This window comes from Phalacrocorax carbo, unplaced genomic scaffold (assembly GCF_963921805.1).
Source record: "Phalacrocorax carbo unplaced genomic scaffold, bPhaCar2.1 SCAFFOLD_61, whole genome shotgun sequence".
Classification (NCBI taxonomy): domain Eukaryota; kingdom Metazoa; phylum Chordata; class Aves; order Suliformes; family Phalacrocoracidae; genus Phalacrocorax; species Phalacrocorax carbo.
This window is the reverse complement of record NW_026990489.1, coordinates 319,082-463,260: the sequence shown is the minus strand read 5'-3', so window position 1 is coordinate 463,260 and position 144,179 is coordinate 319,082.

The following is a 144,179-nucleotide window of genomic DNA, read 5'->3' as shown; positions in this document are numbered from 1 at the left end:
TTATCATTTTTTTGCCCAGACGGCCGCCGAAATACCAAACGTCGCAGGATGGCTCCCACACCAAAAGAGCCACTGCCAAAAGCTATTGCCGGGCCTCACCGGCCTCCGGCACCGCACACGCAGGCACACCAACGCTGGGGCTCTGCGCCTGCCTAGCCTCCCAAAAATTCAAACGTTCCCGTTCTCGGCCGATTATCATTTTTTTGCCCAGACGGCCGCCGAAATACCAAACGTCGCAGGATGGCTCCCACACCAAAAGAGCCACCGCCAAAAGCTATTGCCGGGCCTCACCGGCCTCCGGCACCGCACGCGCAGGCACACCAACGCTGGGGCTCTGCGCCTGCCTAGCCTCCCAAAAATCCAAACGTTCCCGTTCTCGGCCGATTATCATTTTTTTGCCCAGACGGCCGCCGAAATACCAAACGTCGCAGGATGGCTCCCACACCAAAAGAGCCACCGCCAAAAGCTATTGCCGGGCCTCACCGGCCTCCGGCACCGCACGCGCAGGCACACCAACGCTGGGGCTCTGCGCCTGCCTAGCCTCCCAAAAATCCAAACGTTCCCGTTCTCGGCCGATTATCATTTTTTTGCCCAGACGGCCGCCGAAATACCAAACGTCGCAGGATGGCTCCCACACCAAAACAGCCACCGCCAAAAGCTATTGCCGGGCCTCACCGGCCTCCGGCACCGCACGCGCAGGCACACCAACGCTGGGGCTCTGCGCCTGCCTAGCCTCCCAAAAATCCAAACGTTCCCGTTCTCGGCCGATTATCATTTTTTTGCCCGCACAGTCGCCGAAATACCAAACGTCGCAGGATGGCTCCCACACCAAAAGAGCCACCACCAAAAGCTATTGCCGGGCCTCACCGGCCTCCGGCACCGCACGCGCAGGCACACCAACGCTGGGGCTCTGCGCCTGCCTAGCCTCCCAAAAATCCAAACGTTCCCATTCTCGGCCGATTATCATTTTTTTGCCTAGACGGCCACCAAAATACCAAACGTCGCAGGATGGCTCCCACACCAAAACAGGCACCGCCAAAAGCTATTGCCGGGCCTCACCGGCCTCCGGCACCGCACGCGCAGGCACACCAACGCTGGGGCTCTGCGCCTGCCTAGCCTCCCAAAAATCCAAACGTTCCCGTTCTCGGCCGATTATCATTTTTTTGCCCAGACGGCCGCCGAAATACCAAACGTCGCAGGATGGCTCCCACACCAAAAGAGCCACCGCCAAAAGCTATTGCCGGGCCTCACCGGCCTCCGGCACCGCACGCGCAGGCACACCAACGCTGGGGCTCTGCGCCTGCCTAGCCTCCCAAAAATCCAAATGTTCCCGTTCTCGGCCGATTATCATTTTTTTGCCCAGACGGACGCCGAAATACCAAACGTCGCAGGATGGCTCCCACACCAAAACAGCCACCGCCAAAAGCTATTGCCGGGCCTCACCGGCCTCCGGCACCGCACGCGCAGGCACACCAACGCTGGGGCTCTGCGCCTGCCTAGCCTCCCAAAAATCCAAACGTTCCCGTTCTCGGCCGATTATCATTTTTTTGCCCAGACGGCCGCCGAAATACCAAACGTCGCAGGATGGCTCCCACACCAAAACAGCCACCGCCAAAAGCTATTGCCGGGCCTCACCGGCCTCCGGCACCGCACGCGCAGGCACACCAACGCTGGGGCTCTGCGCCTGCCTAGCCTCCCAAAAATCCAAACGTTCCCGTTCTCGGCCGATTATCATTTTTTGGCCCGCACAGTCGCCGAAATACCAAACGTCGCAGGATGGCTCCCACACCAAAAGAGCCACCGCCAAAAGCTATTGCCGGGCCTCACCGGCCTCCGGCACCGCACGCGCAGGCACACCAACGCTGGGGCTCTGCGCCTGCCTAGCCTCCCAAAAATCCAAACGTTCCCATTCTCGGCCGATTATCATTTTTTTGCCTAGACGGCCGCCAAAATACCAAACGTCGCAGGATGGCTCCCACACCAAAAGAGCCACCGCCAAAAGCTATTGCCGGGCCTCACCGGCCTCCGGCACCGCACGCGCAGGCACACCAACGCTGGGGCTCTGCGCCTGCCTAGCCTCCCAAAAATCCAAACGTTCCCGTTCTCGGCCGATTATCATTTTTTTGCCCAGACGGCCGCCGAAATACCAAACGTCGCAGGATGGCTCCCACACCAAAAGAGCCACCGCCAAAAGCTATTGCCGGGCCTCACCGGCCTCCGGCACCGCACACGCAGGCACACCAACGCTGGGGCTCTGCGCCTGCCTAGCCTCCCAAAAATCCAAACGTTCCCGTTCTCGGCCGATTATCATTTTTTTGCACAGACGGCCGCCAAAATACCAAACGTCGCAGGATGGCTCCCACACCAAAACAGCCACCGCCAAAAGCTATTGCCGGGCCTCACCGGCCTCCGGCACCGCACGCGCAGGCACACCAACGCTGGGGCTCTGCGCCTGCCTAGCCTCCCAAAAATCCAAACGTTCCCATTCTCGGCCGATTATCATTTTTTTGCCCGCACAGTCGCCGAAATACCAAACGTCGCAGGATGGCTCCCACACCAAAAGAGCCACTGCCAAAAGCTATTGCTGGGCCTCACCGGCCTCTGGCACCGCACGCGCAGGCACACCAACGCTGGGGCTCTGCGCCTGCCTAGCCTCCCAAAAATCCAAACGTTCCCGTTCTCGGCCGATTATCATTTTTTTGCCCAGACGACCGCCGAAATACCAAACGTCGCAGGATGGCTCCCACACAAAAAGAGCCACCGCCAAAAGCTATTGCCGGGCCTCACCGGCCTCCGGCACCGCACGCACAGGCACACCAACGCTGGGGCTCTGCGCCTGCCTAGCCTCCCAAAAATCCAAACGTTCCCGTTCTCGGCCGATTATCATTTTTTTGCCCGCACAGTCGCCGAAATACCAAACGTCGCAGGATGGCTCCCACACCAAAACAGCCACCGCCAAAAGCTATTGCCGGGCCTCACCGGCCTCCGGCACCGCACGCGCAGGCACACCAACGCTGGGGCTCTGCGCCTGCCTAGCCTCCCAAAAATCCAAACGTTCCCGTTCTCGGCCGATTATCATTTTTTTGCCCGCACAGTCGCCGAAATACCAAACGTCGCAGGATGGCTCCCACACCAAAAGAGCCACCGCCAAAAGCTATTGCCGGGCCTCACCGGCCTCCGGCACCGCACGCGCAGGCACACCAACGCTGGGGCTCTGCGCCTGCCTAGCCTCCCAAAAATCCAAACGTTCCCATTCTCGGCCGATTATCATTTTTTTGCCCAGACGGCCGCCGAAATACCAAACGTCGCAGGATGGCTCCCACACCAAAAGAGCCACCGCCAAAAGCTATTGCCGGGCCTCACCGGCCTCCGGCACCGCACGCACAGGCCCACCAACGCTGGGGCTCTGCGCCTGCCTAGCTCCCAAAAATCCAAACGTTCCCGTTCTCGGCCGATTATCATTTTTTTGCCCAGACGGCCGCCGAAATACCAAACGTCGCAGGATGGCTCCCACACCAAAACAGCCACCGCCAAAAGCTATTGCCGGGCCTCACCGGCCTCCGGCACCGCACGCGCAGGCACACCAACGCTGGGGCTCTGCGCCTGCCTAGCCTCCCAAAAATCCCAACGTTCCCGTTCTCGGCCGATTATCATTTTTTTGCCCAGACGGCCGCCGAAATACCAAACGTCGCAGGATGGCTCCCACACAAAAAGAGCCACCGCCAAAAGCTATTGCCGGGCCTCACCGGCCTCTGGCACCGCACGCGCAGGCACACCAACGCTGGGGCTCTGCGCCTGCCTAGCCTCCCAAAAATCCAAATGTTCCCGTTCTCGGCCGATTATCATTTTTTTGCCCAGACGGACGCCGAAATACCAAACGTCGCAGGATGGCTCCCACACCAAAACAGCCACCGCCAAAAGCTATTGCCGGGCCTCACCGGCCTCCGGCACCGCACACGCAGGCACACCAACGCTGGGGCTCTGCGCCTGCCTAGCCTCCCAAAAATCCAAACGTTCCCGTTCTCGGCCGATTATCATTTTTTTGCCCAGACGGCCGCCGAAATACCAAACGTCGCAGGATGGCTCCCACACCAAAAGAGCCACCGCCAAAAGCTATTGCCGGGCCTCACCGGCCTCCGGCACCGCACGCGCAGGCACACCAACGCTGGGGCTCTGCACCTGCCTAGCCTCCCAAAAATCCAAACGTTCCCGTTCTCGGCCGATTATCATTTTTTTGCCCAGACGGCCGCCAAAATACCAAACGTCGCAGGATGGCTCCCACACCAAAAGAGCCACCGCCAAAAGCTATTGCCGGGCCTCACCGGCCTCCGGCACCGCACGCGCAGGCACACCAACGCTGGGGCTCTGCGCCTGCCTAGCCTCCCAAAAATCCAAACGTTCCCATTCTCGGCCGATTATCATTTTTTTGCCCAGACGGCCGCCGAAATACCAAACGTCGCAGGATGGCTCCCACACCAAAAGAGCCACCGCCAAAAGCTATTGCCGGGCCTCACCGGCCTCCGGCACCGCACGCGCGGGCACACCAACGCTGGGGCTCTGCGCCTGCCTAGCCTCCCAAAAATCCAAACGTTCCCGTTCTCGGCCGATTATCATTTTTTTGCCCAGGCGGCCGCCGAAATACCAAACGTCGCAGGATGGCTCCCACACAAAAAGAGCCACCGCCAAAAGCTATTGTCGGGCCTCTCCGGCCTCCGGCACCGCACGCGCGGGCACACCAACGCTGGGGCTCTGCGCCTGCCTAGCCTCCCAAAAATCCAAACGTTCCCGTTCTCGGCCGATTATCATTTTTTTGCCCAGACGGCCACCGAAATACCAAACGTCGCAGGATGGCTCCCACACCAAAACAGCCACCGCCAAAAGCTATTGCCGGGCCTCACCGGCCTCCGGCACCGCACACGCAGGCACACCAACGCTGGGGCTCTGCGCCTGCCTAGCCTCCCAAAAATCCCAATGTTCCCGTTCTCGGCCGATTATCATTTTTTTGCCCAGACGGCCGCCGAAATACCAAACGTCGCAGGATGGCTCCCACAGCAAAAGAGCCACCGCCAAAAGCTATTGCCGGGCCTTACCGGCCTCCGGCACCGCACGCACAGGCACACCAACGCTGGGGCTCTGCGCCTGCCTAGCCTCCCAAAAATCCAAACGTTCCCGTTCTCGGCCGATTATCATTTTTTTGCCCAGACGGCCGCCGAAATACCAAACGTCGCAGGATGGCTCCCACACCAAAACAGCCACCGCCAAAAGCTATTGCCGGGCCTCACCGGCCTCCGGCACCGCACGCGCAGGCACACCAACGCTGGGGCTCTGCGCCTGCCTAGCCTCCCAAAAATCCAAACGTTCCCGTTCTCGGCCGATTATCATTTTTTTGCACAGACGGCCGCCAAAATACCAAACGTCGCAGGATGGCTCCCACACCAAAAGAGCCACCGCCAAAAGCTATTGCCGGGCCTCACCGGCCTCCGGCACCGCACGCGCAGGCACACCAACGCTGGGGCTCTGCGCCTGCCTAGCCTCCCAAAAATCCAAACGTTCCCGTTCTCGGCCGATTATAATTTTTTTGCCCGCACAGTCGCCGAAATACCAAACGTCGCAGGATGGCTCACACACCAAAAGAGCCACCGCCAAAAGCTATTGCCGGGCCTCACCGGCCTCCGGCACCGCACGCGCAGGCACACCAACGCTGGGGCTCTGCGCCTGCCTAGCCTCCCAAAAATCCAAACGTTCCCGTCCTCGGCCGATTATCATTTTTTTGCCCAGACGGCTGCCGAAATACCAAACGTCGCAGGATGGCTCCCACACCAAAAGAGCCACCGCCAAAAGCTATTGCCGGGCCTCACCGGCCTCCGGCACCGCACGCGCAGGCACACCAACGCTGGGGCTCTGCGCCTGCCTAGCCTCCCAAAAATCCAAACGTTCCCGTTCTCGGCCGATTATCATTTTTTTGCCCAGACGGCCGCCGAAATACCAAACGTCGCAGGATGGCTCCCACACAAAAAGAGCCACCGCCAAAAGCTATTGCCGGGCCTCTCCGGCCTCCGGCACCGCACGCGCAGGCACACCAACGCTGGGGCTCTGCGCCTGCCTAGCCTCCCAAAAATCCAAACGTTCCCGTTCTCGGCCGATTATCATTTTTTTGCCCAGACGGCCGCCGAAATACCAAACGTCGCAGGATGGCTCCCACACCAAAACAGCCACCGCCAAAAGCTATTGCCGGGCCTCACCGGCCTCCGGCACCGCACGCGCAGGCACACCAACGCTGGGGCTCTGCGCCTGCCTAGCCTCCCAAAAATCCAAACGTTCCCGTTCTCGGCCGATTATCATTTTTTTGCCCAGACGGCCGCCGAAATACCAAACGTCGCAGGATGGCTCCCACACCAAAACAGCCACCGCCAAAAGCTATTGCCGGGCCTCACCGGCCTCCGGCACCGCACGCGCAGGCACACCAACGCTGGGGCTCTGCGCCTGCCTAGCCTCCCAAAAATCCAAACGTTCCCGTTCTCGGCCGATTATCATTTTTTTGCCCAGACGGCCGCCGAAATACCAAACGTCGCAGGATGGCTCCCACACCAAAACAGCCACCGCCAAAAGCTATTGCCGGGCCTCACCGGCCTCCGGCACCGCACGCGCAGGCACACCAACGCTGGGGCTCTGCGCCTGCCTAGCCTCCCAAAAATCCAAATGTTCCCGTTCTCGGCCGATTATCATTTTTTTGCCCAGACGGCCGCCGAAATACCAAACGTCGCAGGATGGCTCCCACACCAAAAGAGCCACCGCCAAAAGCTATTGCCGGGCCTCACCGGCCTCCGGCACCGCACGCGCAGGCACACCAACGCTGGGGCTCTGCGCCTGCCTAGCCTCCCAAAAATCCAAACGTTCCCGTTCTCGGCCGATTATCATTTTTTTGCCCAGACGGCCGCCGAAATACCAAACGTCGCAGGATGGCTCCCACACCAAAAGAGCCACTGCCAAAAGCTATTGCCGGGCCTCACCGGCCTCCGGCACCGCACGCGCAGGCACACCAACGCTGGGGCTCTGCGCCTGCCTAGCCTCCCAAAAATCCAAACGTTCCCATTCTCGGCCGATTATCATTTTTTTTCCCAGACGGCCGCCAAAATACCAAACGTCGCAGGATGGCTCCCACACCAAAAGAGCCACCGCCAAAAGCTATTGCCGGGCCTCACCGGCCTCCGGCACCGCACGCGCAGGCACACCAACGCTGGGGCTCTGCGCCTGCCTAGCCTCCCAAAAATCCAAACGTTCCCGTTCTCAGCCGATTATCATTTTTTTGCCCAGACGGCCGCCGAAATACCAAACGTCGCAGGATGGCTCCCACACCAAAAGAGCCACCGCCAAAAGCTATTGCCGGGCCTCACCGGCCTCCGGCACCGCACGCGCAGGCACACCAACGCTGGGGCTCTGCGCCTGCCTAGCCTCCCAAAAATCCAAACGTTCCCGTTCTCGGCCGATTATCATTTTTTTGCCCAGACGGCCGCCGAAATACCAAACGTCGCAGGATGGCTCCCACACCAAAAGAGCCACCGCCAAAAGCTATTGCCGGGCCTCACCGGCCTCCGGCACCGCACGCGCAGGCACACCAACGCTGGGGCTCTGCGCCTGCCTAGCCTCCCAAAAATCCAAACGTTCCCGTTCTCGGCCGATTATCATTTTTTTGCCCAGACGGCCGCCGAAATACCAAACGTCGCAGGATGGCTCCCACACCAAAACAGCCACCGCCAAAAGCTATTGCCGGGCCTCACCGGCCTCCGGCACCGCACGCGCAGGCACACCAACGCTGGGGCTCTGCGCCTGCCTAGCCTCCCAAAAATCCAAACGTTCCCGTTCTCGGCCGATTATCATTTTTTTGCCTAGACGGCCGCCAAAATACCAAACGTCGCAGGATGGCTCCCACACCAAAAGAGCCACCGCCAAAAGCTATTGCCGGGCCTCACCGGCCTCCGGCACCGCACACGCAGGCACACCAACGCTGGGGCTCTGCGCCTGCCTAGCCTCCCAAAAATCCAAACGTTCCCGTTCTCGGCCGATTATCATTTTTTTGCCCGCACAGTCGCCGAAATACCAAACGTCGCAGGATGGCTCCCACACCAAAAGAGCCACTGCCAAAAGCTATTGCCGGGCCTCTCCGGCCTCCGGCACCGCACGCGCAGGCACACCAACGCTGGGGCTCTGCGCCTGCCTAGCCTCCCAAAAATCCAAACGTTCCCGTTCTCAGACGATTATCATTTTTTTGCCCAGACGGCCGCCGAAATACCAAACGTCGCAGGATGGCTCCCACACCAAAACAGCCACCGCCAAAAGCTATTGCCGGGCCTCACCGGCCTCCGGCACCGCACGCGCAGGCACACCAACGCTGGGGCTCTGCGCCTGCCTAGCCTCCCAAAAATCCAAACGTTCCCGTTCTCGGCCGATTATCATTTTTTTGCCCAGACGGCCGCCGAAATACCAAACGTCGCAGGATGGCTCCCACACCAAAAGAGCCACCGCCAAAAGCTATTGCCGGGCCTCACCGGCCTCCGGCACCGCACGCGCAGGCACACCAACGCTGGGGCTCTGCGCCTGCCTAGCCTCCCAAAAATCCAAACGTTCCCATTCTCGGCCGATTATCATTTTTTTGCCCAGACGGCCGCCGAAATACCAAACGTCGCAGGATGGCTCCCACACCAAAACAGCCACCGCCAAAAGCTATTGCCGGGCCTCACCGGCCTCCGGCACCGCACACGCCGGCCACCAACGCTGGGGCTCTGCGCCTGCCTAGCCTCCCAAAAATCCAAACGTTCCCGTTCTCGGCCGATTATCATTTTTTTGCCCAGACGGCCGCCGAAATACCAAACGTCGCAGGATGGCTCCCACACCAAAAGAGCCACTGCCAAAAGCTATTGCCGGGCCTCACCGGCCTCCGGCACCGCACGCGCAGGCACACCAACGCTGGGGCTCTGCGCCTGCCTAGCCTCCCAAAAATCCAAACGTTCCCGTTCTCGGCCGATTATCATTTTTTTGCCCAGACGGCCGCCGAAATACCAAACGTCGCAGGATGGCTCCCACACCAAAAGAGCCACTGCCAAAAGCTATTGCCGGGCCTCACCGGCCTCCGGCACCGCACACGCAGGCACACCAACGCTGGGGCTCTGCGCCTGCCTAGCCTCCCAAAAATTCAAACGTTCCCGTTCTCGGCCGATTATCATTTTTTTGCCCAGACGGCCGCCGAAATACCAAACGTCGCAGGATGGCTCCCACACCAAAAGAGCCACCGCCAAAAGCTATTGCCGGGCCTCACCGGCCTCCGGCACCGCACGCGCAGGCACACCAACGCTGGGGCTCTGCGCCTGCCTAGCCTCCCAAAAATCCAAACGTTCCCGTTCTCGGCCGATTATCATTTTTTTGCCCAGACGGCCGCCGAAATACCAAACGTCGCAGGATGGCTCCCACACCAAAAGAGCCACCGCCAAAAGCTATTGCCGGGCCTCACCGGCCTCCGGCACCGCACGCGCGGGCACACCAACGCTGGGGCTCTGCGCCTGCCTAGCCTCCCAAAAATCCAAACGTTCCCGTTCTCGGCCGATTATCATTTTTTTGCCCAGACGGCCGCCGAAATACCAAACGTCGCAGGATGGCTCCCACACCAAAACAGCCACCGCCAAAAGCTATTGCCGGGCCTCACCGGCCTCCGGCACCGCACGCGCAGGCACACCAACGCTGGGGCTCTGCGCCTGCCTAGCCTCCCAAAAATCCAAACGTTCCCGTTCTCGGCCGATTATCATTTTTTTGCCCGCACAGTCGCCGAAATACCAAACGTCGCAGGATGGCTCCCACACCAAAAGAGCCACCACCAAAAGCTATTGCCGGGCCTCACCGGCCTCCGGCACCGCACGCGCAGGCACACCAACGCTGGGGCTCTGCGCCTGCCTAGCCTCCCAAAAATCCAAACGTTCCCATTCTCGGCCGATTATCATTTTTTTGCCTAGACGGCCACCAAAATACCAAACGTCGCAGGATGGCTCCCACACCAAAACAGCCACCGCCAAAAGCTATTGCCGGGCCTCACCGGCCTCCGGCACCGCACGCGCAGGCACACCAACGCTGGGGCTCTGCGCCTGCCTAGCCTCCCAAAAATCCAAACGTTCCCGTTCTCGGCCGATTATCATTTTTTTGCCCAGACGGCCGCCGAAATACCAAACGTCGCAGGATGGCTCCCACACCAAAAGAGCCACCGCCAAAAGCTATTGCCGGGCCTCACCGGCCTCCGGCACCGCACGCGCAGGCACACCAACGCTGGGGCTCTGCGCCTGCCTAGCCTCCCAAAAATCCAAATGTTCCCGTTCTCGGCCGATTATCATTTTTTTGCCCAGACGGACGCCGAAATACCAAACGTCGCAGGATGGCTCCCACACCAAAACAGCCACCGCCAAAAGCTATTGCCGGGCCTCACCGGCCTCCGGCACCGCACGCGCAGGCACACCAACGCTGGGGCTCTGCGCCTGCCTAGCCTCCCAAAAATCCAAACGTTCCCGTTCTCGGCCGATTATCATTTTTTTGCCCAGACGGCCGCCGAAATACCAAACGTCGCAGGATGGCTCCCACACCAAAACAGCCACCGCCAAAAGCTATTGCCGGGCCTCACCGGCCTCCGGCACCGCACGCGCAGGCACACCAACGCTGGGGCTCTGCGCCTGCCTAGCCTCCCAAAAATCCAAACGTTCCCGTTCTCGGCCGATTATCATTTTTTGGCCCGCACAGTCGCCGAAATACCAAACGTCGCAGGATGGCTCCCACACCAAAAGAGCCACCGCCAAAAGCTATTGCCGGGCCTCACCGGCCTCCGGCACCGCACGCGCAGGCACACCAACGCTGGGGCTCTGCGCCTGCCTAGCCTCCCAAAAATCCAAACGTTCCCATTCTCGGCCGATTATCATTTTTTTGCCTAGACGGCCGCCAAAATACCAAACGTCGCAGGATGGCTCCCACACCAAAAGAGCCACCGCCAAAAGCTATTGCCGGGCCTCACCGGCCTCCGGCACCGCACGCGCAGGCACACCAACGCTGGGGCTCTGCGCCTGCCTAGCCTCCCAAAAATCCAAACGTTCCCGTTCTCGGCCGATTATCATTTTTTTGCACAGACGGCCGCCAAAATACCAAACGTCGCAGGATGGCTCCCACACCAAAACAGCCACCGCCAAAAGCTATTGCCGGGCCTCACCGGCCTCCGGCACCGCACGCGCAGGCACACCAACGCTGGGGCTCTGCGCCTGCCTAGCCTCCCAAAAATCCAAACGTTCCCATTCTCGGCCGATTATCATTTTTTTGCCCGCACAGTCGCCGAAATACCAAACGTCGCAGGATGGCTCCCACACCAAAAGAGCCACTGCCAAAAGCTATTGCTGGGCCTCACCGGCCTCTGGCACCGCACGCGCAGGCACACCAACGCTGGGGCTCTGCGCCTGCCTAGCCTCCCAAAAATCCAAACGTTCCCGTTCTCGGCCGATTATCATTTTTTTGCCCAGACGACCGCCGAAATACCAAACGTCGCAGGATGGCTCCCACACAAAAAGAGCCACCGCCAAAAGCTATTGCCGGGCCTCACCGGCCTCCGGCACCGCACGCGCAGGCACACCAACGCTGGGGCTCTGCGCCTGCCTAGCCTCCCAAAAATCCAAACGTTCCCGTTCTCGGCCGATTATCATTTTTTTGCCCGCACAGTCGCCGAAATACCAAACGTCGCAGGATGGCTCCCACACCAAAACAGCCACCGCCAAAAGCTATTGCCGGGCCTCACCGGCCTCCGGCACCGCACGCGCAGGCACACCAACGCTGGGGCTCTGCGCCTGCCTAGCCTCCCAAAAATCCAAACGTTCCCGTTCTCGGCCGATTATCATTTTTTTGCCCAGGCGGCCGCCGAAATACCAAACGTCGCAGGATGGCTCCCACACCAAAAGAGCCACCGCCAAAAGCTATTGCCGGGCCTCACCGGCCTCCGGCACCGCACGCGCAGGCACACCAACGCTGGGGCTCTGCGCCTGCCTAGCCTCCCAAAAATCCAAACGTTCCCGTTCTCGGCCGATTATCATTTTTTTGCCCGCACAGTCGCCGAAATACCAAACGTCGCAGGATGGCTCCCACACCAAAAGAGCCACCGCCAAAAGCTATTGCCGGGCCTCACCGGCCTCCGGCACCGCACGCGCAGGCACACCAACGCTGGGGCTCTGCGCCTGCCTAGCCTCCCAAAAATCCAAACGTTCCCGTTCTCGGCCGATTATCATTTTTTTGCCCAGACGGCCGCCGAAATACCAAACGTCGCAGGATGGCTCCCACACCAAAACAGCCACCGCCAAAAGCTATTGCCGGGCCTCACCGGCCTCCGGCACCGCACGCGCAGGCACACCAACGCTGGGGCTCTGCGCCTGCCTAGCCTCCCAAAAATCCAAACGTTCCCGTTCTCGGCCGATTATCATTTTTTTGCCCGCACAGTCGCCGAAATACCAAACGTCGCAGGATGGCTCCCACACCAAAACAGCCACCGCCAAAAGCTATTGCCGGGCCTCACCGGCCTCCGGCACCGCACACGCAGGCACACCAACGCTGGGGCTCTGCGCCTGCCTAGCCTCCCAAAAATCCAAACGTTCCCGTTCTCGGCCGATTATCATTTTTTTGCCCAGACGGCCGCCGAAATACCAAACGTCGCAGGATGGCTCCCACACCAAAACAGCCACCGCCAAAAGCTATTGCCGGGCCTCACCGGCCTCCGGCACCGCACGCGCAGGCACACCAACGCTGGGGCTCTGCGCCTGCCTAGCCTCCCAAAAATCCAAACGTTCCCATTCTCGGCCGATTATCATTTTTTTGCCCAGACGGCCGCCGAAATACCAAACGTCGCAGGATGGCTCCCACACCAAAAGAGCCACCGCCAAAAGCTATTGCCGGGCCTCACCGGCCTCCGGCACCGCACGCACAGGCCCACCAACGCTGGGGCTCTGCGCCTGCCTAGCTCCCAAAAATCCAAACGTTCCCGTTCTCGGCCGATTATCATTTTTTTGCCCAGACGGCCGCCGAAATACCAAACGTCGCAGGATGGCTCCCACACCAAAACAGCCACCGCCAAAAGCTATTGCCGGGCCTCACCGGCCTCCGGCACCGCACGCGCAGGCACACCAACGCTGGGGCTCTGCGCCTGCCTAGCCTCCCAAAAATCCCAACGTTCCCGTTCTCGGCCGATTATCATTTTTTTGCCCAGACGGCCGCCGAAATACCAAACGTCGCAGGATGGCTCCCACACAAAAAGAGCCACCGCCAAAAGCTATTGCCGGGCCTCACCGGCCTCTGGCACCGCACGCGCAGGCACACCAACGCTGGGGCTCTGCGCCTGCCTAGCCTCCCAAAAATCCAAATGTTCCCGTTCTCGGCCGATTATCATTTTTTTGCCCAGACGGACGCCGAAATACCAAACGTCGCAGGATGGCTCCCACACCAAAACAGCCACCGCCAAAAGCTATTGCCGGGCCTCACCGGCCTCCGGCACCGCACACGCAGGCACACCAACGCTGGGGCTCTGCGCCTGCCTAGCCTCCCAAAAATCCAAACGTTCCCGTTCTCGGCCGATTATCATTTTTTTGCCCAGACGGCCGCCGAAATACCAAACGTCGCAGGATGGCTCCCACACCAAAAGAGCCACCGCCAAAAGCTATTGCCGGGCCTCACCGGCCTCCGGCACCGCACGCGCAGGCACACCAACGCTGGGGCTCTGCGCCTGCCTAGCCTCCCAAAAATCCAAACGTTCCCATTCTCGGCCGATTATCATTTTTTTGCCCAGACGGCCGCCGAAATACCAAACGTCGCAGGATGGCTCCCACACCAAAAGAGCCACCGCCAAAAGCTATTGCCGGGCCTCACCGGCCTCCGGCACCGCACGCGCAGGCACACCAACGCTGGGGCTCTGCGCCTGCCTAGCCTCCCAAAAATCCAAACGTTCCCGTCCTCGGCCGATTATCATTTTTTTGCCCAGACGGCCGCCGAAATACCAAACGTCGCAGGATGGCTCCCACACCAAAAGAGCCACCGCCAAAAGCTATTGCCGGGCCTCACCGGCCTCCGGCACCGCACGCGCGGGCACACCAACGCTGGGGCTCTGCGCCTGCCTAGCCTCCCAAAAATCCAAACGTTCCCGTTCTCGGCCGATTATCATTTTTTTGCCCAGGCGGCCGCCGAAATACCAAACGTCGCAGGATGGCTCCCACACAAAAAGAGCCACCGCCAAAAGCTATTGTCGGGCCTCTCCGGCCTCCGGCACCGCACGCGCGGGCACACCAACGCTGGGGCTCTGCGCCTGCCTAGCCTCCCAAAAATCCAAACGTTCCCGTTCTCGGCCGATTATCATTTTTTTGCCCAGACGGCCACCGAAATACCAAACGTCGCAGGATGGCTCCCACACCAAAACAGCCACCGCCAAAAGCTATTGCCGGGCCTCACCGGCCTCCGGCACCGCACACGCAGGCACACCAACGCTGGGGCTCTGCGCCTGCCTAGCCTCCCAAAAATCCCAATGTTCCCGTTCTCGGCCGATTATCATTTTTTTGCCCAGACGGCCGCCGAAATACCAAACGTCGCAGGATGGCTCCCACAGCAAAAGAGCCACCGCCAAAAGCTATTGCCGGGCCTTACCGGCCTCCGGCACCGCACGCACAGGCACACCAACGCTGGGGCTCTGCGCCTGCCTAGCCTCCCAAAAATCCAAACGTTCCCGTTCTCGGCCGATTATCATTTTTTTGCCCAGACGGCCGCCGAAATACCAAACGTCGCAGGATGGCTCCCACACCAAAACAGCCACCGCCAAAAGCTATTGCCGGGCCTCACCGGCCTCCGGCACCGCACGCGCAGGCACACCAACGCTGGGGCTCTGCGCCTGCCTAGCCTCCCAAAAATCCAAACGTTCCCGTTCTCGGCCGATTATCATTTTTTTGCCCAGACGGCCGCCGAAATACCAAACGTCGCAGGATGGCTCCCACACCAAAACAGCCACCGCCAAAAGCTATTGCCGGGCCTCACCGGCCTCCGGCACCGCACGCGCAGGCACACCAACGCTGGGGCTCTGCGCCTGCCTAGCCTCCCAAAAATCCAAACGTTCCCGTTCTCGGCCGATTATAATTTTTTTGCCCGCACAGTCGCCGAAATACCAAACGTCGCAGGATGGCTCACACACCAAAAGAGCCACCGCCAAAAGCTATTGCCGGGCCTCACCGGCCTCCGGCACCGCACGCGCAGGCACACCAACGCTGGGGCTCTGCGCCTGCCTAGCCTCCCAAAAATCCAAACGTTCCCGTCCTCGGCCGATTATCATTTTTTTGCCCAGACGGCTGCCGAAATACCAAACGTCGCAGGATGGCTCCCACACCAAAAGAGCCACCGCCAAAAGCTATTGCCGGGCCTCACCGGCCTCCGGCACCGCACGCGCAGGCACACCAACGCTGGGGCTCTGCGCCTGCCTAGCCTCCCAAAAATCCAAACGTTCCCGTTCTCGGCCGATTATCATTTTTTTGCCCAGACGGCCGCCGAAATACCAAACGTCGCAGGATGGCTCCCACACAAAAAGAGCCACCGCCAAAAGCTATTGCCGGGCCTCTCCGGCCTCCGGCACCGCACGCGCAGGCACACCAACGCTGGGGCTCTGCGCCTGCCTAGCCTCCCAAAAATCCAAACGTTCCCGTTCTCGGCCGATTATCATTTTTTTGCCCAGACGGCCGCCGAAATACCAAACGTCGCAGGATGGCTCCCACACCAAAACAGCCACCGCCAAAAGCTATTGCCGGGCCTCACCGGCCTCCGGCACCGCACGCGCAGGCACACCAACGCTGGGGCTCTGCGCCTGCCTAGCCTCCCAAAAATCCAAACGTTCCCGTTCTCGGCCGATTATCATTGTTTTGCCCAGACGGCCGCCGAAATACCAAACGTCGCAGGATGGCTCCCACACCAAAACAGCCACCGCCAAAAGCTATTGCCGGGCCTCACCGCCCTCCGGCACCGCACGCGCAGGCACACCAACGCTGGGGCTCTGCGCCTGCCTAGCCTCCCAAAAATCCAAACGTTCCCGTTCTCGGCCGATTATCATTTTTTTGCCCAGACGGCCGCCGAAATACCAAACGTCGCAGGATGGCTCCCACACCAAAACAGCCACCGCCAAAAGCTATTGCCGGGCCTCACCGGCCTCCGGCACCGCACATGCCGGCACACCAACGCTGGGGCTCTGCGCCTGCCTAGCCTCCCAAAAATCCAAACGTTCCCATTCTCGGCCGATTATCATTTTTTTGCCCAGACGGCCGCCGAAATACCAAACGTCGCAGGATGGCTCCCACACCAGAACAGCCACCGCCAAAAGCTATTGCCGGGCCTCACCGGCCTCCGGCACCGCACGCGCAGGCACACCAACGCTGGGGCTCTGCGCCTGCCTAGCTCCCAAAAATCCAAACGTTCCCGTTCTCGGCCGATTATCATTTTTTTGCCCAGACGGCCGCCGAAATACCAAACGTCGCAGGATGGCTCCCACACCAAAAGAGCCACCGCCAAAAGCTATTGCCGGGCCTCACCGGCCTCCGGCACCGCACGCGCAGGCACACCAACGCTGGGGCTCTGCGCCTGCCTAGCCTCCCAAAAATCCCAACGTTCCCGTTCTCGGCCGATTATCATTTTTTTGCCCAGACGGCCGCCGAAATACCAAACGTCGCAGGATGGCTCCCACACCAAAAGAGCCACCGCCAAAAGCTATTGCCGGGCCTCACCGGCCTCTGGCACCGCACGCGCAGGCACACCAACGCTGGGGCTCTGCGCCTGCCTAGCCTCCCAAAAATCCAAACGTTCCCGTTCTCGGCCGATTATCATTTTTTTGCCCAGGCGGCCGCCGAAATACCAAACGTCGCAGGATGGCTCCCACACCAAAACAGCCACCGCCAAAAGCTATTGCCGGGCCTCACCGGCCTCCGGCACCGCACGCGCAGGCACACCAACGCTGGGGCTCTGCGCCTGCCTAGCCTCCCAAAAATCCCAACGTTCCCGTTCTCGGCCGATTATCATTTTTTTGCCCAGACGGCCGCCGAAATACCAAACGTCGCAGGATGGCTCCCACACCAAAAGAGCCACCGCCAAAAGCTATTGCCGGGCCTCACCGGCCTCCGGCACCGCACGCGCAGGCACACCAACGCTGGGGCTCTGCGCCTGCCTAGCCTCCCAAAAATCCAAACGCTCCCGTTCTCGGCCGATTATCATTTTTTTGCCCAGACGGCCACCGAAATACCAAACGTCGCAGGATGGCTCCCACACCAAAACAGCCACCGCCAAAAGCTATTGCCGGGCCTCACCGGCCTCCGGCACCGCACGCACAGGCCCACCAACGCTGGGGCTCTGCGCCTGCCTAGCCTCCCAAAAATCCAAACGTTCCCATTCTCGGCCAATTATCATTTTTTTGCCCAGACGGCCGCCGAAATACCAAACGTCGCAGGATGGCTCCCACACCAAAAGGGCCACCGCCAAAAGCTATTGCCGGGCCTCACCGCCCTCCGGCACCGCACGCGCAGGCACACCAACGCTGGGGCTCTGCGCCTGCCTAGCCTCCCAAAAATCCAAACGTTCCCGTTCTCGGCCGATTATCATTTTTTTGCCCAGACGGCCGCCGAAATACCAAACGTCGCAGGATGGCTCCCACACCAAAAGAGCCACCGCCAAAAGCTATTGCCGGGCCTCACCGGCCTCCGGCACCGCACGCGCAGGCACACCAACGCTGGGGCTCTGCGCCTGCCTAGCCTCCCAAAAATCCAAACGTTCCCATTCTCGGCCGATTATCATTTTTTTGCCCAGACGGCCGCCGAAATACCAAACGTCGCAGGATGGCTCCCACACCAAAACAGCCACCGCCAAAAGCTATTGCCGGGCCTCACCGGCCTCCGGCACCGCACGCGCAGGCACACCAACGCTGGGGCTCTGCGCCTGCCTAGCCTCCCAAAAATCCAAACGTTCCCGTTCTCGGCCGATTATCATTTTTTTGCCCGCACAGTCGCCGAAATACCAAACGTCGCAGGATGGCTCCCACACCAAAAGAGCCACCACCAAAAGCTATTGCCGGGCCTCACCGGCCTCCGGCACCGCACGCGCAGGCACACCAACGCTGGGGCTCTGCGCCTGCCTAGCCTCCCAAAAATCCAAACGTTCCCATTCTCGGCCGATTATCATTTTTTTGCCTAGACGGCCGCAAAAATACCAAACGTCGCAGGATGGCTCCCACACCAAAACAGCCACCGCCAAAAGCTATTGCCGGGCCTCACCGGCCTCCGGCACCGCACGCGCAGGCACACCAACGCTGGGGCTCTGCGCCTGCCTAGCCTCCCAAAAATCCAAACGTTCCCGTTCTCGGCCGATTATCATTTTTTTGCCCAGACGGCCGCCGAAATACCAAACGTCGCAGGATGGCTCCCACACCAAAACAGCCACCGCCAAAAGCTATTGCCGGGCCTCACCGGCCTCCGGCACCGCACGCGCAGGCACACCAACGCTGGGGCTCTGCGCCTGCCTAGCCTCCCAAAAATCCAAATGTTCCCGTTCTCGGCCGATTATCATTTTTTTGCCCAGACGGACGCCGAAATACCAAACGTCGCAGGATGGCTCCCACACCAAAACAGCCACCGCCAAAAGCTATTGCCGGGCCTCACCGGCCTCCGGCACCGCACGCGCAGGCACACCAACGCTGGGGCTCTGCGCCTGCCTAGCCTCCCAAAAATCCAAACGTTCCCGTTCTCGGCCGATTATCATTTTTTTGCCCAGACGGACGCCGAAATACCAAACGTCGCAGGATGGCTCCCACACCAAAACAGCCACCGCCAAAAGCTATTGCCGGGCCTCACCGGCCTCCGGCACCGCACGCGCAGGCACACCAACGCTGGGGCTCTGCGCCTGCCTAGCCTCCCAAAAATCCAAACGTTCCCGTTCTCGGCCGATTATCATTTTTTTGCCCGCACAGTCGCCGAAATACCAAACGTCGCAGGATGGCTCCCACACCAAAAGAGCCACCACCAAAAGCTATTGCCGGGCCTCACCGGCCTCCGGCACCGCACGCGCAGGCACACCAACGCTGGGGCTCTGCGCCTGCCTAGCCTCCCAAAAATCCAAACGTTCCCATTCTCGGCAGATTATCATTTTTTTGCCTAGACGGCCGCCAAAATACCAAACGTCGCAGGATGGCTCCCACACCAAAACAGCCACCGCCAAAAGCTATTGCCGGGCCTCACCGGCCTCCGGCACCGCACGCGCAGGCACACCAACGCTGGGGCTCTGCGCCTGCCTAGCCTCCCAAAAATCCAAACGTTCCCATTCTCGGCCGATTATCATTTTTTTGCCTAGACGGCCGCCAAAATACCAAACGTCGCAGGATGGCTCCCACACCAAAACAGCCACCGCCAAAAGCTATTGCCGGGCCTCACCGGCCTCCGGCACCGCACGCGCAGGCACACCAACGCTGGGGCTCTGCGCCTGCCTAGCCTCCCAAAAATCCAAACGTTCCCGTTCTCAGCCGATTATCATTTTTTTGCCCAGACGGCCGCCGAAATACCAAACGTCGCAGGATGGCTCCCACACCAAAACAGCCGCCGCCAAAAGCTATTGCTGGGCCTCACCGGCCTCCGGCACCGCACGCGCGGGCACACCAACGCTGGGGCTCTGCGCCTGCCTAGCCTCGCAAAAATCCAAACGTTCCCGTTCTCGGCCGATTATCATTTTTTTGCCCAGACGGCCGCCGAAATACCAAACGTCGCAGGATGGCTCCCACACCAAAAGAGCCACTGCCAAAAGCTATTGCCGGGCCTCACCGGCCTCCGGCACCGCACGCGCAGGCACACCAACGCTGGGGCTCTGCGCCTGCCTAGCCTCCCAAAAATCCAAACGTTCCCGTTCTCGGCCGATTATCATTTTTTTGCCCAGACGGCCGCCAAAATACCAAACGTCGCAGGATGGCTCCCACACCAAAACAGCCACCGCCAAAAGCTATTGCCGGGCCTCACCGGCCTCCGGCACCGCACGCGCAGGCACACCAACGCTGGGGCTCTGCGCCTGCCTAGCCTCCCAAAAATCCAAACGTTCCCATTCTCGGCCGATTATCATTTTTTTGCCCAGACGGCCGCCGAAATACCAAACGTCGCAGGATGGCTCCCACACCAAAAGAGCCACTGCCAAAAGCTATTGCTGGGCCTCACCGGCCTCCGGCACCGCACGCGCAGGCACACCAACGCTGGGGCTCTGCGCCTGCCTAGCCTCCCAAAAATCCAAACGTTCCCGTTCTCGGCCGATTATCATTTTTTTGCCCAGACGGCCGCCGAAATACCAAACGTCGCAGGATGGCTCCCACACCAAAAGAGCCACCACCAAAAGCTATTGCCGGGCCTCACCGGCCTCCGGCACCGCACGCGCAGGCACACCAACGCTGGGGCTCTGCGCCTGCCTAGCCTCCCAAAAATCCAAACGTTCCCATTCTCGGCCGATTATCATTTTTTTGCCTAGACGGCCGCCAAAATACCAAACGTCGCAGGATGGCTCCCACACCAAAAGAGCCACCGCCAAAAGCTATTGCCGGGCCTCACCGGCCTCCGGCACTGCACGCGCAGGCACACCAACGCTGGGGCTCTGCGCCTGCCTAGCCTCCCAAAAATCCAAACGTTCCCGTCCTCGGCCGATTATCATTTTTTTGCCCAGACGGCCGCCGAAATACCAAACGTCGCAGGATGGCTCCCACACCAAAACAGCCACCGCCAAAAGCTATTGCCGGGCCTCACCGGCCTCCGGCACCGCACGCGCAGGCACACCAACGCTGGGGCTCTGCGCCTGCCTAGCCTCCCAAAAATCCAAACGTTCCCATTCTCGGCCGATTATCATTTTTTTGCCTAGACGGCCGCCAAAATACCAAACGTCGCAGGATGGCTCCCACACCAAAACAGCCACCGCCAAAAGCTATTGCCGGGCCTCACCGGCCTCCGGCACCGCACGCGCAGGCACACCAACGCTGGGGCTCTGCGCCTGCCTAGCCTCCCAAAAATCCAAACGTTCCCGTTCTCAGCCGATTATCATTTTTTTGCCCAGACGGCCGCCGAAATACCAAACGTCGCAGGATGGCTCCCACACCAAAACAGCCGCCGCCAAAAGCTATTGCTGGGCCTCACCGGCCTCCGGCACCGCACGCGCGGGCACACCAACGCTGGGGCTCTGCGCCTGCCTAGCCTCCCAAAAATCCAAACGTTCCCGTTCTCGGCCGATTATCATTTTTTTGCCCAGACGGCCGCCGAAATACCAAACGTCGCAGGATGGCTCCCACACCAAAAGAGCCACTGCCAAAAGCTATTGCCGGGCCTCACCGGCCTCCGGCACCGCACGCGCAGGCACACCAACGCTGGGGCTCTGCGCCTGCCTAGCCTCCCAAAAATCCAAACGTTCCCGTTCTCGGCCGATTATCATTTTTTTGCCCAGACGGCCGCCAAAATACCAAACGTCGCAGGATGGCTCCCACACCAAAACAGCCACCGCCAAAAGCTATTGCCGGGCCTCACCGGCCTCCGGCACCGCACGCGCAGGCACACCAACGCTGGGGCTCTGCGCCTGCCTAGCCTCCCAAAAATCCAAACGTTCCCATTCTCGGCCGATTATCATTTTTTTGCCCAGACGGCCGCCGAAATACCAAACGTCGCAGGATGGCTCCCACACCAAAAGAGCCACTGCCAAAAGCTATTGCTGGGCCTCACCGGCCTCCGGCACCGCACGCGCAGGCACACCAACGCTGGGGCTCTGCGCCTGCCTAGCCTCCCAAAAATCCAAACGTTCCCGTTCTCGGCCGATTATCATTTTTTTGCCCAGACGGCCGCCGAAATACCAAACGTCGCAGGATGGCTCCCACACCAAAACAGCCACCGCCAAAAGCTATTGCCGGGCCTCACCGGCCTCCGGCACCGCACGCGCAGGCACACCAACGCTGGGGCTCTGCGCCTGCCTAGCCTCCCAAAAATCCCAACGTTCCCATTCTCGGCCGATTATCATTTTTTTGCCCAGACGGCCGCCAAAATACCAAACGTCGCAGGATGGCTCCCACACCAAAAGAGCCACCGCCAAAAGCTATTGCCGGGCCTCACCGGCCTCCGGCACCGCACGCGCAGGCACACCAACGCTGGGGCTCTGCGCCTGCCTAGCCTCCCAAAAATCCAAACGTTCCCGTCCTCGGCCGATTATCATTTTTTTGCCCAGACGGCCGCCGAAATACCAAACGTCGCAGGATGGCTCCCACACCAAAACAGCCACCGCCAAAAGCTATTGCCGGGCCTCACCGGCCTCCGGCACCGCACGCGCAGGCACACCAACGCTGGGGCTCTGCGCCTGCCTAGCCTCCCAAAAATCCAAACGTTCCCATTCTCGGCCAATTATCATTTTTTTGCCCAGACGGCCGCCGAAATACCAAACGTCGCAGGATGGCTCCCACACCAAAACAGCCACCGCCAAAAGCTATTGCCGGGCCTCACCGGCCTCCGGCACCGCACACGCAGGCACACCAACGCTGGGGCTCTGCGCCTGCCTAGCCTCCCAAAAATCCAAACGTTCCCGTTCTCGGCCGATTATCATTTTTTTGCCCAGACGGCCGCCGAAATACCAAACGTCGCAGGATGGCTCCCACACCAAAACAGCCACCGCCAAAAGCTATTGCCGGGCCTCACCGGCCTCCGGCACCGCACGCGCAGGCACACCAACGCTGGGGCTCTGCGCCTGCCTAGCCTCCCAAAAATCCAAACGTTCCCGTTCTCGGCCGATTATCATTTTTTTGCCCAGACGGCCGCCGAAATACCAAACGTCGCAGGATGGCTCCCACACCAAAAGAGCCACCGCCAAAAGCTATTGCCGGGCCTCACCGGCCTCCGGCACCGCACGCGCAGGCACACCAACGCTGGGGCTCTGCGCCTGCCTAGCCTCCCAAAAATCCAAACGTTCCCAATCTCGGCCGATTATCATTTTTTTGCCCAGACGGCCGCCGAAATACCAAACGTCGCAGGATGGCTCCCACACCAAAAGAGCCACCGCCAAAAGCTATTGCCGGGCCTCACCGGCCTCCGGCACTGCACGCGCAGGCACACCAACGCTGGGGCTCTGCGCCTGCCTAGCCTCCCAAAAATCCAAACGTTCCCGTTCTCGGCCGATTATCATTTTTTTTCCCAGACGGACGCCGAAATACCAAACGTCACAGGATGGCTCCCACACCAAAACAGCCACCGCCAAAAGCTATTGCCGGGCCTCACCGGCCTCCGGCACCGCACGCGCAGGCACACCAACGCTGGGGCTCTGCGCCTGCCTAGCCTCCCAAAAATCCCAACGTTCCCGTTCTCGGCCGATTATCATTTTTTTGCCCAGACGGCCGCCGAAATACCAAACGTCGCAGGATGGCTCCCACACCAAAACAGCCACCGCCAAAAGCTATTGCCGGGCCTCACCGGCCTCCGGCACCGCACGCGCAGGCACACCAACGCTGGGGCTCTGCGCCTGCCTAGCCTCCCAAAAATCCAAACGTTCCCGTTCTCGGCCGATTATCATTTTTTTGCCCGCACAGTCGCCGAAATACCAAACGTCGCAGGATGGCTCCCACACCAAAAGAGCCACCACCAAAAGCTATTGCCGGGCCTCACCGGCCTCCGGCACCGCACGCGCAGGCACACCAACGCTGGGGCTCTGCGCCTGCCTAGCCTCCCAAAAATCCAAACGTTCCCATTCTCGGCCGATTATCATTTTTTTGCCTAGACGGCCGCAAAAATACCAAACGTCGCAGGATGGCTCCCACACCAAAACAGCCACCGCCAAAAGCTATTGCCGGGCCTCACCGGCCTCCGGCACCGCACGCGCAGGCACACCAACGCTGGGGCTCTGCGCCTGCCTAGCCTCCCAAAAATCCAAACGTTCCCGTTCTCGGCCCATTATCATTTTTTTGCCCAGACGGCCGCCGAAATACCAAACGTCGCAGGATGGCTCCCACACCAAAAGAGCCACCGCCAAAAGCTATTGCCGGGCCTCACCGGCCTCCGGCACCGCACGCGCAGGCACACCAACGCTGGGGCTCTGCGCCTGCCTAGCCTCCCAAAAATCCAAATGTTCCCGTTCTCGGCCGATTATCATTTTTTTGCCCAGACGGACGCCGAAATACCAAACGTCGCAGGATGGCTCCCACACCAAAACAGCCACCGCCAAAAGCTATTGCCGGGCCTCACCGGCCTCCGGCACCGCACGCGCAGGCACACCAACGCTGGGGCTCTGCGCCTGCCTAGCCTCCCAAAAATCCAAACGTTCCCGTTCTCGGCCGATTATCATTTTTTTGCCCGCACAGTCGCCGAAATACCAAACGTCGCAGGATGGCTCCCACACCAAAAGAGCCACCACCAAAAGCTATTGCCGGGCCTCACCGGCCTCCGGCACCGCACGCGCAGGCACACCAACGCTGGGGCTCTGCGCCTGCCTAGCCTCCCAAAAATCCAAACGTTCCCATTCTCGGCCGATTATCATTTTTTTGCCTAGACGGCCGCCAAAATACCAAACGTCGCAGGATGGCTCCCACACCAAAACAGCCACCGCCAAAAGCTATTGCCGGGCCTCACCGGCCTCCGGCACCGCACGCGCGGGCACACCAACGCTGGGGCTCTGCGCCTGCCTAGCCTCCCAAAAATCCAAACGTTCCCATTCTCGGCCGATTATCATTTTTTTGCCTAGACGGCCGCCAAAATACCAAACGTCGCAGGATGGCTCCCACACCAAAAGAGCCACCGCCAAAAGCTATTGCCGGGCCTCACCGGCCTCCGGCACCGCACGCGCAGGCACACCAACGCTGGGGCTCTGCGCCTGCCTAGCCTCCCAAAAATCCAAACGTTCCCGTTCTCGGCCGATTATCATTTTTTTGCCCAGACGGCCGCCGAAATACCAAACGTCGCAGGATGGCTCCCACACCAAAAGAGCCACTGCCAAAAGCTATTGCCGGGCCTCACCGGCCTCCGGCACCGCACGCGCAGGCACACCAACGCTGGGGCTCTGCGCCTGCCTAGCCTCCCAAAAATCCAAACGTTCCCGTTCTCGGCCGATTATCATTTTTTTGCCCAGACGGCCGCCAAAATACCAAACGTCGCAGGATGGCTCCCACACCAAAACAGCCACCGCCAAAAGCTATTGCTGGGCCTCACCGGCCTCCGGCACCGCACGCGCAGGCACACCAACGCTGGGGCTCTGCGCCTGCCTAGCCTCCCAAAAATCCAAACGTTCCCGTTCTCGGCCGATTATCATTTTTTTGCCCAGACGGCCGCCGAAATACCAAACGTCGCAGGATGGCTCCCACACCAAAACAGCCACCGCCAAAAGCTATTGCCGGGCCTCACCGGCCTCCGGCACCGCACGCGCAGGCACACCAACGCTGGGGCTCTGCGCCTGCCTAGCCTCCCAAAAATCCCAACGTTCCCATTCTCGGCCGATTATCATTTTTTTGCCCAGACGGCCGCCAAAATACCAAACGTCGCAGGATGGCTCCCACACCAAAAGAGCCACCGCCAAAAGCTATTGCCGGGCCTCACCGGCCTCCAGCACCGCACGCGCAGGCACACCAACGCTGGGGCTCTGCGCCTGCCTAGCCTCCCAAAAATCCAAACGTTCCCGTCCTCGGCCGATTATCATTTTTTTGCCCAGACGGCCGCCAAAATACCAAACGTCGCAGGATGGCTCCCACACCAAAACAGCCACCGCCAAAAGCTATTGCCGGGCCTCACCGGCCTCCGGCACCGCACACGCAGGCACACCAACGCTGGGGCTCTGCGCCTGCCTAGCCTCCCAAAAATCCAAACGTTCCCGTTCTCGGCCGATTATCATTTTTTTGCCCAGACGGCCGCCGAAATACCAAACGTCGCAGGATGGCTCCCACACCAAAACAGCCACCGCCAAAAGCTATTGCCGGGCCTCACCGGCCTCCGGCACCGCACGCGCAGGCACACCAACGCTGGGGCTCTGCGCCTGCCTAGCCTCCCAAAAATCCAAACGTTCCCATTCTCGGCCGATTATCATTTTTTTGCCCAGACGGCCGCCGAAATACCAAACGTCGCAGGATGGCTCCCACACCAAAAGAGCCACCGCCAAAAGCTATTGCCGGGCCTCACCGGCCTCCAGCACCGCACGCGCAGGCACACCAACGCTGGGGCTCTGCGCCTGCCTAGCTCCCAAAAATCCAAACGTTCCCGTTCTCGGCCGATTATCATTTTTTTGCCCAGACGGCCGCCGAAATACCAAACGTCGCAGGATGGCTCCCACACCAAAACAGCCACCGCCAAAAGCTATTGCCGGGCCTCACCAGCCTCTGGCACCGCACGCGCAGGCACACCAACGCTGGGGCTCTGCGCCTGCCTAGCCTCCCAAAAATCCAAATGTTCCCGTTCTCGGCCGATTATCATTTTTTTGCCCAGACGGACGCCGAAATACCAAACGTCGCAGGATGGCTCCCACACCAAAACAGCCACCGCCAAAAGCTATTGCCGGGCCTCACCGGCCTCCGGCACCGCACACGCAGGCACACCAACGCTGGGGCTCTGCGCCTGCCTAGCCTCCCAAAAATCCAAACGTTCCCGTTCTCGGCCGATTATCATTTTTTTGCCCAGACGGCCGCCGAAATACCAAACGTCGCAGGATGGCTCCCACACCAAAAGAGCCACCGCCAAAAGCTATTGCCGGGCCTCACCGGCCTCCGGCACCGCACGCGCAGGCACACCAACGCTGGGGCTCTGCGCCTGCCTAGCCTCCCAAAAATCCAAACGTTCCCGTTCTCGGCCGATTATCATTTTTTTGCCCGCACAGTCGCCGAAATACCAAACGTCGCAGGATGGCTCCCACACCAAAAGAGCCACCACCAAAAGCTATTGCCGGGCCTCACCGGCCTCCGGCACCGCACGCGCAGGCACACCAACGCTGGGGCTCTGCGCCTGCCTAGCCTCCCAAAAATCCAAACGTTCCCGTTCTCGGCCGATTATCATTTTTTTGCCCAGACGGCCGCCAAAATACCAAACGTCGCAGGATGGCTCCCACACCAAAACAGCCACCGCCAAAAGCTATTGCCGGGCCTCACCGGCCTCCGGCACCGCATGCGCAGGCACACCAACGCTGGGGCTCTGCGCCTGCCTAGCCTCCCAAAAATCCAAACGTTCCCGTTCTCAGCCGATTATCATTTTTTTGCCCAGACGGCCGCCGAAATACCAAACGTCGCAGGATGGCTCCCACACCAAAAGAGCCACCGCCAAAAGCTATTGCCGGGCCTCACCGGCCTCCGGCACCGCACGCGCGGGCACACCAACGCTGGGGCTCTGCGCCTGCCTAGCCTCCCAAAAATCCAAACGTTCCCGTTCTCGGCCGATTATCATTTTTTTGCCCAGACGGCCGCCGAAATACCAAACGTCGCAGGATGGCTCCCACACCAAAAGAGCCACCGCCAAAAGCTATTGCCGGGCCTCACCGGCCTCCGGCACCGCACACGCAGGCACACCAACGCTGGGGCTCTGCGCCTGCCTAGCCTCCCAAAAATCCAAACGTTCCCGTTCTCGGCCGATTATCATTTTTTTGCCCAGACGGCCGCCAAAATACCAAACGTCGCAGGATGGCTCCCACACCAAAAGAGCCACCGCCAAAAGCTATTGCCGGGCCTCACCGGCCTCCGGCACCGCACGCGCAGGCACACCAACGCTGGGGCTCTGCGCCTGCCTAGCCTCCCAAAAATCCCAACGTTCCCATTCTCGGCCAATTATCATTTTTTTGCCCAGACGGCCGCCAAAATACCAAACGTCGCAGGATGGCTCCCACACCAAAAGAGCCACCGCCAAAAGCTATTGCCGGGCCTCACCGGCCTCCAGCACCGCACGCGCAGGCACACCAACGCTGGGGCTCTGCGCCTGCCTAGCCTCCCAAAAATCCCAACGTTCCCGTCCTCGGCCGATTATCATTTTTTTGCCCAGACGGCCGCCGAAATACCAAACGTCGCAGGATGGCTCCCACACAAAAAGAGCCACCGCCAAAAGCTATTGCCGGGCCTCTCCGGCCTCCGGCACCGCACGCGCGGGCACACCAACGCTGGGGCTCTGCGCCTGCCTAGCCTCCCAAAAATCCAAACGTTCCCGTTCTCGGCCGATTATCATTTTTTTGCCCAGACGGCCACCGAAATACCAAACGTCGCAGGATGGCTCCCACACCAAAAGGGCCACCGCCAAAAGCTATTGCCGGGCCTCACCGGCCTCCGGCACCGCACACACAGGCACACCAACGCTGGGGCTCTGCGCCTGCCTAGCCTCCCAAAAATCCCAATGTTCCCATTCTCGGCCGATTATCATTTTTTTGCCCAGACGGCCGCCGAAATACCAAACGTCGCAGGATGGCTCCCACAGCAAAAGAGCCACCGCCAAAAGCTATTGCCGGGCCTTACCGGCCTCCGGCACCGCACGCACAGGCACACCAACGCTGGGGCTCTGCGCCTGCCTAGCCTCCCAAAAATCCAAACGTTCCCGTTCTCGGCCGATTATCATTTTTTTGCCCAGACGGCCGCCAAAATACCAAACGTCGCAGGATGGCTCCCACACCAAAAGAGCCACCGCCAAAAGCTATTGCCGGGCCTCACCGGCCTCCGGCACCGCACGCGCAGGCACACCAACGCTGGGGCTCTGCGCCTGCCTAGCCTCCCAAAAATCCAAACGTTCCCGTTCTCGGCCGATTATCATTTTTTTGCCCAGGCGGCCGCCGAAATACCAAACGTCGCAGGATGGCTCCCACACCAAAAGAGCCACCGCCAAAAGCTATTGCCGGGCCTCACCGGCCTCCGGCACCGCACGCGCAGGCACACCAACGCTGGGGCTCTGCGCCTGCCTAGCCTCCCAAAAATCCAAACGTTCCCGTTCTCGGCCGATTATCATTTTTTTGCCCAGACGGCCGCCAAAATACCAAACGTCGCAGGATGGCTCCCACACCAAAACAGCCACCGCCAAAAGCTATTGCCGGGCCTCACCCGCCTCCGGCACCGCACGCGCAGGCACACCAACGCTGGGGCTCTGCGCCTGCCTAGCCTCCCAAAAATCCAAACGTTCCCGTTCTCGGCCGATTATCATTTTTTTGCCCAGACGGCCGCCGAAATACCAAACGTCGCAGGATGGCTCCCACACCAGAACAGCCACCGCCAAAAGCTATTGCCGGGCCTCACCGGCCTCCGGCACCGCACGCGCAGGCACACCAACGCTGGGGCTCTGCACCTGCCTAGCCTCCCAAAAATCCAAACGTTCCCATTCTCGGCCGATTATCATTTTTTTGCCCAGACGGCCGCCGAAATACCAAACGTCGCAGGATGGCTCCCACACCAAAAGAGCCACCGCCAAAAGCTATTGCCGGGCCTCACCGGCCTCCGGCACCGCACGCGCAGGCACACCAACGCTGGGGCTCTGCGCCTGCCTAGCCTCCCAAAAATCCAAACGTTCCCGTTCTCGGCCGATTATCATTTTTTTGCCCAGACGGCCGCCGAAATACCAAACGTCGCAGGATGGCTCCCACACCAAAACAGCCACCGCCAAAAGCTATTGCCGGGCCTCACCGGCCTCCGGCACCGCACGCGCAGGCACACCAACGCTGGGGCTCTGCGCCTGCCTAGCCTCCCAAAAATCCAAACGTTCCCATTCTCGGCCGATTATCATTTTTTTGCCCAGACGGCCGCCGAAATACCAAACGTCGCAGGATGGCTCCCACACCAAAAGAGCCACCGCCAAAAGCTATTGCCGGGCCTCACCGGCCTCCGGCACCGCACGCGCAGGCACACCAACGCTGGGGCTCTGCGCCTGCCTAGCTCCCAAAAATCCAAACGTTCCCGTTCTCGGCCGATTATCATTTTTTTGCCCAGACGGCCGCCGAAATACCAAACGTCGCAGGATGGCTCCCACACCAAAAGAGCCACCGCCAAAAGCTATTGCCGGGCCTCACCGGCCTCCGGCACCGCACGCGCAGGCACACCAACGCTGGGGCTCTGCGCCTGCCTAGCCTCCCAAAAATCCCAACGTTCCCATTCTCGGCCAATTATCATTTTTTTGCCCAGACGGCCGCCAAAATACCAAACGTCGCAGGATGGCTCCCACACCAAAAGAGCCACCGCCAAAAGCTATTGCCGGGCCTCACCGGCCTCCGGCACCGCACGCGCAGGCACACCAACGCTGGGGCTCTGCGCCTGCCTAGCCTCCCAAAAATCCAAACGTTCCCGTCCTCGGCCGATTATCATTTTTTTGCCCAGACGGCCGCCGAAATACCAAACGTCGCAGGATGGCTCCCACACCAAAACAGCCACCGCCAAAAGCTATTGCCGGGCCTCACCGGCCTCCGGCACCGCACGCGCAGGCACACCAACGCTGGGGCTCTGCGCCTGCCTAGCCTCCCAAAAATCCAAACGTTCCCGTTCTCGGCCGATTATCATTTTTTTGCCCAGACGACCGCCGAAATACCAAACGTCGCAGGATGGCTCCCACACCAAAAGAGCCACCGCCAAAAGCTATTGCCGGGCCTCTCCGGCCTCCGGCACCGCACGCGCGGGCACACCAACGCTGGGGCTCTGCGCCTGCCTAGCCTCCCAAAAATCCAAACGTTCCCGTTCTCGGCCGATTATCATTTTTTTGCCCAGACGGCCGCCGAAATACCAAACGTCGCAGGATGGCTCCCACACCAAAAGAGCCACCGCCAAAAGCTATTGCCGGGCCTCACCGGCCTCCGGCACCGCACGCGCAGGCACACCAACGCTGGGGCTCTGCGCCTGCCTAGCCTCCCAAAAATCCAAACGTTCCCATTCTCGGCCGATTATCATTTTTTTGCCCAGACGGCCGCCGAAATACCAAACGTCGCAGGATGGCTCCCACACCAAAAGAGCCACCGCCAAAAGCTATTGCCGGGCCTCACCGGCCTCCGGCACCGCACGCGCAGGCACACCAACGCTGGGGCTCTGCGCCTGCCTAGCTCCCAAAAATCCAAACGTTCCCGTTCTCGGCCGATTATCATTTTTTTGCCCAGACGGCCGCCGAAATACCAAACGTCGCAGGATGGCTCCCACACCAAAAGAGCCACCGCCAAAAACTATTGCCGGGCCTCACCGGCCTCCGGCACCGCACGCGCAGGCACACCAACGCTGGGGCTCTGCGCCTGCCTAGCCTCCCAAAAATCCCAACGTTCCCATTCTCGGCCAATTATCATTTTTTTGCCCAGACGGCCGCCAAAATACCAAACGTCGCAGGATGGCTCCCACACCAAAAGAGCCACCGCCAAAAGCTATTGCCGGGCCTCACCGGCCTCCGGCACCGCACGCGCAGGCACACCAACGCTGGGGCTCTGCGCCTGCCTAGCCTCCCAAAAATCCAAACGTTCCCGTCCTCGGCCGATTATCATTTTTTTGCCCAGACGGCCGCCGAAATACCAAACGTCGCAGGATGGCTCCCACACCAAAACAGCCACCGCCAAAAGCTATTGCCGGGCCTCACCGGCCTCCGGCACCGCACGCGCAGGCACACCAACGCTGGGGCTCTGCGCCTGCCTAGCCTCCCAAAAATCCAAACGTTCCCGTTCTCGGCCGATTATCATTTTTTTGCCCAGACGACCGCCGAAATACCAAACGTCGCAGGATGGCTCCCACACAAAAAGAGCCACCGCCAAAAGCTATTGCCGGGCCTCTCCGGCCTCCGGCACCGCACGCGCGGGCACACCAACGCTGGGGCTCTGCGCCTGCCTAGCCTCCCAAAAATCCAAACGTTCCCGTTCTCGGCCGATTATCATTTTTTTGCCCAGACGGCCACCGAAATACCAAACGTCGCAGGATGGCTCCCACACCAAAAGGGCCACCGCCAAAAGCTATTGCCGGGCCTCACCGGCCTCCGGCACCGCATACGCAGGCACACCAACGCTGGGGCTCTGCGCCTGCCTAGCCTCCCAAAAATCCAAACGTTCCCGTTCTCGGCCGATTATCATTTTTTTGCCCAGACGGCCGCCGAAATACCAAACGTCGCAGGATGGCTCCCACACCAAAAGAGCCACCGCCAAAAGCTATTGCCGGGCCTCACCGGCCTCCGGCACCGCACGCGCAGGCACACCAACGCTGGGGCTCTGCGCCTGCCTAGCCTCCCAAAAATCCAAACGTTCCCGTTCTCGGCCGATTATCATTTTTTTGCCCAGGCGGCCGCCGAAATACCAAACGTCGCAGGATGGCTCCCACACCAAAAGAGCCACCGCCAAAAGCTATTGCCGGGCCTCACCGGCCTCCGGCACCGCACGCGCAGGCACACCAACGCTGGGGCTCTGCGCCTGCCTAGCCTCCCAAAAATCCAAACGTTCCCGTTCTCGGCCGATTATCATTTTTTTGCCCAGACGGCCGCCGAAATACCAAACGTCGCAGGATGGCTCCCACAGCAAAAGAGCCACCGCCAAAAGCTATTGCCGGGCCTTACCGGCCTCCGGCACCGCACGCGCAGGCACACCAACGCTGGGGCTCTGCGCCTGCCTAGCCTCCCAAAAATCCAAACGTTCCCGTTCTCGGCCGATTATCATTTTTTTGCCCAGACGGCCGCCGAAATACCAAACGTCGCAGGATGGCTCCCACACCAAAAGAGCCACCGCCAAAAGCTATTGCCGGGCCTCACCGCCCTCCGGCACCGCACGCGCAGGCACACCAACGCTGGGGCTCTGCGCCTGCCTAGCCTCCCAAAAATCCAAACGTTCCCGTTCTCGGCCGATTATCATTTTTTTGCCCAGACGGCCGCCAAAATACCAAACGTCGCAGGATGGCTCCCACACCAAAACAGCCACCGCCAAAAGCTATTGCCGGGCCTCACCCGCCTCCGGCACCGCACGCGCAGGCACACCAACGCTGGGCCTCTGCGCCTGCCTAGCCTCCCAAAAATCCAAACGTTCCCGTTCTCGGCCGATTATCATTTTTTTGCCCAGACGGCCGCCGAAATACCAAACGTCGCAGGATGGCTCCCACACCAGAACAGCCACCGCCAAAAGCTATTGCCGGGCCTCACCGGCCTCCGGCAACGCACGCGCAGGCACACCAACGCTGGGGCTCTGCACCTGCCTAGCCTCCCAAAAATCCAAACGTTCCCATTCTCGGCCGATTATCATTTTTTGCCCGCACAGTCGCCGAAATACCAAACGTCGCAGGATGGCTCCCACACCAAAAGAGCCACCGCCAAAAGCTATTGCCGGGCCTCACCGGCCTCCGGCACCGCACACGCAGGCACACCAACGCTGGGGCTCTGCGCCTGCCTAGCCTCCCAAAAATCCAAACGTTCCCGTTCTCGGCCGATTATCATTTTTTTGCCCAGACGGCCGCCGAAATACCAAACGTCGCAGGATGGCTCCCACACCAAAACAGCCACCGCCAAAAGCTATTGCCGGGCCTCACCGGCCTCCGGCACCGCACGCGCAGGCACACCAACGCTGGGGCTCTGCGCCTGCCTAGCCTCCCAAAAATCCAAACGTTCCCATTCTCGGCCGATTATCATTTTTTTGCCCAGACGGCCGCCGAAATACCAAACGTCGCAGGATGGCTCCCACACCAAAAGAGCCACCGCCAAAAGCTATTGCCGGGCCTCACCGGCCTCCGGCACCGCACGCGCAGGCACACCAACGCTGGGGCTCTGCGCCTGCCTAGCTCCCAAAAATCCAAACGTTCCCGTTCTCGGCCGATTATCATTTTTTTGCCCAGACGGCCGCCGAAATACCAAACGTCGCAGGATGGCTCCCACACCAAAAGAGCCACCGCCAAAAGCTATTGCCGGGCCTCACCGGCCTCCGGCACCGCACGCGCAGGCACACCAACGCTGGGGCTCTGCGCCTGCCTAGCCTCCCAAAAATCCAAACGTTCCCGTTCTCGGCCGATTATCATTTTTTTGCCCAGACGGCCACCGAAATACCAAACGTCGCAGGATGGCTCCCACACCAAAAGAGCCACCGCCAAAAGCTATTGCCGGGCCTCACCGGCCTCCGGCACCGCACATGCCGGCACACCAACGCTGGGGCTCTGCGCCTGCCTAGCCTCCCAAAAATCCAAACGTTCCCGTTCTCGGCTGATTATCATTTTTTTGCCCAGACGGCCGCCGAAATACCAAACGTCGCAGGATGGCTCCCACACCAAAAGAGCCACCGCCAAAAGCTATTGCCGGGCCTCACCGGCCTCCGGCACCGCACGCGCAGGCACACCAACGCTGGGGCTCTGCGCCTGCCTAGCCTCCCAAAAATCCCAACGTTCCCATTCTCGGCCAATTATCATTTTTTTGCCCAGACGGCCGCCAAAATACCAAACGTCGCAGGATGGCTCCCACACCAAAAGAGCCACCGCCAAAAGCTATTGCCGGGCCTCACCGGCCTCCAGCACCGCACGCGCAGGCACACCAACGCTGGGGCTCTGCGCCTGCCTAGCCGCCCAAAAATCCAAACGTTCCCGTCCTCGGCCGATTATCATTTTTTTGCCCAGACGGCCGCCGAAATACCAAACGTCGCAGGATGGCTCCCACACCAAAAGAGCCACCGCCAAAAGCTATTGCCGGGCCTCACCGGCCTCCGGCACCGCACGCGCAGGCACACCAACGCTGGGGCTCTGCGCCTGCCTAGCCTCCCAAAAATCCAAACGTTCCCGTTCTCGGCCGATTATCATTTTTTTGCCCAGGCGGCCGCCGAAATACCAAACGTCGCAGGATGGCTCCCACACCAAAAGAGCCACCGCCAAAAGCTATTGCCGGGCCTCACCGGCCTCCGGCACCGCACGCGCAGGCACACCAACGCTGGGGCTCTGCGCCTGCCTAGCCTCCCAAAAATCCAAACGTTCCCGTTCTCGGCCGATTATCATTTTTTTGCCCAGACGGCCGCCAAAATACCAAACGTCGCAGGATGGCTCCCACACCAAAACAGCCACCGCCAAAAGCTATTGCCGGGCCTCACCCGCCTCCGGCACCGCACGCGCAGGCACACCAACGCTGGGGCTCTGCGCCTGCCTAGCCTCCCAAAAATCCAAACGTTCCCGTTCTCGGCCGATTATCATTTTTTTGCCCAGACGGCCGCCGAAATACCAAACGTCGCAGGATGGCTCCCACACCAGAACAGCCACCGCCAAAAGCTATTGCCGGGCCTCACCGGCCTCCGGCACCGCACGCGCAGGCACACCAACGCTGGGGCTCTGCACCTGCCTAGCCTCCCAAAAATCCAAACGTTCCCATTCTCGGCCGATTATCATTTTTTTGCCCGCACAGTCGCCGAAATACCAAACGTCGCAGGATGGCTCCCACACCAAAAGAGCCACCGCCAAAAGCTATTGCCGGGCCTCACCGGCCTCCGGCACCGCACACGCAGGCACACCAACGCTGGGGCTCTGCGCCTGCCTAGCCTCCCAAAAATCCAAACGTTCCCGTTCTCGGCCGATTATCATTTTTTTGCCCAGACGGCCGCCGAAATACCAAACGTCGCAGGATGGCTCCCACACCAAAACAGCCACCGCCAAAAGCTATTGCCGGGCCTCACCGGCCTCCGGCACCGCACGCGCAGGCACACCAACGCTGGGGCTCTGCGCCTGCCTAGCCTCCCAAAAATCCAAACGTTCCCATTCTCGGCCGATTATCATTTTTTTGCCCAGACGGCCGCCGAAATACCAAACGTCGCAGGATGGCTCCCACACCAAAAGAGCCACCGCCAAAAGCTATTGCCGGGCCTCACCGGCCTCCGGCACCGCACGCGCAGGCACACCAACGCTGGGGCTCTGCGCCTGCCTAGCTCCCAAAAATCCAAACGTTCCCGTTCTCGGCCGATTATCATTTTTTTGCCCAGACGGCCGCCGAAATACCAAACGTCGCAGGATGGCTCCCACAGCAAAAGAGCCACCGCCAAAAGCTATTGCCGGGCCTCACCGGCCTCCGGCACCGCACGCGCAGGCACACCAACGCTGGGGCTCTGCGCCTGCCTAGCCTCCCAAAAATCCCAACGTTCCCATTCTCGGCCAATTATCATTTTTTTGCCCAGACGGCCGCCAAAATACCAAACGTCGCAGGATGGCTCCCACACCAAAAGAGCCACCGCCAAAAGCTATTGCCGGGCCTCACCGGCCTCCGGCACCGCACGCGCAGGCACACCAACGCTGGGGCTCTGCGCCTGCCTAGCCTCCCAAAAATCCAAACGTTCCCGTCCTCGGCCGATTATCATTTTTTTGCCCAGACGGCCGCCGAAATACCAAACGTCGCAGGATGGCTCCCACACCAAAACAGCCACCGCCAAAAGCTATTGCCGGGCCTCACCGGCCTCCGGCACCGCACGCGCAGGCACACCAACGCTGGGGCTCTGCGCCTGCCTAGCCTCCCAAAAATCCAAACGTTCCCGTTCTCGGCCGATTATCATTTTTTTGCCCAGACGACCGCCGAAATACCAAACGTCGCAGGATGGCTCCCACACAAAAAGAGCCACCGCCAAAAGCTATTGCCGGGCCTCTCCGGCCTCCGGCACCGCACGCGCGGGCACACCAACGCTGGGGCTCTGCGCCTGCCTAGCCTCCCAAAAATCCAAACGTTCCCGTTCTCGGCCGATTATCATTTTTTTGCCCAGACGGCCGCCGAAATACCAAACGTCGCAGGATGGCTCCCACACCAAAAGAGCCACCGCCAAAAGCTATTGCCGGGCCTCACCGGCCTCCGGCACCGCACGCGCAGGCACACCAACGCTGGGGCTCTGCGCCTGCCTAGCCTCCCAAAAATCCAAACGTTCCCATTCTCGGCCGATTATCATTTTTTTGCCCAGACGGCCGCCGAAATACCAAACGTCGCAGGATGGCTCCCACACCAAAAGAGCCACCGCCAAAAGCTATTGCCGGGCCTCACCGGCCTCCGGCACCGCACGCGCAGGCACACCAACGCTGGGGCTCTGCGCCTGCCTAGCTCCCAAAAATCCAAACGTTCCCGTTCTCGGCCGATTATCATTTTTTTGCCCAGACGGCCGCCGAAATACCAAACGTCGCAGGATGGCTCCCACACCAAAAGAGCCACCGCCAAAAGCTATTGCCGGGCCTCACCGGCCTCCGGCACCGCACGCGCAGGCACACCAACGCTGGGGCTCTGCGCCTGCCTAGCCTCCCAAAAATCCCAACGTTCCCATTCTCGGCCAATTATCATTTTTTTGCCCAGACGGCCGCCAAAATACCAAACGTCGCAGGATGGCTCCCACACCAAAACAGCCACCGCCAAAAGCTATTGCCGGGCCTCACCGGCCTCCGGCACCGCACGCGCAGGCACACCAACGCTGGGGCTCTGCGCCTGCCTAGCCTCCCAAAAATCCAAACGTTCCCGTCCTCGGCCGATTATCATTTTTTTGCCCAGACGGCCGCCGAAATACCAAACGTCGCAGGATGGCTCCCACAGCAAAAGAGCCACCGCCAAAAGCTATTGCCGGGCCTCACCGGCCTCCGGCACCGCACGCGCAGGCACACCAACGCTGGGGCTCTGCGCCTGCCTAGCCTCCCAAAAATCCAAACGTTCCCGTTCTCGGCCGATTATCATTTTTTTGCCCAGGCGGCCGCCGAAATACCAAACGTCGCAGGATGGCTCCCACACCAAAAGAGCCACCGCCAAAAGCTATTGCCGGGCCTCACCGGCCTCCGGCACCGCACGCGCAGGCACACCAATGCTGGGGCTCTGCGCCTGCCTAGCCTCCCAAAAATCCAAACGTTCCCGTTCTCGGCCGATTATCATTTTTTTGCCCAGACGGCCGCCGAAATACCAAACGTCGCAGGATGGCTCCCACACCAAAAGAGCCACCGCCAAAAGCTATTGCCGGGCCTTACCGGCCTCCGGCACCGCACGCGCAGGCACACCAACGCTGGGGCTCTGCGCCTGCCTAGCCTCCCAAAAATCCCAACGTTCCCGTTCTCGGCCGATTATCATTTTTTTGCCCAGACGGCCGCCGAAATACCAAACGTCGCAGGATGGCTCCCACACCAAAAGAGCCACCGCCAAAAGCTATTGCCGGGCCTCACCGGCCTCCGGCACCGCACGCGCAGGCACACCAACGCTGGGGCTCTGCGCCTGCCTAGCCTCCCAAAAATCCAAACGTTCCCGTTCTCGGCCGATTATCATTTTTTTGCCCAGACGGCCGCCAAAATACCAAACGTCGCAGGATGGCTCTCACACCAAAACAGCCACCGCCAAAAGCTATTGCCGGGCCTCACCCGCCTCCGGCACCGCACGCGCAGGCACACCAACGCTGGGGCTCTGCGCCTGCCTAGCCTCCCAAAAATCCAAACGTTCCCGTTCTCGGCCGATTATCATTTTTTTGCCCAGACGGCCGCCGAAATACCAAACGTCGCAGGATGGCTCCCACACCAGAACAGCCACCGCCAAAAGCTATTGCCGGGCCTCACCGGCCTCCGGCACCGCACGCGCAGGCACACCAACGCTGGGGCTCTGCACCTGCCTAGCCTCCCAAAAATCCAAACATTCCCATTCTCGGCCGATTATCATTTTTTGCCCGCACAGTCGCCGAAATACCAAACGTCGCAGGATGGCTCCCACACCAAAAGAGCCACCGCCAAAAGCTATTGCCGGGCCTCACCGGCCTCCGGCACCGCACACGCAGGCACACCAACGCTGGGGCTCTGCGCCTGCCTAGCCTCCCAAAAATCCAAACGTTCCCGTTCTCGGCCGATTATCATTTCTTTGCCCAGACGGCCGCCGAAATACCAAACGTCGCAGGATGGCTCCCACACCAAAACAGCCACCGCCAAAAGCTATTGCCGGGCCTCACCGGCCTCCGGCACCGCACGCGCAGGCACACCAACGCTGGGGCTCTGCGCCTGCCTAGCCTCCCAAAAATCCAAACGTTCCCGTTCTCGGCCGATTATCATTTTTTTGCCCAGACGGCCGCCGAAATACCAAACGTCGCAGGATGGCTCCCACACCAAAACAGCCACCGCCAAAAGCTATTGCCGGGCCTCACCGGCCTCCGGCACCGCACGCGCAGGCACACCAACGCTGGGGCTCTGCGCCTGCCTAGCTCCCAAAAATCCAAACGTTCCCGTTCTCGGCCGATTATCATTTTTTTGCCCAGACGGCCGCCGAAATACCAAACGTCGCAGGATGGCTCCCACACCAAAAGAGCCACCGCCAAAAGCTATTGCCGGGCCTCACCGGCCTCCGGCACCGCACGCGCAGGCACACCAACGCTGGGGCTCTGCGCCTGCCTAGCCTCCCAAAAATCCAAACGTTCCCGTTCTCGGCCGATTATCATTTTTTTGCCCAGGCGGCCGCCGAAATACCAAACGTCGCAGGATGGCTCCCACACCAAAAGAGCCACCGCCAAAAGCTATTGCCGGGCCTCACCGGCCTCCGGCACCGCACGCACAGGCACACCAACGCTGGGGCTCTGCGCCTGCCTAGCCTCCCAAAAATCCAAACGTTCCCATTCTCGGCCAATTATCATTTTTTTGCCCAGACGGCCGCCAAAATACCAAACGTCGCAGGATGGCTCCCACACCAAAAGAGCCACCGCCAAAAGCTATTGCCGGGCCTCACCGGCCTCCGGCACCGCACGCGCAGGCACACCAACGCTGGGGCTCTGCGCCTGCCTAGCCTCCCAAAAATCCCAACGTTCCCATTCTCGGCCAATTATCATTTTTTTGCCCAGACGGCCGCCAAAATACCAAACGTCGCAGGATGGCTCCCACACCAAAAGAGCCACCGCCAAAAGCTATTGCCGGGCCTCACCGGCCTCCAGCACCGCACGCGCAGGCACACCAACGCTGGGGCTCTGCGCCTGCCTAGCCTCCCAAAAATCCAAACGTTCCCATTCTCGGCCGATTATCATTTTTTTGCCCAGACGGCCGCCGAAATACCAAACGTCGCAGGATGGCTCCCACACCAAAAGAGCCACCGCCAAAAGCTATTGCCGGGCCTCACCGGCCTCCGGCACCGCACGCGCAGGCACACCAACGTGGGGCTCTGCGCCTGCCTAGCCTCCCAAAAATCCAAACGTTCCCGTTCTCGGCCGATTATCATTTTTTTGCCCAGACGACCGCCGAAATACCAAACGTCGCAGGATGGCTCCCACACAAAAAGAGCCACCGCCAAAAGCTATTGCCGGGCCTCTCCGGCCTCCGGCACCGCACGCGCGGGCACACCAACGCTGGGACTCTGCGCCTGCCTAGCCTCCCAAAAATCCAAACGTTCCCGTTCTCGGCCGATTATCATTTTTTTGCCCAGACGGCCACCGAAATACCAAACGTCGCAGGATGGCTCCCACACCAAAAGGGCCACCGCCAAAAGCTATTGCCGGGCCTCACCGGCCTCCGGCACCGCACGCGCAGGCACACCAACGTGGGGCTCTGCGCCTGCCTAGCCTCCCAAAAATCCAAACGTTCCCGTTCTCGGCCGATTATCATTTTTTTGCCCAGACGACCGCCGAAATACCAAACGTCGCAGGATGGCTCCCACACAAAAAGAGCCACCGCCAAAAGCTATTGCCGGGCCTCTCCGGCCTCCGGCACCGCACGCGCGGGCACACCAACGCTGGGACTCTGCGCCTGCCTAGCCTCCCAAAAATCCAAACGTTCCCGTTCTCGGCCGATTATCATTTTTTTGCCCAGACGGCCACCGAAATACCAAACGTCGCAGGATGGCTCCCACACCAAAAGGGCCACCGCCAAAAGCTATTGCCGGGCCTCACCGGCCTCCGGCACCGCACGCGCAGGCACACCAACGCTGGGGCTCTGCGCCTGCCTAGCCTCCCAAAAATCCCAATGTTCCCGTTCTCGGCCGATTATCATTTTTTTGCCCAGACGGCCGCCGAAATACCAAACGTCGCAGGATGGCTCCCACAGCAAAAGAGCCACCGCCAAAAGCTATTGCCGGGCCTCACCGGCCTCCGGCACCGCACGCGCAGGCACACCAACGCTGGGGCTCTGCGCCTGCCTAGCCTCCCAAAAATCCAAACGTTCCCGTTCTCGGCCGATTATCATTTTTTTGCCCAGGCGGCCGCCGAAATACCAAACGTCGCAGGATGGCTCCCACACCAAAAGAGCCACCGCCAAAAGCTATTGCCGGGCCTCACCGGCCTCCGGCACCGCACGCGCAGGCACACCAACGCTGGGGCTCTGCGCCTGCCTAGCCTCCCAAAAATCCAAACGTTCCCGTTCTCGGCCGATTATCATTTTTTTGCCCAGACGGCCGCCAAAATACCAAACGTCGCAGGATGGCTCCCACACCAAAACAGCCACCGCCAAAAGCTATTGCCGGGCCTCACCGGCCTCCGGCACCGCACGCGCAGGCCCACCAACGCTGGGGCTCTGCGCCTGCCTAGCCTCCCAAAAATCCAAACGTTCCCGTTCTCGGCCGATTATCATTTTTTTGCCCAGACGGCCGCCGAAATACCAAACGTCGCAGGATGGCTCCCACACCAAAACAGCCACCGCCAAAAGCTATTGCCGGGCCTCACCGGCCTCCGGCACCGCACACGCAGGCACACCAACGCTGGGGCTCTGCGCCTGCCTAGCCTCCCAAAAATCCAAACGTTCCCGTTCTCGGCCGATTATCATTTTTTTGCCCAGACGGCCGCCGAAATACCAAACGTCGCAGGATGGCTCCCACACCAAAACAGCCACGGCCAAAAGCTATTGCCGGGCCTCACCGGCCTCCGGCACCGCACGCGCAGGCACACCAACGCTGGGGCTCTGCGCCTGCCTAGCCTCCCAAAAATCCAAACGTTCCCATTCTCGGCCGATTATCATTTTTTTGCCCAGACGGCCGCCGAAATACCAAACGTCGCAGGATGGCTCCCACACCAAAAGAGCCACCGCCAAAAGCTATTGCCGGGCCTCACCGGCCTCCGGCACCGCACGCGCAGGCACACCAACGCTGGGGCTCTGCGCCTGCCTAGCTCCCAAAAATCCAAACGTTCCCGTTCTCGGCCGATTATCATTTTTTTGCCCAGACGGCCGCCGAAATACCAAACGTCGCAGGATGGCTCCCACACCAAAACAGCCACCGCCAAAAGCTATTGCCGGGCCTCACCGGCCTCCGGCACCGCACGCGCAGGCACACCAACGCTGGGGCTCTGCGCCTGCCTAGCCTCCCAAAAATCCAAACGCTCCCGTTCTCGGCCGATTATCATTTTTTTGCCCAGACGGCCACCGAAATACCAAACGTCGCAGGATGGCTCCCACACCAAAAGAGCCACCGCCAAAAGCTATTGCCGGGCCTCACCGGCCTCCGGCACCGCACGCACAGGCACACCAACGCTGGGGCTCTGCGCCTGCCTAGCCTCCCAAAAATCCAAACGTTCCCATTCTCGGCCAATTATCATTTTTTTGCCCAGACGGCCGCCGAAATACCAAACGTCGCAGGATGGCTCCCACACCAAAAGGGCCACCGCCAAAAGCTATTGCCGGGCCTCACCGGCCTCCGGCACCGCACGCGCAGGCACACCAACGCTGGGGCTCTGCGCCTGCCTAGCCTCCCAAAAATCCAAACGTTCCCGTTCTCGGCCGATTATCATTTTTTTGCCCAGACGGACGCCGAAATACCAAACGTCGCAGGATGGCTCCCACACCAAAAGAGCCACCGCCAAAAGCTATTGCCGGGCCTCACCGGCCTCCGGCACCGCACGCGCAGGCACACCAACGCTGGGGCTCTGCGCCTGCCTAGCCTCCCAAAAATCCAAACGTTCCCATTCTCGGCCGGTTATCATTTTTTTGCCCAGACGGCCGCCGAAATACCAAACGTCGCAGGATGGCTCCCACACCAAAAGAGCCACCGCCAAAAGCTATTGCCGGGCCTCACCGGCCTCCGGCACCGCACGCGCAGGCACACCAACGCTGGGGCTCTGCACCTGCCTAGCCTCCCAAAAATCCAAACGTTCCCATTCTCGGCCGATTATCATTTTTTTGCCTAGACGGCCGCCGAAATACCAAACGTCGCAGGATGGCTCCCACACCAAAAGAGCCACCGCCAAAAGCTATTGCTGGGCCTCACCGGCCTCCGGCACCGCACGCGCAGGCCCACCAACGCTGGGGCTCTGCGCCTGCCTAGCCTCCCAAAAATCCAAACGTTCCCGTTCTCGGCCGATTATCATTTTTTTGCCCAGACGGCCACCGAAATACCAAACGTCGCAGGATGGCTCCCACACCAAAAGAGCCACCGCCAAAAGCTATTGCTGGGCCTCACCGGCCTCCGGCACCGCACGCGCAGGCCCACCAACGCTGGGGCTCTGCACCTGCCTAGCCTCCCAAAAATCCAAACGTTCCCATTCTCGGCCGATTATCATTTTTTTGCCCAGACGGCCGCCGAAATACCAAACGTCGCAGGATGGCTCCCACACCAAAAGAGCCACCGCCAAAAGCTATTGCCGGGCCTCACCGGCCTCCGGCACCGCACGCGCGGGCACACCAACGCTGGGGCTCTGCGCCTGCCTAGCCTCCCAAAAATCCAAACGTTCCCGTTCTCGGCCGATTATCATTTTTTTGCCCAGACGGCCGCCGAAATACCAAACGTCGCAGGATGGCTCCCACACCAAAAGAGCCACCGCCAAAAGCTATTGCCGGGCCTCACCGGCCTCCGGCACCGCACATGCCGGCACACCAACGCTGGGGCTCTGCGCCTGCCTAGCCTCCCAAAAATCCAAACGTTCCCGTTCTCGGCCGATTATCATTTTTTTGCCCAGACGGCCGCCAAAATACCAAACGTCGCAGGATGGCTCCCACACCAAAAGAGCCACCGCCAAAAGCTATTGCCGGGCCTCACCGGCCTCCGGCACCGCACGCGCAGGCACACCAACGCTGGGGCTCTGCGCCTGCCTAGCCTCCCAAAAATCCAAACGTTCCCGTTCTCGGCCGATTATCAATTTTTTTCCGCACAGTGGCCGAAATACCAAACGTCGCAGGATGGCTCCCACACCAAAACAGCCACCGCCAAAAGCTATTGCCGGGCCTCACCGGCCTCCGGCACCGCACGCGCAGGCACACCAACGCTGGGGCTCTGCACCTGCCTAGCCTCCCAAAAATCCAAACGTTCCCATTCTCGGCCGATTATCATTTTTTTGCCCAGACGGCCGCCGAAATACCAAACGTCGCAGGATGGCTCCCACACCAAAACAGCCACCGCCAAAAGCTATTGCCGGGCCTCACCGGCCTCCGGCACCGCACGCGCGGGCACACCAACGCTGGGGCTCTGCGCCTGCCTAGCCTCCCAAAAATCCAAACGTTCCCGTTCTCGGCCGATTATCATTTTTTTGCCCAGACGGCCGCCGAAATACCAAACGTCGCAGGATGGCTCCCACACCAAAAGAGCCACCGCCAAAAGCTATTGCCGGGCCTCACCGGCCTCCGGCACCGCACATGCCGGCACACCAACGCTGGGGCTCTGCGCCTGCCTAGCCTCCCAAAAATCCAAACGTTCCCGTTCTCGGCTGATTATCATTTTTTTGCCCAGACGGCCGCCGAAATACCAAACGTCGCAGGATGGCTCCCACACCAAAAGAGCCACCGCCAAAAGCTATTGCCGGGCCTCACCGGCCTCCGGCACCGCACGCGCAGGCACACCAACGCTGGGGCTCTGCGCCTGCCTAGCCTCCCAAAAATCCAAACGTTCCCATTCTCGGCCGATTATCATTTTTTTGCCCAGACGGCCGCCGAAATACCAAACGTCGCAGGATGGCTCCCACACCAAAACAGCCACCGCCAAAAGCTATTGCTGGGCCTCACCGGCCTCCGGCACCGCACGCGCAGGCCCACCAACGCTGGGGCTCTGCGCCTGCCTAGCCTCCCAAAAATCCAAACGTTCCCGTTCTCGGCCGATTATCATTTTTTTGCCCAGACGGCCGCCGAAATACCAAACGTCGCAGGATGGCTCCCACACCAAAAGAGCCACCGCCAAAAGCTATTGCTGGGCCTCACCGGCCTCCGGCACCGCACGCGCAGGCCCACCAACGCTGGGGCTCTGCACCTGCCTAGCCTCCCAAAAATCCAAACGTTCCCATTCTCGGCCGATTATCATTTTTTTGCCCAGACGGCCGCCGAAATACCAAACGTCGCAGGATGGCTCCCACACCAAAAGAGCCACCGCCAAAAGCTATTGCCGGGCCTCACCGGCCTCCGGCACCGCACACGCAGGCACACCAACGCTGGGGCTCTGCGCCTGCCTAGCCTCCCAAAAATCCAAACGTTCCCGTTCTCGGCCGATTATCATTTTTTTGCCCAGACGGCCGCCGAAATACCAAACGTCGCAGGATGGCTCCCACACCAAAACAGCCACCGCCAAAAGCTATTGCCGGGCCTCACCGGCCTCCGGCACCGCACACGCAGGCACACCAACGCTGGGGCTCTGCGCCTGCCTAGCCTCCCAAAAATCCAAACGTTCCCGTTCTCGGCCGATTATCATTTTTTTGCCCAGACGGCCGCCGAAATACCAAACGTCGCAGGATGGCTCCCACACCAAAACAGCCACCGCCAAAAGCTATTGCCGGGCCTCACCGGCCTCCGGCACCGCACATGCAGGCACACCAACGCTGGGGCTCTGCGCCTGCCTAGCCTCCCAAAAATCCAAACGTTCCCGTTCTCGGCCGATTATCATTTTTTTGCCCAGACGGCCGCCAAAATACCAAACGTCGCAGGATGGCTCCCACACCAAAAGAGCCACCGCCAAAAGCTATTGCCGGGCCTCACCGGCCTCCGGCACCGCACGCGCAGGCCCACCAACGCTGGGGCTCTGCGCCTGCCTAGCCTCCCAAAAATCCAAACGTTCCCGTTCTCGGCCGATTATCATTTTTTTGCCCAGACGGCCACCGAAATACCAAACGTCGCAGGATGGCTCCCACACCAAAAGAGCCACCGCCAAAAGCTATTGCTGGGCCTCACCGGCCTCCGGCACCGCACGCGCAGGCCCACCAACGCTGGGGCTCTGCACCTGCCTAGCCTCCCAAAAATCCAAACGTTCCCATTCTCGGCCGATTATCATTTTTTTGCCCAGACGGCCGCCGAAATACCAAACGTCGCAGGATGGCTCCCACACCAAAAGAGCCACCGCCAAAAGCTATTGCCGGGCCTCACCGGCCTCCGGCACCGCACGCGCGGGCACACCAACGCTGGGGCTCTGCGCCTGCCTAGCCTCCCAAAAATCCAAACGTTCCCGTTCTCGGCCGATTATCATTTTTTTGCCCAGACGGCCGCCGAAATACCAAACGTCGCAGGATGGCTCCCACACCAAAAGAGCCACCGCCAAAAGCTATTGCCGGGCCTCACCGGCCTCCGGCACCGCACATGCCGGCACACCAACGCTGGGGCTCTGCGCCTGCCTAGCCTCCCAAAAATCCAAACGTTCCCGTTCTCGGCCGATTATCATTTTTTTGCCCAGACGGCCGCCAAAATACCAAACGTCGCAGGATGGCTCCCACACCAAAAGAGCCACCGCCAAAAGCTATTGCCGGGCCTCACCGGCCTCCGGCACCGCACGCGCAGGCACACCAACGCTGGGGCTCTGCGCCTGCCTAGCCTCCCAAAAATCCAAACGTTCCCGTTCTCGGCCGATTATCAATTTTTTTCCGCACAGTGGCCGAAATACCAAACGTCGCAGGATGGCTCCCACACCAAAACAGCCACCGCCAAAAGCTATTGCCGGGCCTCACCGGCCTCCGGCACCGCACGCGCAGGCACACCAACGCTGGGGCTCTGCACCTGCCTAGCCTCCCAAAAATCCAAACGTTCCCATTCTCGGCCGATTATCATTTTTTTGCCCAGACGGCCGCCGAAATACCAAACGTCGCAGGATGGCTCCCACACCAAAACAGCCACCGCCAAAAGCTATTGCCGGGCCTCACCGGCCTCCGGCACCGCACGCGCGGGCACACCAACGCTGGGGCTCTGCGCCTGCCTAGCCTCCCAAAAATCCAAACGTTCCCGTTCTCGGCCGATTATCATTTTTTTGCCCAGACGGCCGCCGAAATACCAAACGTCGCAGGATGGCTCCCACACCAAAAGAGCCACCGCCAAAAGCTATTGCCGGGCCTCACCGGCCTCCGGCACCGCACATGCCGGCACACCAACGCTGGGGCTCTGCGCCTGCCTAGCCTCCCAAAAATCCAAACGTTCCCGTTCTCGGCTGATTATCATTTTTTTGCCCAGACGGCCGCCGAAATACCAAACGTCGCAGGATGGCTCCCACACCAAAACAGCCACCGCCAAAAGCTATTGCCGGGCCTCACCGGCCTCCGGCACCGCACGCGCAGGCACACCAACGCTGGGGCTCTGCGCCTGCCTAGCCTCCCAAAAATCCAAACGTTCCCATTCTCGGCCGATTATCATTTTTTTGCCCAGACGGCCGCCGAAATACCAAACGTCGCAGGATGGCTCCCACACCAAAACAGCCACCGCCAAAAGCTATTGCTGGGCCTCACCGGCCTCCGGCACCGCACGCGCAGGCCCACCAACGCTGGGGCTCTGCGCCTGCCTAGCCTCCCAAAAATCCAAACGTTCCCGTTCTCGGCCGATTATCATTTTTTTGCCCAGACGGCCGCCGAAATACCAAACGTCGCAGGATGGCTCCCACACCAAAAGAGCCACCGCCAAAAGCTATTGCTGGGCCTCACCGGCCTCCGGCACCGCACGCGCAGGCCCACCAACGCTGGGGCTCTGCACCTGCCTAGCCTCCCAAAAATCCAAACGTTCCCATTCTCGGCCGATTATCATTTTTTTGCCCAGACGGCCGCCGAAATACCAAACGTCGCAGGATGGCTCCCACACCAAAAGAGCCACCGCCAAAAGCTATTGCCGGGCCTCACCGGCCTCCGGCACCGCACACGCAGGCACACCAACGCTGGGGCTCTGCGCCTGCCTAGCCTCCCAAAAATCCAAACGTTCCCGTTCTCGGCCGATTATCATTTTTTTGCCCAGACGGCCGCCGAAATACCAAACGTCGCAGGATGGCTCCCACACCAAAACAGCCACCGCCAAAAGCTATTGCCGGGCCTCACCGGCCTCCGGCACCGCACATGCAGGCACACCAACGCTGGGGCTCTGCGCCTGCCTAGCCTCCCAAAAATCCAAACGTTCCCGTTCTCGGCCGATTATCATTTTTTTGCCCAGACGGCCGCCAAAATACCAAACGTCGCAGGATGGCTCCCACACCAAAAGAGCCACCGCCAAAAGCTATTGCCGGGCCTCACCGGCCTCCGGCACCGCACGCGCAGGCACACCAACGCTGGGGCTCTGCGCCTGCCTAGCCTCCCAAAAATCCAAACGTTCCCATTCTCGGCCGATTATCATTTTTTTGCCCAGACGGCCGCCGAAATACCAAACGTCGCAGGATGGCTCCCACACCAAAAGAGCCACCGCCAAAAGCTATTGCCGGGCCTCACCGGCCTCCGGCACCGCACGCGCAGGCACACCAACGCTGGGGCTCTGCGCCTGCCTAGCCTCCCAAAAATCCAAACGTTCCCGTTCTCGGCTGATTATCATTTTTTTGCCCAGACGGCCGCCGAAATACCAAACGTCGCAGGATGGCTCCCACACCAAAAGAGCCACCGCCAAAAGCTATTGCCGGGCCTCACCGGCCTCCGGCACCGCACGCGCAGGCACACCAACGCTGGGGCTCTGCGCCTGCCTAGCCTCCCAAAAATCCAAACGTTCCCATTCTCGGCCGATTATCATTTTTTTGCCCAGACGGCCGCCGAAATACCAAACGTCGCAGGATGGCTCCCACACCAAAAGAGCCACCGCCAAAAGCTATTGCCGGGCCTCACCGGCCTCCGGCACCGCACGCGCAGGCACACCAACGCTGGGGCTCTGCACCTGCCTAGCCTCCCAAAAATCCAAACGTTCCCATTCTCGGCCGATTATCATTTTTTTGCCCAGACGGCCGCCGAAATACCAAACGTCGCAGGATGGCTCCCACACCAAAAGAGCCACCGCCAAAAGCTATTGCTGGGCCTCACCGGCCTCCGGCACCGCACGCGCAGGCCCACCAACGCTGGGGCTCTGCGCCTGCCTAGCCTCCCAAAAATCCAAACGTTCCCGTTCTCGGCCGATTATCATTTTTTTGCCCAGACGGCCGCCGAAATACCAAACGTCGCAGGATGGCTCCCACACCAAAAGAGCCACCGCCAAAAGCTATTGCTGGGCCTCACCGGCCTCCGGCACCGCACGCGCAGGCCCACCAACGCTGGGGCTCTGCACCTGCCTAGCCTCCCAAAAATCCAAACGTTCCCATTCTCGGCCGATTATCATTTTTTTGCCCAGACGGCCGCCGAAATACCAAACGTCGCAGGATGGCTCCCACACCAAAAGAGCCACCGCCAAAAGCTATTGCCGGGCCTCACCGGCCTCCGGCACCGCACATGCCGGCACACCAACGCTGGGGCTCTGCGCCTGCCTAGCCTCCCAAAAATCCAAACGTTCCCGTTCTCGGCCGATTATCATTTTTTTGCCCAGACGGCCGCCGAAATACCAAACGTCGCAGGATGGCTCCCACACCAAAAGAGCCACCGCCAAAAGCTATTGCCGGGCCTCACCGGCCTCCGGCACCGCACGCGCAGGCACACCAACGCTGGGGCTCTGCGCCTGCCTAGCCTCCCAAAAATCCAAACGTTCCCATTCTCGGCCGATTATCATTTTTTTGCCCAGACGGCCGCCGAAATACCAAACGTCGCAGGATGGCTCCCACACCAAAAGAGCCACCGCCAAAAGCTATTGCCGGGCCTCACCGGCCTCCGGCACCGCACGCGCAGGCACACCAACGCTGGGGCTCTGCGCCTGCCTAGCCTCCCAAAAATCCAAACGTTCCCGTTCTCGGCCGATTATCATTTTTTTGCCCAGACGGCCGCCGAAATACCAAACGTCGCAGGATGGCTCCCACACCAAAACAGCCACCGCCAAAAGCTATTGCCGGGCCTCACCGGCCTCCGGCACTGCACGCGCAGGCACACCAACGCTGGGGCTCTGCGCCTGCCTAGCCTCCCAAAAATCCAAACGTTCCCGTTCTCGGCCGATTATCATTTTTTTTCCGCACAGTGGCCGAAATACCAAACGTCGCAGGATGGCTCCCACACCAAAAGAGCCACCGCCAAAAGCTATTGCCGGGCCTCACCGGCCTCCGGCACCGCACGCGCAGGCACACCAACGCTGGGGCTCTGCGCCTGCCTAGCCTCCCAAAAATCCAAACGTTCCCATTCTCGGCCGATTATCATTTTTTTGCCCAGACGGCCGCTGAAATACCAAACGTCGCAGGATGGCTCCCACACCAAAAGAGCCACCGCCAAAAGCTATTGCTGGGCCTCACCGGCCTCCGGCACCGCACGCGCAGGCACACCAACGCTGGGGCTCTGCACTTGCCTAGCCTCCCAAAAATCCAAACGTTCCCATTCTCGGCCGATTATCATTTTTTTGCCCAGACGGCCGCCGAAATACCAAACGTCGCAGGATGGCTCCCACACCAAAACAGCCACCGCCAAAAGCTATTGCCGGGCCTCACCGGCCTCCGGCACCGCACGCGCGGGCACACCAACGCTGGGGCTCTGCGCCTGCCTAGCCTCCCAAAAATCCAAACGTTCCCGTTCTCGGCCGATTATCATTTTTTTTCCGCACAGTGGCCGAAATACCAAACGTCGCAGGATGGCTCCCACACCAAAACAGCCACCGCCAAAAGCTATTGCCGGGCCTCACCGGCCTCCGGCACCGCACGCGCAGGCACACCAACGCTGGGGCTCTGCGCCTGCCTAGCCTCCCAAAAATCCAAACGTTCCCATTCTCGGCCGATTATCATTTTTTTGCCCAGACGGCCGCCGAAATACCAAACGTCGCAGGATGGCTCCCACACCAAAAGAGCCACCGCCAAAAGCTATTGCCGGGCCTCACCGGCCTCCGGCACCGCACATGCCGGCACACCAACGCTGGGGCTCTGCGCCTGCCTAGCCTCCCAAAAATCCAAACGTTCCCATTCTCGGCCGATTATCATTTTTTTGCCCAGACGGCCGCCGAAATACCAAACGTCGCAGGATGGCTCCCACACCAAAACAGCCACCGCCAAAAGCTATTGCCGGGCCTCACCGGCCTCCGGCACCGCACGCGCAGGCACACCAACGCTGGGGCTCTGCGCCTGCCTAGCCTCCCAAAAATCCAAACGTTCCCGTTCTCGGCCGATTATCATTTTTTTGCCCAGACGGCCGCCGAAATACCAAACGTCGCAGGATGGCTCCCACACCAAAAGAGCCACCGCCAAAAGCTATTGCCGGGCCTCACCGGCCTCCGGCACCGCACATGCCGGCACACCAACGCTGGGGCTCTGCGCCTGCCTAGCCTCCCAAAAATCCAAACGTTCCCGTTCTCGGCTGATTATCATTTTTTTGCCCAGACGGCCGCCAAAATACCAAACGTCGCAGGATGGCTCCCACACCAAAAGAGCCACCGCCAAAAGCTATTGCCGGGCCTCACCGGCCTCCGGCACCGCACGCGCAGGCACACCAACGCTGGGGCTCTGCGCCTGCCTAGCCTCCCAAAAATCCAAACGTTCCCATTCTCGGCCGATTATCATTTTTTTGCCCAGACGGCCGCCAAAATACCAAACGTCGCAGGATGGCTCCCACACCAAAACAGCCACCGCCAAAAGCTATTGCCGGGCCTCACCGGCCTCCGGCACCGCACGCGCAGGCACACCAACGCTGGGGCTCTGCACCTGCCTAGCCTCCCAAAAATCCAAACGTTCCCATTCTCGGCCGATTATCATTTTTTTGCCCAGACGGCCGCCGAAATACCAAACGTCGCAGGATGGCTCCCACACCAAAAGAGCCACCGCCAAAAGCTATTGCTGGGCCTCACCGGCCTCCGGCACCGCACGCGCAGGCCCACCAACGCTGGGGCTCTGCGCCTGCCTAGCCTCCCAAAAATCCAAACGTTCCCGTTCTCGGCCGATTATCATTTTTTTGCCCAGACGGCCGCCGAAATACCAAACGTCGCAGGATGGCTCCCACACCAAAACAGCCACCGCCAAAAGCTATTGCTGGGCCTCACCGGCCTCCGGCACCGCACGCGCAGGCACACCAACGCTGGGGCTCTGCACCTGCCTAGCCTCCCAAAAATCCAAACGTTCCCATTCTCGGCCGATTATCATTTTTTTGCCCAGACGGCCGCCGAAATACCAAACGTCGCAGGATGGCTCCCACACCAAAAGAGCCACCGCCAAAAGCTATTGCCGGGCCTCACCGGCCTCCGGCACCGCACGCGCGGGCACACCAACGCTGGGGCTCTGCGCCTGCCTAGCCTCCCAAAAATCCAAACGTTCCCGTTCTCGGCCGATTATCATTTTTTTGCCCAGACGGCCGCCGAAATACCAAACGTCGCAGGATGGCTCCCACACCAAAAGAGCCACCGCCAAAAGCTATTGCCGGGCCTCACCGGCCTCCGGCACCGCACATGCCGGCACACCAACGCTGGGGCTCTGCGCCTGCCTAGCCTCCCAAAAATCCAAACGTTCCCGTTCTCGGCCGATTATCATTTTTTTGCCCAGACGGCCGCCAAAATACCAAACGTCGCAGGATGGCTCCCACACCAAAAGAGCCACCGCCAAAAGCTATTGCCGGGCCTCACCGGCCTCCGGCACCGCACGCGCAGGCACACCAACGCTGGGGCTCTGCGCCTGCCTAGCCTCCCAAAAATCCAAACGTTCCCATTCTCGGCCGATTATCATTTTTTTGCCCAGACGGCCGCCGAAATACCAAACGTCGCAGGATGGCTCCCACACCAAAAGAGCCACCGCCAAAAGCTATTGCCGGGCCTCACCGGCCTCCGGCACCGCACGCGCAGGCACACCAATGCTGGGGCTCTGCGCCTGCCTAGCCTCCCAAAAATCCCAACGTTCCCATTCTCGGCCGATTATCATTTTTTTGCCCAGACGGCCGCCGAAATACCAAACGTCGCAGGATGGCTCCCACACCAAAACAGCCACCGCCAAAAGCTATTGCCGGGCCTCACCGGCCTCCGGCACCGCACACGCAGGCACACCAACGCTGGGGCTCTGCGCCTGCCTAGCCTCCCAAAAATCCAAACGTTCCCGTTCTCGGCCGATTATCATTTTTTTTCCGCACAGTGGCCGAAATACCAAACGTCGCAGGATGGCTCCCACACCAAAACAGCCACCGCCAAAAGCTATTGCCGGGCCTCACCGGCCTCCGGCACCGCACGCGCAGGCACACCAACGCTGGGGCTCTGCGCCTGCCTAGCCTCCCAAAAATCCAAACGTTCCCATTCTCGGCCGATTATCATTTTTTTGCCCAGACGGCCGCCGAAATACCAAACGTCGCAGGATGGCTCCCACACCAAAAGAGCCACCGCCAAAAGCTATTGCTGGGCCTCACCGGCCTCCGGCACCGCACGCGCAGGCACACCAACGCTGGGGCTCTGCACCTGCCTAGCCTCCCAAAAATCCAAACGTTCCCATTCTCGGCCGATTATCATTTTTTTGCCCAGACGGCCGCCGAAATACCAAACGTCGCAGGATGGCTCCCACACCAAAAGAGCCACCGCCAAAAGCTATTGCCGGGCCTCACCGGCCTCCGGCACCGCACATGCCGGCACACCAACGCTGGGGCTCTGCACCTGCCTAGCCTCCCAAAAATCCAAACGTTCCCGTTCTCGGCCGATTATCATTTTTTTGCCCAGACGGCCGCCAAAATACCAAACGTCGCAGGATGGCTCCCACACCAAAAGAGCCACCGCCAAAAGCTATTGCCGGGCCTCACCGGCCTCCGGCACCGCACGCGCAGGCACACCAACGCTGGGGCTCTGCGCCTGCCTAGCCTCCCAAAAATCCAAACGTTCCCATTCTCGGCCGATTATCATTTTTTTGCCCAGACGGCCGCCGAAATACCAAACGTCGCAGGATGGCTCCCACACCAAAAGAGCCACCGCCAAAAGCTATTGCCGGGCCTCACCGGCCTCCGGCACCGCACGCGCAGGCACACCAATGCTGGGGCTCTGCGCCTGCCTAGCCTCCCAAAAATCCCAACGTTCCCATTCTCGGCCGATTATCATTTTTTTGCCCAGACGGCCGCCGAAATACCAAACGTCGCAGGATGGCTCCCACACCAAAACAGCCACCGCCAAAAGCTATTGCCGGGCCTCACCGGCCTCCGGCACTGCACGCGCAGGCACACCAACGCTGGGGCTCTGCGCCTGCCTAGCCTCCCAAAAATCCAAACGTTCCCGTTCTCGGCCGATTATCATTTTTTTTCCGCACAGTGGCCGAAATACCAAACGTCGCAGGATGGCTCCCACACCAAAACAGCCACCGCCAAAAGCTATTGCCGGGCCTCACCGGCCTCCGGCACCGCACGCGCAGGCACACCAACGCTGGGGCTCTGCGCCTGCCTAGCCTCCCAAAAATCCAAACGTTCCCATTCTCGGCCGATTATCATTTTTTTGCCCAGACGGCCGCCGAAATACCAAACGTCGCAGGATGGCTCCCACACCAAAAGAGCCACCGCCAAAAGCTATTGCCGGGCCTCACCGGCCTCCGGCACCGCACGCGCAGGCACACCAACGCTGGGGCTCTGCACCTGCCTAGCCTCCCAAAAATCCAAACGTTCCCATTCTCGGCCGATTATCATTTTTTTGCCCAGACGGCCACCGAAATACCAAACGTCGCAGGATGGCTCCCACACCAAAACAGCCACCGCCAAAAGCTATTGCCGGGCCTCACCGGCCTCCGGCACCGCACGCGCGGGCACACCAACGCTGGGGCTCTGCGCCTGCCTAGCCTCCCAAAAATCCAAACGTTCCCGTTCTCGGCCGATTATCATTTTTTTGCCCAGACGGCCGCCAAAATACCAAACGTCGCAGGATGGCTCCCACACCAAAAGAGCCACCGCCAAAAGCTATTGCCGGGCCTCACCGGCCTCCGGCACCGCACATGCCGGCACACCAACGCTGGGGCTCTGCGCCTGCCTAGCCTCCCAAAAATCCAAACGTTCCCGTTCTCGGCCGATTATCATTTTTTTGCCCAGACGGCCGCCGAAATACCAAACGTCGCAGGATGGCTCCCACACCAAAAGAGCCACCGCCAAAAGCTATTGCCGGGCCTCACCGGCCTCCGGCACCGCACGCGCAGGCACACCAACGCTGGGGCTCTGCGCCTGCCTAGCCTCCCAAAAATCCAAACGTTCCCATTCTCGGCCGATTATCATTTTTTTGCCCAGACGGCCGCCGAAATACCAAACGTCGCAGGATGGCTCCCACACCAAAAGAGCCACCGCCAAAAGCTATTGCCGGGCCTCACCGGCCTCCGGCACCGCACGCGCAGGCACACCAACGCTGGGGCTCTGCGCCTGCCTAGCCTCCCAAAAATCCAAACGTTCCCGTTCTCGGCCGATTATCATTTTTTTGCCCAGACGGCCGCCGAAATACCAAACGTCGCAGGATGGCTCCCACACCAAAACAGCCACCGCCAAAAGCTATTGCCGGGCCTCACCGGCCTCCGGCACTGCACGCGCAGGCACACCAACGCTGGGGCTCTGCGCCTGCCTAGCCTCCCAAAAATTCAAACGTTCCCGTTCTCGGCCGATTATCATTTTTTTGCCCAGACGGCCGCCGAAATACCAAACGTCGCAGGATGGCTCCCACACCAAAACAGCCACCGCCAAAAGCTATTGCCGGGCCTCACCGGCCTCCGGCACCGCACGCGCAGGCACACCAACGCTGGGGCTCTGCGCCTGCCTAGCCTCCCAAAAATCCAAACGTTCCCATTCTCGGCCGATTATCATTTTTTTTCCCAGACGGCCGCCGAAATACCAAACGTCGCAGGATGGCTCCCACACCAAAAGAGCCACCGCCAAAAGCTATTGCTGGGCCTCACCGGCCTCCGGCACCGCACGCGCAGGCACACCAACGCTGGGGCTCTGCGCCTGCCTAGCCTCCCAAAAATCCAAACGTTCCCATTCTCGGCCGATTATCATTTTTTTGCCCAGACGGCCGCCGAAATACCAAACGTCGCAGGATGGCTCCCACACCAAAACAGCCACCGCCAAAAGCTATTGCCGGGCCTCACCGGCCTCCGGCACCGCACGCGCGGGCACACCAACGCTGGGGCTCTGCACCTGCCTAGCCTCCCAAAAATCCAAACGTTCCCATTCTCGGCCGATTATCATTTTTTTGCCCAGACGGCCGCCGAAATACCAAACGTCGCAGGATGGCTCCCACACCAAAAGAGCCACCGCCAAAAGCTATTGCCGGGCCTCACCGGCCTCCGGCACCGCACATGCCGGCACACCAACGCTGGGGCTCTGCGCCTGCCTAGCCTCCCAAAAATCCAAACGTTCCCGTTCTCGGCCGATTATCATTTTTTTGCCCAGACGGCCGCCAAAATACCAAACGTCGCAGGATGGCTCCCACACCAAAAGAGCCACCGCCAAAAGCTATTGCCGGGCCTCACCGGCCTCCGGCACCGCACGCGCAGGCACACCAACGCTGGGGCTCTGCGCCTGCCTAGCCTCCCAAAAATCCAAACGTTCCCATTCTCGGCCGATTATCATTTTTTTGCCCAGACGGCCGCCGAAATACCAAACGTCGCAGGATGGCTCCCACACCAAAAGAGCCACCGCCAAAAGCTATTGCCGGGCCTCACCGGCCTCCGGCACCGCACGCGCAGGCACACCAATGCTGGGGCTCTGCGCCTGCCTAGCCTCCCAAAAATCCCAACGTTCCCATTCTCGGCCGATTATCATTTTTTTGCCCAGACGGCCGCCGAAATACCAAACGTCGCAGGATGGCTCCCACACCAAAACAGCCACCGCCAAAAGCTATTGCCGGGCCTCACCGGCCTCCGGCACTGCACGCGCAGGCACACCAACGCTGGGGCTCTGCGCCTGCCTAGCCTCCCAAAAATCCAAACGTTCCCGTTCTCGGCCGATTATCATTTTTTTTCCGCACAGTGGCCGAAATACCAAACGTCGCAGGATGGCTCCCACACCAAAACAGCCACCGCCAAAAGCTATTGCCGGGCCTCACCGGCCTCCGGCACCGCACGCGCAGGCACACCAACGCTGGGGCTCTGCGCCTGCCTAGCCTCCCAAAAATCCAAACGTTCCCATTCTCGGCCGATTATCATTTTTTTGCCCAGACGGCCGCCGAAATACCAAACGTCGCAGGATGGCTCCCACACCAAAAGAGCCACCGCCAAAAGCTATTGCTGGGCCTCACCGGCCTCCGGCACCGCACGCGCAGGCACACCAACGCTGGGGCTCTGCACCTGCCTAGCCTCCCAAAAATCCAAACGTTCCCATTCTCGGCCGATTATCATTTTTTTGCCCAGACGGCCGCCGAAATACCAAACGTCGCAGGATGGCTCCCACACCAAAACAGCCACCGCCAAAAGCTATTGCCGGGCCTCACCGGCCTCCGGCACCGCACGCGCGGGCACACCAACGCTGGGGCTCTGCGCCTGCCTAGCCTCCCAAAAATCCAAACGTTCCCGTTCTCGGCCGATTATCATTTTTTTGCCCAGACGGCCGCCAAAATACCAAACGTCGCAGGATGGCTCCCACACCAAAAGAGCCACCGCCAAAAGCTATTGCCGGGCCTCACCGGCCTCCGGCACCGCACATGCCGGCACACCAACGCTGGGGCTCTGCGCCTGCCTAGCCTCCCAAAAATCCAAACGTTCCCGTTCTCGGCCGATTATCATTTTTTTGCCCAGACGGCCGCCAAAATACCAAACGTCGCAGGATGGCTCCCACACCAAAAGAGCCACCGCCAAAAGCTATTGCCGGGCCTCACCGGCCTCCGGCACCGCACGCGCAGGCACACCAACGCTGGGGCTCTGCGCCTGCCTAGCCTCCCAAAAATCCAAACGTTCCCATTCTCGGCCGATTATCATTTTTTTGCCCAGACGGCCGCCGAAATACCAAACGTCGCAGGATGGCTCCCACACCAAAAGAGCCACCGCCAAAAGCTATTGCCGGGCCTCACCGGCCTCCGGCACCGCACGCGCAGGCACACCAACGCTGGGGCTCTGCGCCTGCCTAGCCTCCCAAAAATCCAAACGTTCCCGTTCTCGGCCGATTATCATTTTTTTGCCCAGACGGCCGCCGAAATACCAAACGTCGCAGGATGGCTCCCACACCAAAACAGCCACCGCCAAAAGCTATTGCCGGGCCTCACCGGCCTCCGGCACTGCACGCGCAGGCACACCAACGCTGGGGCTCTGCGCCTGCCTAGCCTCCCAAAAATTCAAACGTTCCCGTTCTCGGCCGATTATCATTTTTTTGCCCAGACGGCCGCCGAAATACCAAACGTCGCAGGATGGCTCCCACACCAAAACAGCCACCGCCAAAAGCTATTGCCGGGCCTCACCGGCCTCCGGCACCGCACGCGCAGGCACACCAACGCTGGGGCTCTGCGCCTGCCTAGCCTCCCAAAAATCCAAACGTTCCCATTCTCGGCCGATTATCATTTTTTTTCCCAGACGGCCGCCGAAATACCAAACGTCGCAGGATGGCTCCCACACCAAAAGAGCCACCGCCAAAAGCTATTGCTGGGCCTCACCGGCCTCCGGCACCGCACGCGCAGGCACACCAACGCTGGGGCTCTGCGCCTGCCTAGCCTCCCAAAAATCCAAACGTTCCCATTCTCGGCCGATTATCATTTTTTTGCCCAGACGGCCGCCGAAATACCAAACGTCGCAGGATGGCTCCCACACCAAAACAGCCACCGCCAAAAGCTATTGCCGGGCCTCACCGGCCTCCGGCACCGCACGCGCAGGCACACCAACGCTGGGGCTCTGCGCCTGCCTAGCCTCCCAAAAATCCAAACGTTCCCGTTCTCGGCCGATTATCATTTTTTTGCCCAGACGGCCGCCGAAATACCAAACGTCGCAGGATGGCTCCCACACCAAAACAGCCACCGCCAAAAGCTATTGCCGGGCCTCACCGGCCTCCGGCACCGCACATGCCGGCACACCAACGCTGGGGCTCTGCGCCTGCCTAGCCTCCCAAAAATCCAAACGTTCCCGTTCTCGGCTGATTATCATTTTTTTGCCCAGACGGCCGCCAAAATACCAAACGTCGCAGGATGGCTCCCACACCAAAAGAGCCACCGCCAAAAGCTATTGCCGGGCCTCACCGGCCTCCGGCACCGCACGCGCAGGCACACCAACGCTGGGGCTCTGCGCCTGCCTAGCCTCCCAAAAATCCAAACGTTCCCATTCTCGGCCGATTATCATTTTTTTGCCCAGACGGCCGCCGAAATACCAAACGTCGCAGGATGGCTCCCACACCAAAACAGCCACCGCCAAAAGCTATTGCCGGGCCTCACCGGCCTCCGGCACCGCACGCGCAGGCACACCAACGCTGGGGCTCTGCACCTGCCTAGCCTCCCAAAAATCCAAACGTTCCCATTCTCGGCCGATTATCATTTTTTTGCCCAGACGGCCGCCGAAATACCAAACGTCGCAGGATGGCTCCCACACCAAAAGAGCCACCGCCAAAAGCTATTGCTGGGCCTCACCGGCCTCCGGCACCGCACGCGCAGGCCCACCAACGCTGGGGCTCTGCGCCTGCCTAGCCTCCCAAAAATCCAAACGTTCCCGTTCTCGGCCGATTATCATTTTTTTGCCCAGACGGCCGCCGAAATACCAAACGTCGCAGGATGGCTCCCACACCAAAAGAGCCACCGCCAAAAGCTATTGCTGGGCCTCACCGGCCTCCGGCACCGCACGCGCAGGCCCACCAACGCTGGGGCTCTGCACCTGCCTAGCCTCCCAAAAATCCAAACGTTCCCATTCTCGGCCGATTATCATTTTTTTGCCCAGACGGCCGCCGAAATACCAAACGTCGCAGGATGGCTCCCACACCAAAAGAGCCACCGCCAAAAGCTATTGCCGGGCCTCACCGGCCTCCGGCACCGCACGCGCGGGCACACCAACGCTGGGGCTCTGCGCCTGCCTAGCCTCCCAAAAATCCAAACGTTCCCGTTCTCGGCCGATTATCATTTTTTTGCCCAGACGGCCGCCGAAATACCAAACGTCGCAGGATGGCTCCCACACCAAAAGAGCCACCGCCAAAAGCTATTGCCGGGCCTCACCGGCCTCCGGCACCACACATGCCGGCACACCAACGCTGGGGCTCTGCGCCTGCCTAGCCTCCCAAAAATCCAAACGTTCCCGTTCTCGGCCGATTATCATTTTTTTGCCCAGACGGCCGCCAAAATACCAAACGTCGCAGGATGGCTCCCACACCAAAAGAGCCACCGCCAAAAGCTATTGCCGGGCCTCACCGGCCTCCGGCACCGCACGCGCAGGCACACCAACGCTGGGGCTCTGCGCCTGCCTAGCCTCCCAAAAATCCAAACGTTCCCATTCTCGGCCGATTATCATTTTTTTGCCCAGACGGCCGCCGAAATACCAAACGTCGCAGGATGGCTCCCACACCAAAAGAGCCACCGCCAAAAGCTATTGCCGGGCCTCACCGGCCTCCGGCACCGCACGCGCAGGCACACCAACGCTGGGGCTCTGCGCCTGCCTAGCCTCCCAAAAATCCAAACGTTCCCGTTCTCGGCCGATTATCATTTTTTTGCCCAGACGGCCGCCGAAATACCAAACGTCGCAGGATGGCTCCCACACCAAAACAGCCACCGCCAAAAGCTATTGCCGGGCCTCACCGGCCTCCGGCACTGCACGCGCAGGCACACCAACGCTGGGGCTCTGCGCCTGCCTAGCCTCCCAAAAATCCAAACGTTCCCGTTCTCGGCCGATTATCATTTTTTTTCCGCACAGTGGCCGAAATACCAAACGTCGCAGGATGGCTCCCACACCAAAACAGCCACCGCCAAAAGCTATTGCCGGGCCTCACCGGCCTCCGGCACCGCACGCGCAGGCACACCAACGCTGGGGCTCTGCGCCTGCCTAGCCTCCCAAAAATCCAAACGTTCCCATTCTCGGCCGATTATCATTTTTTTGCCCAGACGGCCGCCGAAATACCAAACGTCGCAGGATGGCTCCCACACCAGAACAGCCACCGCCAAAAGCTATTGCCGGGCCTCACCGGCCTCCGGCACCGCACGCGCAGGCACACCAACGCTGGGGCTCTGCACCTGCCTAGCCTCCCAAAAATCCAAACGTTCCCATTCTCGGCCGATTATCATTTTTTTGCCCAGACGGCCGCCGAAATACCAAACGTCGCAGGATGGCTCCCACACCAAAAGAGCCACCGCCAAAAGCTATTGCCGGGCCTCACCGGCCTCCGGCACCGCACACGCAGGCACACCAACGCTGGGGCTCTGCGCCTGCCTAGCCTCCCAAAAATCCAAACGTTCCCGTTCTCGGCCGATTATCATTTTTTTGCCCAGACGGCCGCCGAAATACCAAACGTCGCAGGATGGCTCCCACACCAAAAGAGCCACCGCCAAAAGCTATTGCTGGGCCTCACCGGCCTCCGGCACCGCACGCGCAGGCCCACCAACGCTGGGGCTCTGCACCTGCCTAGCCTCCCAAAAATCCAAACGTTCCCATTCTCGGCCGATTATCATTTTTTTGCACAGACGACCGCCGAAATACCAAACGTCGCAGGATGGCTCCCACACCAAAAGAGCCACCGCCAAAAGCTATTGCCGGGCCTCACCGGCCTCCGGCACCGCACGCGCAGGCACACCAACGCTGGGGCTCTGCGCCTGCCTAGCCTCCCAAAAATCCAAACGTTCCCGTTCTCGGCCAATTATCATTTTTTTGCACAGACGACCGCCGAAATACCAAACGTCGCAGGATGGCTCCCACACCAAAAGAGCCACCGCCAAAAGCTATTGCCGGGCCTCACCGGCCTCCGGCACCGCACGCGCAGGCACACCAACTCTGGGGCTCGGCGCCTGCCTAGCCTCCCAAAAATCCAAACGTTCCCGTTCTCGGCCAATTATCATTTTTTTGCCCAGACGGCCGCCGAAATACCAAACGTCGCAGGATGGCTCCCACACCAAAACAGCCACCGCCAAAAGCTATTGCCGGGCCTCACCGGCCTCCGGCACCGCACGCGCAGGCACACCAACGCTGGGGCTCTGCGCCTGCCTAGCCTCCCAAAAATCCAAACGTTCCCGTTCTCGGCCGATTATCATTTTTTTGCCCAGACGGCCACCGAAATACCAAACGTCGCAGGATGGCTCCCACACCAAAAGAGCCACTGCCAAAAGCTATTGCCGGGCCTCACCGGCCTCCGGCACCGCACGCGCAGGCACACCAACGCTGGGGCTCTGCGCCTGCCTAGCCTCCCAAAAATCCAAACGTTCCCGTTCTCGGCCGATTATCATTTTTTTGCCCAGACGGCCGCCGAAATACCAAACGTCGCAGGATGGCTCCCACACCAAAAGAGCCACCGCCAAAAGCTATTGCCGGGCCTCACTGGCCTCCGGCACCGCACACGCAGGCACACCAACGCTGGGGCTCTGCGCCTGCCTAGCCTCCCAAAAATCCAAACGTTCCCGTTCTCGGCCGATTATCATTTTTTTTCCGCACAGTGGCCGAAATACCAAACGTCACAGGATGGCTCCCACACCAAAACAGCCACCGCCAAAAGCTATTGCCGGGCCTCACCGGCCTCCGGCACCGCACGCGCAGGCACACCAACGCTGGGGCTCTGCGCCTGCCTAGCCTCCCAAAAATCCAAACGTTCCCGTTCTCGGCCGATTATCATTTTTTTGCCCAGACGGCCGCCGAAATACCAAACGTCGCAGGATGGCTCCCACACCAAAAGAGCCACCGCCAAAAGCTATTGCTGGGCCTCACCGGCCTCCGGCACCGCACGCGCAGGCACACCAACGCTGGGGCTCTGCACCTGCCTAGCCTCCCAAAAATCCAAACGTTCCCATTCTCGGCCGATTATCATTTTTTTGCCCAGACGGCCGCCGAAATACCAAACGTCGCAGGATGGCTCCCACACCAAAAGAGCCACCGCCAAAAGCTATTGCCGGGCCTCACCGGCCTCCGGCACCGCACGCGCGGGCACACCAACGCTGGGGCTCTGCGCCTGCCTAGCCTCCCAAAAATCCAAACGTTCCCGTTCTCGGCCGATTATCATTTTTTTGCCCAGACGGCCGCCAAAATACCAAACGTCGCAGGATGGCTCCCACACCAAAAGAGCCACCGCCAAAAGCTATTGCCGGGCCTCACCGGCCTCCGGCACCGCACGCGCGGGCACACCAACGCTGGGGCTCTGCGCCTGCCTAGCCTCCCAAAAATCCAAACGTTCCCGTTCTCGGCCGATTATCATTTTTTTGCCCAGACGGCCGCCGAAATACCAAACGTCGCAGGATGGCTCCCACACCAAAAGAGCCACCGCCAAAAGCTATTGCCGGGCCTCACCGGCCTCCGGCACCGCACATGCCGGCACACCAACGCTGGGGCTCTGCGCCTGCCTAGCCTCCCAAAAATCCAAACGTTCCCGTTCTCGGCCGATTATCATTTTTTTGCCCAGACGGCCGCCAAAATACCAAAAGTCGCAGGATGGCTCCCACACCAAAAGAGCCACCGCCAAAAGCTATTGCCGGGCCTCACCGGCCTCCGGCACCGCACGCGCAGGCACACCAACGCTGGGGCTCTGCGCCTGCCTAGCCTCCCAAAAATCCAAACGTTCCCATTCTCGGCCGATTATCATTTTTTTGCCCAGACGGCCGCCGAAATACCAAACGTCGCAGGATGGCTCCCACACCAAAACAGCCACCGCCAAAAGCTATTGCCGGGCCTCACCGGCCTCCGGCACCGCACGCGCAGGCACACCAATGCTGGGGCTCTGCGCCTGCCTAGCCTCCCAAAAATCCAAACGTTCCCGTTCTCGGCCGATTATCATTTTTTTGCCCAGACGGCCGCCGAAATACCAAACGTCGCAGGATGGCTCCCACACCAAAACAGCCACCGCCAAAAGCTATTGCCGGGCCTCACCGGCCTCCGGCACCGCACGCGCAGGCACACCAACGCTGGGGCTCTGCGCCTGCCTAGCCTCCCAAAAATCCAAACGTTCCCGTTCTCGGCCGATTATCATTTTTTTGCCCAGACGGCCACCGAAATACCAAACGTCGCAGGATGGCTCCCACACCAAAAGAGCCACTGCCAAAAGCTATTGCCGGGCCTCACCGGCCTCCGGCACCGCACGCGCAGGCACACCAACGCTGGGGCTCTGCGCCTGCCTAGCCTCCCAAAAATCCAAACGTTCCCGTTCTCGGCCGATTATCATTTTTTTGCCCAGACGGCCGCCGAAATACCAAACGTCGCAGGATGGCTCCCACACCAAAAGAGCCACCGCCAAAAGCTATTGCCGGGCCTCACCGGCCTCCGGCACCGCACGCGCAGGCACACCAACGCTGGGGCTCTGCGCCTGCCTAGCCTCCCAAAAATCCAAACGTTCCCATTCTCGGCCGATTATCATTTTTTTTCCGCACAGTGGCCGAAATACCAAACGTCGCAGGATGGCTCCCACACCAAAAGAGCCACCGCCAAAAGCTATTGCCGGGCCTCACCGGCCTCCGGCACCGCACGCGCAGGCACACCAACGCTGGGGCTCTGCGCCTGCCTAGCCTCCCAAAAATCCAAACGTTCCCATTCTCGGCCGATTATCATTTTTTTGCCCAGACGGCCGCCGAAATACCAAACGTCGCAGGATGGCTCCCACACCAAAACAGCCACCGCCAAAAGCTATTGCCGGGCCTCACCGGCCTCCGGCACCGCACGCGCGGGCACACCAACGCTGGGGCTCTGCGCCTGCCTAGCCTCCCAAAAATCCAAACGTTCCCGTTCTCGGCCGATTATCATTTTTTTGCCCAGATGGCCGCCAAAATACCAAACGTCGCAGGATGGCTCCCACACCAAAAGAGCCACCGCCAAAAGCTATTGCCGGGCCTCACCGGCCTCCGGCACCGCACACGCAGGCACACCAACGCTGGGGCTCTGCGCCTGCCTAGCCTCCCAAAAATCCAAATGTTCCCGTTCTCGGCCGATTATCATTTTTTTGCCCAGACGGCCGCCGAAATACCAAACGTCGCAGGATGGCTCCCACACCAAAAGAGCCACCGCCAAAAGCTATTGCCGGGCCTCACCGGCCTCCGGCACCGCACGCGCAGGCACACCAACGCTGGGGCTCTGCGCCTGCCTAGCCTCCCAAAAATCCAAACGTTCCCATTCTCGGCCGATTATCATTTTTTTGCCCAGACGGCCGCCGAAATACCAAACGTCGCAGGATGGCTCCCACACCAAAACAGCCACCGCCAAAAGCTATTGCCGGGCCTCACCGGCCTCCGGCACCGCACGCGCAGGCACACCAACGCTGGGGCTCTGCGCCTGCCTAGCCTCCCAAAAATCCAAACGTTCCCATTCTCGGCCGATTATCATTTTTTTTCCGCACAGTGGCCGAAATACCAAACGTCGCAGGATGGCTCCCACACCAAAAGAGCCACCGCCAAAAGCTATTGCCGGGCCTCACCGGCCTCCGGCACCGCACGCGCAGGCACACCAACGCTGGGGCTCTGCGCCTGCCTAGCCTCCCAAAAATCCAAACGTTCCCATTCTCGGCCGATTATCATTTTTTTGCCCAGACGGCCGCCGAAATACCAAACGTCGCAGGATGGCTCCCACACCAAAACAGCCACCGCCAAAAGCTATTGCCGGGCCTCACCGGCCTCCGGCACCGCACGCGCGGGCACACCAACGCTGGGGCTCTGCGCCTGCCTAGCCTCCCAAAAATCCAAACGTTCCCGTTCTCGGCCGATTATCATTTTTTTGCCCAGATGGCCGCCAAAATACCAAACGTCGCAGGATGGCTCCCACACCAAAAGAGCCACCGCCAAAAGCTATTGCCGGGCCTCACCGGCCTCCGGCACCGCACACGCAGGCACACCAACGCTGGGGCTCTGCGCCTGCCTAGCCTCCCAAAAATCCAAATGTTCCCGTTCTCGGCCGATTATCATTTTTTTGCCCAGACGGCCGCCGAAATACCAAACGTCGCAGGATGGCTCCCACACCAAAAGAGCCACCGCCAAAAGCTATTGCCGGGCCTCACCGGCCTCCGGCACCGCACGCGCAGGCACACCAACGCTGGGGCTCTGCGCCTGCCTAGCCTCCCAAAAATCCAAACGTTCCCATTCTCGGCCGATTATCATTTTTTTGCCCAGACGGCCGCCGAAATACCAAACGTCGCAGGATGGCTCCCACACCAAAAGAGCCACCGCCAAAAGCTATTGCCGGGCCTCACCGGCCTCCGGCACCGCACACGCAGGCACACCAACGCTGGGGCTCTGCGCCTGCCTAGCCTCCCAAAAATCCAAATGTTCCCGTTCTCGGCCGATTATCATTTTTTTGCCCAGACGGCCGCCGAAATACCAAACGTCGCAGGATGGCTCCCACACCAAAAGAGCCACCGCCAAAAGCTATTGCCGGGCCTCACCGGCCTCCGGCACCGCACGCGCAGGCACACCAACGCTGGGGCTCTGCGCCTGCCTAGCCTCCCAAAAATCCAAACGTTCCCATTCTCGGCCGATTATCATTTTTTTGCCCAGACGGCCGCCGAAATACCAAACGTCGCAGGATGGCTCCCACACCAAAAGAGCCACCGCCAAAAGCTATTGCCGGGCCTCACCGGCCTCCGGCACCGCACGCGCAGGCACACCAACGCTGGGGCTCTGCGCCTGCCTAGCCTCCCAAAAATCCCAACGTTCCCGTCCCGTTCTCTGCCAATTATCATTTTTTTGCCCAGACGGCCGCCAAAATACCAAACGTCGCAGGATGGCTCCCACACCAAAACAGCCACCGCCAAAAGCTATTGCCGGGCCTCACTGGCCTCCGGCACCGCACGCGCAGGCACACCAACGCTGGGGCTCTGCGCCTGCCTAGCCTCCCAAAAATCCAAACGTTCCCGTTCTCGGCCGATTATCATTTTTTTGCCCAGACGGCCACCGAAATACCAAACGTCGCAGGATGGCTCCCACACCAAAACAGCCACCGCCAAAAGCTATTGCTGGGCCTCACCGGCCTCCGGCACCGCACGCGAGGCACACCAACGCTGGGGCTCTGCGCCTGCCTAGCCTCCCAAAAATCCAAACGTTCCCGTCCCGTTCTCTGCCAATTATCATTTTTTTGCCCAGACGGCCGCCGAAATACCAAACGTCGCAGGATGGCTCCCACACCAAAACAGCCACCACCAAAAGCTATTGCCGGGCCTCACCGGCCTTCGGCACCGCACGCGCAGGCACACCAACGCTGGGGCTCTGCGCCTGCCTAGCCTCCCAAAAATCCAAACGTTCCCGTTCTCGGCCGATTATCATTTTTTGCCCAGACGGCCGCCGAAATACCAAACGTCGCAGGATGGCTCCCACACCAAAAGAGCCACCGCCAAAAGCTATTGCCGGGCCTCACCGGCCTCCGGCACCGCACATGCCGGCACACCAACGCTGGGGCTCTGCGCCTGCCTAGCCTCCCAAAAATCCAAACGTTCCCGTTCTCGGCCAATTATCATTTTTTTGCCCAGACGGCCGCCGAAATACCAAACGTCGCAGGATGGCTCCCACACCAAAAGAGCCACCGCCAAAAGCTATTGCCGGGCCTCACCGGCCTCCGGCACCGCACACGCAGGCACACCAACGCTGGGGCTCTGCGCCTGCCTAGCCTCCCAAAATTCCAAACGTTCCCATTCTCGGCCGATTATCATTTTTTTGCCCAGACGGCCACCGAAATACCAAACGTCGCAGGATGGCTCCCACACCAAAACAGCCACCGCCAAAAGCTATTGCCGGGCCTCACCGGCCTCCGGCACCGCACGCGCAGGCACACCAACGCTGGGGCTCTGCGCCTGCCTAGCCTCCCAAAAATCCCAACGTTCCCGTTCTCGGCCAATTATCATTTTTTTGCCCAGACGGCCGCCAAAATACCAAACGTCGCAGGATGGCTCCCACACCAAAAGAGCCACCGCCAAAAGCTATTGCTGGGCCTCACCGGCCTCCGGCACCGCACGCGCAGGCACACCAACGCTGGGGCTCTGCGCCTGCCTAGCCTCCCAAAAATCCAAACGTTCCCGTTCTCGGCCGATTATCATTTTTTTGCCCAGGCGGCCGCCGAAATACCAAACGTCGCAGGATGGCTCCCACACCAAAAGAGCCACCGCCAAAAGCTATTGCCGGGCCTCACCAGCCTCCGGCACCGCACGCGCAGGCACACCAACGCTGGGGCTCTGCGCCTGCCTAGCCTCCCAAAAATCCAAATGTTCCCATTCTCGGCCGATTATCATTTTTTTGCCCAGACGGCCGCCGAAATACCAAACGTCGCAGGATGGCTCCCACGCCAAAAGAGCCACCGCCAAAAGCTATTGCCGGGCCTCACCGGCCTCCGGCACCGCACGCGCAGGCACACCAACGCTGGGGCTCTGCGCCTGCCTAGCCTCCCAAAATTCCAAACGTTCCCATTCTCGGCCGATTATCCTTTTTTTGCCCAGGCGGCCACCGAAATACCAAACGTCGCAGGATGGCTCCCACACCAAAAGAGCCACCGCCAAAAGCTATTGCCGGGCCTCACCGGCCTCCGGCACCGCACGCGCAGGCACACCAACGCTGGGGCTCTGCGCCTGTCTAGCCTCCCAAAAATCCCAACGTTCCCGTTCTCGGCCGATTATCATTTTTTTGCCCAGACGGCCGCCGAAATACCAAACGTCGCAGGATGGCTCCCACACCAAAAGAGCCACCGCCAAAAGCTATTGCTGGGCCTCACCGGCCTCCGGCACCGCACGCGCAGGCACACCAACGCTGGGGCTCTGCGCCTGCCTAGCCTCCCAAAAATCCAAACGTTCCCGTTCTCGGCCGATTATCATTTTTTTGCCCAGACGGCCGCCGAAATACCAAACGTCGCAGGATGGCTCCCACACCAAAAGAGCCACCGCCAAAAGCTATTGCCGGGCCTCACCGGCCTCCGGCACCGCACGCGCAGGCACACCAACGCTGGGGCTCTGCGCCTGCCTAGCCTCCCAAAAATCCAAATGTTCCCATTCTCGGCCGATTATCATTTTTTTGCCCAGACGGCCGCCGAAATACCAAACGTCGCAGGATGGCTCCCACACCAAAAGAGCCACCGCCAAAAGCTATTGCCGGGCCTCACCGGCCTCCGGCACCGCACGCGCAGGCACACCAACGCTGGGGCTCTGCGCCTGCCTAGCCTCCCAAAATTCCAAACGTTCCCATTCTCGGCCGATTATCATTTTTTTGCCCAGACGGCCACCGAAATACCAAACGTCGCAGGATGGCTCCCACACCAAAACAGCCACCGCCAAAAGCTATTGCCGGGCCTCACCGGCCTCCGGCACCGCACGCGCAGGCACACCAACGCTGGGGCTCTGCGCCTGCCTAGCCTCCCAAAAATCCCAACGTTCCCGTTCTCGGCCGATTATCATTTTTTTGCCCAGACGGCCGCCGAAATACCAAACGTCGCAGGATGGCTCCCACACCAAAAGAGCCACCGCCAAAAGCTATTGCTGGGCCTCACTGGCCTCCGGCACCGCATGCGCAGGCACACCAACGCTGGGGCTCTGCGCCTGCCTAGCCTCCCAAAAATCCAAACGTTCCCATTCTCGGCCGATTATCATTTTTTTGCCCAGACGGCCGCCGAAATACCAAACGTCGCAGGATGGCTCCCACACCAAAAGAGCCACCGCCAAAAGCTATTGCCGGGCCTCACCGGCCTCCGGCACCGCACGCGCAGGCACACCAACGCTGGGGCTCTGCGCCTGCCTAGCCTCCCAAAACGCCAAACGTTCCCATTCTCGGCCGATTATCATTTTTTTGCCCAGGCGGCCGCCGAAATACCAAACGTCGCAGGATGGCTCCCACGCCAAAACAGCCACCGCCAAAAGCTATTGCCGGGCCTCACCGGCCTCCGGCACCGCACGCGCAGGCACACCAACGCTGGGGCTCTGCGCCTGCCTAGCCTCCCAAAATTCCAAACGTTCCCATTCTCGGCCGATTATCATTTTTTTGCCCAGACGGCCACCGAAATACCAAACGTCGCAGGATGGCTCCCACACCAAAAGAGCCACCGCCAAAAGCTATTGCCGGGCCTCACCGGCCTCCGGCACCGCACGCGCGGGCACACCAACGCTGGGGCTCTGCGCCTGCCTAGCCTCCCAAAAATCCCAACGTTCCCGTTCTCGGCCGATTATCATTTTTTTGCCCAGACGGCCGCCAAAATACCAAACGTCGCAGGATGGCTCCCACACCAAAACAGCCACCGCCAAAAGCTATTGCCGGGCCTCACCGGCCTCCGGCAGCGCACGCGCAGGCACACCAACGTTGGGGCTCTGCGCCTGCCTAGCCTCCCAAAAATCCAAACGTTCCCGTTCTCGGCCGATTATCATTTTTTTGCCCAGACGGCCGCCGAAATACCAAACGTCGCAGGATGGCTCCCACACCAAAAGAGCCACCGCCAAAAGCTATTGCCGGGCCTCACCGGCCTCCGGCACCGCACGCGCAGGCACACCAACGCTGGGGCTCTGCGCCTGCCTAGCCTCCCAAAAATCCCAACGTTCCCGTTCTCGGCCGATTATCATAATTTTGCCCGCACAGTCGCCGAAATACCAAACGTCGCAGGATGGCTCCCACACCAAAAGAGCCACCGCCAAAAGCTATTGCTGGGCCTCACCGGCCTCCGGCACCGCACGCGCAGGCACACCAACGCTGGGGCTCTGCGCCTGCCTAGCCTCCCAAAAATCCAAACGTTCCCGTTCTCGGCCGATTATCATTTTTTTGCCCAGACGGCCGCCGAAATACCAAACGTCGCAGGATGGCTCCCACACCAAAAGAGCCACCGCCAAAAGCTATTGCCGGGCCTCACCGGCCTCCGGCACCGCACGCGCAGGCACACCAACGCTGGGGCTCTGCGCCTGCCTAGCCTCCCAAAAATCCAAACGTTCCCATTCTCGGCCGATTATCATTTTTTTGCCCAGACGGCCGCCGAAATACCAAACGTCACAGGATGGCTCCCACACCAAACGAGCCACCGCCAAAAGCTATTGCTGGGCCTCACCGGCCTCCGGCACCGCACACGCAGGCACACCAACGCTGGGGCTCTGCGCCTGCCTAGCCTCCCAAAAATCCAAACGTTCCCGTTCTCGGCCGATTATCATTTTTTTGCCCAGATGGCCACCGAAATACCAAACGTCGCAGGATGGCTCCCACACCAAAAGAGCCACCGCCAAAAGCTATTGCCGGGCCTCACCGGCCTCCGGCACCGCACGCGCAGGCACACCAACGCTGGGGCTCTGCGCCTGCCTAGCCTCCCAAAAATCCAAATGTTCCCATTCTCGGCCGATTATCATTTTTTTGCCCAGACGGCCGCCGAAATACCAAACGTCGCAGGATGGCTCCCACACCAAAAGAGCCACCGCCAAAAGCTATTGCCGGGCCTCACCGGCCTCCGGCACCGCACGCGCAGGCACACCAACGCTGGGGCTCTGCGCCTGCCTAGCCTCCCAAAAATCCAAACGTTCCCATTCTCGGCCGATTATCATTTTTTTGCCCGCACAGTCGCCGAAATACCAAACGTCGCAGGATGGCTCCCACACCAAAAGAGCCACCGCCAAAAGCTATTGCCGGGCCTCACCGGCCTCCGGCACCGCACACGCAGGCACACCAACGCTGGGGCTCTGCGCCTGCCTAGCCTCCCAAAAATCCAAACGTTCCCGTTCTCGGCCGATTATCATTTTTTTGCCCAGACGGCCGCTGAAATACCAAACGTCGCAGGATGGCTCCCACACCAAAAGGGCCACCGCCAAAAGCTATTGCCAGGCCTCACCGGCCTCCGGCACCGCACGCGCGGGCACACCAACGCTGGGGCTCTGCGCCTGCCTAGCCTCCCAAAAATCCAAACGTTCCCATTCTCGGCCAATTATCATTTTTTTGCCCGCAAAGTCTCCGAAATACCAAACGTCGCAGGATGGCTCCCACACCAAAAGAGCCACCGCCAAAAGCTATTGCCGGGCCTCACCGGCCTCCGGCACCGCACGCGCAGGCACACCAACGCTGGGGCTCTGCGCCTGCCTAGCCTCCCAAAAATCCCAATGTTCCCGTCCCGTTCTCGGCGGATTATCATTTTTTTGCCCAGACGGCCGCCAAAATACCAAACGTCGCAGGATGGCTCCCACGCCAAAACAGCCACCGCCAAAAGCTATTGCCGGGCCTCACCGGCCTCCGGCACCGCACACGCAGGCACACCAACGCTGGGGCTCTGCGCCTGCCTAGCCTCCCAAAAATCCAAACGTTCCCATTCTCGGCCGATTATCATTTTTTTGCCCGCAAAGTCGCCGAAATACCAAACGTCGCAGGATGGCTCCCACACCAAAAGAGCCACCGCCAAAAGCTATTGCCGGGCCTCACCGGCCTCCGGCACCGCACGCGCAGGCACACCAACGCTGGGGCTCTGCGCCTGCCTAGCCTCCCAAAAATCCAAACGTTCCCGTTCTCGGCCGATTATCATTTTTTGCCCAGACGGCCGCCGAAATACCAAACGTCGCAGGATGGCTCCCACACCAAAAGAGCCACCGCCAAAAGCTATTGCCGGGCCTCACCGGCCTCCGGCACCGCACACGCAGGCACACCAACGCTGGGGCTCTGCGCCTGCCTAGCCTCCCAAAAATCCAAACGTTCCCATTCTCGGCCGATTATCATTTTTTGCCCAGACGGCCGCCGAAATACCAAACGTCGCAGGATGGCTCCCACACCAAAAGAGCCACCGCCAAAAGCTATTGCCGGGCCTCACCGGCCTCCGGCACCGCACACGCAGGCACACCAACGCTGGGGCTCTGCGCCTGCCTAGCCTCCCAAAAATCCAAACGTTCCCGTTCTCGGCCGATTATCATTTTTTTGCCCAGACGGCCGCTGAAATACCAAACGTCGCAGGATGGCTCCCACACCAAAAGGGCCACCGCCAAAAGCTATTGCCAGGCCTCACCGGCCTCCGGCACCGCACGCGCGGGCACACCAACGCTGGGGCTCTGCGCCTGCCTAGCCTCCCAAAAATCCAAACGTTCCCATTCTCGGCCAATTATCATTTTTTTGCCCGCAAAGTCTCCGAAATACCAAACGTCGCAGGATGGCTCCCACACCAAAACAGCCACCGCCAAAAGCTATTGCCGGGCCTCACCGGCCTCCGGCACCGCACGCGCAGGCACACCAACGCTGGGGCTCTGCGCCTGCCTAGCCTCCCAAAAATCCAAACGTTCCCGTTCTCGGCCGATTATCATTTTTTGCCCAGACGGCCGCCGAAATACCAAACGTCGCAGGATGGCTCCCACACCAAAAGAGCCACCGCCAAAAGCTATTGCCGGGCCTCACCGGCCTCCGGCACCGCACGCGCAGGCACACCAACGCTGGGGCTCTGCGCCTGCCTAGCCTCCCAAAAATCCAAACGTTCCCATTCTCGGCCGATTATCATTTTTTTGCCCAGACGGCCGCCAAAATACCAAACATCGCAGGATGGCTCCCACACCAAAAGAGCCACCGCCAAAAGCTATTGCCGGGCCTCACCGGCCTCCGGCACCACACGTGCAGGCACACCAACGCTGGGGCTCTGCGCCTGCCTAGCCTCCCAAAAATCCAAACGTTCCCGTTCTCGGCCGATTATCATTTTTTTGCCCGCACAGTCGCCGAAATACCAAACGTCGCAGGATGGCTCCCACACCAAAACAGCCACCGCCAAAAGCTATTGCCGGGCCTCACCGGCCTCCGGCACCGCACGCGCAGGCACACCAACGCTGGGGCTCTGCGCCTGCCTAGCCTCCCAAAAATCCAAACGTTCCCGTTCTCGGCCGATTATCATTTTTTGCCCAGGCGGCCGCCGAAATACCAAACGTCGCAGGATGGCTCCCACACCAAAAGAGCCACCGCCAAAAGCTATTGCCGGGCCTCACCGGCCTCCGGCACCGCACGCGCAGGCACACCAACGCTGGGGCTCTGCGCCTGCCTAGCCTCCCAAAAATCCAAACGTTCCCATTCTCGGCCGATTATAATTTTTTTGCCCAGACGGCCGCCGAAATACCAAACGTCGCAGGATGGCTCCCACACCAAAAGAGCCACCGCCAAAAGCTATTGCCGGGCCTCACCGGCCTCCGGCACCGCACGCGCAGGCACACCAACGCTGGGGCTCTGCCCCTGCCTAGCCTCCCAAAAATCCAAACGTTCCCGTTCTCGGCCGATTATCATTTTTTTGCCCAGACGGCCGCCGAAATACCAAACGTCGCAGGATGGCTCCCACGCCAAAACAGCCACCGCCAAAAGCTATTGCCGGGCCTCACCGGCCTCCGGCACCGCACACGCAGGCACACCAACGCTGGGGCTCTGCGCCTGCCTAGCCTCCCAAAAATCCAAACGTTCCCATTCTCGGCCGATTATCATTTTTTTGCCCAGACGGCCGCCGAAATACCAAACGTCGCAGGATGGCTCCCACACCAAAAGAGCCACCGCCAAAAGCTCTTGCCGGGCCTCACCGGCCTCCGGCACCGCACACGCAGGCACACCAACGCTGGGGCTCTGCCCCTGCCTAGCCTCCCAAAAATCCAAACGTTCCCATTCTCGGCCGATTATCATTTTTTTGCCCAGACGGCCGCCGAAATACCAAACGTCGCAGGATGGCTCCCACACCAAAAGAGCCACCGCCAAAAGCTATTGCCGGGCCTCACTGGCTTCCGGCACCGCACACGCAGGCACACCAACGCTGGGGCTCTGCCCCTGCCTAGCCTCCCAAAAATCCAAACGTTCCCGTTCTCGGCCGATTATCATTTTTTTGCCCAGACGGCCGCCGAAATACCAAATGTCGCAGGATGGCTCCCACACCAAAACAGCCACCGCCAAAAGCTATTGCCGGGCCTCACCGGCCTCCGGCACCGCACGCGCAGGCACACCAACGCTGGGGCTCTGCGCCTGCCTAGCCTCCCAAAAATCCAAACGTTCCCATTCTCGGCCGATTATCATTTTTTTGCCCAGACGGCCGCCGAAATACCAAATGTCGCAGGATGGCTCCCACACCAAAACAGCCACCGCCAAACGCTATTGCTGGGCCTCACCGGCCTCCGGCACCGCACACGCAGGCACACCAACGCTGGGGCTCTGCGCCTGCCTAGCCTCCCAAAAATCCAATCATTCCCGTCCCGTTCTCGGCCGATTATCATTTTTTTGCCCAGACGGCCGCCGAAATACCAAACGTCGCAGGATGGCTCCCACACCAAAACAGCCACCGCCAAAAGCTATTGCCGGGCCTCACTGGCTTCTGGCACCGCACGCGCAGGCACACCAACGCTGGGGCTCTGCCCCTGCCTAGCCTCCCAAAAATCCAAACGTTCCCGTTCTCAGCCGATTATCATTTTTTTGCCCAGGCGGCCACCGAAATACCAAACGTCGCAGGATGGCTCCCACACCAAAACAGCCACCGCCAAAAGCTATTGCCGGGCCTCACCGGCCTCCGGCACCGCACGCGCAGGCACACCAACGCTGGGGCTCTGCGCCTGCCTAGCCTCCCAAAAATCCAAACGTTCCCGTTCTCGGCCGATTATCATTTTTTGCCCAGACGGCCGCCGAAATACCAAACGTCGCAGGATGGCTCCCACACCAAAAGAGCCACCGCCAAAAGCTATTGCCGGGCCTCACCGGCCTCCGGCACCGCACACGCAGGCACACCAACGCTGGGGCTCTGCGCCTGCCTAGCCTCCCAAAAATCCAAACGTTCCCATTCTCGGCCGATTATCATTTTTTGCCCAGACGGCCGCCGAAATACCAAACGTCGCAGGATGGCTCCCACACCAAAAGAGCCACCGCCAAAAGCTATTGCCGGGCCTCACCGGCCTCCGGCACCGCACACGCAGGCACACCAACGCTGGGGCTCTGCGCCTGCCTAGCCTCCCAAAAATCCAAACGTTCCCGTTCTCGGCCGATTATCATTTTTTTGCCCAGACGGCCGCTGAAATACCAAACGTCGCAGGATGGCTCCCACACCAAAAGGGCCACCGCCAAAAGCTATTGCCAGGCCTCACCGGCCTCCGGCACCGCACGCGCGGGCACACCAACGCTGGGGCTCTGCGCCTGCCTAGCCTCCCAAAAATCCAAACGTTCCCATTCTCGGCCAATTATCATTTTTTTGCCCGCAAAGTCTCCGAAATACCAAACGTCGCAGGATGGCTCCCACACCAAAACAGCCACCGCCAAAAGCTATTGCCGGGCCTCACCGGCCTCCGGCACCGCACGCGCAGGCACACCAACGCTGGGGCTCTGCGCCTGCCTAGCCTCCCAAAAATCCCAATGTTCCCGTCCCGTTCTCGGCGGATTATCATTTTTTTGCCCAGACGGCCGCCAAAATACCAAACGTCGCAGGATGGCTCCCACGCCAAAACAGCCACCGCCAAAAGCTATTGCCGGGCCTCACCGGCCTCCGGCACCGCACACGCAGGCACACCAACGCTGGGGCTCTGCGCCTGCCTAGCCTCCCAAAAATCCAAACGTTCCCATTCTCGGCCGATTATCATTTTTTTGCCCGCAAAGTCGCCGAAATACCAAACGTCGCAGGATGGCTCCCACACCAAAAGAGCCACCGCCAAAAGCTATTGCCGGGCCTCACCGGCCTCCGGCACCGCACGCGCAGGCACACCAACGCTGGGGCTCTGCGCCTGCCTAGCCTCCCAAAAATCCAAACGTTCCCGTTCTCGGCCGATTATCATTTTTTGCCCAGACGGCCGCCGAAATACCAAACGTCGCAGGATGGCTCCCACACCAAAAGAGCCACCGCCAAAAGCTATTGCCGGGCCTCACCGGCCTCCGGCACCGCACACGCAGGCACACCAACGCTGGGGCTCTGCGCCTGCCTAGCCTCCCAAAAATCCAAACGTTCCCATTCTCGGCCGATTATCATTTTTTGCCCAGACGGCCGCCGAAATACCAAACGTCGCAGGATGGCTCCCACACCAAAAGAGCCACCGCCAAAAGCTATTGCCGGGCCTCACCGGCCTCCGGCACCGCACGCGCAGGCACACCAACGCTGGGGCTCTGCGCCTGCCTAGCCTCCCAAAAATCCAAACGTTCCCGTTCTCGGCCGATTATCATTTTTTTACCCAGACGGCCGCTGAAATACCAAACGTCGCAGGATGGCTCCCACACCAAAAGGGCCACCGCCAAAAGCTATTGCCAGGCCTCACCGGCCTCCGGCACCGCACGCGCGGGCACACCAACGCTGGGGCTCTGCGCCTGCCTAGCCTCCCAAAAATCCAAACGTTCCCATTCTCGGCCAATTATCATTTTTTTGCCCGCAAAGTCTCCGAAATACCAAACGTCGCAGGATGGCTCCCACACCAAAACAGCCACCGCCAAAAGCTATTGCCGGGCCTCACCGGCCTCCGGCACCGCACGCGCAGGCACACCAACGCTGGGGCTCTGCGCCTGCCTAGCCTCCCAAAAATCCCAATGTTCCCGTCCCGTTCTCGGCGGATTATCATTTTTTTGCCCAGACGGCCGCCAAAATACCAAACGTCGCAGGATGGCTCCCACGCCAAAACAGCCACCGCCAAAAGCTATTGCCGGGCCTCACCGGCCTCCGGCACCGCACACGCAGGCACACCAACGCTGGGGCTCTGCGCCTGCCTAGCCTCCCAAAAATCCAAACGTTCCCATTCTCGGCCGATTATCATTTTTTTGCCCGCAAAGTCGCCGAAATACCAAACGTCGCAGGATGGCTCCCACACCAAAAGAGCCACCGCCAAAAGCTATTGCCGGGCCTCACCGGCCTCCGGCACTGCACGCGCAGGCACACCAACGCTGGGGCTCTGCGCCTGCCTAGCCTCCCAAAAATCCAAACGTTCCCGTTCTCGGCCGATTATCATTTTTTGCCCAGACGGCCGCCGAAATACCAAACGTCGCAGGATGGCTCCCACACCAAAAGAGCCACCGCCAAAAGCTATTGCCGGGCCTCACCGGCCTCCGGCACCGCACGCGCAGGCACACCAACGCTGGGGCTCTGCGCCTGCCTAGCCTCCCAAAAATCCAAACGTTCCCATTCTCGGCCGATTATCATTTTTTTGCCCAGACGGCCGCCAAAATACCAAACATCGCAGGATGGCTCCCACACCAAAAGAGCCACCGCCAAAAGCTATTGCCGGGCCTCACCGGCCTCCGGCACCACACGTGCAGGCACACCAACGCTGGGGCTCTGCACCTGCCTAGCCTCCCAAAAATCCAAACGTTCCCGTTCTCGGCCGATTATCATTTTTTTGCCCGCACAGTCGCCGAAATACCAAACGTCGCAGGATGGCTCCCACACCAAAACAGCCACCGCCAAAAGCTATTGCCGGGCCTCACCGGCCTCCGGCACCGCACGCGCAGGCACACCAACGCTGGGGCTCTGCGCCTGCCTAGCCTCCCAAAAATCCAAACGTTCCCGTTCTCGGCCGATTATCATTTTTTGCCCAGGCGGCCGCCGAAATACCAAACGTCGCAGGATGGCTCCCACACCAAAAGAGCCACCGCCAAAAGCTATTGCCGGGCCTCACCGGCCTCCGGCACCGCACGCGCAGGCACACCAACGCTGGGGCTCTGCGCCTGCCTAGCCTCCCAAAAATCCAAACGTTCCCATTCTCGGCCGATTATAATTTTTTTGCCCAGACGGCCGCCGAAATACCAAACGTCGCAGGATGGCTCCCACACCAAAAGAGCCACCGCCAAAAGCTATTGCCGGGCCTCACCGGCCTCCGGCACCGCACGCGCAGGCACACCAACGCTGGGGCTCTGCCCCTGCCTAGCCTCCCAAAAATCCAAACGTTCCCGTTCTCGGCCGATTATCATTTTTTTGCCCAGACGGCCGCCGAAATACCAAACGTCGCAGGATGGCTCCCACACCAAAACAGCCACCGCCAAAAGCTATTGCCGGGCCTCACCGGCCTCCGGCACCGCACACGCAGGCACACCAACGCTGGGGCTCTGCGCCTGCCTAGCCTCCCAAAAATCCAAACGTTCCCATTCTCGGCCGATTATCATTTTTTTGCCCAGACGGCCGCTGAAATACCAAACGTCGCAGGATGGCTCCCACACCAAAAGAGCCACCGCCAAAAGCTCTTGCCGGGCCTCACCGGCCTCCGGCACCGCACACGCAGGCACACCAACGCTGGGGCTCTGCCCCTGCCTAGCCTCCCAAAAATCCAAACGTTCCCATTCTCGGCCGATTATCATTTTTTTGCCCAGACGGCCGCCGAAATACCAAACGTCGCAGGATGGCTCCCACACCAAAAGAGCCACCGCCAAAAGCTATTGCCGGGCCTCACTGGCCTCCGGCACCGCACACGCAGGCACACCAACGCTGGGGCTCTGCCCCTGCCTAGCCTCCCAAAAATCCAAACGTTCCCGTTCTCGGCCGATTATCATTTTTTTGCCCAGACGGCCGCCGAAATACCAAACGTCGCAGGATGGCTCCCACACCAAAACAGCCACCGCCAAAAGCTATTGCCGGGCCTCACCGGCCTCCGGCACCGCACGCGCAGGCACACCAACGCTGGGGCTCTGCGCCTGCCTAGCCTCCCAAAAATCCAAACGTTCCCATTCTCGGCCGATTATCATTTTTTTGCCCAGACGGCCGCTGAAATACCAAACGTCGCAGGATGGCTCCCACACCAAAACAGCCACCGCCAAAAGCTCTTGCTGGGCCTCACCGGCCTCCGGCACCGCACACGCAGGCACACCAACGCTGGGGCTCTGCGCCTGCCTAGCCTCCCAAAAATCCAATCATTCCCGTCCCGTTCTCGGCCGATTATCATTTTTTTGCCCAGACGGCCGCCGAAATACCAAACGTCGCAGGATGGCTCCCACACCAAAACAGCCACCGCCAAAAGCTATTGCCGGGCCTCACTGGCTTCTGGCACCGCACGCGCAGGCACACCAACGCTGGGGCTCTGCGCCTGCCTAGCCTCCCAAAAATCCAAACGTTCCCGTTCTCAGCCGATTATCATTTTTTTGCCCGCACAGTCGCCGAAATACCAAACGTCGCAGGATGGCTCCCACACCAAAACAGCCACCGCCAAAAGCTATTGCCGGGCCTCACCGGCCTCCGGCACCGCTCGCGCAGGCACACCAACGCTGGGGCTCTGCACCTGCCTAGCCTCCCAAAAATCCAAACGTTCCCGTTCTCGGCCGATTATCATTTTTTGCCCAGACGGCCGCCGAAATACCAAACGTCGCAGGATGGCTCCCACACCAAAAGAGCCACCGCCAAAAGCTATTGCCGGGCCTCACCGGCCTCCGGCACCGCACGCGCAGGCACACCAACGCTGGGGCTCTGCGCCTGCCTAGCCTCCCAAAAATCCAAACGTTCCCGTTCTCGGCCGATTATAATTTTTTTGCCCAGACGGCCGCCGAAATACCAAACGTCGCAGGATGGCTCCCACACCAAAAGAGCCACCGCCAAAAGCTATTGCCGGGCCTCACCGGCCTCCGGCACCGCACGCGCAGGCACACCAACGCTGGGGCTCTGCCCCTGCCTAGCCTCCCAAAAATCCAAACGTTCCCGTTCTCGGCCGATTATCATTTTTTTGCCCAGACGGCCGCCGAAATACCAAACGTCGCAGGATGGCTCCCACACCAAAACAGCCACCGCCAAAAGCTATTGCCGGGCCTCACCGGCCTCCGGCACCGCACACGCAGGCACACCAACGCTGGGGCTCTGCGCCTGCCTAGCCTCCCAAAAATCCAAACGTTCCCATTCTCGGCCGATTATCATTTTTTTGCCCAGACGGACGCCGAAATACCAAACGTCGCAGGATGGCTCCCACACCAAAAGAGCCACCGCCAAAAGCTCTTGCCGGGCCTCACCGGCCTCCAGCACCGCACACGCAGGCACACCAACGCTGGGTCTCTGCGCCTGCCTAGCCTCCCAAAAATCCAAACGTTCCCGTTCTCGGCCGATTATCATTTTTTTGCCCAGACGGCCGCCGAAATACCAAACGTCGCAGGATGGCTCCCACACCAAAACAGCCACCGCCAAAAGCTATTGCCGGGCCTCACCGGCCTCCGGCACCGCACACGCAGGCACACCAACGCTGGGGCTCTGCGCCTGCCTAGCCTCCCAAAAATCCAAACGTTCCCATTCTCGGCCGATTATCATTTTTTTGCCCAGACGGACGCCGAAATACCAAACGTCGCAGGATGGCTCCCACACCAAAAGAGCCACCGCCAAAAGCTATTGCCGGGCCTCACTGGCCTCCGGCACCGCACACGCAGGCACACCAACGCTGGGGCTCTGCCCCTGCCTAGCCTCCCAAAAATCCAAACGTTCCCGTTCTCGGCCGATTATCATTTTTTTGCCCAGACGGCCGCCGAAATACCAAATGTCGCAGGATGGCTCCCACACCAAAACAGCCACCGCCAAAAGCTATTGCCGGGCCTCACCGGCCTCCGGCACCGCACGCGCAGGCACACCAACGCTGGGGCTCTGCGCCTGCCTAGCCTCCCAAAAATCCAAACGTTCCCATTCTCGGCCGATTATCATTTTTTTGCCCAGACGGCCGCTGAAATACCAAACGTCGCAGGATGGCTCCCACACCAAAAGAGCCACCGCCAAAAGTTCTTGCTGGGCCTCACCGGCCTCCGGCACCGCACACGCAGGCACACCAACGCTGGGGCTCTGCGCCTGCCTAGCCTCCCAAAAATCCAATCATTCCCGTCCCGTTCTCGGCCGATTATCATTTTTTTGCCCAGACGGCCGCCGAAATACCAAACGTCGCAGGATGGCTCCCACACCAAAACAGCCACCGCCAAAAGCTATTGCCGGGCCTCACTGGCTTCTGGCACCGCACGCGCAGGCACACCAACGCTGGGGCTCTGCCCCTGCCTAGCCTCCCAAAAATCCAAACGTTCCCGTTCTCAGCCGATTATCATTTTTTTGCCCAGGCGGCCACCGAAATACCAAACGTCGCAGGATGGCTCCCACACCAAAACAGCCACCGCCAAAAGCTATTGCCGGGCCTCACCGGCCTCCGGCACCGCTCGCGCAGGCACACCAACGCTGGGGCTCTGCACCTGCCTAGCCTCCCAAAAATCCAAACGTTCCCGTTCTCGGCCGATTATCATTTTTTGCCCAGACGGCCGCCGAAATACCAAACGTCGCAGGATGGCTCCCACACCAAAACAGCCACCGCCAAAAGCTATTGCCGGGCCTCACCGGCCTCCGGCACCGCACGCGCAGGCACACCAACGCTGGGGCTCTGCGCCTGCCTAGCCTCCCAAAAATCCAAACGTTCCCGTTCTCGGCCGATTATCATTTTTTTGCCCAGACGGCCGCCGAAATACCAAACGTCGCAGGATGGCTCCCACACCAAAAGAGCCACCGCCAAAAGCTATTGCCGGGCCTCACCGGCCTCCGGCACCGCACGCGCAGGCACACCAACGCTGGGGCTCTGCGCCTGCCTAGCCTCCCAAAAATCCAAACGTTCCCGTTCTCGGCCGATTATCATTTTTTTGCCCAGACGGCCGCCGAAATACCAAACGTCGCAGGATGGCTCCCACACCAAAACAGCCACCGCCAAAAGCTATTGCCGGGCCTCACCGGCCTCCGGCACCGCACACGCAGGCACACCAACGCTGGGGCTCTGCGCCTGCCTAGCCTCCCAAAAATCCAAACGTTCCCATTCTCGGCCGATTATCATTTTTTTGCCCAGACGGACGCCGAAATACCAAACGTCGCAGGATGGCTCCCACACCAAAAGAGCCACCGCCAAAAGCTCTTGCCGGGCCTCACCGGCCTCCAGCACCGCACACGCAGGCACACCAACGCTGGGTCTCTGCGCCTGCCTAGCCTCCCAAAAATCCAAACGTTCCCGTTCTCGGCCGATTATCATTTTTTTACCCAGACGGCCGCCAAAATACCAAACGTCGCAGGATGGCTCCCACACCAAAAGAGCCACCGCCAAAAGCTATTGCCGGGCCTCACCGGCCTCCGGCACCGCACGCGCAGGCACACCAACGCTGGGGCTCTGCGCCTGCCTAGCCTCCCAAAAATCCAAACGTTCCCGTTCTCGGCCGATTATCATTTTTTGCCCAGACGGCCGCCGAAATACCAAACGTCGCAGGATGGCTCCCACACCAAAAGAGCCACCGCCAAAAGCTATTGCCGGGCCTCACCGGCCTCCGGCACCGCACACGCAGGCACACCAACGCTGGGGCTCTGCGCCTGCCTAGCCTCCCAAAAATCCAAACGTTCCCATTCTCGGCCGATTATCATTTTTTGCCCAGACGGCCGCCGAAATACCAAACGTCGCAGGATGGCTCCCACACCAAAAGAGCCACCGCCAAAAGCTATTGCCGGGCCTCACCGGCCTCCGGCACCGCACGCGCAGGCACACCAACGCTGGGGCTCTGCGCCTGCCTAGCCTCCCAAAAATCCAAACGTTCCCGTTCTCGGCCGATTATCATTTTTTTGCCCAGACGGCCGCTGAAATACCAAACGTCGCAGGATGGCTCCCACACCAAAAGGGCCACCGCCAAAAGCTATTGCCAGGCCTCACCGGCCTCCGGCACCGCACGCGCGGGCACACCAACGCTGGGGCTCTGCGCCTGCCTAGCCTCCCAAAAATCCAAACGTTCCCATTCTCGGCCAATTATCATTTTTTTGCCCGCAAAGTCTCCGAAATACCAAACGTCGCAGGATGGCTCCCACACCAAAACAGCCACCGCCAAAAGCTATTGCCGGGCCTCACCGGCCTCCGGCACCGCACGCGCAGGCACACCAACGCTGGGGCTCTGCGCCTGCCTAGCCTCCCAAAAATCCCAATGTTCCCGTCCCGTTCTCGGCGGATTATCATTTTTTTGCCCAGACGGCCGCCAAAATACCAAACGTCGCAGGATGGCTCCCACGCCAAAACAGCCACCGCCAAAAGCTATTGCCGGGCCTCACCGGCCTCCGGCACCGCACACGCAGGCACACCAACGCTGGGGCTCTGCGCCTGCCTAGCCTCCCAAAAATCCAAACGTTCCCATTCTCGGCCGATTATCATTTTTTTGCCCGCAAAGTCGCCGAAATACCAAACGTCGCAGGATGGCTCCCACACCAAAAGAGCCACCGCCAAAAGCTATTGCCGGGCCTCACCGGCCTCCGGCACTGCACGCGCAGGCACACCAACGCTGGGGCTCTGCGCCTGCCTAGCCTCCCAAAAATCCAAACGTTCCCGTTCTCGGCCGATTATCATTTTTTGCCCAGACGGCCGCCGAAATACCAAACGTCGCAGGATGGCTCCCACACCAAAAGAGCCACCGCCAAAAGCTATTGCCGGGCCTCACCGGCCTCCGGCACCGCACGCGCAGGCACACCAACGCTGGGGCTCTGCGCCTGCCTAGCCTCCCAAAAATCCAAACGTTCCCATTCTCGGCCGATTATCATTTTTTTGCCCAGACGGCCGCCAAAATACCAAACATCGCAGGATGGCTCCCACACCAAAAGAGCCACCGCCAAAAGCTATTGCCGGGCCTCACCGGCCTCCGGCACCACACGTGCAGGCACACCAACGCTGGGGCTCTGCACCTGCCTAGCCTCCCAAAAATCCAAACGTTCCCGTTCTCGGCCGATTATCATTTTTTTGCCCGCACAGTCGCCGAAATACCAAACGTCGCAGGATGGCTCCCACACCAAAACAGCCACCGCCAAAAGCTATTGCCGGGCCTCACCGGCCTCCGGCACCGCACGCGCAGGCACACCAACGCTGGGGCTCTGCGCCTGCCTAGCCTCCCAAAAATCCAAACGTTCCCATTCTCGGCCGATTATCATTTTTTGCCCAGGCGGCCGCCGAAATACCAAACGTCGCAGGATGGCTCCCACACCAAAAGAGCCACCGCCAAAAGCTATTGCCGGGCCTCACCGGCCTCCGGCACCGCACGCGCAGGCACACCAACGCTGGGGCTCTGCGCCTGCCTAGCCTCCCAAAAATCCAAACGTTCCCATTCTCGGCCGATTATAATTTTTTTGCCCAGACGGCCGCCGAAATACCAAACGTCGCAGGATGGCTCCCACACCAAAAGAGCCACCGCCAAAAGCTATTGCCGGGCCTCACCGGCCTCCGGCACCGCACGCGCAGGCACACCAACGCTGGGGCTCTGCCCCTGCCTAGCCTCCCAAAAATCCAAACGTTCCCGTTCTCGGCCGATTATCATTTTTTTGCCCAGACGGCCGCCGAAATACCAAACGTCGCAGGATGGCTCCCACACCAAAACAGCCACCGCCAAAAGCTATTGCCGGGCCTCACCGGCCTCCGGCACCGCACACGCAGGCACACCAACGCTGGGGCTCTGCGCCTGCCTAGCCTCCCAAAAATCCAAACGTTCCCATTCTCGGCCGATTATCATTTTTTTGCCCAGACGGCCGCCGAAATACCAAACGTCGCAGGATGGCTCCCACACCAAAAGAGCCACCGCCAAAAGCTCTTGCCGGGCCTCACCGGCCTCCGGCACCGCACACGCAGGCACACCAACGCTGGGGCTCTGCCCCTGCCTAGCCTCCCAAAAATCCAAACGTTCCCATTCTCGGCCGATTATCATTTTTTTGCCCAGACGGCCGCCGAAATACCAAACGTCGCAGGATGGCTCCCACACCAAAAGAGCCACCGCCAAAAGCTATTGCCGGGCCTCACTGGCCTCCGGCACCGCACACGCAGGCACACCAACGCTGGGGCTCTGCCCCTGCCTAGCCTCCCAAAAATCCAAACGTTCCCGTTCTCGGCCGATTATCATTTTTTTGCCCAGACGGCCGCCGAAATACCAAATGTCGCAGGATGGCTCCCACACCAAAACAGCCACCGCCAAAAGCTATTGCCGGGCCTCACCGGCCTCCGGCACCGCACGCGCAGGCACACCAACGCTGGGGCTCTGCGCCTGCCTAGCCTCCCAAAAATCCAAACGTTCCCATTCTCGGCCGATTATCATTTTTTTGCCCAGACGGCCGCTGAAATACCAAACGTCGCAGGATGGCTCCCACACCAAAACAGCCACCGCCAAACGCTATTGCTGGGCCTCACCGGCCTCCGGCACCGCACACGCAGGCACACCAACGCTGGGGCTCTGCGCCTGCCTAGCCTCCCAAAAATCCAATCATTCCCGTCCCGTTCTCGGCCGATTATCATTTTTTTGCCCAGACGGCCGCCGAAATACCAAACGTCGCAGGATGGCTCCCACACCAAAACAGCCACCGCCAAAAGCTATTGCCGGGCCTCACTGGCTTCTGGCACCGCACGCGCAGGCACACCAACGCTGGGGCTCTGCCCCTGCCTAGCCTCCCAAAAATCCAAACGTTCCCGTTCTCAGCCGATTATCATTTTTTTGCCCAGGCGGCCACCGAAATACCAAACGTCGCAGGATGGCTCCCACACCAAAACAGCCACCGCCAAAAGCTATTGCCGGGCCTCACCGGCCTCCGGCACCGCTCGCGCAGGCACACCAACGCTGGGGCTCTGCACCTGCCTAGCCTCCCAAAAATCCAAACGTTCCCGTTCTTGGCCGATTATCATTTTTTGCCCAGACGGCCGCCGAAATACCAAACGTCGCAGGATGGCTCCCACACCAAAAGAGCCACCGCCAAAAGCTATTGCCGGGCCTCACCGGCCTCCGGCACCGCACGCGCAGGCACACCAACGCTGGGGCTCTGCGCCTGCCTAGCCTCCCAAAAATCCAAACGTTCCCGTTCTCGGCCGATTATAATTTTTTTGCCCAGACGGCCGCCGAAATACCAAACGTCGCAGGATGGCTCCCACACCAAAAGAGCCACCGCCAAAAGCTATTGCCGGGCCTCACCGGCCTCCGGCACCGCACGCGCAGGCACACCAACGCTGGGGCTCTGCCCCTGCCTAGCCTCCCAAAAATCCAAACGTTCCCGTTCTCGGCCGATTATCATTTTTTTGCCCAGACGGCCGCCGAAATACCAAACGTCGCAGGATGGCTCCCACACCAAAACAGCCACCGCCAAAAGCTATTGCCGGGCCTCACCGGCCTCCGGCACCGCACACGCAGGCACACCAACGCTGGGGCTCTGCGCCTGCCTAGCCTCCCAAAAATCCAAACGTTCCCATTCTCGGCCGATTATCATTTTTTTGCCCAGACGGACGCCGAAATACCAAACGTCGCAGGATGGCTCCCACACCAAAAGAGCCACCGCCAAAAGCTCTTGCCGGGCCTCACCGGCCTCCAGCACCGCACACGCAGGCACACCAACGCTGGGTCTCTGCGCCTGCCTAGCCTCCCAAAAATCCAAACGTTCCCGTTCTCGGCCGATTATCATTTTTTTGCCCAGACGGCCGCCGAAATACCAAACGTCGCAGGATGGCTCCCACACCAAAACAGCCACCGCCAAAAGCTATTGCCGGGCCTCACCGGCCTCCGGCACCGCACACGCAGGCACACCAACGCTGGGGCTCTGCGCCTGCCTAGCCTCCCAAAAATCCAAACGTTCCCATTCTCGGCCGATTATCATTTTTTTGCCCAGACGGCCGCCGAAATACCAAACGTCGCAGGATGGCTCCCACACCAAAACAGCCACCGCCAAAAGCTCTTGCCGGGCCTCACCGGCCTCCGGCACCGCACACGCAGGCACACCAACGCTGGGGCTCTGCCCCTGCCTAGCCTCCCAAAAATCCAAACGTTCCCATTCTCGGCCGATTATCATTTTTTTGCCCAGACGGCCGCCGAAATACCAAACGTCGCAGGATGGCTCCCACACCAAAAGAGCCACCGCCAAAAGCTATTGCCGGGCCTCACTGGCCTCCGGCACCGCACACGCAGGCACACCAACGCTGGGGCTCTGCCCCTGCCTAGCCTCCCAAAAATCCAAACGTTCCCGTTCTCGGCCGATTATCATTTTTTTGCCCAGACGGCCGCCGAAATACCAAATGTCGCAGGATGGCTCCCACACCAAAACAGCCACCGCCAAAAGCTATTGCCGGGCCTCACCGGCCTCCGGCACCGCACGCGCAGGCACACCAACGCTGGGGCTCTGCGCCTGCCTAGCCTCCCAAAAATCCAAACGTTCCCGTTCTCGGCCGATTATCATTTTTTTGCCCAGACGGCCGCTGAAATACCAAACGTCGCAGGATGGCTCCCACACCAAAAGAGCCACCGCCAAAAGCTCTTGCTGGGCCTCACCGGCCTCCGGCACCGCACACGCAGGCACACCAACGCTGGGGCTCTGCGCCTGCCTAGCCTCCCAAAAATCCAATCATTCCCGTCCCGTTCTCGGCCGATTATCATTTTTTTGCCCAGACGGCCGCCGAAATACCAAACGTCGCAGGATGGCTCCCACACCAAAACAGCCACCGCCAAAAGCTATTGCCGGGCCTCACTGGCTTCTGGCACCGCACGCGCAGGCACACCAACGCTGGGGCTCTGCCCCTGCCTAGCCTCCCAAAAATCCAAACGTTCCCGTTCTCAGCCGATTATCATTTTTTTGCCCAGGCGGCCACCGAAATACCAAACGTCGCAGGATGGCTCCCACACCAAAACAGCCACCGCCAAAAGCTATTGCCGGGCCTCACCGGCCTCCGGCACCGCTCGCGCAGGCACACCAACGCTGGGGCTCTGCACCTGCCTAGCCTCCCAAAAATCCAAACGTTCCCGTTCTCGGCCGATTATCATTTTTTGCCCAGACGGCCGCCGAAATACCAAACGTCGCAGGATGGCTCCCACACCAAAAGAGCCACCGCCAAAAGCTATTGCCGGGCCTCACCGGCCTCCGGCACCGCACGCGCAGGCACACCAACGCTGGGGCTCTGCGCCTGCCTAGCCTCCCAAAAATCCAAACGTTCCCGTTCTCGGCCGATTATCATTTTTTTGCCCAGACGGCCGCCGAAATACCAAACGTCGCAGGATGGCTCCCACACCAAAAGAGCCACCGCCAAAAGCTATTGCCGGGCCTCACCGGCCTCCGGCACCGCACGCGCAGGCACACCAACGCTGGGGCTCTGCCCCTGCCTAGCCTCCCAAAAATCCAAACGTTCCCGTTCTCGGCCGATTATCATTTTTTTGCCCAGACGGCCGCCAAAATACCAAACGTCGCAGGATGGCTCCCACACCAAAACAGCCACCGCCAAAAGCTATTGCCGGGCCTCACCGGCCTCCGGCACCGCACACGCAGGCACACCAACGCTGGGGCTCTGCGCCTGCCTAGCCTCCCAAAAATCCAAACGTTCCCATTCTCGGCCGATTATCATTTTTTTGCCCAGACGGACGCCGAAATACCAAACGTCGCAGGATGGCTCCCACACCAAAAGAGCCACCGCCAAAAGCTCTTGCCGGGCCTCACCGGCCTCCAGCACCGCACACGCAGGCACACCAACGCTGGGGCTCTGCGCCTGCCTAGCCTCCCAAAAATCCAAACGTTCCCGTTCTCGGCCGATTATCATTTTTTTACCCAGACGGCCGCCAAAATACCAAACGTCGCAGGATGGCTCCCACACCAAAACAGCCACCGCCAAAAGCTATTGCCGGGCCTCACCGGCCTCCGGCACCGCACACGCAGGCACACCGACGCTGGGGCTCTGCGCCTGCCTAGCCTCCCAAAAATCCAAATGTTCCCGTTCTCGGCCGATTATCATTTTTTTGCCCAGACGGCCGCCGAAATACCAAACGTCGCAGGATGGCTCCCACACCAAAAGAGCCACCGCCAAAAGCTATTGCCGGGCCTCACCGGCCTCCGGCACCGCACGCGCAGGCACACCAACGCTGGGGCTCTGCACCTGCCTAGCCTCCCAAAAATCCAAACGTTCCCATTCTCGGCCGATTATCATTTTTTTGTCCGCACAGTCGCCGAAATACCAAACGTCGCAGGATGGCTCCCACACCAAAAGAGCCAGCGCCAAAAGCTATTGCCGGGCCTCACCGGCCTCCGGCACCGCACGCGCAGGCACACCAACGCTGGGGCTCTGCGCCTGCCTAGCCTCCCAAAAATCCAAACGTTCCCGTCCTCGGCCGATTATCATTTTTTTGCCCAGACGGCCGCCGAAATACCAAACGTCGCAGGATGGCTCCCACACCAAAAGAGCCACCGCCAAAAGCTCTTGCCGTGCCTCACCGGCCTCCGGCACCGCACGCGCAGGCACACCAACGCTGGGGCTCTGCGCCTGCCTAGCCTCCCAAAAATCCAAACGTTCCCGTTCTCGGCCGATTATCATTTTTTTGCCCAGACGGCCGCCGAAATACCAAACGTCGCAGGATGGCTCCCACACCAAAACAGCCACCGCCAAAAGCTATTGCCGGGCCTCACCGGCCTCCGGCAGCGCACGCGCAGGCACACCAACGCTGGGGCTCTGCACCTGCCTAGCCTCCCAAAAATCCAAACGTTCCCATTCTCAGCCGATTATCATTTTTTTGCCCAGACGGCCGCCGAAATACCAAACGTCGCAGGATGGCTCCCACACCAAAAGAGCCACCGCCAAAAGCTCTTGCCGGGCCTCACCGGCCTCCGGCACCGCACACGCAGGCACACCAACGCTGGGGCTCTGCCCCTGCCTAGCCTCCCAAAAATCCAAACGTTCCCATTCTCGGCCGATTATCATTTTTTTGCCCAGACGGCCGCCGAAATACCAAACGTCGCAGGATGGCTCCCACACCAAAAGAGCCACCGCCAAAAGCTATTGCCGGGCCTCACTGGCCTCCGGCACCGCACACGCAGGCACACCAACGCTGGGGCTCTGCCCCTGCCTAGCCTCCCAAAAATCCAAACGTTCCCGTTCTCGGCCGATTATCATTTTTTTGCCCAGACGGCCGCCGAAATACCAAATGTCGCAGGATGGCTCCCACACCAAAACAGCCACCGCCAAAAGCTATTGCCGGGCCTCACCGGCCTCCGGCACCGCACGCGCAGGCACACCAACGCTGGGGCTCTGCGCCTGCCTAGCCTCCCAAAAATCCAAACGTTCCCATTCTCGGCCGATTATCATTTTTTTGCCCAGACGGCCGCTGAAATACCAAACGTCGCAGGATGGCTCCCACACCAAAACAGCCACCGCCAAACGCTATTGCTGGGCCTCACCGGCCTCCGGCACCGCACACGCAGGCACACCAACGCTGGGGCTCTGCGCCTGCCTAGCCTCCCAAAAATCCAATCATTCCCGTCCCGTTCTCGGCCGATTATCATTTTTTTGCCCAGACGGCCGCCGAAATACCAAACGTCGCAGGATGGCTCCCACACCAAAACAGCCACCGCCAAAAGCTATTGCCGGGCCTCACTGGCTTCTGGCACCGCACGCGCAGGCACACCAACGCTGGGGCTCTGCCCCTGCCTAGCCTCCCAAAAATCCAAACGTTCCCGTTCTCAGCCGATTATCATTTTTTTGCCCAGGCGGCCACCGAAATACCAAACGTCGCAGGATGGCTCCCACACCAAAACAGCCACCGCCAAAAGCTATTGCCGGGCCTCACCGGCCTCCGGCACCGCTCGCGCAGGCACACCAACGCTGGGGCTCTGCACCTGCCTAGCCTCCCAAAAATCCAAACGTTCCCGTTCTTGGCCGATTATCATTTTTTGCCCAGACGGCCGCCGAAATACCAAACGTCGCAGGATGGCTCCCACACCAAAAGAGCCACCGCCAAAAGCTATTGCCGGGCCTCACCGGCCTCCGGCACCGCACGCGCAGGCACACCAACGCTGGGGCTCTGCGCCTGCCTAGCCTCCCAAAAATCCAAACGTTCCCGTTCTCGGCCGATTATAATTTTTTTGCCCAGACGGCCGCCGAAATACCAAACGTCGCAGGATGGCTCCCACACCAAAAGAGCCACCGCCAAAAGCTATTGCCGGGCCTCACCGGCCTCCGGCACCGCACGCGCAGGCACACCAACGCTGGGGCTCTGCCCCTGCCTAGCCTCCCAAAAATCCAAACGTTCCCGTTCTCGGCCGATTATCATTTTTTTGCCCAGACGGCCGCCGAAATACCAAACGTCGCAGGATGGCTCCCACACCAAAACAGCCACCGCCAAAAGCTATTGCCGGGCCTCACCGGCCTCCGGCACCGCACACGCAGGCACACCAACGCTGGGGCTCTGCGCCTGCCTAGCCTCCCAAAAATCCAAACGTTCCCATTCTCGGCCGATTATCATTTTTTTGCCCAGACGGACGCCGAAATACCAAACGTCGCAGGATGGCTCCCACACCAAAAGAGCCACCGCCAAAAGCTCTTGCCGGGCCTCACCGGCCTCCAGCACCGCACACGCAGGCACACCAACGCTGGGTCTCTGCGCCTGCCTAGCCTCCCAAAAATCCAAACGTTCCCGTTCTCGGCCGATTATCATTTTTTTGCCCAGACGGCCGCCGAAATACCAAACGTCGCAGGATGGCTCCCACACCAAAACAGCCACCGCCAAAAGCTATTGCCGGGCCTCACCGGCCTCCGGCACCGCACACGCAGGCACACCAACGCTGGGGCTCTGCGCCTGCCTAGCCTCCCAAAAATCCAAACGTTCCCATTCTCGGCCGATTATCATTTTTTTGCCCAGACGGCCGCCGAAATACCAAACGTCGCAGGATGGCTCCCACACCAAAACAGCCACCGCCAAAAGCTCTTGCCGGGCCTCACCGGCCTCCGGCACCGCACACGCAGGCACACCAACGCTGGGGCTCTGCCCCTGCCTAGCCTCCCAAAAATCCAAACGTTCCCATTCTCGGCCGATTATCATTTTTTTGCCCAGACGGCCGCCGAAATACCAAACGTCGCAGGATGGCTCCCACACCAAAAGAGCCACCGCCAAAAGCTATTGCCGGGCCTCACTGGCCTCCGGCACCGCACACGCAGGCACACCAACGCTGGGGCTCTGCCCCTGCCTAGCCTCCCAAAAATCCAAACGTTCCCGTTCTCGGCCGATTATCATTTTTTTGCCCAGACGGCCGCCGAAATACCAAATGTCGCAGGATGGCTCCCACACCAAAACAGCCACCGCCAAAAGCTATTGCCGGGCCTCACCGGCCTCCGGCACCGCACGCGCAGGCACACCAACGCTGGGGCTCTGCGCCTGCCTAGCCTCCCAAAAATCCAAACGTTCCCGTTCTCGGCCGATTATCATTTTTTTGCCCAGACGGCCGCCGAAATACCAAACGTCGCAGGATGGCTCCCACACCAAAAGAGCCACCGCCAAAAGCTCTTGCTGGGCCTCACCGGCCTCCGGCACCGCACACGCAGGCACACCAACGCTGGGGCTCTGCGCCTGCCTAGCCTCCCAAAAATCCAATCATTCCCGTCCCGTTCTCGGCCGATTATCATTTTTTTGCCCAGACGGCCGCCGAAATACCAAACGTCGCAGGATGGCTCCCACACCAAAACAGCCACCGCCAAAAGCTATTGCCGGGCCTCACTGGCTTCTGGCACCGCACGCGCAGGCACACCAACGCTGGGGCTCTGCCCCTGCCTAGCCTCCCAAAAATCCAAACGTTCCCGTTCTCAGCCGATTATCATTTTTTTGCCCAGGCGGCCACCGAAATACCAAACGTCGCAGGATGGCTCCCACACCAAAACAGCCACCGCCAAAAGCTATTGCCGGGCCTCACCGGCCTCCGGCACCGCTCGCGCAGGCACACCAACGCTGGGGCTCTGCACCTGCCTAGCCTCCCAAAAATCCAAACGTTCCCGTTCTCGGCCGATTATCATTTTTTGCCCAGACGGCCGCCGAAATACCAAACGTCGCAGGATGGCTCCCACACCAAAAGAGCCACCGCCAAAAGCTATTGCCGGGCCTCACCGGCCTCCGGCACCGCACGCGCAGGCACACCAACGCTGGGGCTCTGCGCCTGCCTAGCCTCCCAAAAATCCAAACGTTCCCGTTCTCGGCCGATTATCATTTTTTTGCCCAGACGGCCGCCGAAATACCAAACGTCGCAGGATGGCTCCCACACCAAAAGAGCCACCGCCAAAAGCTATTGCCGGGCCTCACCGGCCTCCGGCACCGCACGCGCAGGCACACCAACGCTGGGGCTCTGCCCCTGCCTAGCCTCCCAAAAATCCAAACGTTCCCGTTCTCGGCCGATTATCATTTTTTTGCCCAGACGGCCGCCAAAATACCAAACGTCGCAGGATGGCTCCCACACCAAAACAGCCACCGCCAAAAGCTATTGCCGGGCCTCACCGGCCTCCGGCACCGCACACGCAGGCACACCAACGCTGGGGCTCTGCGCCTGCCTAGCCTCCCAAAAATCCAAACGTTCCCATTCTCGGCCGATTATCATTTTTTTGCCCAGACGGACGCCGAAATACCAAACGTCGCAGGATGGCTCCCACACCAAAAGAGCCACCGCCAAAAGCTCTTGCCGGGCCTCACCGGCCTCCAGCACCGCACACGCAGGCACACCAACGCTGGGGCTCTGCGCCTGCCTAGCCTCCCAAAAATCCAAACGTTCCCGTTCTCGGCCGATTATCATTTTTTTACCCAGACGGCCGCCAAAATACCAAACGTCGCAGGATGGCTCCCACACCAAAACAGCCACCGCCAAAAGCTATTGCCGGGCCTCACCGGCCTCCGGCACCGCACACGCAGGCACACCGACGCTGGGGCTCTGCGCCTGCCTAGCCTCCCAAAAATCCAAATGTTCCCGTTCTCGGCCGATTATCATTTTTTTGCCCAGACGGCCGCCGAAATACCAAACGTCGCAGGATGGCTCCCACACCAAAAGAGCCACCGCCAAAAGCTATTGCCGGGCCTCACCGGCCTCCGGCACCGCACGCGCAGGCACACCAACGCTGGGGCTCTGCACCTGCCTAGCCTCCCAAAAATCCAAACGTTCCCATTCTCGGCCGATTATCATTTTTTTGTCCGCACAGTCGCCGAAATACCAAACGTCGCAGGATGGCTCCCACACCAAAAGAGCCAGCGCCAAAAGCTATTGCCGGGCCTCACCGGCCTCCGGCACCGCACGCGCAGGCACACCAACGCTGGGGCTCTGCGCCTGCCTAGCCTCCCAAAAATCCAAACGTTCCCGTCCTCGGCCGATTATCATTTTTTTGCCCAGACGGCCGCCGAAATACCAAACGTCGCAGGATGGCTCCCACACCAAAAGAGCCACCGCCAAAAGCTCTTGCCGTGCCTCACCGGCCTCCGGCACCGCACGCGCAGGCACACCAACGCTGGGGCTCTGCGCCTGCCTAGCCTCCCAAAAATCCAAACGTTCCCGTTCTCGGCCGATTATCATTTTTTTGCCCAGACGGCCGCCGAAATACCAAACGTCGCAGGATGGCTCCCACACCAAAACAGCCACCGCCAAAAGCTATTGCCGGGCCTCACCGGCCTCCGGCAGCGCACGCGCAGGCACACCAACGCTGGGGCTCTGCACCTGCCTAGCCTCCCAAAAATCCAAACGTTCCCATTCTCAGCCGATTATCATTTTTTTGCCCAGGCGGCCGCCGAAATACCAAACGTCGCAGGATGGCTCCCACACCAAAACAGCCACCGCCAAAAGCTATTGCCGGGCCTCACCGGCCTCCGGCACCGCACGCGCAGGCACACCAACGCTGGGGCTCTGCCCCTGCCTAGCCTCCCAAAAATCCAAACGTTCCCGTTCTCGGCCGATTATCATTTTTTTGCCCAGACGGCCGCCGAAATACCAAACGTCGCAGGATGGCTCCCACACCAAAACAGCCACCGCCAAAAGCTATTGCCGGGCCTCACCGGCCTCCGGCACCGCACACGCAGGCACACCGACGCTGGGGCTCTGCGCCTGCCTAGCCTCCCAAAAATCCAAATGTTCCCATTCTCGGCCGATTATCATTTTTTTGCCCAGACGGCCGCCAAAATACCAAACGTCGCAGGATGGCTCCCACACCAAAACAGCCACCGCCAAAAGCTATTGCCGGGCCTCACCGGCCTCCGGCACCGCACGCGCAGGCACACCAACGCTGGGGCTCTGCCCCTGCCTAGCCTCCCAAAAATCCCAACGTTCCCATTCTCGGCCGATTATCATTTTTTTGTCCGCACAGTCGCCGAAATACCAAACGTCGCAGGATGGCTCCCACACCAAAAGAGCCACCGCCAAAAGCTATTGCCGGGCCTCACCGGCCTCCGGCACCGCACGCGCAGGCACACCAACGCTGGGGCTCTGCGCCTGCCTAGCCTCCCAAAAATCCAAACGTTCCCATTCTCGGCCGATTATCATTTTTTTGCCCAGACGGCCGCCGAAATACCAAACGTCGCAGGATGGCTCCCACACCAAAAGAGCCACCGCCAAAAGCTCTTGCCGGGCCTCACCGGCCTCCGGCACCGCACGCGCAGGCACACCAACGCTGGGGCTCTGCCCCTGCCTAGCCTCCCAAAAATCCAAACGTTCCCGTTCTCGGCCGATTATCATTTTTTTGCCCGCACAGTCGCCGAAATACCAAACGTCGCAGGATGGCTCCCACACCAAAAGAGCCACCGCCAAAAGCTATTGCCGGGCCTCACCGGCCTCCGGCACCACACACGCAGGCACACCAACGCTGGGGCTCTGCGCCTGCCTAGCCTCCCAAAAATCCAAACGTTCCCATTCTCGGCCGATTATAATTTTTTTGCCCAGACGGCCGCCGAAATACCAAACGTCGCAGGATGGCTCCCACACCAAAAGAGCCACCGCCAAAAGCTATTGCCGGGCCTCACCGGCCTCCGGCACCGCACGCGCAGGCACACCAACGCTGGGGCTCTGCGCCTGCCTAGCCTCCCAAAAATCCAAACGTTCCCATTCTCAGCCGATTATCATTTTTTGCCCAGGCGGCCGCCGAAATACCAAACGTCGCAGGATGGCTCCCACACCAAAAGAGCCACCGCCAAAAGCTATTGCCGGGCCTCACCGGCCTCCGGCACCGCACGCGCAGGCACACCAACGCTGGGGCTCTGCGCCTGCCTAGCCTCCCAAAAATCCAAACGTTCCCGTTCTCGGCCGATTATCATTTTTTTGCCCAGACGGCCGCCGAAATACCAAACGTCGCAGGATGGCTCCCACACCAAAACAGCCACCGCCAAAAGCTATTGCCGGGCCTCACCGGCCTCCGGCACCGCACGCGCAGGCACACCAACGCTGGGGCTCTGCACTTGCCTAGCCTCCCAAAAATCCAAAAGTTCCCGTTCTCGGCCGATTATCATTTTTTTGCCCAGACGGCCGCCGAAATACCAAACGTCGCAGGATGGCTCCCACACCAAAACAGCCACCGCCAAAAGCTATTGCCGGGCCTCACCGGCCTCCGGCACCGCACGCGCAGGCACACCAACGCTGGGGCTCTGCGCCTGCCTAGCCTCCCAAAAATCCAATCATTCCCGTCCCGTTCTCGGCCGATTATCATTTTTTTGCCCAGACGGCCGCCGAAATACCAAACGTCACAGGATGGCTCCCACACCAAAACAGCCACCGCCAAAAGCTATTGCCGGGCCTCACCGGCCTCCGGCACCGCACGCGCAGGCACACCAACGCTGGGGCTCTGCGCCTGCCTAGCCTCCCAAAAATCCAAACGTTCCCGTTCTCGGCCGATTATCATTTTTTTGCCCAGACGGCCGCCGAAATACCAAACGTCGCAGGATGGCTCCCACACCAAAAGAGCCACCGCCAAAAGCTATTGCCGGGCCTCACCGGCCTCCGGCACCGCACACGCAGGCACACCAACGCTGGGGCTCTGCGCCTGCCTAGCCTCCCAGAAATCCCAATGTTCCCGTCCCGTTCTCGGCCGATTATCATTTTTTTGCCCAGACGGCCGCCGAAATACCAAACGTCGCAGGATGGCTCCCACACCAAAACAGCCACCGCCAAAAGCTATTGCCGGGCCTCACCGGCCTCCGGCACCGCACGCGCAGGCACACCAACGCTGGGGCTCTGCGCCTGCCTAGCCTCCCAAAACTCCAAACGTTCCCATTCTCGGCCGATTATCATTTTTTTGCCCAGACGGCCGCCAAAATACCAAACGTCGCAGGATGGCTCCCACACCAAAAGAGCCACCGCCAAAAGCTATTGCCGGGCCTCACCGGCCTCCGGCACCGCACGCGCAGGCACACCAACGCTGGGGCTCTGCGCCTGCCTAGCCTCCCAAAAATCCCAACGTTCCCGTTCTCGGCCGATTATCATTTTTTTGCCCAGACGGCCGCCAAAATACCAAACGTCGCAGGATGGCTCCCACACCAAAAGAGCCACCGCCAAAAGCTATTGCCGGGCCTCACCGGCCTCCGGCACCGCACGCGCAGGCACACCAACGCTGGGGCTCTGCGCCTGCCTAGCCTCCCAAAAATCCAAACGTTCCCATTCTCGGCCGATTATCATTTTTTGCCCAGGCGGCCGCCGAAATACCAAACGTCGCAGGATGGCTCCCACACCAAAAGAGCCACCGCCAAAAGCTATTGCCGGGCCTCACCGGCCTCCGGCACCGCACGCGCAGGCACACCAACGCTGGGGCTCTGCGCCTGCCTAGCCTCCCAAAAATCCAAACGTTCCCGTTCTCGGCCGATTATCATTTTTTTGCCCAGACGGCCGCCGAAATACCAAATGTCACAGGATGGCTCCCACACCAAAAGAGCCACCGCCAAAAGCTATTGCCGGGCCTCACTGGCCTCCGGCACCGCACGCGCAGGCACACCAACGCTGGGGCTCTGCGCCTGCCTAGCCTCCCAAAACTCCAAACGTTCCCGTTCTCGGCCGATTATCATTTTTTTGCCCAGACGGCCGCCGAAATACCAAACGTCGCAGGATGGCTCCCACACCAAAACAGCCACCGCCAAAAGCTATTGCCGGGCCTCACCGGCCTCCGGCACCGCACGCGCAGGCACACCAACGCTGGGGCTCTGCGCCTGCCTAGCCTCCCAAAAATCCAAACGTTCCCGTTCTCGGCCGATTATCATTTTTTTGCCCAGGCGGCCGCCGAAATACCAAACGTCGCAGGATGGCTCCCACACCAAAAGAGCCACCGCCAAAAGCTCTTGCCGTGCCTCACCGGCCTCCGGCACCGCACGCGCAGGCACACCAACGCTGGGGCTCTGCGCCTGCCTAGCCTCCCAAAAATCCAAACGTTCCCGTTCTCGGCCGATTATCATTTTTTTGCCCAGACGGACGCCGAAATACCAAACGTCGCAGGATGGCTCCCACACCAAAAGAGCCACCGCCAAAAGCTATTGCCGGGCCTCACCGGCCTCCGGCACCGCACGCGCAGGCACACCAACGCTGGGGCTCTGCGCCTGCCTAGCCTCCCAAAAATCCAAACGTTCCCATTCTCGGCCGATTATCATTTTTTTGCCCAGACGGCCGCCGAAATACCAAACGTCGCAGGATGGCTCCCACACCAAAAGAGCCACCGCCCAAAGCTATTGCCGGGCCTCACCGGCCTCCGGCACCGCACGCGCAGGCACACCAACGCTGGGGCTCTGCGCCTGCCTAGCCTCCCAAAAATCCAAACGTTCCCATTCTCGGCCGATTATCATTTTTTTGCCCAGACGGCCGCCGAAATACCAAACGTCGCAGGATGGCTCCCACACCAAAACAGCCACCGCCAAAAGCTATTGCCGGGCCTCACCGGCCTCCGGCACCGCACACGCAGGCACACCAACGCTGGGGCTCTGCGCCTGCCTAGCCTCCCAAAAATCCAATCATTCCCGTCCCGTTCTCGGCCGATTATCATTTTTTTGCCCAGACGGCCGCCGAAATACCAAACGTCACAGGATGGCTCCCACACCAAAAGAGCCACCGCCAAAAGCTATTGCCGGGCCTCACCGGCCTCCGGCACCGCACGCGCAGGCACACCAACGCTGGGGCTCTGCCCCTGCCTAGCCTCCCAAAAATCCAAACGTTCCCATTCTCGGCCGATTATCATTTTTTTGCCCAGACGGCCGCCGAAATACCAAACGTCGCAGGATGGCTCCCACACCAAAAGAGCCACCGCCAAAAGCTATTGCCGGGCCTCACCGGCCTCCGGCACCGCACGCGCAGGCACACCAACGCTGGGGCTCTGCGCCTGCCTAGCCTCCCAAAAATCCAAACGTTCCCATTCTCGGCCGATTATCATTTTTTTGCCCAGACGGCCGCCGAAATACCAAACGTCGCAGGATGGCTCCCACACCAAAACAGCCACCGCCAAAAGCTATTGCCGGGCCTCACCGGCCTCCGGCACCGCACACGCAGGCACACCAACGCTGGGGCTCTGCGCCTGCCTAGCCTCCCAAAAATCCAATCATTCCCGTCCCGTTCTCGGCCGATTATCATTTTTTTGCCCAGACGGCCGCCGAAATACCAAACGTCGCAGGATGGCTCCCACACCAAAAGAGCCACCGCCAAAAGCTATTGCCGGGCCTCACCGGCCTCCGGCACCGCACACGCAGGCACACCAACGCTGGGGCTCTGCGCCTGCCTAGCCTCCCAGAAATCCCAATGTTCCCGTCCCGTTCTCGGCCGATTATCATTTTTTTGCCCAGACGGCCGCCGAAATACCAAACGTCGCAGGATGGCTCCCACACCAAAACAGCCACCGCCAAAAGCTATTGCCGGGCCTCACCGGCCTCCGGCACCGCACGCGCGGGCACACCAACGCTGGGGCTCTGCGCCTGCCTAGCCTCCCAAAAATCCAAACGTTCCCATTCTCGGCCAATTATCATTTTTTTGCCTGCAAAGTCGCCGAAATACCAAACGTCGCAGGATGGCTCCCACACCAAAACAGCCACCGCCAAAAGCTATTGCCGGGCCTCACCGGCCTCCGGCACCGCACGCGCAGGCACACCAACGCTGGGGCTCTGCGCCTGCCTAGCCTCCCAAAACTCCAAACGTTCCCATTCTCGGCCGATTATCATTTTTTTGCCCAGACGGCCGCCGAAATACCAAACGTCGCAGGATGGCTCCCACACCAAAACAGCCACCGCCAAAAGCTATTGCCGGGCCTCACCGGCCTCCGGCACCGCACGCGCAGGCACACCAACGCTGGGGCTCTGCGCCTGCCTAGCCTCCCAAAAATCCCAACGTTCCCATTCTCGGCCGATTATCATTTTTTTGCCCAGACGGCCGCCAAAATACCAAACGTCGCAGGATGGCTCACACACCAAAACAGCCACCGCCAAAAGCTATTGCCGGGCCTCACCGGCCTCCGGCACCGCACGCGCAGGCACACCAACGCTGGGGCTCTGCGCCTGCCTAGCCTCCCAAAAATCCAAACGTTCCCATTCTCGGCCGATTATCATTTTTTGCCCAGGCGGACGCCGAAATACCAAACGTCGCAGGATGGCTCCCACACCAAAACAGCCACCGCCAAAAGCTATTGCCGGGCCTCACCGGCCTCCGGCACCGCACGCGCAGGCACACCAACGCTGGGGCTCTGCGCCTGCCTAGCCTCCCAAAAATCCAAACGTTCCCGTTCTTGGCCGATTATCATTTTTTTGCCCAGACGGCCGCCGAAATACCAAACGTCGCAGGATGGCTCCCACACCAAAACAGCCACCGCCAAAAGCTATTGCCGGGCCTCACTGGCCTCCGGCACCGCACGCGCAGGCACACCAACGCTGGGGCTCTGCGCCTGCCTAGCCTCCCAAAAATCCAAACGTTCCCGTTCTCGGCCGATTATCATTTTTTTGCCCAGACGGCCGCCGAAATACCAAACGTCGCAGGATGGCTCCCACACCAAAACAGCCACCGCCAAAAGCTATTGCTGGGCCTCACCGGCCTCCGGCACCGCACGCGCAGGCACACCAACGCTGGGGCTCTGCGCCTGCCTAGCCTCCCAAAAATCCAAACGTTCCCATTCTCGGCCGATTATCATTTTTTTGCCCAGGCGGCCGCCGAAATACCAAACGTCGCAGGATGGCTCCCACACCAAAAGAGCCACCGCCAAAAGCTATTGCCGGGCCTCACCGGCCTCCGGCACCGCACGCGCAGGCACACCAACGCTGGGGCTCTGCGCCTGCCTAGCCTCCCAAAAATCCAAACGTTCCCGTTCTCGGCCGATTATCATTTTTTTGCCCAGACGGACGCCGAAATACCAAACGTCGCAGGATGGCTCCCACACCAAAAGAGCCACCGCCAAAAGCTATTGCCGGGCCTCACCAGCCTCCGGCACCGCACGCGCAGGCACACCAACGCTGGGGCTCTGCGCCTGCCTAGCCTCCTAAAAATCCAAACGTTCCCATTCTCGGCCGATTATCATTTTTTTGCCCAGACGGCCGCCGAAATACCAAACGTCGCAGGATGGCTCCCACACCAAAAGAGCCACCGCCAAAAGCTATTGCCGGGCCTCACCAGCCTCCGGCACCGCACGCGCAGGCACACCAACGCTGGGGCTCTGCGCCTGCCTAGCCTCCCAAAAATCCAAACGTTCCCGTTCTCGGCCGATTATCATTTTTTTGCCCAGACGGCCGCCGAAATACCAAACGTCGCAGGATGGCTCCCACACCAAAACAGCCACCGCCAAAAGCTATTGCCAGGCCTCACCGGCCTCCGGCACCGCACGCGTGGGCACACCAACCCTGGGGCGCTGCGCCTGCCTAGCCTCCCAAAAATCCAAACGTTCCCGTTCTCGGCCGATTATCATTTTTTTGCCCAGACGGCCGCCGAAATACCAAACGTCGCAGGATGGCTCCCACACCAAAAGAGCCACCGCCAAAAGCTATTGCCGAGCCTCACCGGCCTCCGGCACCGCACGCGCAGGCACACCAACGCTGGGGCTCTGCGCCTGCCTAGCCTCCCAAAAATCCAAACGTTCCCGTTCTCGGCCGATTATCATTTTTTGCCCAGACGGCCGCCGATATACCAAACGTCGCAGGATGGCTCCCACACCAAAACAGCCACCGCCAAAAGCTATTGCCGGGCCTCACCGGCCTCCGGCACCGCACGCGCGGGCACACCAACGCTGGGGCTCTGCGCCTGCCTAGCCTCCCAAAAATCCAAACGTTCCCATTCTCGGCCAATTATCATTTTTTTGCCCAGACGGCCACCGAAATACCAAACGTCGCAGGATGGCTCCCACACCAAAACAGCCACCGCCAAAAGCTATTGCCGGGCCTCACCAGCCTCCGGAACCGCACGCGCAGGCACACCAACGCTGGGGCTCTGCGCCTGCCTAGCCTCCCAAAAATCCAAACGTTCCCATTCTCGGCCGATTATCATTTTTTGCCCAGACGGCCGCCGAAATACCAAACGTCGCAGGATGGCTCCCACACCAAAAGAGCCACCGCCAAAAGCTCTTGCCGGGCCTCACCGGCCTCCGGCACCGCACGCGCAGGCACACCAACGCTGGGGCTCTGTGCCTGCCTAGCCTCCCAAAAATCCAAACGTTCCCATTCTCGGCCGATTATCATTTTTTTGCCCAGACGGCCGCCGAAATACCAAACGTCGCAGGATGGCTCCCACACCAAAACAGCCACCGCCAAAAGCTATTGCCGGGCCTCACCGGCCTCCGGCACCGCACGCGCAGGCACACCAATGCTGGGGCTCTGCGCCTGCCTAGCCTCCCAAAAATCCAAACGTTCCCATTCTCGGCCGATTATCATTTTTTTGCCCGCAAAGTCGCCGAAATACCAAACGTCGCAGGATGGCTCCCACACCAAAAGAGCCACCGCCAAAAGCTATTGCCAGGCCTCACCGGCCTCCGGCACCGCACGCGCAGGCACACCAACGCTGGGGCTCTGCGCCTGCCTAGCCTCCCAAAAATCCAAACGTTCCCATTCTCGGCCGATTATCATTTTTTTGCCCAGACGGCCGCCGAAATACCAAACGTCGCAGGATGGCTCCCACACCAAAAGAGCCACCGCCAAAAGCTATTGCCGGGCCTCACCGGCCTCCGGCACCGCACGTGCAGGCACACCAACGCTGGGGCTCTGCGCCTGCCTAGCCTCCCAAAAATCCAAACGTTCCCATTCTCGGCCGATTATCATTTTTTTGCCCGCAAAGTCGCCGAAATACCAAACGTCGCAGGATGGCTCCCACACCAAAAGAGCCACCGCCAAAAGCTATTGCCGGGCCTCACCGGCCTCCGGCACCGCACGCGCAGGCACACCAACGCTGGGGCTCTGCGCCTGCCTAGCCTCCCAAAAATCCAAACGTTCCCATTCTCGGCCGATTATCATTTTTTGCCCAGGCGGCCGCCGAAATACCAAACGTCGCAGGATGGCTCCCACACCAAAAGAGCCACCGCCAAAAGCTATTGCCGGGCCTCACCGGCCTCCGGCACCGCACGCGCAGGCACACCAACGCTGGGGCTCTGCGCCTGCCTAGCCTCCCAAAAATCCAAACGTTCCCATTCTCGGCCGATTATCATTTTTTTGCCCAGGCGGCCGCCGAAATACCAAACGTCGCAGGATGGCTCCCACACCAAAAGAGCCACCGCCAAAAGCTATTGCCGGGCATCACCGGCCTCCGGCACTGCACGCGCAGGCACACCAACGCTGGGGCTCTGCGCCTGCCTAGCCTCCCAAAAATCCAAACGTTCCCATTCTCGGCGAATTATCATTTTTTTGCCCGCAAAGTCGCCGAAATACCAAACGTCGCAGGATGGCTCCCACACCAAAAGAGCCACCGCCAAAAGCTATTGCCGGGCCTCACCGGCCTCCGGCACCGCACGTGCGGGCACACCAACGCTGGGGTTCTGCGCCTGCCTAGCCTCCCAAAAATCCAAACGTTCCCATTCTCGGCCGATTATCATTTTTTTGCCCGCAAAGTCGCCGAAATACCAAACGTCGCAGGATGGCTCCCACACCAAAACAGCCACCGCCAAAAGCTATTGCCGGGCCTCACCGGCCTCCGGCACCGCACGCGCAGGCACACCAACGCTGGGGCTCTGCGCCTGCCTAGCCTCCCAAAAATCCAAACGTTCCCGTTCTCGGCCGATTATCATTTTTTTGCCCAGACGGCCGCCGAAATACCAAACGTCGCAGGATGGCTCCCACACCAAAACAGCCACCGCCAAAAGCTATTGCCGGGCCTCACCGGCCTCCGGCACTGCACGCGCAGGTACACCAACGCTGGGGCTCTGCACTTGCCTAGCCTCCCAAAAATCCAAACGTTCCCATTCTCGGCCGATTATCATTTTTTGCCCAGACGGCCGCCGAAATACCAAACGTCGCAGGATGGCTCCCACACCAAAAGAGCCACCGCCAAAAGCTATTGCCGGGCCTCACCGGCCTCCGGCACCGCACACGCAGGCACACCAACGCTGGGGCTCTGCGCCTGCCTAGCCTCCCAAAAATCCAAACGTTCCCGTTCTCGGCCGATTATCATTTTTTTGCCCAGACGGCCGCCGAAATACCAAACGTCGCAGGATGGCTCCCACACCAAAACAGCCACCGCCAAAAGCTATTGCCGGGCCTCACCGGCCTCCGGCACCGCACGCGCAGGGACACCAACGCTGGGGCTCTGCCCCTGCCTAGCCTCCCAAAAATCCAAACATTCCCGTTCTCGGCCGATTATCATTTTTTTGCCCAGACGGCCGCCGAAATACCAAACGTCGCAGGATGGCTCCCACACCAAAACAGCCACCGCCAAAAGCTATTGCCGGGCCTCACCGGCCTCCGGCACCGCACGCGCAGGCACACCAACGCTGGGGCTCTGCGCCTGCCTAGCCTCCCAAAAATCCAAACGTTCCCATTCTCGGCCGATTATCATTTTTTTGCCCAGACGGCCACCGAAATACCAAACGTCGCAGGATGGCTCCCACACCAAAAGAGCCACCGCCAAAAGCTATTGCCGGGCCTCACCGGCCTCCGGCACCGCACGCGCAGGCACACCAACGCTGGGGCTCTGCGCCTGCCTAGCCTCCCAAAAATCCAAACGTTCCCATTCTCGGCCGATTATCATTTTTTGCCCAGGCGGCCGCCGAAATACCAAACGTCGCAGGATGGCTCCCACACCAAAACAGCCACCGCCAAAAGCTATTGCCGGGCCTCACCGGCCTCCGGCACCGCACGCGCAGGCACACCAACGCTGGGGCTCTGCGCCTGCCTAGCCTCCCAAAAATCCAAACGTTCCCATTCTCGGCCGATTATCATTTTTTTGCCCAGACAGCTGCCGAAATACCAAACGTCGCAGGATGGCTCCCACACCAAAACAGCCACCGCCAAAAGCTATTGCCGGGCCTCACCGGCCTCCGGCACCGCACACGCAGGCACACCAACGCTGGGGCTCTGCGCCTGCCTAGCCTCCCAAAAATCCAAACGTTCCCACTCTCGGCCGATTATCATTTTTTTGCCCAGACGGCCGCCGAAATACCAAACGTCGCAGGATGGCTCCCACACGAAAACAGCCACCACCAAAAGCTATTGCCGGGCCTCACCGGCCTCCGGCACCGCACACGCAGGCACACCAACGCTGGGGCTCTGTGCCTGCCTAGCCTCCCAAAAATCCAAACGTTCCCGTTCTCGGCCGATTATCATTTTTTGCCCAGACGGCCGCCGAAATACCAAACGTCGCAGGATGGCTCCCACACCAAAAGAGCCACCGCCAAAAGCTATTGCCGGGCCTCACCGGCCTCCGGCACCGCACGCGCAGGCACACCAACCCTGGGGCTCTGCGCCTGCCTAGCCTCCCAAAAATCCAAATGTTCCCATTCTCGGCCGATTATCATTTTTTTGCCCAGGCGGCCGCCGAAATACCAAATGTCACAGGATGGCTCCCACACCAAAACAGCCACCGCCAAAAGCTATTGCCGGGCCTCACCGGCCTCCGGCACCGCACACGCAGGCACACCAACCCTGGGGCTCTGCGCCTGCCTAGCCTCCCAAAACTCCAAACGTTCCCATTCTCGGCCGATTATCATTTTTTTGCCTAGACGGCCGCCGAAATTCCAAACGTCGCAGGATGGCTCCCACACCAAAACAGCCACCGCCAAAAGCTATTGCCGGGCCTCACCGGCCTCCGGCACCGCACGCGCAGGCACACCAACGCTGGGGCTCTGCGCCTGCCTAGCCTCCCAAAAATCCAAACGTTCCCGTTCTCGGCCGATTATCATTTTTTTGCCCAGACGGCCGCCAAAATACCAAACGTCGCAGGATGGCTCCCACACCAAAAGAGCCACCGCCAAAAGCTATTGCCGGGCCTCACCGGCCTCCGGCACCGCACGCACAGGCACACCAACGCTGGGGCTCTGCGCCTGCCTAGCCTCCCAAAAATCCAAACGTTCCCGTTCTTGGCCGATTATCATTTTTTTGCCCAGACGGCCGCCGAAATACCAAACGTCGCAGGATGGCTCCCACACCAAAACAGCCACCGCCAAAAGCTATTGCCAGGCCTCACCAGCCTCCGGCACCGCACGCGCAGGCACACCAACGCTGGGGCTCTGCGCCTGCCTAGCCTCCCAAAAATCCAAACGTTCCCGTTCTCGGCCGATTATCATTTTTTTGCCCAGATGGCCGCCGAAATACCAAACGTCGCAGGATGGCTCCCACACCAAAAGAGCCACCGCCAAAAGCTATTGCCGGGCCTCACCGGCCTCCGGCACCGCACGCGCAGGCACACCAACGCTGGGGCTCTGCGCCTGCCTAGCCTCCCAAAAATCCAAACGTTCCCATTCTCGGCCGATTATCATTTTTTTGCCCAGACGGCCGCCGAAATACCAAACGTCGCAGGATGGCTCCCACACCAAAAGAGCCACCGCCAAAAGCTATTGCCGGGCCTCACCGGCCTCCGGCACCGCACGCGCAGGCACACCAACGCTGGGGCTCTGCGCCTGCCTAGCCTCCCAAAAATCCGAACGTTCCCATTCTCGGCCAATTATCATTTTTTTGCCCAGACGGCCGCCAAAATACCAAACGTCGCAGGATGGCTCCCACACCAAAAGAGCCACCGCCAAAAGCTATTGCCGGGCATCACCGGCCTCCGGCACCGCACGCGCAGGCACACCAACGCTGGGGCTCTGCGCCTGCCTAGCCTCCCAAAAATCCAAACGTTCCCGTTCTCGGCCAATTATCATTTTTTTGCCCAGACGGCCGCCGAAATACCAAACGTCGCAGGATGGCTCCCACACCAAAACAGCCACCGCCAAAAGCTATTGCCGGGCCTCACCGGCCTCCGGCACCGCACGCACAGGCACACCAACGCTGGGGCTCTGCGCCTGCCTAGCCTCCCAAAAATCCAAACGTTCCCGTTCTTGGCCGATTATCATTTTTTTGCCCAGACGGCCGCCGAAATACCAAACGTCGCAGGATGGCTCCCACACCAAAACAGCCACCGCCAAAAGCTATTGCCAGGCCTCACCAGCCTCCGGCACCGCACGCGCAGGCACACCAACGCTGGGGCTCTGCGCCTGCCTAGCCTCCCAAAAATCCAAACGTTCCCGTTCTCGGCCGATTATCATTTTTTTGCCCAGGCGGCCGCCGAAATACCAAACGTCGCAGGATGGCTCCCACACCAAAAGAGCCACCGCCAAAAGCTATTGCCGGGCCTCACCGGCCTCCGGCACCGCACGCGCAGGCACACCAACGCTGGGGCTCTGCGCCTGCCTAGCCTCCCAAAAATCCAAACGTTCCCATTCTCGGCCGATTATCATTTTTTTGCCCAGACGGCCGCCGAAATACCAAACGTCGCAGGATGGCTCCCACACCAAAAGAGCCACCGCCAAAAGCTATTGCCGGGCATCACCGGCCTCCGGCACCGCACGCGCAGGCACACCAACGCTGGGTCTCTGCGCCTGCCTAGCCTCCCAAAAATCCAAACGTTCCCATTCTCGGCCAATTATCATTTTTTTGCCCAGACGGCCGCCGAAATACCAAACGTCGCAGGATGGCTCCCACACCAAAAGAGCCACCGCCAAAAGCTATTGCCGGGCCTCACCGGCCTCCGGCACCGCACGCGCAGGCACACCAACGCTGGGGCTCTGCGCCTGCCTAGCCTCCCAAAAATCCAAACGTTCCCGTTCTCGGCCGATTATCATTTTTTGGCCCAGACGGCCGCCGAAATACCAAACGTCGCAGGATGGCTCCCACACCAAAACAGCCACCGCCAAAAGCTATTGCCGGGCCTCACCGGCCTCCGGCACCGCACGCGCAGGCACACCAACGCTGGGTCTCTGCGCCTGCCTAGCCTCCCAAAAATCCAAACGTTCCCGTTCTCGGCCGATTATCATTTTTTTGCCCAGACGGCCGCCGAAACACCAAACGTCGCAGGATGGCTCCCACACCAAAAGAGCCACCGCCAAAAGCTATTGCCGGGCCTCACCGGCCTCCGGCACCGCACGCGCAGGCACACCAACGCTGGGGCTCTGCACTTGCCTAGCCTCCCAAAAATCCAAACGTTCCCATTCTCGGCCGATTATCATTTTTTTGCCCAGACGGCCGCCGAAATACCAAACGTCGCAGGATGGCTCCCACACCAAAAGAGCCACCGCCAAAAGCTATTGCCGGGCCTCACCGGCCTCCGGCACCGCACGCGCAGGCACACCAACGCTGGGGCTCTGCGCCTGCCTAGCCTCCCAAAAATCCAAACGTTCCCGTTCTCGGCAAATTATCATTTTTTTGCCCAGACGGCCACCGAAATACCAAACGTCGCAGGATGGCTCCCACACCAAAAGAGCCACCGCCAAAAGCTATTGCCGGGCCTCACCGGCCTCCGGCACCGCACGCGCAGGCACACCAACGCTGGGGCTCTGCGCCTGCCTAGCCTCCCAAAAATCCAAACGTTCCCATTCTCGGCCGATTATCATTTTTTTGCCTGCAAAGTCGCCGAAATACCAAACGTCGCAGGATGGCTCCCACACCAAAAGAGCCACCGCCAAAAGCTATTGCCGGGCCTCACCGGCCTCCGGCACCGCACGCGCAGGCACACCAACGCTGGGGCTCTGCGCCTGCCTAGCCTCCCAAAAATCCCAATGTTCCCGTTCTCGGCAAATTATCATTTTTTTGCCCAGACGGCCACCGAAATACCAAACGTCGCAGGATGGCTCCCACACCAAAACAGCCACCGCCAAAAGCTATTGCCGGGCCTCACCGGCCTCCGGCACCGCACGCGCAGGCACACCAACGCTGGGGCTCTGCGCCTGCCTAGCCTCCCAAAAATCCAAACGTTCCCATTCTCGGCCGATTATAATTTTTTTGCCCAGACGGCCGCCGAAATACCAAACGTCGCAGGATGGCTCCCACACCAAAACAGCCACCGCCAAAAGCTATTGCCGGGCCTCACCGGCCTCCGGCACCGCACACGCAGGCACACCAACGCTGGGGCTCTGCGCCTGCCTAGCCTCCCAAAAATCCAATCATTCCCGTCCCGTTCTCGGCCGATTATCATTTTTTTGCCCAGACGGCCGCCGAAATACCAAACGTCACAGGATGGCTCCCACACCAAAACAGCCACCGCCAAAAGCTATTGCCGGGCCTCACCGGCCTCCGGCACCGCACGCGCAGGCACACCAACGCTGGGGCTCTGCCCCTGCCTAGCCTCCCAAAAATCCAAACGTTCCCATTCTCGGCCGATTATCATTTTTTTGCCCAGACGGCCGCCGAAATACCAAACGTCGCAGGATGGCTCCCACACCAAAAGAGCCACCGCCAAAAGCTATTGCCGGGCCTCACCGGCCTCCGGCACCGCACACGCAGGCACACCAACGCTGGGGCTCTGCGCCTGCCTAGCCTCCCAAAAATCCAAACGTTCCCATTCTCGGCCGATTATCATTGTTTTGCCCAGACGGCCGCCGATATACCAAACGTCGCAGGATGGCTCCCACACCAAAAGAGCCACCGCCAAAAGCTATTGCCGGGCCTCACCGGCCTCCGGCACCGCACGCGCGGGCACACCAACGCTGGGGCTCTGCGCCTGCCTAGCCTCCCAAAAATCCAAACGTTCCCATTCTCGGCCAATTATCATTTTTTTGCCCAGACGGCCGCCGAAATACCAAACGTCGCAGGATGGCTCCCACACCAAAAGAGCCACCGCCAAAAGCTATTGCCGGGCCTCACCGGCCTCCGGCACCGCACACGCAGGCACACCAACGCTGGGGCTCTGCGCCTGCCTAGCCTCCCAGAAATCCCAATGTTCCCGTCCCGTTCTCGGCCGATTATCATTTTTTTGCCCAGACGGCCGCTGAAATACCAAACGTCGCAGGATGGCTCCCACACCAAAACAGCCACCGCCAAAAGCTATTGCCGGGCCTCACCGGCCTCCGGCACCGCACGCGCGGGCACACCAACGCTGGGGCTCTGCGCCTGCCTAGCCTCCCAAAAATCCAAACGTTCCCATTCTCGGCCGATTATCATTTTTTTGCCTGCAAAGTCGCCGAAATACCAAACGTCGCAGGATGGCTCCCACACCAAAACAGCCACCGCCAAAAGCTATTGCCGGGCCTCACCGGCCTCCGGCACCGCACGCGCAGGCACACCAACGCTGGGGCTCTGCGCCTGCCTAGCCTCCCAAAACTCCAAACGTTCCCATTCTCGGCCGATTATCATTTTTTTGCCCAGACGGCCGCCAAAATACCAAACGTCGCAGGATGGCTCCCACACCAAAAGAGCCACCGCCAAAAGCTATTGCCGGGCCTCACCGGCCTCCGGCACCGCACGCGCAGGCACACCAACGCTGGGGCTCTGCGCCTGCCTAGCCTCCCAAAAATCCCAACGTTCCCATTCTCGGCCGATTATCATTTTTTTGCCCAGACGGCCGCCAAAATACCAAACGTCGCAGGATGGCTCCCACACCAAAAGAGCCACCGCCAAAAGCTATTGCCGGGCCTCACCGGCCTCCGGCACCGCACGCGCAGGCACACCAACGCTGGGGCTCTGCGCCTGCCTAGCCTCCCAAAAATCCAAACGTTCCCATTCTCGGCCGATTATCATTTTTTGCCCAGGCGGACGCCGAAATACCAAACGTCGCAGGATGGCTCCCACACCAAAACAGCCACCGCCAAAAGCTATTGCCGGGCCTCACCGGCCTCCGGCACCGCACGCGCAGGCACACCAACGCTGGGGCTCTGCGCCTGCCTAGCCTCCCAAAAATCCAAATGTTCCCGTTCTCGGCCGATTATCATTTTTTTGCCCAGACGGCCGCCGAAATACCAAACGTCGCAGGATGGCTCCCACACCAAAACAGCCACCGCCAAAAGCTATTGCCGGGCCTCACTGGCCTCCGGCACCGCACGCGCAGGCACACCAACGCTGGGGCTCTGCGCCTGCCTAGCCTCCCAAAAATCCAAACGTTCCCGTTCTCGGCCGATTATCATTTTTTTGCCCAGACGGCCGCCGAAATACCAAACGTCGCAGGATGGCTCCCACACCAAAACAGCCACCGCCAAAAGCTATTGCTGGGCCTCACCGGCCTCCGGCACCGCACGCGCAGGCACACCAACGCTGGGGCTCTGCGCCTGCCTAGCCTCCCAAAAATCCAAACGTTCCCGTTCTCGGCCGATTATCATTTTTTTGCCCAGGCGGCCGCCGAAATACCAAACGTCGCAGGATGGCTCCCACACCAAAAGAGCCACCGCCAAAAGCTATTGCCGGGCCTCACCGGCCTCCGGCACCGCACGCGCAGGCACACCAACGCTGGGGCTCTGCGCCTGCCTAGCCTCCTAAAAATCCAAACGTTCCCATTCTCGGCCGATTATCATTTTTTTGCCCAGACGGCCGCCGAAATACCAAACGTCGCAGGATGGCTCCCACACCAAAAGAGCCACCGCCAAAAGCTATTGCCGGGCCTCACCGGCCTCCGGCACCGCACGCGCAGGCACACCAACGCTGGGGCTCTGCGCCTGCCTAGCCTCCCAAAAATCCAAACGTTCCCATTCTCGGCCGATTATCATTTTTTTGCCCAGACGGCCGCCGAAATACCAAACGTCGCAGGATGGCTCCCACACCAAAAGAGCCACCGCCAAAAGCTATTGCCGGGCCTCACCGGCCTCCGGCACCGCACGCGCAGGCACACCAACGCTGGGGCTCTGCGCCTGCCTAGCCTCCCAAAAATCCAAACGTTCCCGTTCTCGGCCGATTATCATTTTTTTGCCCAGACGGCCGCCGAAATACCAAACGTCGCAGGATGGCTCCCACACCAAAACAGCCACCGCCAAAAGCTATTGCCAGGCCTCACCGGCCTCCGGCACCGCACGCGTGGGCACACCAACCCTGGGGCGCTGCGCCTGCCTAGCCTCCCAAAAATCCAAACGTTCCCGTTCTCGGCCGATTATCATTTTTTTGCCCAGACGGCCGCCGAAATACCAAACGTCGCAGGATGGCTCCCACACCAAAAGAGCCACCGCCAAAAGCTATTGCCGAGCCTCACCGGCCTCCGGCACCGCACGCGCAGGCACACCAACGCTGGGGCTCTGCGCCTGCCTAGCCTCCCAAAAATCCAAACGTTCCCGTTCTCGGCCGATTATCATTATTTGCCCAGACGGCCGCCGATATACCAAACGTCGCAGGATGGCTCCCACACCAAAACAGCCACCGCCAAAAGCTATTGCCGGGCCTCACCGGCCTCCGGCACCGCACGCGCGGGCACACCAACGCTGGGGCTCTGCGCCTGCCTAGCCTCCCAAAAATCCAAACGTTCCCATTCTCGGCCAATTATCATTTTTTTGCCCAGACGGCCACCGAAATACCAAACGTCGCAGGATGGCTCCCACACCAAAACAGCCACCGCCAAAAGCTATTGCCGGGCCTCACCGGCCTCCGGCACCGCACGCACAGGCACACCAACGCTGGGGCTCTGCGCCTGCCTAGCCTCCCAAAAATCCAAACGTTCCCGTTCTTGGCCGATTATCATTTTTTTGCCCAGACGGCCGCCGAAATACCAAACGTCGCAGGATGGCTCCCACACCAAAACAGCCACCGCCAAAAGCTATTGCCAGGCCTCACCAGCCTCCGGCACCGCACGCGCAGGCACACCAACGCTGGGGCTCTGCGCCTGCCTAGCCTCCCAAAAATCCAAACGTTCCCGTTCTCGGCCGATTATCATTTTTTTGCCCAGATGGCCGCCGAAATACCAAACGTCGCAGGATGGCTCCCACACCAAAAGAGCCACCGCCAAAAGCTATTGCCGGGCCTCACCGGCCTCCGGCACCGCACGCGCAGGCACACCAACGCTGGGGCTCTGCGCCTGCCTAGCCTCCCAAAAATCCAAACGTTCCCATTCTCGGCCGATTATCATTTTTTTGCCCAGACGGCCGCCGAAATACCAAACGTCGCAGGATGGCTCCCACACCAAAAGAGCCACCGCCAAAAGCTATTGCCGGGCCTCACCGGCCTCCGGCACCGCACGCGCAGGCACACCAACGCTGGGTCTCTGCGCCTGCCTAGCCTCCCAAAAATCCAAACGTTCCCATTCTCGGCCGATTATCATTTTTTTGCCCAGACGGCCGCCGAAATACCAAACGTCGCAGGATGGCTCCCACACCAAAAGAGCCACCGCCAAAAGCTATTGCCGGGCCTCACCGGCCTCCGGCACCGCACGCGCAGGCACACCAACCCTGGGGCTCTGCGCCTGCCTAGCCTCCCAAAAATCCAAACGTTCCCGTTCTCGGCCGATTATCATTTTTTGGCCCAGACGGCCGCCGAAATACCAAACGTCGCAGGATGGCTCCCACACCAAAACAGCCACCGCCAAAAGCTATTGCCGGGCCTCACCGGCCTCCGGCACCGCACGCGCAGGCACACCAACGCTGGGTCTCTGCGCCTGCCTAGCCTCCCAAAAATCCAAACGTTCCCGTTCTCGGCCGATTATCATTTTTTTGCCCAGACGGCCGCCGAAACACCAAACGTCGCAGGATGGCTCCCACACCAAAACAGCCACCGCCAAAAGCTATTGCCGGGCCTCACCGGCCTCCGGCACCGCACGCGCAGGCACACCAACGCTGGGGCTCTGCACTTGCCTAGCCTCCCAAAAATCCAAACGTTCCCATTCTCGGCCGATTATCATTTTTTTGCCCAGACGGCCGCCGAAATACCAAACGTCGCAGGATGGCTCCCACACCAAAAGAGCCACCGCCAAAAGCTATTGCCGGGCCTCACCGGCCTCCGGCACCGCACGCGCAGGCACACCAACGCTGGGGCTCTGCGCCTGCCTAGCCTCCCAAAAATCCAAACGTTCCCGTTCTCGGCAAATTATCATTTTTTTGCCCAGACGGCCACCGAAATACCAAACGTCGCAGGATGGCTCCCACACCAAAAGAGCCACCGCCAAAAGCTATTGCCGGGCCTCACCGGCCTCCGGCACCGCACGCGCAGGCACACCAACGCTGGGGCTCTGCGCCTGCCTAGCCTCCCAAAAATCCAAACGTTCCCATTCTCGGCCGATTATCATTTTTTTGCCTGCAAAGTCGCCGAAATACCAAACGTCGCAGGATGGCTCCCACACCAAAAGAGCCACCGCCAAAAGCTATTGCCGGGCCTCACCGGCCTCCGGCACCGCACGCGCAGGCACACCAACGCTGGGGCTCTGCGCCTGCCTAGCCTCCCAAAAATCCAAACGTTCCCATTCTCGGCCGATTATCATTTTTTTGCCCAGACGGCCGCCGAAATACCAAACGTCGCAGGATGGCTCCCACACCAAAAGAGCCACCGCCCAAAGCTATTGCCGGGCCTCACCGGCCTCCGGCACCGCACGCGCAGGCACACCAACGCTGGGGCTCTGCGCCTGCCTAGCCTCCCAAAAATCCAAACGTTCCCATTCTCGGCCGATTATAATTTTTTTGCCCAGACGGCCGCCGAAATACCAAACGTCGCAGGATGGCTCCCACACCAAAACAGCCACCGCCAAAAGCTATTGCCGGGCCTCACCGGCCTCCGGCACCGCACACGCAGGCACACCAACGCTGGGGCTCTGCGCCTGCCTAGCCTCCCAAAAATCCAATCATTCCCGTCCCGTTCTCGGCCGATTATCATTTTTTTGCCCAGACGGCCGCCGAAATACCAAACGTCACAGGATGGCTCCCACACCAAAACAGCCACCGCCAAAAGCTATTGCCGGGCCTCACCGGCCTCCGGCACCGCACGCGCAGGCACACCAACGCTGGGGCTCTGCCCCTGCCTAGCCTCCCAAAAATCCAAACGTTCCCATTCTCGGCCGATTATCATTTTTTTGCCCAGACGGCCGCCGAAATACCAAACGTCGCAGGATGGCTCCCACACCAAAAGAGCCACCGCCAAAAGCTATTGCCGGGCCTCACCGGCCTCCGGCACCGCACACGCAGGCACACCAACGCTGGGGCTCTGCGCCTGCCTAGCCTCCCAAAAATCCAAACGTTCCCATTCTCGGCCGATTATCATTGTTTTGCCCAGACGGCCGCCGATATACCAAACGTCGCAGGATGGCTCCCACACCAAAAGAGCCACCGCCAAAAGCTATTGCCGGGCCTCACCGGCCTCCGGCACCGCACGCGCGGGCACACCAACGCTGGGGCTCTGCGCCTGCCTAGCCTCCCAAAAATCCAAACGTTCCCATTCTCGGCCAATTATCATTTTTTTGCCCAGACGGCCGCCGAAATACCAAACGTCGCAGGATGGCTCCCACACCAAAAGAGCCACCGCCAAAAGCTATTGCCGGGCCTCACCGGCCTCCGGCACCGCACACGCAGGCACACCAACGCTGGGGCTCTGCGCCTGCCTAGCCTCCCAGAAATCCCAATGTTCCCGTCCCGTTCTCGGCCGATTATCATTTTTTTGCCCAGACGGCCGCTGAAATACCAAACGTCGCAGGATGGCTCCCACACCAAAACAGCCACCGCCAAAAGCTATTGCCGGGCCTCACCGGCCTCCGGCACCGCACGCGCGGGCACACCAACGCTGGGGCTCTGCGCCTGCCTAGCCTCCCAAAAATCCAAACGTTCCCATTCTCGGCCAATTATCATTTTTTTGCCTGCAAAGTCGCCGAAATACCAAACGTCGCAGGATGGCTCCCACACCAAAACAGCCACCGCCAAAAGCTATTGCCGGGCCTCACCGGCCTCCGGCACCGCACGCGCAGGCACACCAACGCTGGGGCTCTGCGCCTGCCTAGCCTCCCAAAACTCCAAACGTTCCCATTCTCGGCCGATTATCATTTTTTTGCCCAGACGGCCGCCAAAATACCAAACGTCGCAGGATGGCTCCCACACCAAAAGAGCCACCGCCAAAAGCTATTGCCGGGCCTCACCGGCCTCCGGCACCGCACGCGCAGGCACACCAACGCTGGGGCTCTGCGCCTGCCTAGCCTCCCAAAAATCCCAACGTTCCCATTCTCGGCCGATTATCATTTTTTTGCCCAGACGGCCGCCAAAATACCAAACGTCGCAGGATGGCTCCCACACCAAAAGAGCCACCGCCAAAAGCTATTGCCGGGCCTCACCGGCCTCCGGCACCGCACGCGCAGGCACACCAACGCTGGGGCTCTGCGCCTGCCTAGCCTCCCAAAAATCCAAACGTTCCCATTCTCGGCCGATTATCATTTTTTGCCCAGGCGGACGCCGAAATACCAAACGTCGCAGGATGGCTCCCACACCAAAACAGCCACCGCCAAAAGCTATTGCCGGGCCTCACCGGCCTCCGGCACCGCACGCGCAGGCACACCAACGCTGGGGCTCTGCGCCTGCCTAGCCTCCCAAAAATCCAAATGTTCCCGTTCTCGGCCGATTATCATTTTTTTGCCCAGACGGCCGCCGAAATACCAAACGTCGCAGGATGGCTCCCACACCAAAACAGCCACCGCCAAAAGCTATTGCCGGGCCTCACTGGCCTCCGGCACCGCACGCGCAGGCACACCAACGCTGGGGCTCTGCGCCTGCCTAGCCTCCCAAAAATCCAAACGTTCCCGTTCTCGGCCGATTATCATTTTTTTGCCCAGACGGCCGCCGAAATACCAAACGTCGCAGGATGGCTCCCACACCAAAACAGCCACCGCCAAAAGCTATTGCTGGGCCTCACCGGCCTCCGGCACCGCACGCGCAGGCACACCAACGCTGGGGCTCTGCGCCTGCCTAGCCTCCCAAAAATCCAAACGTTCCCGTTCTCGGCCGATTATCATTTTTTTGCCCAGGCGGCCGCCGAAATACCAAACGTCGCAGGATGGCTCCCACACCAAAAGAGCCACCGCCAAAAGCTATTGCCGGGCCTCACCAGCCTCCGGCACCGCACGCGCAGGCACACCAACGCTGGGGCTCTGCGCCTGCCTAGCCTCCCAAAAATCCAAACGTTCCCATTCTCGGCCGATTATCATTTTTTTGCCCAGACGGCCGCCGAAATACCAAACGTCGCAGGATGGCTCCCACACCAAAAGAGCCACCGCCAAAAGCTATTGCCGGGCCTCACCGGCCTCCGGCACCGCACGCGCAGGCACACCAACGCTGGGGCTCTGCGCCTGCCTAGCCTCCCAAAAATCCAAACGTTCCCGTTCTCGGCCGATTATCATTTTTTTGCCCAGACGGCCGCCGAAATACCAAACGTCGCAGGATGGCTCCCACACCAAAACAGCCACCGCCAAAAGCTATTGCCAGGCCTCACCGGCCTCCGGCACCGCACGCGTGGGCACACCAACCCTGGGGCGCTGCGCCTGCCTAGCCTCCCAAAAATCCAAACGTTCCCGTTCTCGGCCGATTATCATTTTTTTGCCCAGACGGCCGCCGAAATACCAAACGTCGCAGGATGGCTCCCACACCAAAAGAGCCACCGCCAAAAGCTATTGCCGAGCCTCACCGGCCTCCGGCACCGCACGCGCAGGCACACCAACGCTGGGGCTCTGCGCCTGCCTAGCCTCCCAAAAATCCAAACGTTCCCGTTCTCGGCCGATTATCATTATTTGCCCAGACGGCCGCCGATATACCAAACGTCGCAGGATGGCTCCCACACCAAAACAGCCACCGCCAAAAGCTATTGCCGGGCCTCACCGGCCTCCGGCACCGCACGCGCGGGCACACCAACGCTGGGGCTCTGCGCCTGCCTAGCCTCCCAAAAATCCAAACGTTCCCATTCTCGGCCAATTATCATTTTTTTGCCCAGACGGCCACCGAAATACCAAACGTCGCAGGATGGCTCCCACACCAAAACAGCCACCGCCAAAAGCTCTTGCCGGGCCTCACCAGCCTCCGGAACCGCACGCGCAGGCACACCAACGCTGGGGCTCTGCGCCTGCCTAGCCTCCCAAAAATCCAAACGTTCCCATTCTCGGCCGATTATCATTTTTTGCCCAGTCGGCCGCCGAAATACCAAACGTCGCAGGATGGCTCCCACACCAAAACAGCCACCGCCAAAAGCTCTTGCCGGGCCTCACCGGCCTCCGGCACCGCACGCGCAGGCACACCAACGCTGGGGCTCTGTGCCTGCCTAGCCTCCCAAAACTCCAAACGTTCCCATTCTCGGCCGATTATCATTTTTTTGCCCAGACGGCCGCCGAAATACCAAACGTCGCAGGATGGCTCCCACACCAAAAGAGCCACCGCCAAAAGCTATTGCCGGGCCTCACCGGCCTCCGGCACCGCACGCGCAGGCACACCAATGCTGGGGCTCTGCGCCTGCCTAGCCTCCCAAAAATCCAAACGTTCCCATTCTCGGCCGATTATCATTTTTTTGCCCGCAAAGTCGCCGAAATACCAAACGTCGCAGGATGGCTCCCACACCAAAAGAGCCACCGCCAAAAGCTATTGCCAGGCCTCACCGGCCTCCGGCACCGCACGCGCAGGCACACCAACGCTGGGGCTCTGCGCCTGCCTAGCCTCCCAAAAATCCAAACATTCCCATTCTCGGCCGATTATCATTTTTTTGCCCGCAAAGTCGCCGAAATACCAAACGTCGCAGGATGGCTCCCACACCAAAAGAGCCACCGCCAAAAGCTATTGCCGGGCCTCACCAGCCTCCGGCACCGCACGCGCAGGCACACCAACGCTGGGGCTCTGCGCCTGCCTAGCCTCCCAAAAATCCAAACGTTCCCATTCTCGGCCGATTATCATTTTTTGCCCAGGCGGCCGCCGAAATACCAAACGTCGCAGGATGGCTCCCACACCAAAAGAGCCACCGCCAAAAGCTATTGCCGGGCCTCACCGGCCTCCGGCACCGCACGCGCAGGCACACCAACGCTGGGGCTCTGCGCCTGCCTAGCCTCCGAAAAATCCAAACGTTCCCATTCTCGGCCGATTATCATTTTTTTGCCCAGGCGGCCGCCGAAATACCAAACGTCGCAGGATGGCTCCCACACCAAAAGAGCCACCGCCAAAAGCTATTGCCGGGCATCACCGGCCTCCGGCACCGCACGCACAGGCACACCAACGCTGGGGCTCTGCGCCTGCCTAGCCTCCCAAAAATCCAAACGTTCCCATTCTCGGCCGATTATCATTTTTTTGCCCAGGCGGCCGCCGAAATACCAAACGTCGCAGGATGGCTCCCACACCAAAAGAGCCACCGCCAAAAGCTATTGCCGGGCCTCACCGGCCTCCGGCACCGCACGCGCAGGCACACCAACGCTGGGGCTCTGCGCCTGCCTAGCCTCCCAAAAATCCAAACGTTCCCATTCTCGGCGAATTATCATTTTTTTGCCCGCAAAGTCGCCGAAATACCAAACGTCGCAGGATGGCTCCCACACCAAAAGAGCCACCGCCAAAAGCTATTGCCGGGCCTCACCGGCCTCCGGCACCGCACGTGCGGGCACACCAACGCTGGGGTTCTGCGCCTGCCTAGCCTCCCAAAAATCCAAACGTTCCCATTCTCGGCCGATTATCATTTTTTGCCCAGACGGCCGCCGAAATACCAAACGTCGCAGGATGGCTCCCACACCAAAACAGCCACCGCCAAAAGCTATTGCCGGGCCTCACCGGCCTCCGGCACCGCACGCGCAGGCACACCAACGCTGGGGCTCTGCGCCTGCCTAGCCTCCCAAAAATCCAAACGTTCCCGTTCTCGGCCGATTATCATTTTTTTGCCCAGACGGCCGCCGAAATACCAAACGTCGCAGGATGGCTCCCACACCAAAACAGCCACCGCCAAAAGCTATTGCCGGGCCTCACCGGCCTCCGGCACTGCACGCGCAGGTACACCAACGCTGGGGCTCTGCACTTGCCTAGCCTCCCAAAAATCCAAAAGTTCCCATTCTCGGCCGATTATCATTTTTTGCCCAGACGGCCGCCGAAATACCAAACGTCGCAGGATGGCTCCCACACCAAAAGAGCCACCGCCAAAAGCTATTGCCGGGCCTCACCGGCCTCCGGCACCGCACACGCAGGCACACCAACGCTGGGGCTCTGCGCCTGCCTAGCCTCCCAAAAATCCAAACGTTCCCGTTCTCGGCCGATTATCATTTTTTTGCCCAGACGGCCGCCGAAATACCAAACGTCGCAGGATGGCTCCCACACCAAAAGAGCCACCGCCAAAAGCTATTGCCGGGCCTCACCGGCCTCCGGCACCGCACGCGCAGGCACACCAACGCTGGGGCTCTGCCCCTGCCTAGCCTCCCAAAAATCCAAACATTCCCGTTCTCGGCCGATTATCATTTTTTTGCCCAGACGGCCGCCAAAATACCAAACGTCGCAGGATGGCTCCCACACCAAAAGAGCCACCGCCAAAAGCTATTGCCGGGCCTCACCGGCCTCCGGCACCGCACGCGCAGGCACACCAACGCTGGGGCTCTGCGCCTGCCTAGCCTCCCAAAAATCCAAACGTTCCCATTCTCGGCCGATTATCATTTTTTTGCCCAGACGGCCACCGAAATACCAAACGTCGCAGGATGGCTCCCACACCAAAAGAGCCACCGCCAAAAGCTATTGCCGGGCCTCACCGGCCTCCGGCACCGCACGCGCAGGCACACCAACGCTGGGGCTCTGCGCCTGCCTAGCCTCCCAAAAATCCAAACGTTCCCATTCTCGGCCGATTATCATTTTTTTGCCCAGACGGCCGCCGATATACCAAACGTCGCAGGATGGCTCCCACACCAAAACAGCCACCGCCAAAAGCTATTGCCGGGCCTCACCGGCCTCCGGCACCGCACGCGCGGGCACACCAACGCTGGGGCTCTGCGCCTGCCTAGCCTCCCAAAAATCCAAACGTTCCCATTCTCGGCCAATTATCATTTTTTTGCCCAGACGGCCACCGAAATACCAAACGTCGCAGGATGGCTCCCACACCAAAACAGCCACCGCCAAAAGCTCTTGCCGGGCCTCACCAGCCTCCGGAACCGCACGCGCAGGCACACCAACGCTGGGGCTCTGCGCCTGCCTAGCCTCCCAAAAATCCAAACGTTCCCATTCTCGGCCGATTATCATTTTTTGCCCAGTCGGCCGCCGAAATACCAAACGTCGCAGGATGGCTCCCACACCAAAACAGCCACCGCCAAAAGCTCTTGCCGGGCCTCACCGGCCTCCGGCACCGCACGCGCAGGCACACCAACGCTGGGGCTCTGTGCCTGCCTAGCCTCCCAAAACTCCAAACGTTCCCATTCTCGGCCGATTATCATTTTTTTGCCCAGACGGCCACCGAAATACCAAACGTCGCAGGATGGCTCCCACACCAAAACAGCCACCGCCAAAAGCTCTTGCCGGGCCTCACCAGCCTCCGGAACCGCACGCGCAGGCACACCAATGCTGGGGCTCTGCGCCTGCCTAGCCTCCCAAAAATCCAAACGTTCCCATTCTCGGCCGATTATCATTTTTTTGCCCGCAAAGTCGCCGAAATACCAAACGTCGCAGGATGGCTCCCACACCAAAAGAGCCACCGCCAAAAGCTATTGCCAGGCCTCACCGGCCTCCGGCACCGCACGCGCAGGCACACCAACGCTGGGGCTCTGCGCCTGCCTAGCCTCCCAAAAATCCAAACATTCCCATTCTCGGCCGATTATCATTTTTTTGCCCGCAAAGTCGCCGAAATACCAAACGTCGCAGGATGGCTCCCACACCAAAAGAGCCACCGCCAAAAGCTATTGCCGGGCCTCACCAGCCTCCGGCACCGCACGCGCAGGCACACCAACGCTGGGGCTCTGCGCCTGCCTAGCCTCCCAAAAATCCAAACGTTCCCATTCTCGGCCGATTATCATTTTTTGCCCAGGCGACCGCCGAAATACCAAACGTCGCAGGATGGCTCCCACACCAAAAGAGCCACCGCCAAAAGCTATTGCCGGGCCTCACCGGCCTCCGGCACCGCACGCGCAGGCACACCAACGCTGGGGCTCTGCGCCTGCCTAGCCTCCGAAAAATCCAAACGTTCCCATTCTCGGCCGATTATCATTTTTTTGCCCAGGCGGCCGCCGAAATACCAAACGTCGCAGGATGGCTCCCACACCAAAAGAGCCACCGCCAAAAGCTATTGCCGGGCATCACCGGCCTCCGGCACCGCACGCACAGGCACACCAACGCTGGGGCTCTGCGCCTGCCTAGCCTCCCAAAAATCCAAACGTTCCCATTCTCGGCCGATTATCATTTTTTTGCCCAGGCGGCCGCCGAAATACCAAACGTCGCAGGATGGCTCCCACACCAAAAGAGCCACCGCCAAAAGCTATTGCCGGGCCTCACCGGCCTCTGGCACCGCACGCGCAGGCACACCAACGCTGGGGCTCTGCGCCTGCCTAGCCTCCCAAAAATCCAAACGTTCCCATTCTCGGCGAATTATCATTTTTTTGCCCGCAAAGTCGCCGAAATACCAAACGTCGCAGGATGGCTCCCACACCAAAAGAGCCACCGCCAAAAGCTATTGCCGGGCCTCACCGGCCTCCGGCACCGCACGTGCGGGCACACCAACGCTGGGGTTCTGCGCCTGCCTAGCCTCCCAAAAATCCAAACGTTCCCATTCTCGGCCGATTATCATTTTTTGCCCAGACGGCCGCCGAAATACCAAACGTCGCAGGATGGCTCCCACACCAAAACAGCCACCGCCAAAAGCTATTGCCGGGCCTCACCGGCCTCCGGCACCGCACGCGCAGGCACACCAACGCTGGGGCTCTGCGCCTGCCTAGCCTCCCAAAAATCCAAACGTTCCCGTTCTCGGCCGATTATCATTTTTTTGCCCAGACGGCCGCCGAAATACCAAACGTCGCAGGATGGCTCCCACACCAAAACAGCCACCGCCAAAAGCTATTGCCGGGCCTCACCGGCCTCCGGCACTGCACGCGCAGGTACACCAACGCTGGGGCTCTGCACTTGCCTAGCCTCCCAAAAATCCAAAAGTTCCCATTCTCGGCCGATTATCATTTTTTGCCCAGACGGCCGCCGAAATACCAAACGTCGCAGGATGGCTCCCACACCAAAAGAGCCACCGCCAAAAGCTATTGCCGGGCCTCACCGGCCTCCGGCACCGCACACGCAGGCACACCAACGCTGGGGCTCTGCGCCTGCCTAGCCTCCCAAAAATCCAAACGTTCCCGTTCTCGGCCGATTATCATTTTTTTGCCCAGACGGCCGCCGAAATACCAAACGTCGCAGGATGGCTCCCACACCAAAACAGCCACCGCCAAAAGCTATTGCCGGGCCTCACCGGCCTCCGGCACCGCACGCGCAGGGACACCAACGCTGGGGCTCTGCCCCTGCCTAGCCTCCCAAAAATCCAAACATTCCCGTTCTCGGCCGATTATCATTTTTTTGCCCAGACGGCCGCCAAAATACCAAACGTCGCAGGATGGCTCCCACACCAAAAGAGCCACCGCCAAAAGCTATTGCCGGGCCTCACCGGCCTCCGGCACCGCACGCGCAGGCACACCAACGCTGGGGCTCTGCGCCTGCCTAGCCTCCCAAAAATCCAAACGTTCCCATTCTCGGCCGATTATCATTTTTTTGCCCAGACGGCCACCGAAATACCAAACGTCGCAGGATGGCTCCCACACCAAAAGAGCCACCGCCAAAAGCTATTGCCGGGCCTCACCGGCCTCCGGCACCGCACGCGCAGGCACACCAACGCTGGGGCTCTGCGCCTGCCTAGCCTCCCAAAAATCCAAACGTTCCCATTCTCGGCCGATTATCATTTTTTGCCCAGGCGGCCGCCGAAATACCAAACGTCGCAGGATGGCTCCCACACCAAAACAGCCACCGCCAAAAGCTATTGCCGGGCCTCACCGGCCTCCGGCACCGCACGCGCAGGCACACCAACGCTGGGTCTCTGCGCCTGCCTAGCCTCCCAAAAATCCAAACGTTCCCGTTCTCGGCCGATTATCATTTTTTTGCCCAGACGGCCGCCAAAATACCAAACGTCGCAGGATGGCTCCCACACCAAAACAGCCACCGCCAAAAGCTATTGCCGGGCCTCACCGGCCTCCGGCACCGCACGCGCAGGCACACCAACGCTGGGGCTCTGCGCCTGCCTAGCCTCCCAAAAATCCAAACGTTCCCGTTCTCGGCCGATTATCATTTTTTTGCCCATATGGCCGCCGAAATACCAAACGTCGCAGGATGGCTCCCACACCAAAAGAGCCACCGCCAAAAGCTATTGCCGGGCCTCACCGGCCTCCGGCACCGCACGCGCAGGCACACCAACGCTGGGGCTCTGCGCCTGCCTAGCCTCCCAAAAATCCAAACGTTCCCATTCTCGGCCGATTATCATTTTTTTGCCCAGACGGCCGCCGAAATACCAAACGTCGCAGGATGGCTCCCACACCAAAAGAGCCACCGCCAAAAGCTATTGCCGGGCCTCACCGGCCTCCGGCACCGCACACGCAGGCACACCAACGCTGGGTCTCTGCGCCTGCCTAGCCTCCCAAAAATCCGAACGTTCCCGTTCTCGGCCAATTATCATTTTTTTGCCCAGACGGCCGCCAAAATACCAAACGTCGCAGGATGGCTCCCACACCAAAAGAGCCACCGCCAAAAGCTATTGCCGGGCCTCACCGGCCTCCGGCACCGCACGCGCAGGCACACCAACGCTGGGGCTCTGCGCCTGCCTAGCCTCCCAAAAATCCAAACGTTCCCGTTCTCGGCCAATTATCATTTTTTTGCCCAGACGGCCGCCGAAATACCAAACGTCGCAGGATGGCTCCCACACCAAAACAGCCACCGCCAAAAGCTATTGCCGGGCCTCACCGGCCTCCGGCACCGCACGCACAGGCACACCAACGCTGGGGCTCTGCGCCTGCCTAGCCTCCCAAAAATCCAAACGTTCCCGTTCTTGGCCGATTATCATTTTTTTGCCCAGACGGCCGCCGAAATACCAAACGTCGCAGGATGGCTCCCACACCAAAACAGCCACCGCCAAAAGCTATTGCCAGGCCTCACCAGCCTCCGGCACCGCACGCGCAGGCACACCAACGCTGGGGCTCTGCGCCTGCCTAGCCTCCCAAAAATCCAAACGTTCCCGTTCTCGGCCGATTATCATTTTTTTGCCCAGATGGCCGCCGAAATACCAAACGTCGCAGGATGGCTCCCACACCAAAAGAGCCACCGCCAAAAGCTATTGCCGGGCCTCACCGGCCTCCGGCACCGCACGCGCAGGCACACCAACGCTGGGGCTCTGCGCCTGCCTAGCCTCCCAAAAATCCCAACAATCCCATTCTCGGCCGATTATCATTTTTTTGCCCAGACGGCCGCCGAAATACCAAACGTCGCAGGATGGCTCCCACACCAAAAGAGCCACCGCCAAAAGCTATTGCCGGGCATCACCGGCCTCCGGCACCGCACGCGCAGGCACACCAACGCTGGGGCTCTGCGCCTGCCTAGCCTCCCAAAAATCCAAACGTTCCCATTCTCGGCCAATTATCATTTTTTTGCCCAGACGGCCGCCGAAATACCAAACGTCGCAGGATGGCTCCCACACCAAAACAGCCACCGCCAAAAGCTATTGCCGGGCCTCACCGGCCTCCGGCACCGCACGCGCAGGCACACCAACCCTGGGGCTCTGCGCCTGCCTAGCCTCCCAAAAATCCAAACGTTCCCGTTCTCGGCAGATTATCATTTTTTGGCCCAGACGGCCGCCGAAATACCAAACGTCGCAGGATGGCTCCCACACCAAAACAGCCACCGCCAAAAGCTATTGCCGGGCCTCACCGGCCTCCGGCACCGCACGCGCAGGCACACCAACGCTGGGGCTCTGCGCCTGCCTAGCCTCCCAAAAATCCAAACGTTCCCGTTCTCGGCCGATTATCATTTTTTTGCCCAGACGGCCGCCGAAACACCAAACGTCGCAGGATGGCTCCCACACCAAAACAGCCACCGCCAAAAGCTATTGCCGGGCCTCACCGGCCTCCGGCACCGCACGCGCAGGCACACCAACGCTGGGGCTCTGCACTTGCCTAGCCTCCCAAAAATCCAAACGTTCCCATTCTCGGCCGATTATCATTTTTTTGCCCAGACGGCCGCCGAAATACCAAACGTCGCAGGATGGCTCCCACACCAAAAGAGCCACCGCCAAAAGCTATTGCCGGGCCTCACCGGCCTCCGGCACCGCACGCGCAGGCACACCAACGCTGGGGCTCTGCGCCTGCCTAGCCTCCCAAAAATCCCAATGTTCCCGTTCTCGGCAAATTATCATTTTTTTGCCCAGACGGCCACCGAAATACCAAACGTCGCAGGATGGCTCCCACACCAAAACAGCCACCGCCAAAAGCTATTGCCGGGCCTCACCGGCCTCCGGCACCGCACGCGCAGGCACACCAACGCTGGGGCTCTGCGCCTGCCTAGCCTCCCAAAAATCCAAACGTTCCCATTCTCGGCCAATTATCATTTTTTTGCCTGCAAAGTCGCCGAAATACCAAACGTCGCAGGATGGCTCCCACACCAAAAGAGCCACCGCCAAAAGCTATTGCCGGGCCTCACCGGCCTCCGGCACCGCACGCGCAGGCACACCAACGCTGGGGCTCTGCGCCTGCCTAGCCTCCCAAAAATCCAAACGTTCCCATTCTCGGCCGATTATCATTTTTTGCCCAGGCGGACGCCGAAATACCAAACGTCGCAGGATGGCTCCCACACCAAAAGAGCCACCGCCAAAAGCTATTGCCGGGCCTCACCGGCCTCCGGCACCGCACGCGCAGGCACACCAACGCTGGGGCTCTGCGCCTGCCTAGCCTCCCAAAAATCCAAACGTTCCCATTCTCGGCCGATTATCATTTTTTGCCCAGGCGGCCGCCGAAATACCAAACGTCGCAGGATGGCTCCCACACCAAAAGAGCCACCGCCAAAAGCTATTGCCGGGCCTCACCGGCCTCCGGCACCGCACACGCAGGCACACCAACGCTGGGGCTCTGCGCCTGCCTAGCCTCCCAAAAATCCAAACGTTCCCATTCTCGGCCGATTATCATTTTTTTGCCCAGACGGCCGCCGAAATACCAAACGTCGCAGGATGGCTCCCACACCAAAACAGCCACCGCCAAAAGCTATTGCCGGGCCTCACCGGCCTCCGGCACCGCACACGCAGGCACACCAACGCTGGGGCTCTGCGCCTGCCTAGCCTCCCAAAAATCCAAACGTTCCCACTCTCGGCCGATTATCATTTTTTTGCCCAGACGGCCGCCGAAATACCAAACGTCACAGGATGGCTCCCACACCAAAACAGCCACCGCCAAAAGCTATTGCCGGGCCTCACCGGCCTCCGGCACCGCACGCGCAGGCACACCAACGCTGGGGCTCTGCACTTGCCTAGCCTCCCAAAAATCCAAAAGTTCCCATTCTCGGCCGATTATCATTTTTTGCCCAGACGGCCGCCGAAATACCAAACGTCGCAGGATGGCTCCCACACCAAAACAGCCACCGCCAAAAGCTATTGCCGGGCCTCACCGGCCTCCGGCACCGCACGCGCAGGCACACCAACGCTGGGGCTCTGCGCCTGCCTAGCCTCCCAAAAATCCAAACGTTCCCATTCTCGGCCGATTATCATTTTTTTGCCCAGACGGCCGCCGAAATACCAAACGTCGCAGGATGGCTCCCACACCAAAAGAGCCACCGCCAAAAGCTCTTGCCGGGCCTCACCGGCCTCCGGCACCGCACGCGCAGGCACACCAACGCTGGGGCTCTGCGCCTGCCTAGCCTCCCAAAAATCCAAACGTTCCCGTTCTCGGCCGATTATCATTTTTTTGCCCAGACGGCCGCCGAAATACCAAACGTCGCAGGATGGCTCCCACACCAAAACAGCCACCGCCAAAAGCTATTGCCGGGCCTCACCGGCCTCCGGCACCGCACGCGCAGGCACACCAACGCTGGGGCTCTGCACCTGCCTAGCCTCCCAAAAATCCAAACGTTCCCATTCTCAGCCGATTATCATTTTTTTGCCCAGGCGGCCGCCGAAATACCAAACGTCGCAGGATGGCTCCCACACCAAAAGAGCCACCGCCAAAAGCTATTGCCGGGCCTCACCGGCCTCCGGCACCGCACGCGCAGGCACACCAACGCTGGGGCTCTGCCCCTGCCTAGCCTCCCAAAAATCCAAACGTTCCCGTTCTCGGCCGATTATAATTTTTTTGCCCAGACGGCCGCCGAAATACCAAACGTCGCAGGATGGCTCCCACACCAAAACAGCCACCGCCAAAAGCTATTGCCGGGCCTCACTGGCCTCCGGCACCGCACACGCAGGCACACCAACGCTGGGGCTCTGCCCCTGCCTAGCCTCCCAAAAATCCAAACGTTCCCGTTCTCGGCCGATTATCATTTTTTTGCCCAGACGGCCGCCGAAATACCAAATGTCGCAGGATGGCTCCCACACCAAAACAGCCACCGCCAAAAGCTATTGCCGGGCCTCACCGGCCTCCGGCACCGCACGCGCAGGCACACCAACGCTGGGGCTCTGCACTTGCCTAGCCTCCCAAAAATCCAAACGTTCCCATTCTCGGCCGATTATCATTTTTTTGCCCAGACGGCCGCTGAAATACCAAACGTCGCAGGATGGCTCCCACACCAAAACAGCCACAGCCAAACGCTATTGCTGGGCCTCACCGGCCTCCGGCACCGCACACGCAGGCACACCAACGCTGGGGCTCTGCGCCTGCCTAGCCTCCCAAAAATCCAATCATTCCCGTCCCGTTCTCGGCCGATTATCATTTTTTTGCCCAGACGGCCGCCGAAATACCAAACGTCACAGGATGGCTCCCACACCAAAACAGCCACCGCCAAAAGCTATTGCCGGGCCTCACTGGCTTCTGGCACCGCACGCGCAGGCACACCAACGCTGGGGCTCTGCGCCTGCCTAGCCTCCCAAAAATCCAAACGTTCCCGTTCTCAGCCGATTATCATTTTTTTGCCCAGGCGGCCGCCGAAATACCAAACGTCGCAGGATGGCTCCCACACCAAAACAGCCACCGCCAAAAGCTATTGCCGGGCCTCACCGGCCTCCGGCACCGCACGCGCAGGCACACCAACGCTGGGGCTCTGCGCCTGCCTAGCCTCCCAAAAATCCAAACGTTCCCGTTCTCGGCCGATTATCATTTTTTGCCCAGACGGCCGCCGAAATACCAAACGTCGCAGGATGGCTCCCACACCAAAAGAGCCACCGCCAAAAGCTATTGCCGGGCCTCACCGGCCTCCGGCACCGCACGCGCAGGCACACCAACGCTGGGGCTCTGCCCCTGCCTAGCCTCCCAAAAATCCAAACGTTCCCATTCTCGGCCGATTATAATTTTTTTGCCCAGACGGCCGCCGAAATACCAAACGTCGCAGGATGGCTCCCACACCAAAACAGCCACCGCCAAAAGCTATTGCCGGGCCTCACCGGCCTCCGGCACCGCACGCGCAGGCACACCAACGCTGGGGCTCTGCCCCTGCCTAGCCTCCCAAAAATCCAAACGTTCCCGTTCTCGGCCGATTATCATTTTTTTGCCCAGACGGCCGCCGAAATACCAAACGTCGCAGGATGGCTCCCACACCAAAACAGCCACCGCCAAAAGCTATTGCCGGGCCTCACCGGCCTCCGGCACCGCACACGCAGGCACACCAACGCTGGGGCTCTGCGCCTGCCTAGCCTCCCAAAAATCCAAACGTTCCCGTTCTCGGCCGATTATCATTTTTTTACCCAGACGGCCGCCAAAATACCAAACGTCGCAGGATGGCTCCCACACCAAAACAGCCACCGCCAAAAGCTATTGCCGGGCCTCACCGGCCTCCGGCACCGCACACGCAGGCACACCGACGCTGGGGCTCTGCGCCTGCCTAGCCTCCCAAAAATCCAAATGTTCCCATTCTCGGCCGATTATCATTTTTTTGCCCAGACGGCCGCCGAAATACCAAACGTCGCAGGATGGCTCCCACACCAAAACAGCCACCGCCAAAAGCTATTGCCGGGCCTCACCGGCCTCCGGCACCGCACGCGCAGGCACACCAACGCTGGGGCTCTGCGCCTGCCTAGCCTCCCAAAAATCCAAACGTTCCCATTCTCGGCCAATTATCATTTTTTTGTCCGCACAGTCGCCGAAATACCAAACGTCGCAGGATGGCTCCCACACCAAAAGAGCCACCGCCAAAAGCTATTGCCGGGCCTCACCGGCCTCCGGCACCGCACGCGCAGGCACACCAACGCTGGGGCTCTGCGCCTGCCTAGCCTCCCAAAAATCCAAACGTTCCCATTCTCGGCCGATTATCATTTTTTTGCCCAGACGGCCGCCAAAATACCAAACGTCGCAGGATGGCTCCCACACCAAAAGAGCCACCGCCAAAAGCTATTGCTGGGCCTCACCGGCCTCCGGCACCGCACGCGCAGGCACACCAACGCTGGGGCTCTGCGCCTGCCTAGCCTCCCAAAAATCCAAACGTTCCCATTCTCGGCCGATTATAATTTTTTTGCCCAGACGGCCGCCGAAATACCAAACGTCGCAGGATGGCTCCCACACCAAAACAGCCACCGCCAAAAGCTATTGCCGGGCCTCACCGGCCTCCGGCACCGCACACGCAGGCACACCAACGCTGGGGCTCTGCGCCTGCCTAGCCTCCCAAAAATCCAAATGTTCCCATTCTCGGCCGATTATCATTTTTTTGCCCAGACGGCCGCCGAAATACCAAACGTCGCAGGATGGCTCCCACACCAAAAGAGCCACCGCCAAAAGCTATTGCCGGGCCTCACCGGCCTCCGGCACCGCACGCGCAGGCACACCAACGCTGGGGCTCTGCGCCTGCCTAGCCTCCCAAAAATCCAAACGTTCCCATTCTCGGCCGATTATCATTTTTTTGCCCGCACAGTTGCCGAAATACCAAACGTCGCAGGATGGCTCCCACACCAAAAGAGCCACCGCCAAAAGCTATTGCCGGGCCTCACCGGCCTCCGGCACCGCACACGCAGGCACACCAACGCTGGGGCTCTGCGCCTGCCTAGCCTCCCAAAAATCCAAACGTTCCCATTCTCGGCCGATTATCATTTTTTTGCCCAGACGGCCGCCGAAATACCAAACGTCGCAGGATGGCTCCCACACCAAAACAGCCACCGCCAAAAGCTATTGCCGGGCCTCACCGGCCTCCGGCACCGCACGCGCAGGCACACCAACGCTGGGGCTCTGCGCCTGCCTAGCCTCCCAAAAATCCAAACGTTCCCATTCTCAGCCGATTATCATTTTTTGCCCAGACGGCCGCCGAAATACCAAACGTCGCAGGATGGCTCCCACACCAAAAGAGCCACCGCCAAAAGCTATTGCCGGGCCTCACCGGCCTCCGGCACCGCACGCGCAGGCACACCAACGCTGGGGCTCTGCGCCTGCCTAGCCTCCCAAAAATCCAAACGTTCCCGTTCTCGGCCGATTATCATTTTTTTGCCCAGACGGCCGCCGAAATACCAAACGTCGCAGGATGGCTCCCACACCAAAACAGCCACCGCCAAAAGCTATTGCCGGGCCTCACCGGCCTCCGGCACCGCACGCGCAGGCACACCAACGCTGGGGCTCTGCACTTGCCTAGCCTCCCAAAAATCCAAAAGTTCCCGTTCTCGGCCGATTATCATTTTTTTGCCCAGACGGCCGCCGAAATACCAAACGTCGCAGGATGGCTCCCACACCAAAACAGCCACCGCCAAAAGCTATTGCCGGGCCTCACCGGCCTCCGGCACCGCACGCGCAGGCACACCAACGCTGGGGCTCTGCGCCTGCCTAGCCTCCCAAAAATCCAATCATTCCCGTCCCGTTCTCGGCCGATTATCATTTTTTTGCCCAGACGGCCGCCGAAATACCAAACGTCACAGGATGGCTCCCACACCAAAACAGCCACCGCCAAAAGCTATTGCCGGGCCTCACCGGCCTCCGGCACCGCACGCGCAGGCACACCAACGCTGGGGCTCTGCGCCTGCCTAGCCTCCCAAAAATCCAAACGTTCCCGTTCTCGGCCGATTATCATTTTTTTGCCCAGACGGCCGCCGAAATACCAAACGTCGCAGGATGGCTCCCACACCAAAAGAGCCACCGCCAAAAGCTATTGCCGGGCCTCACCGGCCTCCGGCACCGCACACGCAGGCACACCAACGCTGGGGCTCTGCGCCTGCCTAGCCTCCCAAAAATCCAAACGTTCCCATTCTCGGCCAATTATCATTTTTTTGCCCAGACGGCCGCCGAAATACCAAACGTCGCAGGATGGCTCCCACACCAAAAGAGCCACCGCCAAAAGCTATTGCCGGGCCTCACCGGCCTCCGGCACCGCACACGCAGGCACACCAACGCTGGGGCTCTGCGCCTGCCTAGCCTCCCAGAAATCCCAATGTTCCCGTCCCGTTCTCGGCCGATTATCATTTTTTTGCCCAGACGGCCGCCGAAATACCAAACGTCGCAGGATGGCTCCCACACCAAAAGAGCCACCGCCAAAAGCTATTGCCGGGCCTCACCGGCCTCCGGCACCGCACGCGCAGGCACACCAACGCTGGGGCTCTGCGCCTGCCTAGCCTCCCAAAACTCCAAACGTTCCCATTCTCGGCCGATTATCATTTTTTTGCCCAGACGGCCGCCAAAATACCAAACGTCGCAGGATGGCTCCCACACCAAAAGAGCCACCGCCAAAAGCTATTGCCGGGCCTCACCGGCCTCCGGCACCGCACGCGCAGGCACACCAACGCTGGGGCTCTGCGCCTGCCTAGCCTCCCAAAAATCCCAACGTTCCCGTTCTCGGCCGATTATCATTTTTTTGCCCAGACGGCCGCCGAAATACCAAACGTCGCAGGATGGCTCCCACACCAAAACAGCCACCGCCAAAAGCTATTGCCGGGCCTCACCGGCCTCCGGCACCGCACGCGCAGGCACACCAACGCTGGGGCTCTGCACTTGCCTAGCCTCCCAAAAATCCAAAAGTTCCCGTTCTCGGCCGATTATCATTTTTTTGCCCAGACGGCCGCCGAAATACCAAACGTCGCAGGATGGCTCCCACACCAAAACAGCCACCGCCAAAAGCTATTGCCGGGCCTCACCGGCCTCCGGCACCGCACGCGCAGGCACACCAACGCTGGGGCTCTGCGCCTGCCTAGCCTCCCAAAAATCCAATCATTCCCGTCCCGTTCTCGGCCGATTATCATTTTTTTGCCCAGACGGCCGCCGAAACACCAAACGTCACAGGATGGCTCCCACACCAAAACAGCCACCGCCAAAAGCTATTGCCGGGCCTCACCGGCCTCCGGCACCGCACGCGCAGGCACACCAACGCTGGGGCTCTGCGCCTGCCTAGCCTCCCAAAAATCCAAACGTTCCCGTTCTCGGCCGATTATCATTTTTTTGCCCAGACGGCCGCCGAAATACCAAACGTCGCAGGATGGCTCCCACACCAAAAGAGCCACCGCCAAAAGCTATTGCCGGGCCTCACCGGCCTCCGGCACCGCACGCGCAGGCACACCAACGCTGGGGCTCTGCGCCTGCCTAGCCTCCCAAAAATCCAAACGTTCCCATTCTCGGCCAATTATCATTTTTTTGCCCAGACGGCCGCCGAAATACCAAACGTCGCAGGATGGCTCCCACACCAAAAGAGCCACCGCCAAAAGCTATTGCCGGGCCTCACCGGCCTCCGGCACCGCACACGCAGGCACACCAACGCTGGGGCTCTGCGCCTGCCTAGCCTCCCAGAAATCCCAATGTTCCCGTCCCGTTCTCGGCCGATTATCATTTTTTTGCCCAGACGGCCGCCGAAATACCAAACGTCGCAGGATGGCTCCCACACCAAAACAGCCACCGCCAAAAGCTATTGCCGGGCCTCACCGGCCTCCGGCACCGCACGCGCAGGCACACCAACGCTGGGGCTCTGCGCCTGCCTAGCCTCCCAAAACTCCAAACGTTCCCATTCTCGGCCGATTATCATTTTTTTGCCCAGACGGCCGCCAAAATACCAAACGTCGCAGGATGGCTCCCACACCAAAACAGCCACCGCCAAAAGCTATTGCCGGGCCTCACCGGCCTCCGGCACCGCACGCGCAGGCACACCAACGCTGGGGCTCTGCGCCTGCCTAGCCTCCCAAAAATCCCAACGTTCCCGTTCTCGGCCGATTATCATTTTTTTGCCCAGACGGCCGCCAAAATACCAAACGTCGCAGGATGGCTCCCACACCAAAAGAGCCACCGCCAAAAGCTATTGCCGGGCCTCACCGGCCTCCGGCACCGCACGCGCAGGCACACCAACGCTGGGGCTCTGCGCCTGCCTAGCCTCCCAAAAATCCAAACGTTCCCATTCTCGGCCGATTATCATTTTTTGCCCAGGCGGACGCCGAAATACCAAACGTCGCAGGATGGCTCCCACACCAAAACAGCCACCGCCAAAAGCTATTGCCGGGCCTCACCGGCCTCCGGCACCGCACGCGCAGGCACACCAACGCTGGGGCTCTGCGCCTGCCTAGCCTCCCAAAAATCCAAACGTTCCCGTTCTCGGCCGATTATCATTTTTTTGCCCAGACGGCCGCCGAAATACCAAATGTCACAGGATGGCTCCCACACCAAAAGAGCCACCGCCAAAAGCTATTGCCGGGCCTCACTGGCCTCCGGCACCGCACGCGCAGGCACACCAACGCTGGGGCTCTGCGCCTGCCTAGCCTCCCAAAAATCCAAACGTTCCCGTTCTCGGCCGATTATCATTTTTTTGCCCAGACGGCCGCCGAAATACCAAACGTCGCAGGATGGCTCCCACACCAAAACAGCCACCGCCAAAAGCTATTGCCGGGCCTCACCGGCCTCCGGCACCGCACGCGCAGGCACACCAACGCTGGGGCTCTGCGCCTGCCTAGCCTCCCAAAAATCCAAACGTTCCCGTTCTCGGCCGATTATCATTTTTTTGCCCAGACGGCCGCCAAAATACCAAACGTCGCAGGATGGCTCCCACACCAAAAGAGCCACCGCCAAAAGCTATTGCCGGGCCTCACCGGCCTCCGGCACCGCACGCGCAGGCACACCAACGCTGGGGCTCTGCGCCTGCCTAGCCTCCCAAAAATCCAAACGTTCCCGTTCTCGGCCGATTATCATTTTTTTGCCCAGACGGACGCCGAAATACCAAACGTCGCAGGATGGCTCCCACACCAAAAGAGCCACCGCCAAAAGCTATTGCCGGGCCTCACCGGCCTCCGGCACCGCACGCGCAGGCACACCAACGCTGGGGCTCTGCGCCTGCCTAGCCTCCCAAAAATCCAAACGTTCCCATTCTCGGCCGATTATCATTTTTTTGCCCAGACGGCCGCCGAAATACCAAACGTCGCAGGATGGCTCCCACACCAAAACAGCCACCGCCAAAAGCTATTGCCGGGCCTCACCGGCCTCCGGCACCGCACGCGCAGGCACACCAACGCTGGGGCTCTGCGCCTGCCTAGCCTCCCAAAAATCCAAACGTTCCCATTCTCGGCCGATTATCATTTTTTTGCCCAGACGGCCGCCGAAATACCAAACGTCGCAGGATGGCTCCCACACCAAAAGAGCCACCGCCCAAAGCTATTGCCGGGCCTCACCGGCCTCCGGCACCGCACGCGCAGGCACACCAACGCTGGGGCTCTGCGCCTGCCTAGCCTCCCAAAAATCCAAACGTTCCCATTCTCGGCCGATTATAATTTTTTTGCCCAGACGGCCGCCGAAATACCAAACGTCGCAGGATGGCTCCCACACCAAAAGAGCCACCGCCAAAAGCTATTGCCGGGCCTCACCGGCCTCCGGCACCGCACACGCAGGCACACCAACGCTGGGGCTCTGCGCCTGCCTAGCCTCCCAAAAATCCAATCATTCCCGTCCCGTTCTCGGCCGATTATCATTTTTTTGCCCAGACGGCCGCCGAAATACCAAACGTCACAGGATGGCTCCCACACCAAAACAGCCACCGCCAAAAGCTATTGCCGGGCCTCACCGGCCTCCGGCACCGCACGCGCAGGCACACCAACGCTGGGGCTCTGCCCCTGCCTAGCCTCCCAAAAATCCAAACGTTCCCATTCTCGGCCGATTATCATTTTTTTGCCCAGACGGCCGCCGAAATACCAAACGTCGCAGGATGGCTCCCACACCAAAACAGCCACCGCCAAAAGCTATTGCCGGGCCTCACCGGCCTCCGGCACCGCACACGCAGGCACACCAACGCTGGGGCTCTGCGCCTGCCTAGCCTCCCAAAAATCCAAACGTTCCCATTCTCGGCCGATTATCATTGTTTTGCCCAGACGGCCGCCGATATACCAAACGTCGCAGGATGGCTCCCACACCAAAAGAGCCACCGCCAAAAGCTATTGCCGGGCCTCACCGGCCTCCGGCACCGCACGCGCGGGCACACCAACGCTGGGGCTCTGCGCCTGCCTAGCCTCCCAAAAATCCAAACGTTCCCATTCTCGGCCAATTATCATTTTTTTGCCCAGACGGCCGCCGAAATACCAAACGTCGCAGGATGGCTCCCACACCAAAAGAGCCACCGCCAAAAGCTATTGCCGGGCCTCACCGGCCTCCGGCACCGCACACGCAGGCACACCAACGCTGGGGCTCTGCGCCTGCCTAGCCTCCCAGAAATCCCAATGTTCCCGTCCCGTTCTCGGCCGATTATCATTTTTTTGCCCAGACGGCCGCCGAAATACCAAACGTCGCAGGATGGCTCCCACACCAAAACAGCCACCGCCAAAAGCTATTGCCGGGCCTCACCGGCCTCCGGCACCGCACGCGCGGGCACACCAACGCTGGGGCTCTGCGCCTGCCTAGCCTCCCAAAAATCCAAACGTTCCCATTCTCGGCCAATTATCATTTTTTTGCCTGCAAAGTCGCCGAAATACCAAACGTCGCAGGATGGCTCCCACACCAAAACAGCCACCGCCAAAAGCTATTGCCGGGCCTCACCGGCCTCCGGCACCGCACGCGCAGGCACACCAACGCTGGGGCTCTGCGCCTGCCTAGCCTCCCAAAAATCCAAACGTTCCCGTTCTCGGCCGATTATCATTTTTTTGCCCAGACGGCCGCCGAAATACCAAATGTCACAGGATGGCTCCCACACCAAAAGAGCCACCGCCAAAAGCTATTGCCGGGCCTCACTGGCCTCCGGCACCGCACGCGCAGGCACACCAACGCTGGGGCTCTGCGCCTGCCTAGCCTCCCAAAAATCCAAACGTTCCCGTTCTCGGCCGATTATCATTTTTTTGCCCAGACGGCCGCCGAAATACCAAACGTCGCAGGATGGCTCCCACACCAAAACAGCCACCGCCAAAAGCTATTGCCGGGCCTCACCGGCCTCCGGCACCGCACGCGCAGGCACACCAACGCTGGGGCTCTGCGCCTGCCTAGCCTCCCAAAAATCCAAACGTTCCCGTTCTCGGCCGATTATCATTTTTTTGCCCAGACGGCCGCCAAAATACCAAACGTCGCAGGATGGCTCCCACACCAAAAGAGCCACCGCCAAAAGCTATTGCCGGGCCTCACCGGCCTCCGGCACCGCACGCGCAGGCACACCAACGCTGGGGCTCTGCGCCTGCCTAGCCTCCCAAAAATCCAAACGTTCCCGTTCTCGGCCGATTATCATTTTTTTGCCCAGACGGACGCCGAAATACCAAACGTCGCAGGATGGCTCCCACACCAAAAGAGCCACCGCCAAAAGCTATTGCCGGGCCTCACCGGCCTCCGGCACCGCACGCGCAGGCACACCAACGCTGGGGCTCTGCGCCTGCCTAGCCTCCCAAAAATCCAAACGTTCCCATTCTCGGCCGATTATCATTTTTTTGCCCAGACGGCCGCCGAAATACCAAACGTCGCAGGATGGCTCCCACACCAAAACAGCCACCGCCAAAAGCTATTGCCGGGCCTCACCGGCCTCCGGCACCGCACGCGCAGGCACACCAACGCTGGGGCTCTGCGCCTGCCTAGCCTCCCAAAAATCCAAACGTTCCCATTCTCGGCCGATTATCATTTTTTTGCCCAGACGGCCGCCGAAATACCAAACGTCGCAGGATGGCTCCCACACCAAAAGAGCCACCGCCCAAAGCTATTGCCGGGCCTCACCGGCCTCCGGCACCGCACGCGCAGGCACACCAACGCTGGGGCTCTGCGCCTGCCTAGCCTCCCAAAAATCCAAACGTTCCCATTCTCGGCCGATTATAATTTTTTTGCCCAGACGGCCGCCGAAATACCAAACGTCGCAGGATGGCTCCCACACCAAAACAGCCACCGCCAAAAGCTATTGCCGGGCCTCACCGGCCTCCGGCACCGCACACGCAGGCACACCAACGCTGGGGCTCTGCGCCTGCCTAGCCTCCCAAAAATCCAATCATTCCCGTCCCGTTCTCGGCCGATTATCATTTTTTTGCCCAGACGGCCGCCGAAATACCAAACGTCACAGGATGGCTCCCACACCAAAACAGCCACCGCCAAAAGCTATTGCCGGGCCTCACCGGCCTCCGGCACCGCACGCGCAGGCACACCAACGCTGGGGCTCTGCCCCTGCCTAGCCTCCCAAAAATCCAAACGTTCCCATTCTCGGCCGATTATCATTTTTTTGCCCAGACGGCCGCCGAAATACCAAACGTCGCAGGATGGCTCCCACACCAAAAGAGCCACCGCCAAAAGCTATTGCCGGGCCTCACCGGCCTCCGGCACCGCACACGCAGGCACACCAACGCTGGGGCTCTGCGCCTGCCTAGCCTCCCAAAAATCCAAACGTTCCCATTCTCGGCCGATTATCATTGTTTTGCCCAGACGGCCGCCGATATACCAAACGTCGCAGGATGGCTCCCACACCAAAAGAGCCACCGCCAAAAGCTATTGCCGGGCCTCACCGGCCTCCGGCACCGCACGCGCGGGCACACCAACGCTGGGGCTCTGCGCCTGCCTAGCCTCCCAAAAATCCAAACGTTCCCATTCTCGGCCAATTATCATTTTTTTGCCCAGACGGCCGCCGAAATACCAAACGTCGCAGGATGGCTCCCACACCAAAAGAGCCACCGCCAAAAGCTATTGCCGGGCCTCACCGGCCTCCGGCACCGCACGCGCAGGCACACCAACGCTGGGGCTCTGCGCCTGCCTAGCCTCCCAAAAATCCCAATGTTCCCGTCCCGTTCTCGGCCGATTATCATTTTTTTGCCCAGACGGCCGCCGAAATACCAAACGTCGCAGGATGGCTCCCACACCAAAACAGCCACCGCCAAAAGCTATTGCCGGGCCTCACCGGCCTCCGGCACCGCACGCGCGGGCACACCAACGCTGGGGCTCTGCGCCTGCCTAGCCTCCCAAAAATCCAAACGTTCCCGTTCTCGGCCGATTATCATTTTTTTGCCTGCAAAGTCGCCGAAATACCAAACGTCGCAGGATGGCTCCCACACCAAAACAGCCACCGCCAAAAGCTATTGCCGGGCCTCACCGGCCTCCGGCACCGCACGCGCAGGCACACCAACGCTGGGGCTCTGCCCCTGCCTAGCCTCCCAAAAATCCAAACGTTCCCGTTCTCGGCCGATTATCATTTTTTTGCCCAGACGGCCGCCAAAATACCAAACGTCGCAGGATGGCTCCCACACCAAAAGAGCCACCGCCAAAAGCTATTGCCGGGCCTCACCGGCCTCCGGCACCGCACGCGCAGGCACACCAACGCTGGGGCTCTGCGCCTGCCTAGCCTCCCAAAAATCCAAACGTTCCCATTCTCGGCCGATTATCATTTTTTTGCCCAGACGGCCGCCGAAATACCAAACGTCGCAGGATGGCTCCCACACCAAAACAGCCACCGCCAAAAGCTATTGCCGGGCCTCACCGGCCTCCGGCACCGCACGCGCAGGCACACCAACGCTGGGGCTCTGCGCCTGCCTAGCCTCCCAAAAATCCAAACGTTCCCATTCTCGGCCGATTATCATTTTTTTGCCCAGACGGCCGCCGAAATACCAAACGTCGCAGGATGGCTCCCACACCAAAAGAGCCACCGCCCAAAGCTATTGCCGGGCCTCACCGGCCTCCGGCACCGCACGCGCAGGCACACCAACGCTGGGGCTCTGCGCCTGCCTAGCCTCCCAAAAATCCAAACGTTCCCATTCTCGGCCGATTATAATTTTTTTGCCCAGACGGCCGCCGAAATACCAAACGTCGCAGGATGGCTCCCACACCAAAACAGCCACCGCCAAAAGCTATTGCCGGGCCTCACCGGCCTCCGGCACCGCACACGCAGGCACACCAACGCTGGGGCTCTGCGCCTGCCTAGCCTCCCAAAAATCCAATCATTCCCGTCCCGTTCTCGGCCGATTATCATTTTTTTGCCCAGACGGCCGCCGAAATACCAAACGTCGCAGGATGGCTCCCACACCAAAAGAGCCACCGCCAAAAGCTATTGCCGGGCCTCACCGGCCTCCGGCACCGCACGCGCAGGCACACCAACGCTGGGGCTCTGCCCCTGCCTAGCCTCCCAAAAATCCAAACGTTCCCATTCTCGGCCGATTATAATTTTTTTGCCCAGACGGCCGCCGAAATACCAAACGTCGCAGGATGGCTCCCACACCAAAAGAGCCACCGCCAAAAGCTATTGCCGGGCCTCACCGGCCTCCGGCACCGCACACGCAGGCACACCAACGCTGGGGCTCTGCGCCTGCCTAGCCTCCCAAAAATCCAAACGTTCCCATTCTCGGCCGATTATCATTGTTTTGCCCAGACGGCCGCCGATATACCAAACGTCGCAGGATGGCTCCCACACCAAAAGAGCCACCGCCCAAAGCTATTGCCGGGCCTCACCGGCCTCCGGCACCGCACGCGCGGGCACACCAACGCTGGGGCTCTGCGCCTGCCTAGCCTCCCAAAAATCCAAACGTTCCCATTCTCGGCCAATTATCATTTTTTTGCCCAGACGGCCGCCGAAATACCAAACGTCGCAGGATGGCTCCCACACCAAAAGAGCCACCGCCAAAAGCTATTGCCGGGCCTCACCGGCCTCCGGCACCGCACACGCAGGCACACCAACGCTGGGGCTCTGCGCCTGCCTAGCCTCCCAGAAATCCCAATGTTCCCGTCCCGTTCTCGGCCGATTATCATTTTTTTGCCCAGACGGCCGCCGAAATACCAAACGTCGCAGGATGGCTCCCACACCAAAACAGCCACCGCCAAAAGCTATTGCCGGGCCTCACCGGCCTCCGGCACCGCACGCGCGGGCACACCAACGCTGGGGCTCTGCGCCTGCCTAGCCTCCCAAAAATCCAAACGTTCCCATTCTCGGCCAATTATCATTTTTTTGCCTGCAAAGTCGCCGAAATACCAAACGTCGCAGGATGGCTCCCACACCAAAACAGCCACCGCCAAAAGCTATTGCCGGGCCTCACCGGCCTCCGGCACCGCACGCGCAGGCACACCAACGCTGGGGCTCTGCGCCTGCCTAGCCTCCCAAAACTCCAAACGTTCCCATTCTCGGCCGATTATCATTTTTTTGCCCAGACGGCCGCCAAAATACCAAACGTCGCAGGATGGCTCCCACACCAAAAGAGCCACCGCCAAAAGCTATTGCCGGGCCTCACCGGCCTCCGGCACCGCACGCACAGGCACACCAACGCTGGGGCTCTGCGCCTGCCTAGCCTCCCAAAAATCCCAACGTTCCCATTCTCGGCCGATTATCATTTTTTTGCCCAGACGGCCGCCAAAATACCAAACGTCGCAGGATGGCTCCCACACCAAAAGAGCCACCGCCAAAAGCTATTGCCGGGCCTCACCGGCCTCCGGCACCGCACGCGCAGGCACACCAACGCTGGGGCTCTGCGCCTGCCTAGCCTCCCAAAAATCCAAACGTTCCCATTCTCGGCCGATTATCATTTTTTGCCCAGGCGGACGCCGAAATACCAAACGTCGCAGGATGGCTCCCACACCAAAACAGCCACCGCCAAAAGCTATTGCCGGGCCTCACCGGCCTCCGGCACCGCACGCGCAGGCACACCAACGCTGGGGCTCTGCGCCTGCCTAGCCTCCCAAAAATCCAAATGTTCCCGTTCTCGGCCGATTATCATTTTTTTGCCCAGACGGCCGCCGAAATACCAAACGTCGCAGGATGGCTCCCACACCAAAACAGCCACCGCCAAAAGCTATTGCCGGGCCTCACTGGCCTCCGGCACCGCACGCGCAGGCACACCAACGCTGGGGCTCTGCGCCTGCCTAGCCTCCCAAAAATCCAAACGTTCCCATTCTCGGCCGATTATCATTTTTTTGCCCAGACGGCCGCCGAAATACCAAACGTCGCAGGATGGCTCCCACACCAAAACAGCCACCGCCAAAAGCTATTGCTGGGCCTCACCGGCCTCCGGCACCGCACGCGCAGGCACACCAACGCTGGGGCTCTGCGCCTGCCTAGCCTCCCAAAAATCCAAACGTTCCCGTTCTCGGCCGATTATCATTTTTTTGCCCAGGCGGCCGCCGAAATACCAAACGTCGCAGGATGGCTCCCACACCAAAAGAGCCACCGCCAAAAGCTATTGCCGGGCCTCACCAGCCTCCGGCACCGCACGCGCAGGCACACCAACGCTGGGGCTCTGCGCCTGCCTAGCCTCCTAAAAATCCAAACGTTCCCATTCTCGGCCGATTATCATTTTTTTGCCCAGACGGCCGCCGAAATACCAAACGTCGCAGGATGGCTCCCACACCAAAAGAGCCACCGCCAAAAGCTATTGCCGGGCCTCACCGGCCTCCGGCACCGCACGCGCAGGCACACCAACGCTGGGGCTCTGCGCCTGCCTAGCCTCCCAAAAATCCAAACGTTCCCATTCTCGGCCGATTATCATTTTTTTGCCCAGACGGCCGCCGAAATACCAAACGTCGCAGGATGGCTCCCACACCAAAAGAGCCACCGCCAAAAGCTATTGCCGGGCCTCACCGGCCTCCGGCACCGCACGCGCAGGCACACCAACGCTGGGGCTCTGCGCCTGCCTAGCCTCCCAAAAATCCAAACGTTCCCGTTCTCGGCCGATTATCATTTTTTTGCCCAGACGGCCGCCGAAATACCAAACGTCGCAGGATGGCTCCCACACCAAAACAGCCACCGCCAAAAGCTATTGCCAG